This window comes from Cibotium barometz, chromosome 5 (genome assembly GCF_041138505.1).
Source record: "Cibotium barometz isolate CiBa-2024 chromosome 5, ASM4113850v1, whole genome shotgun sequence".
Lineage (NCBI taxonomy): Eukaryota > Viridiplantae > Streptophyta > Polypodiopsida > Cyatheales > Cibotiaceae > Cibotium > Cibotium barometz.
The window spans coordinates 39,269,303-39,413,481 of record NC_141050.1 but is presented as its reverse complement, the minus strand read 5'-3'; the positions used below and the strand labels follow the sequence as shown (position 1 = coordinate 39,413,481).

Sequence of the window (144,179 nt, the reverse complement as noted above, 5' to 3'; positions counted from 1 at the left end):
AATATAATACTGGCATGGTATAGCTCAAAGATGAGAATACAAAGGAATGAGGGTCTATTTATAGGTGAGGGAGGCCTCTAACCAAGTCCAACTGGGTTCTAGAGCTTTCCAGCTTCAGTTTGACTCAATTTGGATAAGATTTGGACCAGTTTGGCTCCCTTTTTGATCTAGTTTGGTCCAAGAGAGAGGAGAGAGAAAAATATCCCATTTTTGGATTAAAAAACTCAAGTAATCATGAAGAAAAAGGTTCCTCCTTGATGTGGCATTTCCTCCTTACTAAGGTGTCAAAATGCATCATTTCTCCTAAATATCTCATTTTTTTACTAATATCTCTTAATTTTTAACTAATTAACCTTGTACTCAATCAACTCTTCATCTTATGTGAGCATTTACTCATTTTTGGATATTTTCTTTTATTCTTTGGATTTATCTCATCCCAATACTTGGATTAATCCTATTGGCCCATAGGAACCTTAACTGGACCAGAATCTAAATTTTTATGAAAATCTAGACCCTCAGGCTAAGCTCTTTATACATATTTTTAATTGATTCCTAATGCACATTAGAGAATTTATTTTGAATTTATATTTCAAGGAATTATATTTTAGACATTAGGAGAATTTTTATATCTAAAAAATATCTCAATATTGAATTATCTCTCTCTAGAATTTTTCTTCTCTCTAGGCAAAACAAGGAAAAACAATATTTTCTTGCATTCAGAAATAGAGAATGATTATAGGAAGGGGATTGAGGTAAAAGCTTATTCATTATTCAGGCTGAGGAATCTTACACTACCAGCTACGTAACAATTCTTCAGTTGCATGTCCCTTGCATTCAAATTTCTAAGGAAAAATATCTACCCCTCTCTTGGCTGAGCACTACTCCTGGATTCCTCTATCTTTACCTCAACTAACTTTTTGGTTTCCTCCTCCCTTCTGAACTTCAACAGTGTTCTTTCCTTCTCGTTTGAACTTTTAATAATGTTCTTTCCTTCTTTCTTCTATGCTTTTTTCCTTCAACAGTATGCTTTGTTGTGTCTCTCTACATTTATCTTTAACTGAGCTCACTTTTTTCATTTCCTCCTTTCTTTTGAAATTCAACAATGTTCTTTCCTTCTCTCTTCTAAACTACTTCAATAATGTTCTTTCCTTCTTTCTTTTGCACTTCAACAATCTTATTTCCTTCTTTCTTCTGTGCTTTAACAATATGCTTTGTTATGTCTAGGTCTAATATCATTGCCTCTGTGAGGAGTCACATTTCCTCTACAGCTTTGCCGGCTCTAATGCACTGCCTGATTCTTGTGCTTTTAGCACTTTCTGGCACCTATGCTACTTGATCTTGATGCATTTGGAACTTTGTGGCTCTGGACTACACCTATGCTTCTTCATCCTGATGCGCTTGGCACTTTATAGCTCTAGACTACACCTATCTTTCTAGCTCTCGACTACACCTATGCTATTTGATCTTGATGCATCTGGTACTTTCTAACTTTGCACTACACCTTGGATCCTTTTTGGTTCTTTAAGACTATTTCCTTTCTGGATTGAATGGCATCTTGACTATTTTCTACCACTTTCCTTGGCAGGGGAGTTTTTTGAGCATTTCGACCTCGCCATGTGCTTTCTGTACCATCTTGGTGCCTTGCTCCCGGACACGTCGCTACTCCTCCAAATTCTAGGGATTTTTCTTTGTCTTTCGTCCATCTCAGTTCTCTAAATTAGCTACTAGGCCTTGCACCTTTGTTACTATTGTGATAACCTAAGGCTCAGATGACTCCAGATATGGCTAAATTTACATGAGGTTGATTTGATGGAGGTTGGTTGGTGGGCCGAAGTGAACCCTTGACTTGTGTTTTCTAGAGTTCCTGTTGATGATGTTGCCACATCAGACACTCTATCTTACAATGACCAATTGCTTTACAGTAATAACCCTAGATAGGTACACTTGCCACATCACCATAACCTCATCCATAAGGACGAGCCTACGATATGTGTGTAGTGACATGGTTGACTGGTGCTATCTATTGGGCTACAACCTAGGTTTGCTCTGCTTGATGCTGCGGACGATGCACTCTACTTGATGGTACGGATGATGCACTTTGCCATTGTACGAATAAGCTCTTCATAACATTAATGGTGGTGGTCTGACATATAGCATAGCAGGGAGTAAGCTTACATTCCTCCTTGGTGTGACCTTGATTTAAACACTTCATGCACTAGACATTCGATCATAGCTAGATCCACTTGCACCCTGAAGCATAGTCCATGATGCCACTAGTCATTCTTCAATCATCGTCTCTAACTTTTGGCTTTTCTTCTTCTGGTACCTATGCTTGGACTTTACATCCGAGTCATCATTTCCACTAGTCATTCTTCAATCATCGTCTCTAACTTTTGGCTTTTCTTCTTCTAGTACCTATGCTTGGACTTTACATCCGAGTCATCATTTGAAGTGGTCCCACTTGCACCCTGTTCTTCAATCATCGTCTCTAACTTTTGGCTTTTCTTCTTTCAGTTCTTGTGCTTGGAATTTACATTGAGTCATCTCCAGAAGTGATCCTCTTGCTCACCCTTTGAGGAATCTACTTTGTGCTTTTCCTTCCCCTTCTTTGAAGTTAAGCTTTCCAATAAACTGTGCTCCCATCTTTGAGTAGCTTCCACCAACCCATCGAATCCTCTCATGGTGGTGAGATCTATAGATAATACAGTCGGCTTTAACTTCTATGGACCTTGGAAAAACTATTCTCTCATAAGCATCTCAATTGATCGATCTGCTAGGTCCACTCGACTCCACAAAGTGCAAAATTTAGCCACGTAATCTTCTACCAGTGAGTTTTTTTGCTCCAGGTAGTGTAGTTTCTCTAGCATCTATAAGGATGTCTTATCCTTCTGGAATATGGTGTAGAAATGCATCATGTAGCTCCTCGTATATTGGAAATGTATTGGTACTATACTGCACATGCTAATTGGTTGCCTCTATCCATCAAAAGTGCCTAATTGGTTACCTTTACCCAACCATCAAAAGTGCCACTGAATGTATTATGCTTTTGAGCAACTATAACTGTAAGCGGCATGCCATTGGTCAACCAAGTGTGTATTCGGTGCTCCTTATTTCTTACCACCATGGAACTTTGGATATTTGAAAGATACCTATTGAGCCATGACGGGCAATGATGGAGGTAATGATTCACCTGCAAGACTAAGTGGGCCAAGAACCACCCCAAGAGCAATTGGAGTTGTAGCCTTCAAATGGCATGTCAAGGATAGATCCACACCTAATCTAGCAAGTAGCAGTCCAAAAACCAACAAGTTCTAGAAGATAGGGTACTAGTGACAGAACTAGGTCGTAATCATCCATCTATCCAACCAAATGCTCACTATCTATATCTTCCACAACCCCAATGTCTTCGGGAATATCCTCCTCTTCAGTGTTCGCCTTCTTTAACAACCTCATATTCCTCATCCGCACACAGGCACATCCTCCCATCAACTATCCAGTGTTGCATGATGTTGATGCTCCTATAGCGAGCATCATAACGTCGATCTTGGTCCATCATAAATAAATGATCCAACAATGGACTAATAAGAGGAGATACAGTCCCATGATAAGGAGGACACATGAGCTTTTCCACATGGTTAGGGGCAAGGAAAATCATCGGTCCTTCCCATTATCTTCAATCGGATCTTCATGTGTGGTTGTTGGCAGTGGTGCCTTATTGAGCTCAAAGTCCCCTCATGGAACGGTTTGATGATGAGCTCATAGATCTCGGTGATGAGGTGGTGAAAGTGAGGGAGAAGCATAAGAACTAGGGGGTTTGATAATCATGGGCTCATAGAGATCTCAGTTGATGATGTGGTGAAGGTGAGGGAGAAGCCCGAGAACTAGGGGGTTTGATAATCGTGAGCTCATAGAGATCTCAGTGAGATGAGGTGGTGAAGGTGAGGGAGAAGCTTGAGAACTAGGGGTGGAATATGCAAATCACCAGTAGCCCCAAGCATGATGATGATTAAGGATTGGCAACACAAGAAGGTTTTGGGTGGGGTGTTGGGTTGGGTTGGGCTGAAAAGGGTGGAGAGCAATGGGATGCTAGGTTGTAAAGGGTGGAGAAATTTAGGGTGTTGAGTTGGAAAGGGTGGAGAAGTTGATGGGGTAGAATTTTGGTTGCCTAGTGTCAGCAACTTTGCTTCCTTCTCCTTTAGATCTTCTTTGTCATCCATATTATTGAGAAGCCGTGGTGCCTTTTAGATCTTCATCCCTCTATTTGAGGAGTCTTCAATATCATCTTCTTCATCCCTCTTGTCACCTATGGAGCCTTATATATCATCTTCTTCATCCCTCTTATCACTTAAGTCTTCAATATCATCTTCTTTATCTCTCCGCATCAAGATGTTAGGAGCTTGATGCGTCTATGAGGAAAATCTTTCAAAGAGAGTAAAGTGATGGCCCCAACACCCAATGCTCCAATAGGCAACACTTTAATGAATCCCAACACTTCAGTGGGTCCCAACAAAGCTACTTTAAGATCAAGGCCTACGAAGAGAACCCCTCCATTTAGGTTGTTCTGAGGTCAAGAAACCTATGCCACGAGCCTCTACAAACATTGTTGGTGTTCAGGCCACATGTGGGTGAGAAAAGCAAGAGCTCCATTGATAGTGGGTGTGTGCAAAGAGAGAAAGGGAGAGTTGGAAGAGAAACTCGATGCTCTCAATAAGAGAAGATTACATGATCAATGTAGATTTAATTAGGTTGATATGTTGAAAGCTCCACCAAGGACATGCATTTTGTAGGTATTTCAACCTTATCTTAAAGAGTCGGAAGAGAAACTCGATGCTCTTAAAGAGAGAAGATTACACGATCAATGTAGATTGAATTAGCTTGATATGTTGAAAGCTACACCAAGTACATGCATTTTTGTAGGCATTTCAACCTTATCTTTTGACTCAATCAAATCAAAGACTAGTCTTCCTAAAGTAAGCTTCTTACAGACTTGCACAAGATAAAATCTAGCCCTAAGAAGTTGTTCACACATAAACACACACTAGTACACTCATAAGGAGTGTTCACAAACTAAGGCTACAAGCTATACTTTGACATTGGAAACCATACAACGGTAAATGGTAGGAGAACACATGTCTCCAACAAAGCCCCTATAAACAGACATTTGAATGCATAGAGACTAATACAATGTTGAATAGATAGATGCATCAAAGATCTAATACCCATAGAATTGATAAAAATCTTGGTTAGAGGATGCTTATTAAATGGTAGGCCAAGAGGTCTTGGTAGCAAGGGTAGCCTAAAAGGCCCAATCCAAGTCAAGCCTCTTGTGATGAGGCCCCCACTTGATCTTCTTCTTCTTCATTATCTTCAACAATTAAAGCTTTGGTCTTTTGCTTCAAAAATCAATTCTCTTCTCTATGATTTTTCTTACCACAGAATCCACATCCATTATTGGTTTTGTTGGTGAAGCCCTTGAAAAAATTATTGGTGTTAGAGTAGCCCTTCTACTTCTACTTTATGAAGTAAGCCCCTCCCTTCATTGAATATTGAACTCCTTTGCTTGATCTTTCTGTCCTCCTCTAAGAGAGAAGCTCTAACATCCACCAATTTTGATGTCGGTAGATTGGTAAGAGTGATAAAGAGTACCATACTCTTTATCTGGAAGACTTTTAAGTAAGACTACAATTGCAATATCTCATCAATGGAAATCTTGATTCCTACCAATTGTGTTAGCATGCTGTTCATTGAATTCAGATGTGAAGGAAGAGAGCCCTCTGGATTCATTTTTAGTTCCAAAAACTTTATCAGCAAGCTCAACTTGGAGCACTTTCCTTGTGCACCAAACACAATTTCAAGATGTACCCAAGCCTCATGTGATGTGTCACACCCATCAATGTGATGGATGTACCACTTAACCCTAAGGCTATGATAGCAAGGGCCTTCTCGTCTTTGACTAGCTAAGTAACTTCTCCTTCCTAAGTTGTTTGCACAGTCCATATCCCTTTTCTGTTTGCACAGTCCATATCCCTTTTGACATAAGGGTGAATTTGATCTTTGTCGGCCATGTGTAGAAGCCTTCTCCTTCAAATTTATCGATTTTTGCTTGAGCAGCCATAATTAGTAATGAGGAATGGTCGTATACTTATCTTGTATGTCAAGAGCAGTGTCTAAATTCTTTACAAAATTTGAGATCAAGTCAATGCACTTTTTTGCTTTGATAGAAAATTTGTAAGAGGTAATCGTGACACATTCAAGTAAGTTACCTTTTATAGCTCAAGCCATGTCATCATGTAAGGAAAAAAAAGTTCCTTTATCTTTCTTGTTATGTTTCTTGATGTGTAGGTGTTACAAGCGGGAGCAGCTAATTGCATGGCGGCCATGTAGATTGGCAGCTCCAGGTGCTGTAAGTGCAGTCCGGGGTGGAACGTGGCATGCTGGGGCCAGCTGTGAAGCAAGTGATCGGAGCTGAGCAAAGAGATGAGAGGTAACAAAAATTGAAGGCGGCTCTTCACAGGCGCACAATACAAGCGTGGCTGGGCAGCCCATCGGTGGCGTGTTGACGAGTTGGCTAAGATGTCGAAGCTAAGACAGGGTTTAATGATGGTGACCACGAACACAGCCAGGGAGAACCTAGGACAATGTGATAGGGACCAGCGTGACACATTCAGACTACTGCAGTTGGAGGTGCCTCCCTTTGTTTCCACCTTTACAATGCTTGACGACAAGCAAGACTGTGATGTTGGAGATGCAGCTGGTAGGTAGCAGGTGCAAGTTCAGAAGGCTACAAGCAGGCGCTGCTAGCACTAGGCTGAACTATTGTGAGGTAGCGTTGAGCGCACGTCCTTGGAGTTGTTTGGCGAGCTCTGATACCATTTTCGTGTTCATGCGTGAGAGAAGCAAGAGCTATGGAGGATGAAAGAGTTCCATAGATAGTGGGTGTGTCTAGAGAGACAAAGAGAGAGTTGGAGAGAGAAACTCAATGCTGTTAGAGAGAGAAGATTGCATGACTCTCTCTTTATCCTCGCCCTTTCTTCTCTTTTTTTTCCTGCTGTTCTGCTCCCCTCTTCGCTTTCACCCCTTGCTTTCTTCTTTTCTTTCCGCTTCAGTCACCCCTCTTTCTTCTTCTCTTTTGCTGCTTCTTTTTTAGGCGTTGTGTGGAAGTTTGCAGGCTAAGCTTCAAGAAAGAATGGAGGACTCGAATGTTGCCGAAGTATGTATCCCTCCTGTAGGGATTCTTTCAGGGGATCCTCATGAGATGCCCCGTCCCCCCCTCGCTGCTTCGATGATTGGCATTCGACTCTCTTCTGATATCATTTGCGCTATTCATGAATCGGTAAGAAGTATTGAACTTTGTGCATTGTTTTGCAAGATTGTCGGGAATATTTCTTCAAGCAGATAGGTGCAAGATGGGATACAAGGTGCTCTTTTATCTTTAGTTGAGATCATGAATGTTTTCCCATTGGGGAAAGGCCGTTTCCGAGTGTAGTTTAAATCTCCATCTGAAGCCAACGAGGTCTTAGCACAGAGCCCTGTGGACCTAGGTTTAGGCATTGGTTTTTTTGCAAGATGGACACAAGGTATGGATCTTTCAGGGTTGGATGGAGGTTTAACAGTTACAGCGAGATTTCCAGCTCTCTTACCAGAATTTGTGCCTCACCTGAGAGAGATTGGTAAATGTATTGGGTATGTGGTCAGTGACGCTTTGATTCCGGATGGAGAGGACCGCACGCCTTGCCTAAAGATGGTTCTTCCTCCATCATTGGCCAAAGACCCTCCTCGGTTTATTTCCCTTCCTACGATTCATGGGGGAGAAATTCTTCAGAGAGTCTTTTTCATTGGTCTTCCAAGCCATTGCTTCATTTGTGGGAGAAAATGTCATTTTGCTGCCGAATGTACTAGACGGAGGGTTCTCCCTCAACAGCGTCAAGAAGTAGCAATTACGGAACAAAAACAGACTGAAGTGGCTGAGGGACAACCGGATGTGGTTTTGCAAGCAGAGGATGTTTCAATCGGGAGAAAGGAAAGCATAGATCACAAGCCGAGAGAGCTGGGAGGAGAGCAACTAAAAAGAAGAGGAGGAAATTTGCTCGCATCTCAGAGGGCTTGCGAGTGCAGATGGTCTACAGGCGCAGGATTCCTCCACTTGTGGAGGCTTCTACTTCAACTCACCTGCTTCCTCGTGCTACTCCAGAGCCAACACCACAACAAGCTTCTAGTAGCTCTTTGGGGAAAGAGAACTCTACTTATGAGTCTCTCTTTCCTACACTTGCTGAATCTTGTAAAAATCCACCTTTAAAGGAGCCTAGAAGATCTGCTAGGCATAAAGGTAAAGTTTGATATTTTTGTAAATAACCTCTTAAGAGCTTCAAGCCCGGGGTTATGTGTGTTTTGTTAGCCCTTCGATGTAACACTTTGAGTTTTCTTACCTTGAGGTATCCTTGAGGTGTTCTTTTAGCCCTTAAATGTAAAGCAATGATGTATCTTACCTTGAGGTCTATGCCCTTGAGGTGTTTCTTTAATAGAAAATGATCTTCTTTTGTGGAAAAAAAAATGAAGATTGCATGACTCAATTAGCTTGATTTGTTAAAAGCTCCATGCCTTTTTATAGACATTCCAAGCTTATCTTTTGACTCAATCAAATCACCGATTAGTCTTCCTCCTAAGGAAGCTTCCTACACACTTGCACAAGATAGAATCTAGCCTAATAAGTCTTAGAAAGCTTCCTACACACTTGCACAAGATAAAATCTAGCCTAATAAGTTGTTCACATATAAGCACGCACTAGTACACTCATAAGGAGTGTTCACACACTAAGGCTACAAGCTACCATTTGATGTTGGAACCCGTACAATGATAAATGGTAGGAGAACACATGTTGTCTCAAACAAAACACACCATCACAAACATCAAATCTAAGATGGAATAGAGACCTAAAGCCATGCCTTCGATGCCACCCCTAATGTTTAATCAAGACTGAAGAGTAGTGGCTTCCACCTTGATTCATGTCATGACACCACCTTCAATGAGTCACAAGAGTTTGTGGATATATCCCCTTCACTCAAAGAAGAGCCACCCACGATGCCAAAACCCTAAGATAATTGTGCCCACACTCTCTTAGCATCATCAAGCAATCTCAAGGCTCAAGGGATCACCACAGTCCCATCACCAACTGGAACTAGAAGGACAACGCTCAATCAAGCACGCCAGCAAAGTCAGTGCAACAAGTGGCAACCGAAAAGCTTTCATCATAGATGGCCAAACGGTTTTTCTCGTTCACTCAATGAGCTCACAAGGTAAGCCAAAGGCCATGTACCCCATTTGTACATGTGTAACATAGCACCCATATTGAGTGTACACACTAGCAATCATGAAAAAAACTTAAATTTAAAATCCAATAAACAAAAAAAAAACATAAACATCCATACATGCACACACACACACAAAACATAAACACCTACACGTGCACACTCTCTAAACATACACACCAACACGTGCACACACAAAACACAAACGCCCGCATGTGCATACACACAAAACTCAAACATTGGCACCACATGCACACTCTCTAAATATACATACCCATACATGCACACCCCTCTCTATCCATGCAGACATACCCACACATGCACACCCTCTCTTTTTACCTTTTTATTTTATTTAAAAAAACCTTCCTAATCAACTTTTTCTTTTTATTTAAACTTTTAAAAAAACCCTAATCTACTATTAAAAAACTCTCTAATCTACTCTTTAAAAAACCCCTAATCTACTTTGCCTTTTTATTTAATTTTTTTATAAGAAAAGCCCCCACCCCCTATTTTCTTTTTCCCAAAAATATAACAATAAAATTGATATAAATTGAAAAAAGAATTCCAAATTTCGTCTTTTGCTGTGCGGCCTAAACACGCATGCGTGGCCTACAAGGGCCCCGACCAAAGGGTGCCCAGGCCCAAGCCCACGCCAGGGTGGCACGCGGTGCATGTAGCTATGGCACATCTCAACAGGCACAATCCGACGACAGGCAGGCGACCCTCTATGCGAGCAACGGTGGTGGTGCTTCCCAGCCAGCAAGTAAAGAGCACGAGAGAAGAAGGACAACAACAAGCAGGAAAAGGCTCTCGGGAGGCATTTCCCCGGAGGAAGATGGGGAACCAGCGCTAGGTACCTGGCGACCCATCTTCCCATGGGAAAGGATGGCCGTCATGGGCCCCGGGAGAAGAGGGCAGCAGGCTCTATGGAAAAGCATTGGAGGTAGCACGTGCAGAAATCGAGGAGCATTCTGCAAAATAGTGCCTCCTGAATGTATGGCCTAGATGTCGCGGACCCGACACATCGATTGAGTAAGAAAATTAATAATTTCACGTTGACATACTAAAATGAATATTCAACGTTGGCAAAACCCCGAGCACAATAATATAGTGCACTTAAGACCGTACCACTACGAGACAACAACGAGAAAACAACCACAAGAAGCAACGCCCGCTTCAACCCTCTTTCCAACAAACAAGTTTGTGAGGTAAAATTCTCAACCCTCCTTTTACTGCTTTTTTTGGCTACCCACTCAATGGGTAGAGCAACTCCCCACCAGGGCCTAAATTTGACGGCTGTTTTTCCTGTCAAGGGCCATTTTGCCTGTCAAAAAAGGTAGTTGAAAAAAATTCCTGTCAAACGACAAGCCCGAGAAAAAAATTTGCCTGTCACCTCGACAAGCTATTCCAAATACTGCCAGCAGTCAATTGAAATTTGACATGCTTAGTAATTATTACTAAATTTCCAATGGCCATGTGTGGGCACTGAGAATGATGCATTTATGGCAATTAAGTTTGGTTGTTCCAGCAAGTACTGCTGCATGTGAGCGCGGATTTTTTCGCCAAAATTTCATCAAAAGTACCTCAAGATCTGGCTTACAACTAGACACTTTGGATGCTTTGATGTTTCTATCTATTGATGTACGTGGGAGTTCTTTGATTGACTGGGATGATGTGTTTGATATTTGGGGTAAAGCAAAAAAGAGGAGAGCTATGCCATTAGAGCGATTTTTGGATTGCACAACTTTGATGATTGTTCAAATTTTCAGTCTTTTGTCCGAGGTTTATTGTGATCTAGTGGTTTTTTCTTTGATATCTTTTGATGATTAGGGATTTTGCACTAGCAAGATATGCATGAATGTGATTTTAAAGAGAGCCGGTCCGTAGGTTATTCTCTATTTTATGTGTCTTCTTTTTATGGTATCTGTGTTGATATAAATTTACCTGTCATTTGACAATAACTTTTTTGTTGAAACCTGTCAAGCGAAAGGTGGGAAAAAAAATTGCCTGTCATAAAAAATTTCATAGGCACCCGTCAAATTTAGGCCCTGCTCCCCACTCCCATTGAGTGGGTAAGGGCAAGTTCACAGCTAAGTATCACTTGGATACTCCAAACGCATACCCTAAAAAGTCCAGATGCTTCTATCCGTAAAGTCCATAAACCCACACACACCACAGACCATACGCATAACCATAGGTTTGAATCTACCCAAACCACATAATTTTTGAGCACGCATAGTACACCAAGATCATGCTCATATCACTAACGACCTACACCAATCTTTTCCCAACACAGAGCATTTCCATCTTTCTTCTAATGTAGCCCTCCTCGTATTCATTGAGTCTTGTTTTTGCTACATCCAGCCCTCTTCCCCGCATTGAAGGGTGTGGTTAAATAATTAACGAAAGGTTATACACTGTGACATCAATTTGCTATATAGCATGGTTAGTAAGTAAACATTTGAAGGAAATAGCATGTGGATTTAGATCATCATGATCGTAATGAAAAACACATAAAAAATATGTGTGTTAACTCAAATGTGAGCCTCATAAGAACATACAAAACATGTGTTAAGTCAAGACAAAAGTCGGCAAGTCTTTGCATGCCTCCTCTAGCAAACCATTCTCCTAAGGTTTCTTGTATTGGTGGCCTTTCCATTGGTTCCAAGAGAGCCTAGAGTGTTTAAAATTTCATAGTATAGTCTTCTACGCAAAGACACTTTTGTTGCAATAGATTACGTAGCTTATACAGTAGCTAAAACGATGTTTTAGCGTGTAAAACTTTATAGCATAGTCTTCTATAAATAGACACTTTTATTGCAGTAGATTACACAAGTTATTCACTAGCTAAGATGATGTTATATCCATATGAAACATGAGCAAGAAAGCCTCTTTGAGGTGACCATATATGAGGAAATTATTATAATCATATTGTGACAGCCATTCAATGGCCTTTTTGCCTAAGGTTCCATAGAAAGCTGATTTTTTCCATTGTTTAGAACTAGGGGCCTCATTCCTACCATACATTTTCAAACTGTGTCACACATTAGGTGAAATATGGACTCTCATTTTTGCCCCTTCAGGATTTTCACACCTCCTCTCTCTAGAGAAATGGGCTCATAGTGAAATTTTTACAAATCAACTCAAAAGTGAGCAGAGTTTGGACATTTGGAATCTACTCTTTGAGACCTTTTCAATGATATATAGCATGATAAATATTCATAATTGCTTATCATGCTATATATCATTAGAAAGATCCCGAAGAGTAGATTCCAAATGTCGTTATATGCCACATCATCACCAATACCAATTTGGAAACTTCTTGAATATTCAAAATTGCTTATCATGCTATATATCATTGGAAAGGTCTCGAAGAGTAGATTCCAAATGTCCAAACTCCACTCATTTTTTAGTTGATTTGTAAAAATTTCACCATGAGCCCATTTCTCTAGAGAGAGGAGGTGTGGAAATCCTTAAGAGGCAAAAATGAGAGTCTATATTTTGCCTAATGTTGTGTGTGTCTTGGATCTTCCCATGGAAGTTGGGGTTTTTTATGTTAAGGTTCTACTATTACACTCTGTTGTGTGGCGGAGGACGTAGCAGATGATTGGGAGGGTTAGAGGATATGGTGGAGCCAATTGTTGATGGTTAAGGTAGTCATACAACCTCAATTGCTTATCCCTTCATGACATGATTATTGTCATGTTTCCCTGCTAGTCTCATTGCTCGTCTGTACCAAAATTTTAAGTGCTAGATGGTTGTACCATTGATGTCATCTTGCCTCTACTAAGATTCTACCATATACTAGCTATTTTTTGTTTGCTATTAATTATAACCCCTTTCATCTCTAGAAAGTTTGGAGGTTATTAAGTTCTTCTTTGGCTTTTGGGCATTATACCTAGGCATTCCACTGAACAAGTATAGAAAGACTATAAAGTTATCAAAGTATATGCTATATGGTATATAAACGATAAAAAAACCACATTACATGATTGTGCTCTTATAAGCTCTTCTGAAAAGGCTAGGAGGATTGCCAAATGTGTTGCTACCTTGATAACACAGTCCTCATATGAACATAATGCCTATAATTATGTAAGCATAATTATAGTAGAGAAATTGAAGACTACTTAAAGGTAGATTTTATATAATTGTACATTAATAACTGCACAACAATCTTCAAGATAAGATTATATTAGTTATCAATCCTCACAACTGCAAAATAGGATTTTTGAATAACGGAGAAGAAACAACTAAGAAACATCTTCCAATATAGGGTTGGTATCTTATGTGGCCCAACTATTACAAGATTATGCCAACTACAATGAGGCCACCTTATAATAATGTCTATTTAGTCACAATATTGGAAAAAAATTATCACCGTAATACAAGATAATGGTAACATTAGTAAAAAGTTAGATTAAGCATTATCTAAATCCGAATTAGTGTTTGTCTAGCTACCAACACTCATCACTCACTACATCTAAAAAGTTAGACTAAGCGTTATCTAAAGCCAAATTAGTGTCTGTCTAGCTACCAACACTCGTCACTCACTACATCTTTGACCATCCACACCTCTCTGAAATTGGCAACATCTTCATCGCTTGAACTTTGGTGATGTAAGGGTGCGGTGAACCATTAAGAAATGGGATATATTATCCACTTCACAAGTTAGCATGGTTTCACCCGCCCGACCTGCCATAAGGCATTTTTCCATCTTACCCAAATGATGTTGGAAGCCTATGTTTTACAAGACAATGCATGCATTTAATACTAAATAAGGAAGTCACAAACTTCATGTGTATACTTAGTGAAGGCTAGAACTAGTGGCCTAGGGACTATTTTTAAGTAATGGTTAGCCAAGTGTGCACACTATCCCATTCAATGACACTGTCTTCATGTGGTTCTTTGCTTGCTTTCATGCTATTCTTACCTTTCCATTGACTTACTGTCACTATCACATATTCCGAACTATGACTATCATTCTTCAAAACCACACTATGGTGAGACATGGTTGGTCTCTTTCTGCGCACACTTTTTGTCTCACAAAAAACTATTTTGCATTTTTGGGGTGTTTAGATCGGCCTCCGCCCATGGTGGAATGAGTAAGGTCAACCAACCTCCTACCTAATGAGTTTTCCCCTCTCTTGTCAAGAAATCGATTCCATATAGCCTCTAGGTCTAGACCTATTCAAAATGCTTACCAGCAAGGTAAGCATTATAGTTTTCACTTTGTAATACTGCCATGGACGTGTCTTCATTTATTGCCTCAAAAAGAGTAATTTGATTTTTGTATCCCGCTCTAGCTCTTATACTTACCAACAAGGTAAGCATTATAGTTTGCATGAAGAAGTCGACATATTCGTAAAGCATACTTATTTTGAGCCCCAAAGACTATCCCATGAAATATATTTAAGTACACCAAGAGGAAGCGTGGGCTCACTCTTATGTGGGGCAAATTGGACCCAACATTGTGTATTGAGTATTTATTTGTTCTATTATTCTCAATATTTTATTTATTGCAATCACGATGATGGGTTCATGTCAACCTCCCCTCACAAACAAATCCTCTAGTTCCATGCTCATGGTGGGGCCTATTTTAGCCCATAGAGTGCCTTCTAAAATACTGCTATGGGGACAAGTCTGCACCTATTACCTCAAAAAGAGTAATTTGATTTTTGTATCCCACTCCAACTCTCATGCTTGAATGCTTTGTTTCTACAAGAAAAATGGACAATCCTTATCTTGCTTCAAGAACCAAGCACCCTAATGAGATGCGCACACACCATATGCAAGCCATGTCTCCAAGGGGGGGATTTTTTTGGCGAGCTATTTCTAGCGAGCATTTTTTTCAAATCAGGCAAGCGGATTCCAAAAGGATTCCCTCCCTCCAACTCTCTCTCTCTCTCTCTCTCTCTCTCTCTCTCTCTCTCTCTCTCTCTCTCTCTCTCTCTCTCTCACACACACACTTTCTCAATTGCCTCCTACCACAAAGGTAACACAAAATAAGATATTGCACAATCAAACCCCTTATAAATAAGGTTGCTTCCAATGAGGTTACAAAAGTCCCAAATACTATAGGACATGAAATGAGAAAATTTGGCATGTGAAATTACATGCATTCAATGGTCTAAATTAGGGTAGGTTCCTATACGACACAGCTTTGTGGAGCTCCAAGTCTAAAAAGATAGGTTGGTGGATGAACATATTCTCGTTTTAGCTCAAGCCAAGAACACGCAAATATATGAAATACAAGTGCTTGCATGCAAGATAAGGCGGCTTCTTAGATTCTCTATTTGTAAAATCTGGACACGTACAACACGGTTTGTCTTTCATATGCACATCGTATTTTTTAAGGTGTGCATCATCCCCATGCGATTCAATCTTGGAAACTTCATGCTTGTGCTCCAGCCTCTGCATTTCTTCTACCATCCTTGCTTTCATTTTCAAAGCGGCCTTTTTTTTTACCACTTTCTGCGATATCGGTGTGTGGTACTTAACTCTTTTGTCATTTTGCATACCTAAGCCACCTGTTTCTGTGCCCATAGTGGGCCCATATGGTAGTTCTTTATTACTTCATGTTATAAAAGACCTTGTAGCGCCCCACCACGAGTAGGAGGGGTGGACATGACACCTTCTACATTCTTTCTCTCCACCTAGTATCCACCTTTCCATAATGTATACACCTCCTCTTCTGTGAGGTTAGTTCCCACAGCAACAACTGAGACCATATCTGGGGTAGAGAATTGGACTTTGGGTCTATGTTGACATCCACAATATAGCAATGAAGCACGTGATCTGGGAAAACCAGATCCACTATATTTGATGAGACCATTAGGGTGCTTGTTTGCGATACCCTTCAAATGATGGTGCAAGCACACCCTTTGCATATCTGGCTATGTGTTGCCCACACCTCTTACCACCACAAGGACTTCTACTACATGTGACCTTACTGCCAATGCATGTGTTATGGCTCACCCTAACCCCCCTTAAAACACATACAACAAAAGATTACCTGGTGAACCGCAACTGTCGTTGAGGATCTTTCCAATGGCCGAGCTCGTAACCCTTGAGGTCTCCAAGCTCTAGAACTCCTTGAGAAGCAATTCCACCACACCTCTTGGGAGCGTTATCACACTGTCGTGTTGCACTACGTATACTCGTCCCTCCTCTCACCTCACATCACTCATACATACTCACTAGCATGCATTAGAGAGAGAGAGAGCTTAGCAAGAGGATTAGTAAGAGCAAGACTCTATTGCACAATGGGAGAGTATCCTTGTATTATGAGAGATATTCACTTATACATAAGTGTTCACACTCACTTAAACTTTGGCCAACCGGGCACTTTAGGCTCATAAGAGGCCTAATGCTATTACAATGACTACTCTCATAATATATCCATGAAGTACATCACTTCAGACTTCATTCTAACTTGGTACCACATGCTCTTGAAGCAGGAATTGCCTTAAGTATTACATCAGACCATTACGGGCACCCGTCCAAGTTGTAGCTTTGGACACCATTGCTTCATATCTTGAATGTATGACCTTTTGGTGTGTCTACCTTGACTCCTTGATGTAAGATAATGGCGGTATCTCTTGTTAGCCCTAGGAATGGGTTAATAGCATGTCCTTTGAATCGATCACGTTGCTTCATTCACCTTGCGCTCAATCACACTAAACTTTATAGCTTACATTGTTCTTTGAGGAGTAGTGGTTATATCTTACTCCTTAAAATCGATCTTTCGTAGCCTCTTCGGGTTTCGTACATGCACATTATACTCCCAACGATACATTGCCTTATCATCAATATCAATGACCACAGTGCCGGTCTCTTGTAGCATGTACTTTCTTTGTCACATCAACAGTCAGGGGGGTAGGCTCCTCATATATGTGTGTTCCTTCAGTTGCTTAATTGATTGTTCGGACCACTTGGGATGGACTTGTAGACATCTATTCCATTAGTTTCTCCAAGCTTGGTCCTCTCCCTAAGTGCTTGCCTTGAGAGTAAGAGATAACCTTGGTGCTTTACAAAATTGCATATGCCATATCTGTAGTGCATACATCATAAAGAGAAATTTTGCATCTATATCCTTCCCTTGCAAGCCAACTCCCATGCTTGCTCTCTACTAGGTTTGTCCTTGGGGTATTTGGACCATCATTACTTCTCTCTATTGTTATCATGACACTACCCCAGTGTGTTATGCACACTTCCATGACATTGCCTTGACAACAAGAGACAACCTTAGTGCTTTACAAAATTGCATTTGCCATATTTGTAGTGCATGCATCATAAAAAGAAATCTTGCATCTATATCCTTTCCTTACAAGCCAACTCCCATGCTTGCTCTCTGGTAGGTTTGTCCTTTGGGTATTTGGACCATCATTACTTCTCTCTAATGTTTTCATGACACTAACCCAATGTGTTATGCACACCTTCCACCAGCTCAACCAAGAGTCCATTGCTAAAACATTCCTATCCCCATGACATTATCATTGTGCCACCATTGACGTATTAATCAACCCTCTACTAATGCAACTTCACTAGTAGGAGCCATGCACCACTTCTTGCATGTCGCTTTGTGCTCACCTTAAGATGTGGCACACACATACTTTGTTGTGTGGGCAACTATGCTCTTCTCCCAAAATTAAATAGGAAAGACCTCTCCCTATCTGTTCAGGGTATTATTTTCGCCACCATTGAATATATGCCGAACTGCATTCCAGTTAGCCAGTGCCTCGTCTAACATGAAACCAAAGAAATCTACCCTTTCACAACCATGTTCCCATCACCTCATTGATGCACTCCCAAAAGAAACATTGGGTCTCCATATCCTACTCTTTCATTTCACATGTAACTGTTAGGAAGATCTTGCATGTTGCGTGAAAACTCAAGTCACTTATGATGTAACACATCCGAAAGCCTTTAACCACCTTTATTATGGCATTTGTAATATGCTACCTTGGGTCGTACACATGACAAGCCATGGTCACCAAATATGATGTTCATCGGGTGTGGTTAAATTGTATCCATGCATGTCTAAGGTCCCCAGAGAAGCTGGTCCATCGCATTTGATTCCTGAAATCCAATCCAAGAAAAGGTCCAATGGTGGACATCTTAAAAATAAAGCACTCTCAACTATAGACCCTTGTCCTAGAAACTTGCTTCCATGGAAAAATTCATAAGTCCACTCTCAGTTCAGATTTAATAGTGCATCCAACCCAAAGCTCTCCTTAGAAGGCATGTATCAAATTACAGTTACTGACCTCTGGAACCTAATTATAAAATTGTTTAGATTTTTATCTATATATTTAAAACTCATTTACAAAAACATAACTATCCAACCAAATTAATTTACCAGATGTCTTCCACCAATGGTCCCATCCCCTCTGCATTGTTGATGAACTCTTGTTCCCATATGAAATGTGAGGAACCACCTTCTTGCCCCCTTCTTGCACTAGTGTTGCCATCGTGATTTCTTTTGCCATACACATTTGTACCTTTATTGCCTTGGCGTTACAATCTACTCCTAACACCATACTAGACACCATTTGCTTTGTCCTATCAGTTAGTCCCTTAGATGTGCCTACCCGTACATTATGTTTATGGATACCGATGTGTATCATTAATCGGCTCATCGTCTCATTGGATGGCATCACATAATAGATGTAGCAACTGCATGAAGCGATGCACATTGCCAACATTGAGCAATAATGGAAAAGAAGCTTTCCAAATGTAGTGTTGCACTCCTCTCCTTAGCATGCTCCCACTAAAATGCGATGTGTTTGAGACCCTATGGTTCTTTAGTCATGGAAAAAGGCCATTCGCACACTTAAAACTACCTAGGCAATGGCTTCTCTTACACACTCTAGGGAAGGTAACATTGGAGGTTTGTGGCTTTAATCACTCTAGTAGGGATCATACTTATGCTCCATAGAGTCCATTCCTCCACATGATCTCATGGTTGGTGGGAACTCAGATTCAATATCACAACTAAATTGCCTAGGAATCTCCAGGACCATGATAACCTCTTTGACATTTAACAAAAACTTTGTTAATGTGTTTCCCTTCTTCATGCTCCAAAGGTATTCCAAGATGCTCTTACCCTCTCCTCTTACAACTATGGATGAGGCTGATGCGCCAATTTTATTGTTATCTTACACTGGGCTACATAAATCTATCACGTTTGACTGAGTTGGGAAGTTCCTCTTGGCGGGCTAGCAAAGATGGCTATTGTCGTTGTTGCAGATACATTGGAACAATAAAATAAGCAAAAACGTTTATATACAATATCCATACCTTGTACGACAACGAATCACAAAATGCCACGTGGTGGAAGATACCGTTGATGAACGATCCAGTGAGAACGGGCCACGTGTCACTAGCCGTTGTTGGAGAACGAATGGAACTGTGCCATGTGTCCAATGGTCCGTCAGGTATATATAGAGATGTGGGACCACATTATCCATTTTCGACTTCCATAGACCTCCGTCCTTGCATGCGACTGACATTCCCAAGGGTTGTTTCCATGTGCCTTCAGGTGATCCAGTGCATTCTTCTTGCTTCTGACGGCACGAAGGGATCAATAACAGCGTGCGGTTTTGTCCGTATCGCGCCATTGCGGTCAACAAGGCAGGGGTGAGTCGACAATGTTGTGTGGGCCCTTCCTTGAGTTTGTATAGAAATTACAATACTATCTGATTTTGTATGTGGCCACCGTCTTCGATCTGTGCTTTTAACCTTCTATAACGGCACGGCTGTATCCAAAGCACAAACCATTTTGCGCCCTTTTGCGCCATTGTTGTTCGGACATCCTTGTATGGGTGACACATCCGGTTCTTGAAGCAGTTTTTGGACCTTTCTTAAAAACCATCACTGACACTTCGGAATGGCTATGGAGAGTATTGTTGTTTGTTGCATTCACTCATATTTGTCACTATTTCACAATAGCTAGGGAGGGTACTCTTGTTAGCCGGTATTATTTGTTAGCGGTCCATACGGCGCGAAGTTATCAAAAGCATCAATTTGTTTTGCCTCCTATCATGCCGTTGGACAACAGTGTAGGGTTGAGATAACATTTCATAGCCATTCCTAAGGGTGAATTATAGTTTCTGATAGAGGTTTGCATAGTGATGTCATTCATCTTTCTTAATGGAGTAGAGAGCTTAACAAAAAGTTTACTTTTTCCTTCTTGATAATGTCTATTTCTAAAGATTACTTTGGAAGATTCCTCCCTCCAGCTTTTGAGGTGTGCAGGTGTAAGAACCTTCCCTTATAATCTTATAATTATTCCCCTACTCTCTCTAAAATAAAAGAAAGATCCTATTTTACCCTCTTTTGGCCTGGAGAGAGAAAATGTCTAGAGGGAGGTAATTCAAAATTGAGATATTTTTGGATTAAAAAATCCTCCTATTGTCTAAAATGGTTTCCCCTAAAACAAAAATTCAAAAAAACCTTTCCAATGTGCAATTGGAATTAATTGAAAATAGATATAAAGGACCTTAGCCTAAGGGTCCAGATTTTCAAAAAATTTTGGATTATGGTCCAATGAAGATTCCTATGGGCTAATTGGATCAATCCAAGTGTAGGGAGGAGACAAATTGAAGAATAAAAGAAAAACCCCCAAAAAAATGAGTAAAATGCTCACATAAGATGAAGAGTGGACTAAGGACCAAAGAAAATAATTAAAAAAATTAAATTTTGACACCTCAGTGTGGGGATCCCTCTCATGAAGTAGGCACCTTTTTCTCATCATTACCCCCAATTTTCAATCAATAAAATGAGATATTTTCATCTCTCCTCTCTCCTATATCAAAACTAGATCCAAAAAGTAAGCTGAACTGACCCAAAAATGATCAAAAATTGACCAAACTGATCTGAAAAATTCTAGAATCAGTTTGCTTGGTTAGAGGCTCACTTTTTCCTATAAATAGAAGCCTCCCCCTTTGTAAAAGCTTAATGGTGTTTATGCACTATTACTCTATTCCTGTCTTGAGCCATCTACATTGAATTTTTTAATCAATTGTTTTTTGCCTAATCCTCTCCAAAGTGAATTGGTGGCCACTCTTGCTTCAAACAAGAGTAGAACCCTCAATCCCTCAAGCCAAAGAAGAGCTTACAAGCTCTATGTAAGCTAATTTTCTTACTTTGTTTTACAAATGTTAATGAAAAATCTATGCTTTTCTTTATTTTTATGAATTGGAGATGATTGAAGTAAATTCAAATGCTATGCCTTTGATGAAAAGGCCACCCCCTTCTCTTCTTTACAATCCAGTCTTTCTTAATCCTAGAAAGATTAACTAAGTGATTAATTAAACTCTTCTTAATGTTTACTCTCTTGAATTTAGAAAATTGTGTAGATTAGAGTTCTATAAATCTAATTTGGGTTAATTTAAGTTAAATAAAGAATGATAAAAATGAGAAATGGTCAGCCATACAAAAAGGAGGTTATGGCAAAATTTTCTAAAATTTTATGAAAAAAAAAGTTTGTTTTTATATTATTCCAAAAGAGTAATTCCCACCATTTTTGCATCTAAAAGAAATATTCTAATTACTCCATGTACATATTCACCTATGAATATGCATGGATATCACTGATATATTTATTATTACAATTGATTTCTATGCATAGAAAGATGCATAAAGGATTTTTTTATTACAAAAGTGTTATTCTTATTCAAATTGATTTCTATGCATAGACTGCATAATGGAAATTTTTTTATTATAAAAGTGTTATTCTCATTAAATTTGATTTTTATGCATAGAAAGATGCATAAAGGATTTTTTTTATTACAAAAGTGTTATTCTTATTCAAATTGATTTCTATGCATAGAAAGATGCATAATGAAAATTTTTTATTATAAAAGTGTTATTCTCATTAAATTTTATTTTTATGCATAGAAAGATGCATAAGGGATTTTTTTATTACAAAAGTGTTATTCTTATTAAAATTGATTTCTATGCATAGAAAGATGCATAATGGAAATTTTTTTATTATAAAAGTGTTATTCTCATTAAATTTAATTTTTATGCATAGAAAGATGCATAAAGGAATTTTTTTATTACAAAAGTGTTATTCTTATTCAAATTGATTTCTATGCATAGAAAGATGCATAATGGAAATTTTTTTATTATAAAAGTGTTATTCTCATTAAATTTGATTTTTATGCATAGAAAGATGCATAAAGGAATTTTTTTATTACAAAAGTGTTATTCTTATTAAAATTGATTTCTATGCATAGAAAGATACATAATTAAAATTTTTATATTATAAAAGTGTTATTCTCATTAAATTTGATTTTTATGCATAAAAAGATGCATAAAGAAATTTTTTTTATTACAAAAGTGTTATTCTTATTAAAATTGATTTCTATGCATAGAAAGATGCATAATGGAAATTTTTATTATTATAAAAGTGTTATTCTCATTAAATTTGATTTTTATGCATAGAAAGATGCATAAAGGAATTTTTTTAATTACAAAAGTGTTATTCTTATTAAATTTGATTTTTATGCATAGAAAGATGTATAAAGAAAAATTTTTTATTATAAAAGTTTTTTATTATTATAAAAATTAATTTTTATGCATAAATAGATGCATAAAGAAATTCTTTTTATTTTAAAAGTGTTATTCCTTTTAAATTTGATTATATGCATAAATAGATGCATAAAAGGATTTTTATTTTATATAAAAGTGTTATTCCCATTGAAGTTGATTTTTATGCAAAAATAGATGCATAAAGAATTTTTATATCAAAATTAGAATTCTCCTAAATTCTATGTTTAAATTCTATGAGTATTTGATAAATCAAGAAATTAAATACTCTAAGAGGGAAAATTCTATCGTTTTATATTCACACGGATTATAAAAAGAAAATTTAAAAAATCTATTGAGATCGAAATATTAAGATAAATTATTAATTTATTCCTCATTGAAACTCGTAACTAATTTAAAAATCAGTTAAGTGAATATTCAAAGAAAGAAATTCAGTAAAATAGTAATTGAATTATCAAACCTTTTCGAGAAAGATAGTTCAAGAAAAATCTTATCCGACTCGAACCTTGAATCAGACTATGACCAAGACCAAACTCTTTCGTTAGTTTCGAGGAAAGAAGGTGTGACCAGTTTAGAAAAATACACTCAAAACTAAAACTAAGTTTGAGACCCTTCAAATTGATCTGTGGATCAAGGTTTTAGAATTCGAGGAATTCTGGTATGAAATTCAAAATTTAGAAGTTTTGGGGATACTGATTCAAGAAATAGTCCTTGTATTTCAAAAGAAAATCAAACGAAAAACTTGCTTAGAAACCCTATTTTCTTAAAGGACTGCCTTACGCCAGAATGGAGGTATGAGATGTGATGTGATGAGATGTGATGAGATGTGATGTATATCAGATAGATGTGAATGAATCGATGAGATGTAATGTGATGTGAAACGGGATGTGAATGAATGGATGAGATGTGATGTCATGTGAATCGGGATGTAAATGAATGATATGGAATGTGGATGTGGAGGTGTATGTGATGAAAATGGATGAGAATGTGTATGTGAAGAATGGATGTAAATGTGTATGTAAAGAATGGATGTGGATGTGTATGTGAATGTGTATGTGAAGAATGGATGTGGATATGTATGTGAAAGAATGGATGTGGATGTATGTGGAAGAATGGATGTGCATGTGTATGTGAAAGAATGGATGTGGATGTGTATGTGAAAGAACGTGATGTGATGTAAAGAGATGTGATGTGACATGAATATATGTGGATGTGAAGTGATAGATATGAATGTATAGATAGATGTGGATAGTCGTACATATGAACGATTGGATGGATGTGGATGAATGAGATGAGATGTGTATGAATGAGATATGATGTGGATAGATGTGATGTGATGTTATGTGGATAGAATGTATGTGAGGGGATGGTGATGTAAATGAATGAGATGTGATGTCATGTGAATCAGGATGTGAATGAATGAGATGTGATGTGATGTGAATCGGGATGAGAATGAATAAGATGTGATGTGAAATGGATGTGATGTAAATTGGGATAGATGTGAATGGATGATATGTGATGTGAATGAATGTGATGTGATGTGATGTGATGTGAAACGAGATAGATGTGAATGAATGAGATGTGATGTGAATGAATGTGATGTGATGCGATGTGGATATGGGTAGATGCGAGTGGATGAGATCTAATGAGGATAAATGAGAAAAGATGTGATGAGATGTGGATGAGAAAAGATGTGATGAGATGTGATGAGGTGTGGATATGGGTAGATGCGAGTGGATAAGATCTGATGGATAAATGAGAAAAGATGTGATGAGATGAAAATGATGTGATTGGATGAGAATGGGAATACATATGAAATGGATATGGATTAAATAATGTGGATTGATGTGAAACAATGTGGAAAGACGAGAGTTCGTTATAGAAATTGTATATGGCCTATTTTTAAATGACTGTTTGATGTCAAGAATGCTGGGGAAGCATTTTGACCATCTTGTGAATGAGGTCATGTGGAGACCTAACTGATAAAGTTGCAACAGTTGACGGAGAGTCAATGGAGGATGTCTTGCATAGCAAGGTCGGCTGAGGTCTTAACCAGCCTTGGTTCGATTTAAATGGTGAGCTTCCGGTAGAGTCGATAAGGGACCAAGGAAGCGGCCTATGAGTGAAGCGCTAGAGGTGACCTACGTGACCTACGAAGGATCCTAGAGGGTACTGACCATAGGGTGCTCGGGACGCCGAAGATATTCACACATGCGTCGGGGAAGATATTGGAACAAGAAGTAAGAGTTGTTTTCTGAATTCGGGCATGGATCTGGTTGATTGACCTTGCTGGTCCTCAATGGACGAGTCCATGGCTCTTTTATATGGATCTGTTGGTTGATCTTGCTGATCTTCAACGGAGATTCCATTTTGATTTTTATAAGTGAATATATTGCCGGGTATTATGAGTCCAGTAGTAATCCAGGTAATGCAATGCACTACGAATCACTGGAATCTATTCTAGACTTTGATAAAGCAATTTCAAAGTTCAGTTAGTTAAGACTCTTGACTACGTTAGAGTAAAATTATCGGAGGAATCGCCCGTGCTTTCTGGGCGAGGGAAGTTTTTTCGAGTTCGTCAGTTTTGGACGAACCGAGGGATTAAGTCTCTTGTGTCTGGATATACGTGGGTGAGGCCCCGAGTGAGGGACCCTACCACGTACAAGAAGTGCTACTGCTGCTAGCACCCCAGAATTCGTTGTGCTGAGGAGACATGCATCTTTCAGCTAGTATCAGAGCGAATTGGCTAAAGTGGATCAACCGAGAAGCCAAAAATGTCAAAAATTTATGAAGTAACAGTAAAAAATTAGAAATGTGTGATGAAATTATACAAATTGATATTCAGACTGAAATTCATAAATTAGTAATTGGGTCTTCAGATGGAAGTACCACAATTGCATGGTTTCCCTGACTTGCTTGAGGCCTAGACATGATGGTATTTACCTTATAATTCCAAGGACCATGACTACCCGTATATACCGAGGATATAACTGTAGCTCTTTACTGGCAATATATACGAGTAAATCTGACCTTGAAATTATAAGCAAAAAATGCTATCCAGATGATGAATTCGAATGTGGTTGATATGATTTTAAAACTCTCGTTGAGAACTGATGAATTGATTTGGATTCTGATTGAAAAATGATGATTCCTGAATTTATGTTGAAAAGCGATAAGCTGAGCAAAACCACAATGAGGATGAATGGAACGAGTCCTTGTGATGATTCCTGAATTTTGGTTGAAAAGCAATAAGCTCAGCAAAACCACAATGAGGATGAATGGAACGAGTCCCTGTGATGATGTTCGTAAACTGGAATGACGATAATGACTTCAGCAAATCACTATGAGATTAGTGGATTGTGCTGTGATTGCTACTGTTAACACTTGACCCAGTGGATCAAGTTAAGGGATGACAAATTAAAAATCTGTATAATTGAAATTCCCATGGAGGATTGTTCAGATGGAAATTTTGGTCTAATGGATCATTATTGTGTTACAGATATGAATGATATGATCTGAATGAATTGTTATCTGAATGAGTTCTGTATGAGGGATCTTTATCCCAGGATTCTATTGGGTTGAACAAACTATAAGGAACCCCAGAATCAGTTGGATCTTAAGGAAAAGAGTTGTTCTCTAGTTTGCGAGATGAGGTCATCTCGCGTTTTTTAAGTCAGGTAGGATGTAAGATTCCTCCCTCCAGCTTTTGAGGTGTACAAGTGTAAGAACCTTTCCTTCTGATCTTATAATTATTCCCCTCTCTGAAATAAAAGAAAGATGAGTTCTGTATAAGGGATCTTTATCCCAGGATTTCTATTGGGTTGACCAAACTATAAGGAACCCCAGAATCAGTTGGATCTTAAGGAAAAGAGTTGTCCTCTAGTTTGCGAGATGAGGACATCTCGCGTTTTTTAAGTCAGGTAGGATGTAAGATTCCTCCCTCCAGCTTTTGAGGTGTACAAGTGTAAGAACCCTTCCTTCTGATCTTATAATTATTCCCCTCTATGAAATAAAAGAAAGATCCTCTTTTAGCCTAGAGAGAGAAAATGTCTAGAGGGAGGTAATTCAAAATTGAGATGTTTTTTGATATAAAAATCCTCCTAGTGTCTTAAATGTCCTGAAACAAAAATTCAAAAAGAACTTTCCAACGTGCAATTGGAATTAATTGAAAATAGGTATAAAGGACCTTAGCGCCTAAGGGTGGTCTAGATTTCAAAAAAAAAATTAGATTATGGTCCAGTTAAGGTTCCTATGGGCCAATTGGATCAATCCAAGTGTAGGGAGGAGATAAATTGAAGAATAAAAGAAAAACCCCCCAAAAATGAGTAAATGCTCACATAAGATAAAAAGTGGACTAAGGACCAAATAAAACAATTAAAAAAACTGAATTTTGACACCTCAATAGTGTGGGGATCCCCCCTCATGAAGTAGGCACCTTTTTCTCATCATTACTCCCAATTTTTAATCAATAAAATAAGATATTTTTATCTCTCCTCTCTCCTATTTCAAAACTAGATCCAAAAAGTAAGCTGAACTGACCCAAAAATGGTCAAAAATTGACCAAACTGATCCGAAAAATTCTAGAATCAGTTTGCTTGGTTAGAGGCTCACTTTTTCCTATAAATAGAAGCCTCCCCCTTTGTAAAAGCTTAATGGTGTTTATGCACTATTACTCTACTCCTGTCCTGAGCCATCTACATTGAATTTTTTAATAATTCAATTGTTTTTGGCCTAATCCTCTCCAAAGTGTATTGGTGAAGCTAATTTTCTTACTTTGTTTATAAATTTTAATGAAAAATCTATGGTTTTCTTGATTTTTATGAATTGTAGATGATTGAATTAAATTCAAATGCTATGCCTTTGATGAAAAGGCCACCCCCTTCTCTTCTTTACATTCTAATCTTTCTTAATCCTAAAAAGATTAACTAAGTGATTAGTTAAACTCTTCTTATTGTTTACTCTCTTGACTTTAGAAAATTGTGTAGATTAGAGTTCTATAAATCTAATTTGGGTTAAATTAAGTTAAATAAAGAATGATAAAAATGAGAAATGGTCAGCCATACAAAGGAGGTTATGGTAAAAATTTTTAAAATTTTGTGGAAAAGAAAGTTTGTTTTTATGTTATTCCAAAAGAGTAATTCCCACCATTTTTGCATCTAAAAGAAATATTCTAATTACTCCATGTACATATTCACCTATGAATATGCATGGATATCACTGATATTAATTATTACAATTTATTTCTATGCATAGAAAGATACATAAAGGAATTCTTTTATTACAAAAGTATTATTCTTATTAAAATTGATTTCTATGCATAGAAAGATGCATAATGGAATTTTTATTATTATAAAGTGTTATTCTTATTAAATTTGATTTTTATGCATAGAAAGATACATAAAGGAATTTTTTTTATTACAAAAGTGTTTTCTTACTAAAATTGATTTCTATGCATAGAAAGATGCATAATGGAAATTTTTTTTTATAAAAGTGTTATTCTCATTAAATTTGATTTTTATGCATAGAAAGATGCATATAGGAATTTTTTTTTTACAAAAGTGTTATTCTTACTAAAATTGATTTCTATGCATAGAAAGATGCATAATGGAAATTTTTTATTATAAAAGTGTTATTCTCATTAAATTTGATTTTTATGCATCGAAAGATGCATAAAGGAATTTTTTTTATTACAAAAGTGTTATTCTTATTAAAATTGATTTCTATGCATAGAAAGATGCATAATGGAAATTTTTTTAATTATAAAAGTGTTATTCCCATTAAATTTGATTTTTATGCATAGAAAGATGCATAAAGGAATTTTTTTAATGACAAAAGTGTAATTCTTATTAAAATTGATTTCTATGCATAAAAAGATGCATAATGAAAAAAAATATAAAAGTGTTGTTCTCATTAAATTTGATTTTTATGCATAGAAAGATGCATAAGAAAATTTTTTTTATTATAAAAGTGTTATTCTTATAAAAATTGATTTTTATGCATAAATAGATGCATAAAGAAATTCTTTTTATTTTAAAAGTGTTATTCTTATTAAATTTGATTATATGCATAAATGCATAAAAGAATTTTTATTTTATATAAAACTGTTATTCCCATTGAAGTTGATTTTTATGCATAAATAGATGCATAAAGAATTTTTATATCAAAATTAGAATTCTCTAAAATTCTATGTTTAATTTCTATGAGTATTTGATAAATCAATAATTAAATACTCTAAGAGAGAAAATTCTATCGTTTTATATTCACACGGATTGTAAAAAGAAAATTTAAGAAATCTATCGAGATCCAAATATTTCGATAAATGATTAATTTATTCCTCACTGAAACTCGTAATTAATTTAGAAATCAGTTAAGTGAATATTCAAAGAAAGAAATTCAATAAAATAGTAATTGAATTATCAAACCTTTTCGAGAAAGATAGTTCAAGAAAAATCTTATCCGACTTGAACCTTGAATCAGACTATGACCAAGACCAAACTCTTTTGTTAGTTTCGAGGAAAGAAGGTGAGACCAGTTTAGAAAAATACACTCAAAACTCTACCAAATCTAAAACTAAGTTTGAGACCCTTCAAATTGATCTGTGGATCAAGGTTTTAGAATTCGAGGAATTCTGGTATGAAATTCAGAATTTCGATCAAGAAGTTTTGGGGATACTGATTCAAGAAATACTCCTTGTATTTCAAAAGAAAATCAAACGAAAAACTTGCTTAGAAACTCTGTTTTCTTAAAGGACTACCTTACGCCAGAATGGAGGTATGAGATGTGATGTGAATCAGATAGATGTGAATGAATGGATGAAATGTGATGTGATGTGAAACAGGATGTGAATGAATGGATGAGATGTGATGTCATGTGAATCGGGATGTAAGTGAATGATATGGGATGTGGATGTGGAGGTGTATGTGATGAAAATGGATGAGAATGTGTATGTGAAGAATGGATGTGAATGTATGGATGTGGATGTGTATGTGAAGAATGGATGTGAATGTGTATGTGAAGAATGGATGTGGATATGTATGTGAAAGAATGGATGTGGATGTATGTGGAAGAATGGATGTGCATGTGTATGTGAAAGATGGATGTGGATGTGTATGTGAAAGAATGTGATGTGATGTAAAGAGATGTGATGTGACATGAATATATGTGGATGTGAAGTGATAGATATGAATGTATGGATAGATGTGGATAGTCGTACATGTGAACGATTGGATGGATGTGGATGAATGAGATGAGATGTGTATGAATGAGATATGATGTGAATAGATGTGATGTGATGTTATGTGGATAGAATGTATGTGAGGGGATGGTGATGTAAATGAATGAGATGTGATGTCATGTGAATCAGGATGTGAATGAATGAGATGTGAATCGGGATGGGAATAAATAAGATGTGATGTGAAATGGATGTGATGTAAATTGGGATAGATGTGAATGGATGATATGTGATGTGAATGAATGTGATGTGATGTGATGTGAAACGGGATAGATGTGAATGAATGTGATGTGATGAGATGTGGATATGGGTAGATGCGAGTGGATAAGATCTAATGAGGATAAATGAGAAAAGATATGATGAGATGTGGATATGGGTAGATGAGAGTGGATGAAATCTGATGAGGATAAATGAGAAAAGATGTGATGAGATGAAAATGATGTGATTGGATGAGAATGGGAATACATATGAAATGGATATGGATTAAATAATGTGGATTGATGTGAAACAATGTGGAAAGACGAGAGTTCATTATTGAAATTGTATTTATGACCTATTTTAAATGACTACTTTATGTCAAGAATGCTGGGAAAGCATTTTGACCGTCTTGTGAATGAGGTCGTGTGGAGACCTAACTGATAAAGTTGCAACAGCTGACGGAGAGTCAATGGAGGATGTCTCGCATAGCAAGGTCGGCTGAGGTCTTGACCAGCCTCGGTTCGATTTAAATAGTGAGCTTCTGGTACGGTGAATAAGAGACCAAGGAAGCGGCCTATGAGTGAAACGCTAGGTGACCTACGAAGGATCCTAGAGGGTGCTGACCATAGGGTACTCGGGACGCCGAAGATACCCACACGTGCATCGGGGAAGATATTGAAACAAGGAGTAAGAGTTGTTTTCTGAATTCGGGCATGGATCTGGTTGATTGACCTTGGTGGTCCTCAATGGACGAGTCCATGGCTCTTTTATATGGATCTGTTGGTTGATCTTGCTGATCTTCAACGGAGATTCCATTTTGATTTTTATAAGTGAATATATTGCCGGGTACTATGAGTCCAGTAGTAATCCAGGTAATGCAATGCACTACGAATCACTGGAATCTATTCTAGACTTTGATGAAGCAATTTCAAAGTTCAGTTAGTTAAGGCTCTTGATTACGTTAGAGTAAAATTGTCGGAGGAATCGCCCGTGCTTTTCTGGGCGAGGGAAGTTTTTCCGAGTTCGTCGGTTTTGGACGAACCGAGGGATTAAGTCTCTTGTATCCGGATATACGTGGGTGAGGCCCCGAGTGAGGGACCCTGCTAGTGCCACGTGCAAGAAGTGCTACTTCTGCTGCTCTAGCACCCCAGAATTCGTTGCACTGAGGGGTCATGGATCTTTCAGCTACTGGTATCAAAGCGAATTGGCTAAAGTGGATCAACCGAGAAGCCAAAAATGTCAAAAATTTATGAAGTAACAGTAAAAAGTTAGAAATGTGTGATGAAATTATACAAATTGATATTCATACTGAAATTCATAAATTAGTAATTGGGTCTTCAGATGGAAGTACCACAATTACATGGTTTTCTTAACTTGCTTGAGGCCTAGACATGATGGTATTTACCTTATAATTCCAAGGACCGTGACTACCCGTATATATCGAGGGTATAATTGCAGCTCTTTACTGGCAATATATACGAGTAAATCTAAGACCTTGAAATTATAAGCAAAAAATGCTATCTAGATGATGAATTCGAATGTGGTTGATATGATTTTAAAACTCTCATTTTGAGAACTAATGAATTGATTTGGATTCTGATTGAAAAATGATGATTCCTGAATTCTGGTTGAAAAGCGATAAGCTGAGCAAAACCACAATGAGGATGAATGGAATGAGTCCCTGTGATGATGTTCGTAATCTCGAATGACGATAATGACTTCAGCAAATCACTATGAGATTAGTGGATTGTGCTGACAGATTGCTACTGTTAACACTTGACCCAGTGGATCAAGTGAAGGGATGACAAATTAAAAATCTGTACAATTGAAATTTCCATGGAGGATTGTTCAGATGGAAATGGATCATTATTGTGTTAAAGATATGAATGATATGATCTGAATGAATTGTTATCTGAATGAGTTCTGTATAAGGGATCTTTATCTCAGGATTCTATTGGGTTGACCAAACTATAAGGAACCCCAGAATCAATTGGATCTTAAGGGAAAGAGTTGTCCTCTAGTTTGCGAGATGAGGACATCTCGCGTTTTTTAAGTCATGTAGGATGTAAGATTCCTCCCTCCAGCTTTTGAGGTGTACAGGTGTAAGAACCTTCCCTTCTTATCTTATAATTATTCCCCTCTCTGAAATAAAAGAAAGATATTGTTTTACCCTGTTTTAGCCTGGAGAGAGAAAATGTCTAGAGGGAGGTAATTCAAAATTGAGATATTTTTTGATATAAAAATCCTCCTAGTGTCTAAAACGGTTTCTCCTAAAACAAAAATTCAAAAAGAACTTTCCAATGTGCAATTGGAATTAATTGAAAATAGATATAAAGGACCTTAGCGCCTAAGGGTGGTCCAGATTTTCAAAAAAATTTGGATTATGGTCCAGTTAAGGTTCCTATGGGCCAATTGGATCAATCCAAGTGTAGGGAGGAGATAAATTGAAGAATAAAAGAAAAACCCCCCAAAAATAAGTAAATGCTCACATAAGATAAAGAGTGGACTAAGGACCAAATAAAACAATTTAAAAAACTGAATTTTGAGACCTCAGTAGTGTGGGGATCCCCCCTCATGAAGTAGGCACCTTTTTCTCATCATTACCTCCAATTTTTAATCAATAAAATAAGATATTTTTATCTGACCTCTCCTATTTCAAAACTAGATCCAAAAAGTAAGCTGAACTGACCCAAAAATGGTCAAAAATTGACCAAACTAATCTGGAATATTCTAGAATCAGTTTGCTTGGTTAGAGGCTCACGTTCTCCTATAAATAGAAGCCTCCCCCTTTGTAAAAGCTTAATGGTTTTTATGCACTATTACTCTACTCCTGTCCTGAGCCATCTACATTGAATTTTTAATAATTCAATTGTTTTTGGCCTAATCCTCTCCAAAGTGAATTGGTGGCCACTTTTGCTTCAAACAAAAGTAGAACCCTCAATCCCTCAAGCCAAAGGAGAGCTTACAAGCTCCATGTAAGCTGATTTTCTTACTTTGTTTACAAATTTTAATGAAAAATCTATGGTTTTCTTGATTTTTATGAATTGCAGATGATTGAATTAAATTCAAATGCTATGACTTTGATGAAAAGGCCACCCCCTTCTCTTCTTTACATTCCAACCTTTCTTAATCCTAAAAAGATTAACTAAGTGATTAGTTAAACTCTTCTTATTGTACTCTTCTTATTGTTTACTCTCTTGAATTTAGAAAATTGTGTATATTAGAGTTCTATACATCTAATTTGGGTTAATTTAAGTTAAATAAAGAATGATAAAAATGAGAAATGGTCAGCCATACAAAGGAGGTTATGGCAAAAAATTTTAAAATTTTGTGGAAAAGAAAGTTTGTTTTTATGTTATTCCAAAAGAGTAATTCCCACCATTTTTGCATCTAAAAGAAATATTCTAATTACTCCATGTACATATTCACCTATGAATATGCATGGAAAACACTGATATTAATTATTACAATTGATTTCTATGCACAGAAAGATACATAAAGGAATTCTTTTATTACAAAAGTGTTATTCTTATTAAAATTGATTTCTATGCATAGAAAGATGCATAATGGAATTTTTATTATTATAAAGTGTTATTCTCATTAAATTTTATTTTTATGCATTGAAAGATGCATAAAGGAATTTTTTTATTACAAAATTGTTATTCTTACTAAAATTGATTTCTATAAATAGAAAGATACATAATGGATTTTTTTTTTATAAAAGTGTTATTCTCATTAAATTTGATTTTTATGCATAGAAAGATGCATAAAGGAATTTTTCTTATTACAAAAGTGTTATTCTTACTAAAATTGATTTCTATGCATAGAAAGATGCATAATGGAAAAATTTTTTATTATAAAAGTGTTATTCTCATTAAATTTTAATTTTATGCACAGAAAGATGCATAAAGGAATTTTTTATTACAAAAGTGTTATTCTTATTAAAATTGATTTCTATGCATAGAAAGATGCATAATGGAAATTTTTTATTATAAAATTATTATTCTCATTAAATTTGATTTTTATGCATAGAAAGATGCATAAAGGAATTTTTTTATTACAAAAGTGTTATTCTTATTAAAATTGATTTCTATGCATAAAAAGATGCATAATGAAAAATATATATAAAAGTGTTATTCTCATTAAATTTGATTTTTATGCATAAAAAGATGCATAAAGGAATTTTTTTATTATAAAAGCGTTATTCTTATAAAAATTGATTTTTATGCATAAATAGATGCAAAAAATAATAATTTTTATTTTAAAAGTGTTATTCCTATTAAATTTGATTCTATGCATAAAAGGATTTTTATTTTATATAAAAGTGTTATTTTCATTGAAGTTGATTTTTATGCATAAATAGATGCATAAAGTATTTTTATATCAAAATTAGAATTCTCTAAAATTCTATGTTTAAATTCTATGAGTATTTGATAAATCAATAATTAAATACTCTGTGATGTAAATTAGGATAGATGTGAATGGATGATATGTGATGTGAATGAATGTGATGTGATGTGATGTGAAACGGGATAGATGTGAATGAATGAGATGTGGTGTGAATGAATGTGATGTGATGAGATGTGGATCCAATGGGTAGATGCGAGTGGATGAGATGATCTGATGAGGATAAATGAGAAAAGATGTGATGAGATGAAAATGATGTGATTGGATGAGAATGGGAATACATATGAAATGGATATGGATTAAATAATGTGGATTGATGTGGAATAATGTGAAAAGATGAGAGTTTGTTATAGAAACTGTATTTATGACCTGTTTTTAAATTACTGTTTTATGTCAAGAATGCTGGGGAAGCATTTTGACCGTCTTGTGAATGAGGTCGAGACCAAAATAATAAAGTTGCAACAGCTGATGGAGAGTCAATGGAGGATGTTTCGCGTAGCAAGGTCGGCCGAGGTCTTGACCAGCCTCGGTTTGATTTAAATGGTGAGCTTCTCGTACGGTGGATGAGGGACCAAGGAGGCGGCCTATGAGTGAAGCGCTAGGTAACCTGGCGAAGGATCCTAGAGGGTGCTGACCATACGGTGCTCGAGCTCTAGGCCGTCGAAGATACCCACACGTGCGTCAGGGAAGATATTGGAACAAGGAGTAAGAGTTGTTTTCTGAATTCGGACATGGATCTGGTTGATTGACCTTGCTAGTCCTCAATGGACGAGTCCATGGCTCTTTTATATGGATCTGTTGGTTGATCTTGTTGATCTTCAACGAAGATTCAATTTTGATTTTTATAAGTGAATATATTACTGGGTACTATGAGCTCGGAACTATCGAAAAGGTCGTTCTGGTTGCCAATGATGCCATAGGTACACCGATGAAGGCAAAATTAGAAATTAGGATTTAACCGGATATTTTGGAGGATTATAATCAGTAATACTATAGTTTCATTAAAAGATTATTTTAAAGACAGTTGAATCTGTGAAAAAGGCAATTTCATATTATTGGGTGTGTAAGTGGTGTGACTAGTTTCAAGTTTGCATGAATATCTGGCTAGGGAGACTGGAAACTCTTTTCCCTATACCCGGGACAAAACCTAACCAAATTCTTAAATGGATCCCATCACTACAGTGGTTGGGCGGTTTGCTAACCCACAGGACTAGATGGGGTTAGGCTGGACTGATGGATCCCTAAAAAGAGACTAAATTCTGTTCTAGTACAATAGATGAAGTAAATCTCGGATAAAAATTGTTCTATGGAAAAGAATCAACAGTTGTGCCTCAATGAGGAAAAAAGCATTGGTCTTTATGATCCAAGTGCAAATCTTTTCCTTGATCTGACTATGGGACTTATGGGTTCGGTCAGATCAGTTCAGTTAGTTAAGGCTCTTGACTACGTTAGAGTAAAATTATCAGAGGAATCACCCATGCTTTTCGGGCAAGGGAAGTTTTTTCGAGTTCGGTTTTGGACGAACCAAGGAATTAAGTCTCTTGTTCAGATATACGTGGGTGAGGCCCCGAGTGAGGGACCCTGTGCCCCGTGCAAGAAGTGCTACTTCCGCTACTAGCACCCGAGAATTTGTTGCGCTGAGGGGACAGGATCTTTCAACTTTATTCAAATGCTTTGTTATTGTACTGGTTTGTTTCATTCACTTATATGTGTCACCATTTTATAATAGCCACAGAGAGAGTACTTTTGTGTGCCTTTTTGAAACCACTGGCCATGTACACTTTCTTTATTTCTTCTTGTTTGATGGTCTTCCATTAATCTTGAAAATATTTTGACTATTATTATAGGGTTTCTCAAATATTTCTCAGTGTGCAATCTATGGTGAGGGGACAAAGAAAACTACAAGAAAAGTATATACTGAAGATCTAAAGATAACACAGGTTGCTTCTCACCCATTCCTAAGAAGAAAAGAAAGTCAAGATTTTTTATATATGAAGAGATGTTTTTTAGAGATCAGGAAGGCCCAAACTGACACTCATCATCTTATCATCCCAAGAGCTGCCTTCATCCATGTAGTAAAGCAAATATGTAACAGGATTGGCGTCTTGATACCCCATACAAAAAGTGGCAAGCTTCTACATTGTAGTGCTTGCAAGAAGCATCTGAAGACTTTCTTATAGATTTCATGAATGATGCCTATATTGCTGCTCCACATGCACATAGGGTCACTTTAATGAACAAGGATTTCTCAGTGAGAGCAGGCTTAGGTATAGATTTGATAAAGTTCTCAAGCCACTTCCCACCACAGATACTAGGGCCTTTGATATCCTTACAATTCCTCCCAAGAGGTCGTGCAAAGCTGAAGGGGCCTACTATTGAAGATGTTACACATGAGTATGAAACAAGAAAAGCACATGACCAAAGAGAGATGCTTCTCGGGATGGAGTATGAATTTTATAAAGAGGAAGTTAAGAGACTTGGTGGTATGAATTATGATAGAACGGGCAAGGTATATAGTCAAATGATTATAAATGTCTCCTCCAACCCTGAGATTGAAGATTACTTGAGCATTTCCCCTGAGGACAAAGTGATGTTAGAGAAGACAGATATTAAAATATCTGACTCTGTAATATTCTGTTGCATGAGGTAAGCATCATTCTTTAGCCACAATTTTGTCTTTTTCTGTCCTTTTTTCATACTTAATACTGTCTTTTATTACAGGGCATACATTTCTACAATGCCCACAGAGATTTCAAACAGCATATTTGTGGATGATCCTCTAATATCAAGTGATATCTTTTCAAAGACATGATCAAATATTGAAGTTTTTTTTAGTGCATATGACAACCTGAGAAACTATTATATATTCATCCCATATAATGAAAGGTAGTATTTTTATTAGTTTTAAGGTGGTGTTTTTTAATAGTTTTAAATTCATAACTCATACAGTGAGTAGATATTTTCTTACTATTGTTTTATTTGCAGTCACCATTGGAGTCTTATACTCATTCATGTGTTTGATAGAGAGGTTACTTTCATGAACTCCTTAGTTGGTATCCATGGTCAATGCAAAATGTAAGTATCTCTTTTCATCAACTACCATATTATCTCTTTTCATCAACTATCACAATTTTGTTACAAACATTGCACCTATTTGATATGCTCTTTACAAAATTGTATTAGCATATCTGGAGAAGAATTATGAAGATCTTGCTAATCCAGAGAAGCCATTCAAGTATCTTCAGCAAGAGGTATTGAGAATTTAGTTTGGTTGTTTCTTTGTTTGAAGATGGATTTCTTCTAATTACACTATTATTTCAAGTTCCAATTCAGCCTGATGTTACTAGTTGTGGATGGAGGGTGATTGCAAATGCCTTCAGGACAATAGATTTTAAGTTATTAAAACAACAAGTCAATGTAAGAAAACTAGAGAATCCTTTTCATTACTCTTAATGTATTTGTACATTATTTGTCTTAGAACTCCACTTTTTTTGGCAGTGCAATAAATACCTTGAATCTTATATTTGGTGGATAAGAGAGATGTATTGAGATAATGTTGGAAAAAGCAATTACACCTGTAGATCCCGACTCCCCTCCTCCAGGAGATCAAGCTTAGAGAAAAGGGAAGGAGAAGAAGCTGAAAAGACATAAAGGCAAAGGCAAGGGTTTGCCAGTGCATTCTCCTTTAAAATTTGAGAAGATGCAAAAAGCCTCAAAGGAAACCATTGCAAAGAAGTCCTCTACAAAGAAGACATCTCAACCAAAGAGGACCTCACAAAATAAATCTCATGCAAAGAAGTCCTCTCCTCAAAAGCCCCTCAACTTCAGTGCTGTTCCTACTCAAGGACAAGAGGAAGCAAAGTCTGGGAGTAAAAAAAAAACCAAGTGAAGCCCAAGAGCAAGCAAAGTCTGAGAGCCCAAATAAGCAAAGTGAAGATCAAGAGCAAGCAAAGTCTGGGAGCCCAAATAAGCAAAGTGAAGATCAAGAGCAAACAAAGTCTGGGAGCCCGAATAAACAAAGAGAAGATTAAGAGCATTAGAATATTTTATAACTTCACACATACACAGTGACATTTTGTAACTCGCAAAAACAAGATGTATTTGTACCATTTATTGTATATAAATCACAATTTGTTTATAAAAGATGTAGTTATCTACTAAATGTTTGTTCACAAACGACAATGGTCAAGAAAAATGTCAATTGTCTATTTATTCATGGTTCAAAAATTACAATAGTTGGAGGTAAACAACTCATACAATATATAGAGTATTCAGCTCTTCTTCCAATTGTAGTACCATTGACCTTGAATTTATAACTAGGGGTGGTGTTGTCAAGAAACTCCAAGGTTTCCCTGACGTCTTTTAACGTCGACTGAGAGGTAATATTAACCTCCTTTCTTTCAGCATGTGGAATAACCTGCAACTCAAACCTAAATGACTTGCAATCTATATCAAAATCCTAAGGTTCCCAAATACCCAACTTAAGTTTGTATCTCCTATAATCATAACCAATAGTAAGAGATTGTCGAGAGATATTGTAAGACAAAGCAAAGGGTTGAAGGCATGGATTGCATACCTTATGTAGTCACCCTTATGGTCATACGCTCTAGATTTCCAAAACAGTCCTATAATGTTGTCCAAATAATCTGCTGGGAAGTTTCTACTTAGCCATGATGCCTTTGTCCTCTGTAACTCTACGTCTTTGAAGCAAGCTACAAAGACATGTAGAGACACGAACCATGATAACCATATCCTCCTCGAGATCCTTCTCCCGGAGTCCAAGACCTTTTGAATATCCTGGGATATTTTGTGTTTGAAGCTATGCACCGTCGCTTTATCTGGAATGTCCCAATTAAGAGAAGAAAGACTTGGCACTGCTAAATCCTCAATTTTTCCATACACACCTGTTTTTGGGGGAACAACGTACTGTGCGTAGTATACAAAAAGATTACCCTTATTAAAAAAAAGCCGCATTCTAGTCACCATACATGAGCTTTGCAAATTCTTTGTGAATGGCTTGTGAATGGCTTGGAAAGTACCACTGAAGCTCTCTATAAGCTCCCACTCAAAACTTTTTGAGGGAAAGATATCTAAAGAAAACAGAAGTTAAAACTTGTATTAAAAGAAAAAATATATTTGCAAAATTGAACTACAACTTACAATGTGCTTGCATAGGAATATGTTGAGTTGGAGGTACGTATATATCTTTTGCCATGTAAATATGTTGGACCTGAGCAAACCAACAATGTGTCCCTTCCAATGGTATTTTGTATCCTCTCTTTTTCATTTTTTTCACCTTCTAAGATCCATTGCATGAGGGCAACATAGTAACCCAATCATTCACAGTGAAACTCTTGGGTTCCCAAGCTCCATCATCCCTTTTGTTGTGTACGACACAAGAGTTTATTGAACGAGAAGGACGTCTTCTGGAATCCATATAGAATAGAAGCAAGAGAATGAAACAATGGAACTCAATGAGGTCGAAAAAGAGATGAGAGAGAGCTAGAAGATGCAATGAAGCTCAATGAGGTCGAAAAAGAGATGAAAGAGAGCTAGAAAATGAGAGCTTCTAGACGTTGAGAAGAAGAATGAAAATGGTATGGGCACCAAAAGGAATATTGAAGGTAGTTTGTCCAAACTTTAAAAATTTTGGCATTAACTACATGCTATATTTTTTCAAATCTTTTGACAGATTTTGTCAGTATAACGGATCCTAAGGACCACCACAATTGGTCTGAATATATTCTTGTGCACGTGGCACACTCTCTTTGGTTCTTTTCTTGTTCACGAGATTAGTAAAGGGATCTTTTTAGGCATTTTGGCCCTAATGCAAGATGTTTCTGGAAACTCTTTGGCTCTACAACCAGACGCAACACATCCCGGTCGTCTCGGCAGGCTCCGCAAGGCTACGAAAGGGTACGACATAAATTGGGCCACCCTCTGCTTTGCCAAGCTGCAAAAAGAAGCCACTGCCTCCAAAGAAGAGCAACACACACACACCAAGATGGGCCAACTGCTCACCATGCTATTCTCATTCAACGACACAGGCCAGTGTTGAACCCGCCACCAAATGCCAAATTTCGGTGCCTGCCCTCGCCTTTGGAAGTGCAAAACACTCCAGAAGCCCAGCCGGAGGTCCCACCTGCACCACTCCCCATCGAGGTGGTCAGTTCGGAGCACATAGCTTGCCTCAACACCAAGGTGGGGTGCACCCGATCGTCAACCCTGACGTTCCAATTTAAACGCAAGCTAGTGCTGGCCTCTCAGCTCGCTAAAGAAAAGAAGCAACATGTTTTGCTAGAGCTTCCCTCTACCAAACCGGCCGAGAGACTCCCATCAGCCCCAATCGCCCCGGCCCAGTCCGCAGTGGTCTCCAGCTCTGTAGAGCAGGACCCTCCATACACAGCCACCCATCAATGTCCCCATGGGCCAGATAGTGCGCCGCGTACCTGGCGCAGTGTTTCCAAGCTAAAAATCTGTTCAATACCCGCCAAGCTGAGGCCTAGGTGCTCCGCTTGCAAAACACCATCTACCAACTCCAGCAGGAGAAAACGCCCTCATAGCTACTAGCAAGGTTTTTTTGCTCTTGGTAGCATAGTTTCTCTAGCACCTATAAGGATGTCTTATCCTTTTGGAATCCAGTGTGAAAATACATCACGTAGGTCCTCATTTATTGGAAATGCATTGGGGCCATACTACACATGCTAATTGGTTGCCTCTACCCATCAAAAGCGCCACTAAATGTATTATGCTTCTAAGCAGCTATAATTGTAAGCGTGGCATGCTATTAGCCAACCAAGTATTCTCAAAATTTTCCTCGTGTGTATCTGGATCCTCGTCCTTCTCACCATGGAAATTTGGATATTTGAGAGATACCTATTAAGCCACGACAGGTAATGATGGAGGTAATAATGCACTTGTAAGACTGAGTGGGCCGCCAAGAACTTCCCCAAGAGCAACTGGAGTCAGAGCCTTGGGATGATGACATGCCAAGGATAGATCCACACCTAATCTGACAAGTAGAAGTCTAAAAAATCAACAGGTTTTGGGATAGGTACTAATGAGGCAATTGGGTTGTAATCATCTGTGCCAAGCTATCTGAACAAATTCTCGATGTGACTCTATCTTCCACAACCCCAACATCTTCAGGCTAATCCTCCTCTTCAATGTTCATCTTCTTCAACAGCCTCATATTCCTCATTTGTAGTAGGTGCATCCTCCCATATACTTTCTAGTGTTGCACGGTGTCGATGCTCCTAGTGAGTGCATCATAACGTCGGTCTTTGTCCATCATAAACAAATGATCCAGCAACGGTCTAATAAGAGTCATTGCCATGTTCTACTTCAAGGAGAAGAAAGTTTTACACATGTTAAGAGACCTAATATGGGATTGATCATGGTGTTGTGCAACATCGATTAAGCATAAACTATGGTGGGTTTAACCACACCAAGAAAGCCATTGAGAGAGAGAGAGAGAGAGAGAGAGAGAGAGAGAGTAGCACACTCAACACAAGTTCTATTGCATATATTTTCAACCATACAAGGAAGGGCTTCTAATATAGATAGCCTCAAGCCTAGATATCCACATGTGTCCACCTATATGGCACTCTTATCCATCTACATATACTCAAGATAATATCTAGCACCTCTAGGGTGTATTCACACACTCAAGCCCAAGATTCTCTCTCACACATTTTACATTTGCACACTTCAACACCCCTCCTCAATGTAAACTTGGGTGTGTATACAATCTCTCCGACCAAATTAACATTCAACTCTCACCCCTGCCAATTTTGCATTTGCCAATCTTAACACTCCCCCTCAATGCAAATTTGGAGTGTGCAACAAGTGTGTATGTGTACTGAGTCCATTTGAGCGTAAGCTCGGGCAGAGCCACCCTCATTTTTTGACACGCGTGTCCAGGATAACGAACCAAACCCACATGCACACCTCATTTTGTGCACACAAACGCATCACTCCAACAATCCATTTTGAGATCTATGATCTCAAGTAGGGTACCCATGTGACAAGCCACCTTCTTGCACATATGGGTGAAATTTTACAAAGCATTTTGGTTGAAGCCAAGAAGTGGACCCGCATAGCTGTGGTAGGGTTTCTTGATTAAGGCTGCACTTTCGAGGAATTTTCTCCTTCCCATGATGATTTTCCCAAAATCAAGGTAGCCACCCAAACATTTCATGATTCCCATGTGCATGTGTCGTATTTTGCATACTGCATTTACTGCTCTTTTCTCCTCCATGTTTACACCCCTTTGCTTTTCATCATGCATTCTCTCTTTATTTGATGTCACCCATCAGAGTGTTGTGCATGTGTCTTCATCTAGTTGCATTGTATAGATGGGGATTGTTACCACCATGCGCTGGTCCGCTATGTGTGCCTTTGTTTCCTCCAAACCGGTTGGTTGCTTCCCTTTATCATTTCTTTCCTTGTAGGGTCTGAGACTAAATCTGTTATTTACAGGCTTGGGTAGTGTTTCACCACTTAGTGTTTGCAGCCTGAATGTGTCTGAGCATAATTGTTTTGCTATCTGATAGGGGCCCGTCGAGTGTATTTTAAGCTTACCCAGGTGTGGTCCGAGCTTTGAATTGAATAGCAGTACCTTGTCATCCTCCTGAAAGATCTTGTGCTTGTTGTTCTTATCCACCCATTTCTTTCTTTTCTGAGTGATGTTTGCCACCCATGCACTATGTAGCTTGCTTTCTTCCAACTGCATACGGTGTTGCATCCGCTAGTTGACTGATTCCTTTGGGCTGAGCCTTTTGGTCAGGGCTATTCTGAGGTTTGAGACAACATACTCCATTGGAACTACTACGTCTAGGCCATAGACCAAAGAGAATGGGGTGAACCCAATGCTTACCTTATATGCTGTGTGGAACGCCCACAGTGCAAAGTGAAGCTTTTCATCCGATTCTTTTCTATTTTAATTTACTGTCTTTAGGAGGATCCGCTTAAGCACCTGATTTGTAGATTCTCCTTGGCCATTTGCCTTTGCGGATAATAAACAATTGATTTTTTTTGCAGCATCATGTGCCATTGGGTCAGTTTCTGAATCACTTCATTGATGATGTGTCCTTGATCACTTACCAGCTCCATTGGACATTTAAATCTTGTCATGATGTTCTCGTACAAGAATTCAGCTGCTGCTATACAGCAGAATTGTCCTTGAGGGCCTTTTCCTCCACCCATTTAGTGAAGTAGTTGCCACGAGGATGTATTTGTTACCAATCCTCCTTGGCTAGAGGTTTGAATGGTCCTACAAAATCCATTCCCCACTTCTGAAAGGGTTCAAGCGGTAGGACTGTCTGATGAGGCATTCGATCAGTAGTAGTAGCTGATCGATTTTCGATTCGCTTACACACATCACATCGCCTACCATGATCCCATGCATCTTTAAATACTGAGGGCCACCATAAGCCTTCTTGCAAGACTCTTCTACCCCTTTTTTCTCCAGAGTAGTGCCCATCTGACACTCCTTGATGTGCTTTTGCCAGCATGGTTTTTTGTTCATGATTTGGCACACATCTCCAGACAACTTGGTCAATGCCTATTTTGTACAAAGTTCATGCAATCTCAAGGTAATACCTGCTTTTTGGAGAGCCAGTTTCTTCCGTTAATCATGTCAGCGGGCGGGTAATGTCCCTCCTGTGATGAACTGCAGCATGTCAAAGTACCAATTTATTTGCATGGGTACATACTGAACAGCAAACAAGTGTACATCTGGAAACAGATCAGCCACCCATGTAGGCTACTCTCCCATATCTATTATGCAGAGGAAGTATGCTACTACATTTCGATTGCTGAGAGTGTGCACGATTGTAAACTGAAATTCTTGCAATAGAAGCATCCATCTTGCCAACTTCTTGGTCAGATCTAGCTTATTCACTAGATAAAGTAGGGCTTGATTATCTACATGAAAGACAATACCAGCAGGTAATGATGAAATTTATTAACTGATTAAATCAACCCCAGGGCTTCCCTTTCAGTGGTACTAAAGGTTGTTCAACTACCTACTTTGCTTAGATATTGAGCCACATGCCCTTGTCCCAGAGAGAGGCTACCCTTCACCCCACCTATAGCACAGAGGATATCTAATCAATCTCTCTAGTGGGCATAGTTAGTGCAAAATGATTGCTTAAGTGAGCTGTACAAATATTATATTATCAAAGAATAAAGTGGTGTGGTTCTTGTATTGTGAGGTTTTGGCTCTCCCATAGGGTTGGAGGGGATGGCCACCACCATCGATGCATCCAAAGGCGAGGGGAGTATCATGAATCAGGTGTACTTCAAGATTAGTGTTGTGGTTAAAGCTACGTTCTAGTATTTTTAGTGTAGATTAAAGCTCAACTACTTGGTGGACAAGGAAAGAGGGTTGGAAATAATGTCAACGACCATACATTCAATGGCAGACACTCTACATTCATTAGCCATGATATAATTCACACCACCTCTTGAAATACCAAAACAAATGGCTATAACATTCTGACACCTTCACTTGGGTGGTTAAGCACATGTCAAATTATGACATATTCCTAAAAAGACAAGACATGGATTGCAAATGGAAATTCACGCCCTGCTACCTCATCTAACATGGTGTCTATGTATGGTTAAGGAATGGATCTTTGATGGTTTGAGGACATTGAGTTTTCTATTGCCCATATATACTCTCTAACTTCTTATCGTTCTAAACTCTTGGTGGCAAAAAGAAGATATTTTTGACTAACCCGACTTTCAGTAGATTATGTCTCTCCTCTTTCTTTATTTGAATTCGTCACGTATCTTTACATTCTTATTGGCCTTGCATCTAGTTTCAAGGGAATTCTATGTTTGCACACTTTAAAATTCACTCCCCTCAATTCGATGTGCTCCAGCCAAAAAATATCTTTGTATTCTATTAACTTCATCTCTTCCTCATAATCGAAGGCAAATTTTTGTTCATCATCTAATTATCCAAGGTTTCTGTTCTATGCTTGATGTTGAGAACTCATAAGTTTCGCACGCTTCTACGTCCAAGGGCTTCCTTCTTGCTTATTCTTTCCGTGCCTCTTTCCCTTTCCTTCAACTCCCAAAAATACTTTAGGTAAAGCCTTCTTTGCTTATCTTGTTTCTTGATATATGTTGTTATTACAACTACGTAAATTTCTACAATTGGGATGATATCAATTCCCATCAATTTGTCTTCTTCCTCTAAGGTCATTGTTTTTGCATATGTTATTGTAGGGACTAACATCCCTTTTTATGCTCTGGAATCTTGTTGATATCATGACCGATTGTCCATTGCTACTCAAGGTCAACTTATCCCTATCACAATGATGCTAAACTTGCCCCATTCTCAACCATAGCCTTCTTACTAACATCAAATACCAAGTAGCAAATGCTTTCTATGATGATTACAATCATACCTAACGAGTGTACTATTCTCTCATTGGACTTTTCTTTTTTGCAAAAGAATACTCAATTACAATTGTCGCCACATTAGATTCTTACCTAGTACCTCCTTTTTGCAGAGGCAAGGGCTCTACCGATCCATGCATATTAATGCCTATCACAATCTTTCCGTCAAACCTCCTCCTAAAAGAACTTGACACTTACCTAGCACCTCCTTTTTGCAATCTATCGATCCATGCATATTAATGCCTGGCACAATCTTTCCGTCAACCTCCTACTAAAAGAACTTGACACTGTGAGCCTTTGCTACATTAAATAAGAAAAAAGGATTGACTTCACTTGCTTGTTTGTAGAGGTTTGGGGCATTTTTCGTTTCTTTTTCCCCCCTTTTTTTTGGGGGGCGGGGGGGATGGGGGGGATGGGACGTTCTTCCTGCACATGCATGCGTGTGTGTGTGTGTGTGTCAGAGAGAGAGAGAGAGAGAGAGGGATTCTGATCTAATTATTAGTTCCTTTTTTGGCTATTTAATGCAAGTTGTTCTCTAAGGGGGAAAAAAAATCCCTATGCAAAGGCAGGCCAAATATAGGAGAGGCATCATATAGCACACCAATAAAAGTTACTTAGACTGGAAACATTGAACTCAATTTACTCCTTATGTATAACATAAGTGAAAAGCTGATTTTATAGTCTCAAAAACAAAATACTTTCTACATACTTGGCTTTATTCCTGTTATTTTCAAGTCCCTAAGGGAATACTTGTGTGTACCAAGTATCTTAAAACTATTTTCATAAACTTTACGACTTAATTTTTTTTGCCAGCAATGAGCTGATTTGAATGGAAGGCATCAATCATTATTTGACCATGCATTTAACCAGAAGAAATAAATTTAAGGACCGCAAGAGCACTCATATCACAACAATTTTCCTTGGAATGTACCGTAACTGGTCCACTATAACCTTGTTTTTGGCCACTAAGGTGCGAGCCGACTTGACCAGTTCTTCTTTGACCATAAATAGGACGGCTGCAGCAAAAACACTCTGCAAGATTTTTGTGCCCATGCCCTTATAAAAGCCACCTATGCCTTCGAATCGAATTATTTTCAGTATAGCATCTAAGGTACCTGGCCCAGATTAAGAACTCATTAGCATTTATGCATTTGGTACAAAGTAATGAAAGCCTCTCTCTCTCTCTCTCTCTCTCTCTCTCTCTCTCTCTCTCTCTCTCTCTCTCTCGGGATTGTTCCTACGACGTTAAAAGAGCTTCTTCTTCTTCTTCTCTCAGAGGGAGATATCAGACTGTCCACAAAGAGCCCCCAACTCCGAGGACCTTCCCAGACAAATAGGCAGCACAAGGCATAGCGCCTACAACACGAGAGAATCAAGGGATACAAGAATGATCGGTATATTTGACATGCATGAGGTAGACTAGTGAGGAGGAAAAAGAGGCAAGAGAGCAATGGCCAAACATTGTACCTTTTTGATCTCATATGCCATTTTGACCATCTCTCTCTCTCTCTCCCTCTCTCTCTCTCTCTCTCTCTCTCTATACAGGATCATCTGCATATCCCACTCTACACAGGATATCTGCTGATTACATGTACATATACTAGTGTTTATTTTTTCTTTCAGTTTTCCATTGTGTATCACCTTTGGTCTCATAGACCATTTGTGTCTTTCTTACACGTTAATATCACTGTCTCTCCCCAATCACCCGAAAACTTGTTGCCAATTGCAGCAAGTTCCATCTCGGCTACCACGGATTGTTCCAAATTCAAAGGGTTACATAATATTACTTTCGCTCTCCAGAAACGGTTTTTTCGCATTGTCTCAAATCATTGCCTTTTGGGGTCAGTGCTGTCTAGGACTATACCTGACGGAGCTGCACCAACATAGAGACTACCTACATAGGGAGGTCCAGACCCAGACCACAGACACTCACAGATATTCATCACTAACGTCTTTTCAACCAGTCCCAGATGGAGACCCGACGACGATCACAAGGGTCACTGGAGTCAGATGACCTCACCAGACTGACCAGGCAGCACATGATGGCAGCAGAGTAGAGATACTTCAAACACAACATCTCCCAGGGGTTGCAACTTGCATTGTAGAGAGGAGTGCCAAACAACCAGAGATGTACTAGAGTGAGACGACCCTCCCCAGATCTGAGAGATCCTTCAAAGACACGGAGTGCACGGTGGAAGTAGAGAGGTCACAGCTGCTGAGGAGACACATTGATCCCTATAAGAAGGCAGTCCGCATAGAGGAATGGGCACATCTGTTCTTCTTAATGGCTATATACTGGCACATCTGCATTAAAAAACATCCGTGAGAAATTCTGCAATACGTCTAGAGCAACAACATGCTTGTCTGCCCAATAACCTCTATACAAGTAGCCAGATGGGGGGCATGTACCAGAGATGCTGAGTCCTCCCTTCCCCTTTAGCTGGGCAGTTTTTCTCACACGATGCATTGTAATTTGTTACATTGGCATTCCTGAATGTTCAGTTTGTTTTTTTCAGCTAGACTGTTTTATCTCTTTTCCATGATACAGTTAATTCATGGATGTAAGGTAACACTTAAGACCCTTTGGTCTTTTGTAGTCACAGATGCTCTCTTCCAGACCATTACTTACAATCAGCATGTATACTAGAGACCATCTCCCTCAGCTAGCACTAGTCTTCTAGGCAGCTGTATCATGAGAGGGAGGGAGCAGGAGCAGGAGCAGGAGAGACAAGCCAGACTGCCCTCCATCTCGTGGAGAAGATGGCCATCACCGTTACCAAAGCAGGTATGGTCCTTAGAGGTACTTAAATGGTTTCATGCACATGGATTGCAGATGGCTGGTCGGTTTGCTTATGAGCAGGTTGGCTGGTCCCTTTTCATACCCGACTTGGAATATATGCTTTATGTGCTTGTTTATATGCTTTTTATGCTGCCGACTGGTCCATAAGGCAGCCGACTGGATCTAGAGGGAGCAAAGTGGCTAAAGGCTATGCAATGCAATGGTAATCAATGCTTGGCAATGATTTATATGCTTATGCAAAGGTTATAATGCTAAGGAAAGGTTACATGCACATGATGCTATGCAAAATGCATACCATTACCTGATGCAAACCCTAAGGCTTCTAGGCTGACTTCTACATGCATGAATGAATCTCTTTAAGTGGGTTAAGGGACTAGACTCACTAAATAACTAGACTGACCCGATATGGCTGAGGAAAGACCTACGTAGCTCGCGCCTAACATGTCCCGGACTGTCATGTGCACAGTGTGTATCTACCGTGTGCTACACACACACAAGACTAGCTTCGAGGTTGGGAAAGCTTGGAGCTAGGCAGGCCGATTGGCGAGCTGAGTTAGGGATAGACTAACGGGCGGGCACCCAAGTATGGACGGGCGGGCGCCCAAGTGTGGACGCCCAATGACTCGCCAAGAGCCTATAAAAGGGTGGCCAAGGTTAGTCATTAGTCATACAGAGTCTCGCGTGATTTGTGAGAGCTCTATGGTTTGGAGCCTGGATCTAGTGCAGACGTGCACCTGCTTCATGCAGCCGAGGCCGGCAGCAGTCTCGAGGCCCGCGAGGGTAGCTTCGTGGCGGTATGGGACGTCACGAGGTAGAGATTGGTCTGTACGTCCATCTAGTTAGCTCAACTCGTGGCTCGGTGGGGACAACCAAGTCTGTGGGCTTGCCCATGGTTGTCATGGTTAGGAGGTGAGTCAGGCCTGCACCCCCTTCTTGTTTGTTTGGTTTGTTTGCAAGTTTCGATCTACGAGGAGATCCTATGGGGATTTGACAGTGGTATCAGGGCGTGTCTCGTGGACGAGCAAGTCGGCAGGTAGAGAAGATGAGGTCGAAGAAAGGTATGTGTTCAAGAAGCTTGCTGTTTTGTTTATGCATACTGCTGTTTTTTCAGATTGGTATGTTGTTTTTTTTTTTCATCAAAGGAACCTGAGATGATGGGGATTGTGATCTAGAAAGGGTTGTTTTGCTTAGCAAGAAGAAGGGCTGTGTTTGTGCACCTGTTTAAACAGTTTGAAGAGAGAGAAACAAGAAAAAGCAATCGACTATTTTTGTGTGTGTGTGTGAGAGAGAGAGAGAGAGAGAGAGGGTCGCCCGCTGTGTTGTGAAGCGCTTGTATGCGCAGCCAGGGCGGGTACTCTTCTACAGTCGCTTGCAAGCTGTTACGCTTGATCTGGCGCACGTGTACAGGCGATGGTGCGCGGGCTGGCATAGTCGTACCTATGAGGTGCAGTCGGCCAAGTATACGCACGGGTACACATAGGCACACAATCGTGTGCAAGACAAGTGCACAGGCGGCAACGCCAGCCAGGCGGACGCAAGCGCACTCGGGCAGTCGACATGTTCTTTTTGTGCGCAGACACGCTGAAGGTAGCACACATGGGATACGCAGGCAGGCAAGCAGCGTTCCACGTAGGTGTACAGTACAACCGGGCTCGTACACGTGAGCAGACTCACAGTCCGACGGGTGGCAAGAAGGAGGCAATGGATCGTGAACATTTGGAAAAATTTGTGGTGGTGTTCCTGAATGATATTTTGATATATAGTCGTACTCTTGAGGATCATGTTAGACACCTCACGATTGTCTTATCTATTTTAAGAGAGAATCGACTATATGCTAAGTTAAGTAAATGTGAGTTTTTTATGACAGACATCATTTACTTGGAACACAAGATCACTAGAGATGAATTGAGCATTGACTATGACCGAGTTCAGATTCAGCTCACACTACCAATGATCGACTTGTTGAAAGGTCATGGATGTAAGTCAAATCAGCCTATCACTTGGAATAACAATTTAGATATGGCCTTCAGACTTTTGAAAGATAAGGTCAAGGAAGCACCTATCTTAGCATTACCCGATCCTAGTCGGCCTTATGTTCTTGAAGCTGATGCCAGTCACTATGCCATCGGGACTGCTCTATTTCAAGATGGTAGACCTGTTGCTTTTGAAAGTAAAAAGCTAGACGACACTCAATCTCGTAGACCAACCCTTGAGAAGGAGCTTTATGCTGTGATTTAAGCTCTCAAGGTTTGGAGACATTATTTATATGACTCCAAGTTTGTGGTATTGTCTGATCATCAGCCAATCAAGTATGTGTATGATGCGGATGATTTGAGAGGAAGGAAAGCTCGTTGGACTGAGGTAATGCAAGATTTTGATTTTGAGATTCGTTATCGAAAAGGGTCCATGAATAGTGTTGCAGATACGCTTAGTCGAATTAGAGAGGTGAATACTTTGTCATTCACCGAGATTTCTACTGACTTATTTCAGTCATTCAGAGGGCTTTGCAGGACTGATAGTTATTTTGGTCCATTTTGGCAGAAGATCCAAGACGGGAGCTCATTGATTGACCAAGACTTGATGACTGAAAAGCCTACCATTCAGGCTGCAGGAGGCCAGTGGATGATTCGGAATGGTTTACTATTCCGTAATGACAAAATTTGTGTACCACAGATCCCGAACATTAGATCCAAGATTCTTAAGGAGTGTCACAACGCCCCTTCTGCTAGACACCCTGGGATACACAGGACATTATCGTTAGTGAAACACACTTTTTATAGGCCAAAGATGAAAGGATATGTAGAAGATTATGTTCTCAAGTGTCAAGTTTGTCAAGCAAATAAAGCTGAACGCTTTAGACAGGCTAGGTTGTTGCATCCTTTGCAAAGCCCAGGTAATAAATAGGAAAGTATTTCCATGGATTTTATTACCGGATTGCCAAGAACACATCAAGGCCACGATTCTATTTGGGTTGTGGTAGATCGCTTGACATAATGGCTAGATTTTTACTGACCCGGAAGACTATTACAGCTACGCAATTAGCAAGGCAATTTATAGAGCAATTGTTTAGACTGTACAGGTTACCGCAGGACATAGTCAGTGATAGGGACTCTAAGTTTACAAGTGATTTTTGGAAACTTGTTTTTGAGAAGTTGAAAACAACTTTGAATTTGAGTTCCTCAGATCATCCTCAATCTGATGGCCAGACTGAAAGAGTGAATCAGATTTTGGATGATATGCTTCGAGGGTTCATGGGAGGATTATCTTCCTATGTTAGAATTTGCATATAACAATACTAAGCATTCGAGTACAAGTTTTAGTCCTTTCATGCTTATGTATGGTTTTCAACCTAGATCACCTATTACAGTGGGATTCTCAGAACTTCTACATGATACAGCACGTAATTTTTTGCAAGATATACAAGAAATGTTACAAGTTGCGAAGGAATCTATTAGAAGTGCTCAAGACCGAGACAGATTTTATTCAAATAGACATCGTTCACCCAGAGAGTTCTCTGAAGGAACGATGGTGTATTTGCGAGTTCCGAAAGATTCCAAGACTTTACGGACAGGCCGATCTCCGAAATTATCCCCTAGATACTGTGGACCATTTCGTATTACACGACGGTTTGGTTCAATTGCATATGAACTGGATTTGCCTTCTCATGTGAAAGTTCATCATGTATTTCATGTCAGTAGACTTAAGGAAGTACTGGATGGAACAGACCAATTAGTTACTCCTCAAGAAATCATAGATGTCAAGGACATGACATTTATTCCACACCAACCTGAAAAGATTCTTGGATTTCATGAAAGAAGATTGCGTAATATACTTATCACGGAATACAAGATCAAGTGGAAGGATCGTGTTGAGGAGGACGCTACATGGGAGACATTGACTACTCTTCAGAGAGATTAGCCTGGCTTTTTAGTGAGCTCAGAAGTGAGCTCTTAGAGGAAGGGGAGTATGTCATGTACACAGTGTGTATCTACCGTGTACTACACCTAACTTCGAGGTTGGGGAAGCTTGGAGCTAGGCAGGCTGATTGGCGAGCTGAGTTAGGGATAGACTAACGGGCAGGCACCCAAGTATGGACGGACGGGCGCCCAAGTGTGGACGCCCGATGACCGGCCAAGAGCCTATAAGAAGGTGGCCAAGGTTAGTAGTCATTAGTCATACAGAGTCTCGCGTGATTTGTGAGAGCTCTATGGTCTAGAGCCTAGATCTAGTGCAGACGTGCACCTGCTTCATGCAACCGAGGCCGGCAGCAGTCTCGAGACCCGCAAGGATAGCTTCGTGGCGGTATGGGACGTCACAAGGTAGAGATTGGTCGGTACGTCCATCTAGTTAGCTCAGCTCGTGGCTCAGAGGGGACAGCCAAGTCTGTGGGCTTGCCCACGGCTGTCATGGTTGGGAGGTGAGTCAGGCCTACACCCCCTTCTTGTTTGTTTGGTTTGTTTGCAGGTTTCGAGTCTCGTACCAGGAGCGTTCTACGAGGAGATCCTATGGGGATTTGACAGGCTGGGGCTTACAATGGGGCCATGGCATGCGACAAAATCATATCCTACAAGGGGTTCCTACTTATGTATAAGATGCACTGATGATGAGCCAGCTTGTCACCACGCACTACAGTGCACAATGCATGTGATAAATATGCTCCCCATGCTGCACGCAAGTCATCCTTCCGCCTAGCACAGGCAAGACACACACAAACTTGGTATGCCAAGGTCACACTGGTTTTAGGCACATGGGTTTTCCGTACCTCCTTTATACTACAGCCTTGATGCTCCTCTCCTACAGCTCACCCACTAGGACATTAATCACCTCATCCATACAAATCTATATAGACTAGAGACACACATCACATGGGTAGCACCACAACAGCTTGGCACTAAGATGCAATTCTATCATGACAACTGCCTACAATTCAGGCTAGGTGATTTCATTTGGGAGCCCCATTACATGCTCAAGCACATGTCACATGCCATATTAGAATTTTGTCTCACCAACTCATGGTGGAGACAAGGAGAGTAGCATATATCCCCAAAAAGGATAGGAGAGGATAAGATCTGCTTGCTATGCACAGTGGAGGTCGGCCCGAGGCGACCATCACTCAATTCTTCCGACCATAAGAGGACGCCACAACAGCCATGCATGACATAGCCACAACCTCATCGAGCCACACATTCTCAAGTGCCCGACATCCCGCTAGACCCTACTCTGGTGTGACTCTAGATCGGGCCACAAGCCCGATGTCATACTCCCTGGCCCTCGCCAGCAACACAGACATCAGCCCCACCTTGAGGAGATCTTGAAGTGGCACAGAGCCACCATCTTGTCGGAATGGGCAACAAAAATGAGACAAACTACTGTGAGAAAGAAACACAAAACTGTACGAGAGAGAGAAGATGTATAAACTCTACTATATACAAAGGATCCAGTACAACAATGGTGTGGGGGGCAAGGGTGGTATATATACCTTGGGCTGCTAGTTGGCCACAGCAAAACAAGCCGACAGTAGCACAACATCTCCACAACTAGAAAATACCAATCGGCCAGCACCTGGACCAAAGTCGGCCAGTGAACAATAGTCAGCCAGTGAACACATCAGGTTGGCCAGCACAGAACAATCCCCCGAACCAAAAAAAAAACAGGGAAAAATATGGACAATGAGAAAAAATGGAGAAAGCTCCTAACTAGGAGGGCACACCCACAACAGAGGCCCTCACTCCCTACTGAGTAATATGGTAGGGACAGGAGATGACTGCTAACACCCCCTCCCAGCTCCTGGATGTGGAACCAATCCCAGTGAGCTGGAGTGCTGACGGAGCATCTGCTGAGGTAGAGGCTTCGTGAAGAGGTCACCGCATTGTTCTCCGTCGAGCAAAAGATAAGCAAGATGTCACCAACCAAAATCTTCACACAAACAAAGTGATATTGTATCTCTATGTGCTTGGTCCGGGCATGGAAGACCGGGTTCCTTCAAACCCAATCTCACCAAGTAACCTCCACAACCACACCACCTAACATAAAGAACCCGGGAGGAATGCTTCCCCCCTCTATAGTCTACCATCACGAATAATCTCCAACATGCCCTCACTGTGAATTGGGAGAGTGGATTTGTCACCAATAAAGATGTGACATGTCTGCCGTTGAAGATCCTATAATGACTCTCCGGAAGGAGTCATGTGACATGTAAGAGGTCTTCGACCGTAGTAATCACAACCTTAGTCTAACTAAACTGCACTTAATGATGTTTAAGAGATAGACAAATATGTGTCAATGCAATGCAGCTATATTAGATGATGAATGCGGGTACAATGAGATCCAAATGGATCTATGCTGCTGAATATGCTGATATGCTGAAAATACTATTGTCCCACTATCTTTCCCTTGTCTCCTGGGAAGGAAACGCTGAAGGGATGCTTTGGAACAGATGCGATGTTGATCTGATGATGAATCGCAGATGCTCTCCTATTACCTGGGAAGGAAACGCTGAAGAGATCCAGATGATCTATGCTGAAATGATGCGTTGCTTTATATATGAAGCTCTACTACAGGTCGGCCAGTATACAGCAGTCGGCTGCCTATATATTTCTTCCACGACTCATAAATGCTATTGCTGTCGGCTACTGTAAATAACCTGTCGGCTGGTCATAACAGGCCCTGACCTGAAGTAATAAATGCCCTAAATGCTCTTAATGACTCATGTGCTGATGTTGGTGAGAAAACACCCCCATATGATGCTCATACTGATATATGCCTGGATGAATATCCTAATTTAATGCCTGATGATGCCATGCCACTTGTACACCTGATGGGTGTGCACGTGACATTCCCCTCTGCTAAATTGTTGCTGGGTGATATACTTGGCAACCTTTCGACTCCTCTGGGGATCCTTCTCCTCCGAACCACTGCCCCTTCTGTCTTCTGCTGCCGGGACGGAGGTTGTCTGCAGGAGTGAAATCCTTTGAGCCAAGTCTCTATGTACTGCGGGAACTGAATGGCAAATGCTGCTAAACTGCTTGGAAATACCTGAGTCGCCCCTGACCTGCCTGTGGAAACCTTTCACCTACCATCTCCGTCGTTCCTGAAGCTCTGAACCTCCAGAGGCGATGTTGGAGCAAACTTCCGTCTTCTGTGGAAGAGAAATCCCCTGCTGCTGCCAGTTGAAGCCCAAAACTTATGTCCTCCTTTGATGATGGATGTCATTCTTTCCCATAGAGTTCATGGGCAACATGTATGCCTTGCAGATGCAAGACTAACTGCTAAGATGACTGCTAAGATGACTACTATGCTGTGCAAGAATGCAAATGGATGGGTTACTAATGCATACCTAAGGGAAAATCCCTAAGGGTGGCCTGCAAGATTTTGAGAACTGGGTTTAACTGTGCAGAAGCGATTAACATGATGTCTGACTGTATGACTGATGGAATGAACATGATCTAAGGCTGGTTACCCTGTAACGCTCTGATACCAATGTGACATGTAAGAGGTCTTCGACCGTAGTAATCATAACCTTAGTCTAACTAAACTGCACTTAATGATGTTTAAGAGATAGACAAATATGTGTCAATGCAATGCAGCTATATTAGATGATGAATGCGGGTACAATGAGATCCAAATGGATCTATGCTGCTGAATATGCTGATATGCTGAAAATACTATTGTCCCACTATCTTTCCCTTGTCTCCTGGGAAGGAAACGCTGAAGGGATGCTTTGGAACAGATGCGATGCTGATCTGATGATGAAACGCAGATGCTCTCCTGTTACCTGGGAAGGAAACGCTGAAGAGATCCAGATGATCTATGCTGAAATGATGCGTTGCTTTATATATGAAGCTCTACTACAGGTCGGCCAGTATACAGCAGTCGGCTGCCTATATATTTCTTCCACGACTCATAAATGCTATTGCTGTCGGCTACTGTAAATAACCTGTCGGCTGGTCATAATAGGCCCTGACCTGAAGTAATAAATGCCCTAAATGCTCTTAATGACTCATGTGCTGATGTTGGTGAGAAAACACCCCCATATGATGCTCATACTGATATATGCCTGGATGAATATCCTAATTTAATGCCTGTACACCTGATGGGTGTGCACGTGACGAGTCATGTGCCTGGAAGCACCACTGTCAAGAATCCACTCCCGAGTATCCCTAGCGGTGAGACCAACTCCCTTCCTACTCGAAGAAGATGAAGCTACGGTGTCCATAATACCCCAAGTGCACAAAAGCTCGAGTCTTTGCAGCTGCAGCTGAGGAATCGGCACCTTTCTCGGTACTTTGCTAAGGACACTTCCTCCAATAGTGACCCTTCTGGCCACAATGGTTACAGGTCCGCTCGGCCTTCAAAACATCACGCTCTAAGTCGGGCTTCTTACAAAGGATCCGGTACAACAATGGTGTGGGGAGCAAGGGTGGTATATATACCACCCTGGGCTACTGGTCGGCCACAGAAAAACAGGCCGACAGCAGCACAACATCTTCACGACTAGAAAATACCAGTCCGCCAACATAAAACCAATCGGCCCGCACCTGGATCAAAGTTGGCTAGTGGACTAGTCAAGTCGACCAGCACAGAACAGTCCCCCACGACCAAAAAAAAACAAAGAAAAATATAGACAATGAGGAAAAATGGAGAAAGCTCCTAACTGGGTGGGCATGCCCACAACAGAGGCCCTCACTCCCTACTGAGTAATATGGTAAAGACAAGAGATGACTGCTAACACATCCCATGCCCAAGGGACCTCCACGGCCTTCTACAAGCTAGCCCCATACGTGATATCCTTGATGGCCCCCTCCTACCACCGGGGGGTTAGCTCCATAGGCCCTATGATGATAATGATCCCATTTTGTATCATATGGCTCGGATTTGACATTCCGAGCTCATAGCTCTAGTTTTTGTTTTCTTTTGTACCATGATGAGATTACATGGACACTATTGTATCACTTTTGGTCTCATAGACCCATTGGGTCTTTTGAAGGCGTTTAATATAACTTTCTTTTCTTTCTCCTGTTCTCTGCCCCCATTTCTTGTACATTAGCCTAACCCAATAGTGGTGTCAGAGCCCATGGTTTATCTTGCCTTGTTTGAGCCGCGTAAATTTTCCGTACATTAAAAGCAAACTTTTAATACATGTAAATATGGATGAGTGGTATGATAAACCACACTCCTCCTAGGGCGATTTAACCTAATACTGTGTCGACGGAGTTCTCTTGTTTATTTTATTTTGTTTAAGGTTAATGCTCTTAATTTGTTCCAAGTCCTTGTTTACTCTAATTCAATTTTCCGCATTGGTTTACGGTTCGGAGACTTAGTAAGTAGAAATAAAGCCGAAATGCTTGACTCATGTCAACAAGTGAAATTAATACCTGAACCGAGCCGAAAAAAAGCTGGAGCGTGGGGACTTGGAGCGTTCACACATGGGCTAGGACGCTAGCCAAAAGAGGTCTAGATTAGCTAAGAGCTTATAATTAATAGCCTGGGGCTAAAAGCTTATAAATAAAGCAAAAAAGCTAATAAATAAAGTAAGCTAGATAATCCTTCGGTGTGGTTTGTGGAGATCTTACATTGGTATCAGAGCCAATATTTGACACGGAGAGAACCCATGGATGAGAGGGATTGATGGGTTGACGCATGGGGAGTGCACAAGATAGTGCTATTGCCAATCACTTTTGGCAAAAAAACCATGAAAACCCCAAGAAAGCAACATGCTTGGATTGCTATTTAAAGTTAATGTGAGCAGCTAAGATTGTATATACCTTATTGTTAACTCTAGAAAGTGTTTGACATGTTGAACTATTTTTGAGTAATCATGCCCTAAGCTTCTGTCTTTTCCTACTATCTACCAGAGATTAGCTGCTAGAATGAGCATGCACATGACAAGTTACTATACCTGCACATTTATGCAAGTTTGGGAAATTTTGTAATGTCAACAAAAATTGCTGCATTCAATGTTAGGCACGGTGAGCCATGGGAAAGATAGAGAGAGAAGAGAGAGAGACCAACTCTCTAAGTAAGAGACTATTTGCGTGATTCAGTGATCAGGACTTGACTGATTGATCTTACACCAAGTAAATACCTTCTTGTAGGTTTACAACCTTACCTTTTGACCCAAACAAATCACAAAGCAATTAACACTGCTCTATACATCATCAACCGTTCCCCTAGAAAGGCGGTCGATGGGAAGACTCTAGAGGAGGCATATTCTCCGACAAAGCCATGAGTTTCTCATTTCCATGTTTTTGGATGTGATGCTCATGTTCATCAGCTCGATCTCATCGCAAGAAGTTTGACCCCAAATCCACCAAAATGATCTTCGTCAACTACAGCGAACACTCCAAAGCCTTCCAGCTTCGGGATCCCAACAAGGAGAAAGTTATATTATCTCGAGACGTGCGCTTTGATGAAACCCCAGAGACTTTCGGATCCCCGGAATCACCAGCAATTTCATCAACTCCTTCCTTGGTTCCACCCTCACCATCGATTCTTACCTCTCCTCCGCCTCCACCGAGTACCTCTCCCCCTCCACGGTGGCTTCACTCTACATTGCAGGATTCTCAAGACCCTTCTCCGACCATTTATCAGTCTGGGATTGCTCCTTCCAGATTGAGGAGATCTTCTAGCTTACAACCCCAGCGTGTTGGCATGCTTACAGTTAATTTTGCATTGATGACTTCCTTGATGCATCATGCGGAGTCTTCTACACCAAAGGAGGCCTTACAAATCCCTAAGTGGTGGCTTGTGATGGAGGCAGAAATGGATGCCATTAGCAAAAATCACACATGGGAATTTGTTCCCCGCCCTTCTCATAGGAAGGTTATCGACGTCAAATGGACTTACAAAGCGAAGTTTCTTGCTGATGGTTCACTCGACAAATATAAAGCCCACTTGGTGGCTAGGGGCTATACCCAGAAGGGAAGCGAGGACTTCTTGAAACTTTTGCTCCAACCGCAAGGTATACCACTATTCGCATTGTTCTTGCCGTTGCTGATCACTTCTCTTGGCCCATCTTTCAGATGGATGTCAAGTCCGCCTTTCTCAATGAGGACCTTCAGGAGGAAATATATGAGAAAAACCCCCTGGCCTCATCCGCGATGGTTTCGAGGACCATGTTTATCTTCTACGGAAAGCTCTTTATGGCCTTAAACAGGCTCCTAAGGCGTGGTACCAAAAGATTGATACTTTCTTTCTCTCTCATTCCTTTGACAAAACTCCTACCAACAGTAACCTTTACGCTTTGATAGAGGAGGATCACATTGTGATTATCATTTTGTATGTCGATGATCTTATTCTCACTAGATCCGCACCGCTATGATTATGGATCTTCTAAGTCATACTTTTGAGATGACCAATCTTGGTCTACTTCACTACTTTCTTGGCATGGAAGTCTGGCAGTGCCCAAAGGGGATATTTCTCTCTCAACAAAAGTACGCTTCTCAAATTTTAGAGAGGTTTGGTATGAAGGACTATCACTCATTATCTTGCCCTATGGATCCAAATCAAAAGTTGAGTAAAAACAATGACTCTCCACCCTATCATGATCCTACTCAATAGGAGAGCTTGTCGGCTCGTTTATTCATCTCACCATTACTAGGCCTAATCTTGCTTACAGCGTTAGTGTCCTAAGTGAGTTTCTTTCAGCACCACATACTTCTCATCGACAGGCTCTTGTTCGTGCTCTCAAATATATGCAAGACACCTTGACATAGGGATTTCATATGGCTCTAGTCTCAATCAAGTTGGATATTCAAATTCTTACTGAGCAGGTGATCCAAATACTCAGAGGTCTACTATGGACTATTGTTACTTACTTGGTTCTGAACTTATTTCTTGGCAAATGAAGAAGCAGCCTACACTTGCCGGTTCTTCAACAGAAGCGGAGTATCGTACTTACTTTGAAATAGTCAAAGAGCTTATGCGGCTTCATCAGTTTCTTGATCATCTTCGTGTCCCTCCTCTATTGCCTACAGTTGTCTACTCTGACAATCAGAATGCCAAGGCTCTTGCTCGAAACCTAGTCTTCCATTGTTGTTCATTATCATATGGTTCGTGACTAGTTGGCGCTCGGTACCTTAACAATGAAGTATTGTCCTACTAGGGACAATGTGGTGGACATCTTCACCAAGGTGCTTTCCAAGATGCTTTCCAAGATCACCTACTTTCACACGCCAATATCGGTCCTCTTCAGTGGGGCTCAACACGAGGTGTTAGAAGAGTCATCTCCACATTCTAGACCTCTCCAGAACCATATTCACCTTTACTGGACATCTACATTTTTTTTGGATATTTTTGGCATTCTTCTAGGTATTTATATATTTTTTCCCAAGTCGGCCTACTTTCAGCTAGCCGACTAGGTCCAATAGGTACTATATGAGTGAGGGCCATGCCCTCAATTATAACATCTCATTTTCCGCGTTCTCTGGGATCTTGGCTACACCTACGGTGTGCCTCGTGCTGCCTACTCCAGCTTTGTTACCACCTTTTGGTGAATATCATTTCCTTCAGTTCTTGTGCATCCTATATTAGTGAGCTTCAGTTTTCTTTCACTGTTTGGCACTTTGTCACTCTTACATCCCAGTTGTCCTCAACTGCAGTATACAAGTGTTCCAAACATATCCATCCATATGTTCCAAGTACATCCATATGTTCCAAGTATTAGCCCTGTCTGGTGAGCTTGTGCATATGGTCTTTCCCCCTAGGTTGTATGAAACATTTCCGGTTTGAAAACGGTAAACCCCAAGAAACGGGAGGAAACGGCAAACTCAACTTCAAGGAAATGTCGGGGCTAGGCTAACACTAAAGTAGATTGAGGCAAAACATGAGAGGTTTTCATTAATCAATCATTGATTATAATACAAAACAGTTACATGGTATATACGACCAACGGTGGGACTTGAACTCGGGTGGATCATGGCCTTTATAAGGGCCCTTGCACTAGCCAATCTGCCCCACTTGTGGGTGGCAGAAAGGTAGTGCGAGGGTCCTCTTTTATTACACACACACACACATGATGGGGGAGAGAGGTATTAATGTCGGTAGAATGCAACACAAGGGCATATACAACCAACGGTGGGACTTGAACTCGGGTGGATCATGGCCTTTATAAGGGCCCTTGCACTAGCCAATCTGCCCCACTTGTGGGTGGTAGATTGGCCTTTATAAGGGCCCTTAAACTAGCCAATCTGTCCCACTTCTGGGTGGCAGAAAGGTAGTGCGAGGGTCCTCTTTTATTACACACACACACACACACACACACACACACACTATGGGAGAGAGAGGTGTTAATGTCAGTAGAATGCAACACGAGGGCATATACGACCAACGGTGGGACTTGAACTCGGGTGGATCATGGCCTTTATAAGGGCCCTTGCACTAGCCATTCTGCCCCACTTGTGGGTGGCAGAAAGGTGGTGCGAGGGCCCTCTTTTATTACACGCACACACACTATGGGAGAGAGAGAGGTATTAAGCATGTCATCCGCCGCACCATCCTCGCCAAAATCCCCCTTCTGTCCAATGCAATCCGAGAGTTGTGCCTTGTACTTTGCCTTCTCTTGTCACGTGCACACCTAGTTGGTGTGCAGGTGACATGGCATTCTAGGCATTCATAAACAGTTAGCAGAGCATTCTTGGCATTAACTAAAAGCATTCAAGCATTATCCAAGCATTTACAGCAATATCCAAGCATAGATCATGGGCATAATCATTCTAAGCACCAGGCATCCCAGTCCACGAGCCCTTTGGTGGCTTAGGTGTCTAGTCGGCCAAGCCAAGGCTAGCAACCGACCATGCCCTTCAGCCGACTCAGCATCTACATCAGTTGTGGGCATATTAGCAGCAACCGACACCATCTACATCAGCCAACCAGCAGCATAAATCAGTATATAAAGAAGCGCATCATTCATGCTAGAGATATCTCGGGATCTCCAATCCTCTGTGTTTCCAGCCTATGGAGGAAGGAGAATCATCAAAAGAAGGCACCTAGATGAAACTTGCGCAATAAGCCAAGAAAAGCATAAAGTTGATATTTTTGGGCCAAAACTTGGAGTACAAGCCAAGGAAAGCATAAAGTGGATATTTTGGGTTGGTTCAGCCACTTCTAGCCGAAAAGGGGAAAAGCACTTCGAAAATAGAGCTAGTCGACTCTACTAAAGTAGGTTTGGCTGTTTTATTATCATGTGCATCCCCCTTGGAGTTTTTCTTTCTTCTCTCTGCTGGCCAACTTGCTCCAGAGATGCTACAGGGCTAGTCGACTTCCTCCATAGATGCTGACAGGGCTGGCCGACCACAGATTCTCTCTCTTCTCTTTTGCGCTGGCCGTGCAGCATACAGTTCTATCTTCCCTCTTGCGCAGGCCGTACAGAGGCTGTAGAGCACCTCCTCTTCTCTCTACGCTGACTGTACGGATGGTACATCAGTCGTACAGTGGTGTTGCAAGCATGCAAAAGGCGGTATAGGTTTCCACTACAAAGGGCTATTTTTGGCTGTTTTTATGGACTGCTTTCAGGGCTGATTTGAGGCCCAGTTTTGGGGTTGATTTGGCACGGAGTTTGGTGCAGCTTTTAGCTCCGTACCAGCTGATTTATGGATGGTTTATGAGCTGAATTCATGGGACAGTTTTGAAAAGCTTCTGGAGATGTTTGTATATTGGCTATAGACTGAGATCCGGGCAAGACATGTGCTAATGCTTTATGGAAAATCCAGTGTTGTTTGCACCCGCACCTTGGTATCTTGTAAAAGCCTCTGTGTGATTAAAGAAGTTCCTACAGGGGCTGGTGATTCCGGCTCAGTGCGGTGTTATTGTATTATTTATGGTCTTCCGTTGTGCTATCATGCTCTCTGTTTGGTATTTGAAGTGTTGGTCATTGTATTGTTTCAAGTCCCCGCCCCTACTTGTGACACTTTATATGCTAATCCTTCGTTACACATATCCGGGTTTACATCATAAGAAAACCCTGTTTGATGACACAAAAAGTCACCAAATCTCTATTCTGCAATCCGTTCCAAATATCGTTTAAAATCCTCATCAGTAGCATAAAGATGTTTTCCATATGATAGCCCATAAAAACTGGATGGCTCAGCCAATGAGGTGATAGCTCAAGTGGTGAAAGTGTTTGCCTAGGACCAAGAGGTCTTGGGTTCAAAACCCCCTTGGTGCTTCCTCGGTGGAATCACCTACGGGCGGATAAATAACCGCCTATGGGCAAGCGCCTATGGGTGGTGAAAAATTGGTAACTACGGGAGGATCTTGGACCAAAGGCCAGTTGAAAAAAAAAAAGCTGGATGGCTCATGGGTCTCCGAGAGAATCAATCCACTATCTTGTTGCCTTTAACTTTCATAGGCCATAGTATGTGTCACCATTTGGCCACCCAAATGGTTCACTCTTGCTTTCACACTATGTACATATTGGATTGGTGTCCATGGTTTATGGAATATGCCTATGCAGGTGATTGACACGTGTCATGCTGTATAGTTGGATATGATATTCCGCTGGGACTTGATGTTATCATGCCCGGAATATCTGGAGGACTTGGCTTTCCGCTGGGACTTGTGCCTTTGTGTACATGCCCGGAAACGCCTGGAGGACTTGGCTTTCCGCTGGGACTTGTGCCTTTGTTTACATGCCCGGAAACGCCTGGAGGATTGGCTTTCCACTGGGTCTAGTATCGCATATACTTGCCTGGAAACGCCTGGTCTTATATGGTTTCATGAACGGAAATTGCTCATGCCAATGCTGCATTGCATAGCATCTTTATGTGCTTGCTTGCAATTGAAATTGCGTGCTGTTTTCATGCTTGCTTGACCAATGTGTAGTTCCGGGTAAGGGAACGCCCGCCCGTGAACCGTGCGTGTGAAACTGTCTGCTGACATGGTTGTGTGGCATGTGCCAATATTTATAAGTGAGTGCGTTCCCATTTCATTAAAGTTTGGGCGCCCAAAAGTCACTTATAAATTATGACCTCTTCCAAGTTCACACTCACTGAAGTCCCGAGGCGGACAAGACTCAATGTCCAGGACCTGATCCTCCCCTTTTACTCATAAATGGGCATCTCCCCATGTCCCTTCACCTGATTGGACCCCAATTCACTTACTTATTAAGAGAAATTCGTGTTTTCTCTTCATGAGGATTTTTGGAGGCTGAAAACTCTGTTTTTCCACCATTTCTCTCCATTTCCAAGCTCTCCATAGCCATACCCAACTTGCTAGGGTGTTTTCCAAGCTTCCAAGAGTGTTTTCAAGTGCTAATCACTCTCCTACTCACTCTCAATGACTGAAATTCAGCAAAACAGCTCTCATTTTTGCTGTAATTTCTGGTCTTTTTGCTGAAAACCCTAATTTCAGCCTTCCTTTCTCAAGTTGAACCATAGGGGAAGCTTTCCCAAGGTTCCCTTCATCCTCTTGAAGACTTTTGTCGCGAAGGATTGCGGCAAACACTTCTAAAGCTTCCAATGCGAAGGCTTCCGCTTGCAACAACTTCTATGAAGACTGGTAAGGTAATTGGACAATGTATTGTCATTACTTACTCAATAGAAGGGCAGGACTCCTTGTTTAGCCGCCCTGTGTAGTATTTCTCTTGTCCTATGTGCTCTTGATGATGTTGCTACCTTGCTTGGTAGAACATAGAGCCAATGGTAGAGAATATGGGCACTGAAGTCGGGCCGGGCATCAAGGCAGCTCCTTGGTGATCTACATCGACATACCATTGTTTTCTAAATGCTGAATTTCATATGCATTGGCATGGAGGATTTGGCAATGGATGCCCGTGAAACTATGTATTGAATTTCTCCAATAGTAATACAATTTACTCAAGGGAGGGGTCGGCCGTTCCGGCTCATTGTGTGCCTCTTGTCAATTCAGCAATTTACTTCTTGTATTTGAGCAAGTGTCCTTCAAATCTTAGTGTATTTAAGTGTATTGATTAGCATTGTGTTCAACCAAGTTACATTGGTATCAGAGCATACGGTTAGAGACGATCACCGTGAACACTAGCTATCTCTACACTTAGAACATTATGGACAGCCATACAATGAATGTTGGAGATGGTAATACAAGTGGCAGGGACAATGAAATGCATGCCTCCAATGCTTTACAGGATGAGCAAACTCATGTGGTGCACAATAGGGAACATGAATATGTGGGACAGCCGTCTCGTGGTGGCAAAGAGAAGATGCAAGAAGAAGAGTCCATAGTCTTGAGAGCTGAACTTACTCGTATGCAGGCTCTTCTCCATGCACAACAAGAAGAATTGAATCTCTATCGCCGCGAGGATCCATTGGTACATGATCGTTTGAAGGCCAAGAAAGCTGAATCTTATATGGATCATGCAATGGCAATGATTGCTCAAGAGTTGCACATGCAACTGAGGGATGCAGCACGTGCATACTTGGCTCGTACCAAGGATGCCTATGCAGAAAAGGCAACCATCCCACATGTCTTGGAATCCCCACAAGTGCCCGAACAAGAAGTTATGTCTAAGAGGATGAATCTCCATGCTATGGGAGAGGAACAATCAGTGACTTCACGCCATGCAGGAATATCTCATGTAGCCCGTGAAGGATACAATGTTTATGGCAGTGGTCAAAATGTATGTCAAATGCCATTGCCGGCTGAAAATGTACATGCACAACACATGCAACATGGGCTGCAATTTTCTGTTGGTGCAGGTATTCCGCGTATCTCTCATGCCACTCATGCCTTCGAGTGTGCTCGTGAGGGAGAAGCTATGGCTGAAAATGTACCAATGCATGTTGAGGGGCCAGCCATGCCTCATGCTTACAAGGCACATGTATCTATGCCTTATGCATCACCTTTTGGTCCAAAAATGATGCCAATTACAGGGACTGTCCCAATGGACAAACATGGGGGAAAACATGTTGAGATGCACACACATGCATCAAAGTCTCGTGACTTCAAAGCCGGAGACAAATCTGTGAAGTTTGACACATATCATGGAGAATATGATGCATCAAAGGCACTTGCTTTTATTGCCCAGTTTGATATTGCTTTCAGTGATGAGGATTTCACTCAGAAATCCATGATCCAGCATGTAAGCATGTTCATGAAAGGCACTGCTGCCCATTGGTGGCTCACGGAGAAGCTCTCACCGAATCCTGTTAGATCATGGAAAGAGTTCAAGGAGAGGTTCTATGCTCAATTCTTGCCTCCCAATGCATTGAATGAGATAACAATGAAGTGGGATTGGGTAAAGCAAAATGAGGGGAAATCGGTAAATGCATATGTACAGAAGTTTTGGAAAGTGCTCTTGGAGGTGTCTCCATTTATGCATGTCACCGAGGCGGAAAGGAAGAGAAGGTTTCAATCGGGATTGCAACCCGTGTACAAAGCGGGATTACAAATGTATCCTGGTCATACCTTACACCAATTAATCGCAGCCGCCACCGCCACCGAGCAATTGGAACTCAAATTGAGTCGATCCAATAAGGCTAAACCCTCATTTCAAGGCAAAGAGAGGGCTGTCCAAAACCTGCAAAATGATGGACAGCCACCTAAAAGGGACCAAAACCAAGCCAAATCAGGTCCAAAAGCTGAAAATCAGTTTGCTAACAAGTGCCCTTATAAGCCGGCAAACTTTGGTCTTAATGCTGAGAAGAAGGAGCAATATATGCGTGAAGGCAAATGCTTTACTTGTGGCAGCACTGAGCACATGGCAAGAGCATGCCCAAATAAGAAGAACAAAGCTGAAAATGCTAATGTACCGAAGCCTAATGTGCATATGGTTCCGGATGTGCAGGGCAACACTTCACATGATAGCAAAGATAGGGTTGTATGTAAAGCTTGGGGACAGCTCAAAGATCAGCCCGCTTTGTTCATGTTTGATGATTGTGCATCGGAGAATTTCATATCCACTCAGATGGCAGCTGCTTTGGGTATTGAAGTGGAGGACATGGGTCCTCAAATTGAAGCAGGGGCTGCCTTTGTTGGTAGAGAAGTGCAGGTCATGCCTATTTTTGGCAAGTTGCGCATACACATTCAAGGCTATGTGGATCATGAGGATTTTCTTGTGGCGCCTTTGAATGGCTGTGATGTATTGCTTGGAAAGCCTTGGCATACACGTATTGATCCGTGCAAGGCTTACAAGACTAACAGAATCACCTTCATGCATAAAGGCCGAGAACATATAATTGATGCTGGTGAAGAGGGTGATACCATTCCCCTTGTATCTCATGTACAAATTAAGAAAGTAATGAAAAAGAGTGTTTTTGCGTACTTGATTTTTGTACGAGATCCTATTGAGAAAACTAATGTACATGTAAACACTCTTTGTAATGATAGGCTGAAATTTTTGCAAGAGCACAATGATTGTTTTGCTGATGAGTTACCAAATGAGTTACCACCTGTACGACCGGAAGATCATCGCATTGATCTTGTGCCGGGTAGCTCACCACCTAATAGGCCAGCCTATCGTGTAAGTGCATCCCAAAAAGAGGAGATCATGAAGCAAGTAAATGAGCTTCTTGAGAAGGGTTTGGTTCAGCCAAGCTCTTCCCCATATTGTTCACCCGTCCTCTTGGTTCAAAAGAAGGATGGATCCTTTCGTATGTGTGTGGATTATAGAGCTTTGAATAAGCTTACCATCAAGAATCGGTTTCCGATTCCACGCATAGACAACATCCTTGACAAGTTGGATGGATCGGCATGCTTTAGCCGAATTGATCTCAAGAGTGGATATCATCAAGTGCGTGTAGTGCCTCAGGATGTACACAAAACTGCTTTCAGGACAGCATTTGGGCTTTATGAGTATCTTGTTATGCCTTTTGGTCTTACAAATGCCCCGGCTACATTCAATAGAATGATGGATCGCATATTCCATGGGTACAGGAAATTTACAGGTGTCTTCTTTGATGACATCCTAGTCTTCTCAAAGACCAAAGAAGAGCATAAAGCTCATTTGGCTATTGTTTTTGAAGAGCTCCATAAGCATAAACTCTTCATAAATGCAAAGAAGAGTGAGTTCTTCTTGTCACAGATACATTATCTTGGGCATATTGTGTCCAAAGATGGAGTGCGGATGGATCCTGCAAAGATTGATGCAATTCGGAATTGGCCCGAATTGAGTTCAGTGCATGAGATCCGCAGTTTTCTTGGATTATGCTCTTACTACCGCAAGTTCATTCGGCACTTTGCATGGATTGCTTCTCCTTTGCATGATTTGACAAAGAAGAAGGCCGTGTTCAAATGGACTAATGTAGAGAGAGATGCATTCCTCAAATTGAAAGATGCAACTACTCATGGTCCAGTGTTGATTGTTCCGGATTTGCAAAAGCCTTTTTGTGTGGAATGTGATGCATCTGGAAATTGCATAGGGGCTGTCCTTAATCAAGAGGGACATGCCGTGGCTTATGAGAGTCGTAGATTGCATGATGCAGAGCTATCTCTTGGCATTTATGAGAAAGAGCTCTTGGCTGTAATTCATGCACTTACTATATGGAAACATTACCTTCTTGGGGCTGATTTCACTGTGAAGACAGATCACCAGAGTTTGAGATATTTTCTTACTCAAACTAAATTGTCAGAGAAGCATATGAGGATGGCCAATTTCCTCTCTATGTTTCATTTTCAGATCTTGCACATCCCGGGAAAGAAGAATGTAGTGGCCGATGCATTGTCACGAAAGCCGTATGTAGCAGCTATCTCGGTTGCCTCTCATGGGGACTTGTCTACCATGCGTGATTTGTATCATACGGATGCTGATTTTGCCACTATTTGGGCTGATTTGATGGCTGGTCATGCACATGCCTCATATGTGATCAAAGAGGGTTATCTCATGAAAGATAATTGCCTATGTGTGGTGTCTGACATGAGGCAAAAGGTTTTGGATGAGTGCCATGCTCCTCCATATGCTGGTCATAGAGGCATAATGCCTACTACGCACATGATTGAGCGGTATTTCTTTTGGCCAGGTATGCGGAAGGACATAGAGGCACATGTACGTGCATGTATCACCTGTCAAAAGGTCAAATTTGATAGACAAAAGGCACCAGGTTTGCTTCAGCCATTGCCTATTCCCACGCAGCCATGGGAAAGTATTACAATGGATTTCATTATGGACTTGCCACGTACCCAACAGGGTAATGATGCAATTTGGACAATTGTGGACAGGTTTAGCAAGCAAGCTCATTTCTTGCCGGTCAAAAAGACCATCAAAGCTGAGCATATGGTTAAAATATATCTTGCACAAGTGTTCAAACATCATGGAACGCCGAAGTCCATTGTGGGGGATAGAGATCCCAGGACTACAAGTCTCTTTTGGCGGGCCTTATTTGATAATATGGGTACCAAATTGGACTTCTCATCAGCTTATCACCCTCAAACGGATGGGCAAAGTGAGGCTGCAAATTCAGCCGTGTTGGATCTCTTGAAATGTTATGTGGCGGATCAGAAGTCTTCTTGGGAGAAGTACTTACCGCTTGTGGAATTTGCATACAACAACACGGTGCATGCATCTACGGGAAAGGCCCCGTTTGAGATTGTTTATGGTAAGGTGGTTTTGCCACCCATCCTTCACACAAAGGATGAGATATTTGCAGCTGATGAGTATGTAAGAGACTTGGATTATGCTTTTGCTCAGGTGCGGACAGCCATTGCAAGGTCACTAGACAAGCATAAAAAGGCTGCCGACAAGCATAGAAGGCAATTGGATGTTAAAGAGAATGATTGGGTATTGCTGAAATTTGAGAAAGCAAGACTTGCAAAGAGGCCTGGCAAAGAGGGTGCATATCCTAAGCTTGCAACCAGGTACTATGGACCTTTTCGAGTGATCGAGAAGATCAATGAAGTGGCTTTCAGATTGGCATTACCTAGTCATTGGCACATACACAATGCTTTTCATGTGAGTCTCCTTCGCAAGTATGTAGGGCCGGAGCCCAGTGAAATGGTCATTGAGGATCCACCAGAAGTGGATGAGCTTGAGGAGATCTTGCAGCCAGAGCAGATTGTGTATCACAAGGAACGCAAGCTTGCTGCAGGCAAAGTTGTGAGGCGTTACCTTGTGAAGTTTAAGAACTATCTTCCCATTGATGCTAAATGGGTAGATGAAGAGTTCTTCAAAGATTGCCCGCATGTGCTTCAGACATATTTGGATGCATTTCAGTTGCGGACAACTGTTTAGAAGCGGGGGGGAATGTCACCATTTGGCCACCCAAATGGTTCACTCTTGCTTTCACACTATGTACATATTGGATTGGTGTCCATGGTTTATGGAATATGCCTATGCAGGTGATTGACACGTGTCATGCTGTATAGTTGGATATGATATTCCGCTGGGACTTGATGTTATCATGCCCGGAATATCTGGAGGACTTGGCTTTCCGCTGGGACTTGTGCCTTTGTGTACATGCCCGGAAACGCCTGGAGGACTTGGCTTTCCGCTGGGACTTGTGCCTTTGTGTACATGCCCGGAAACGCCTGGAGGATTGCCTTTCCACTGGGTCTGGTATCGCATATACTTGCCTGGAAACGCCTAGTCTTATATGGTTTCATGAACGGAAATTGCTCATGCCAATGCTGCATTGCATAGCATCTTTATGTGCTTGCTTGCAATTGAAATTGCGTGCTGTTTTCATGCTTGCTTGACCAATGTGTAGTTCCGGGTAAGGGGACGCCCGCCCGTGAACCGTGCGTGTGAAACTGTCTGCTGACATGGTTGTGTGGCATGTGAACAGGTGGTAAGTATTACCCAATCTAGACTCAAATAGCCCTTAGGACTTGGCCAATATTTATAAGTGAGTGCGTTCCCATTTCATTAAAGTTTGGGCGCCCAAAAGTCACTTATAAATTATGACCTCTTTCAAGTTCACACTCACTGAAGTCCCGAGGCGGACAAGACTCAATGTCCAGGACCTGATCCTCCCCTTTTACTCATAAATGGGCATCTCCCCATGTCCCTTCACCTGATTGGACCCCAATTCACTTACTTATTAAGAGAAATTCGTGTTTTCTCTTCATGAGGATTTTTGGAGGCTGAAAACTCTGTTTTTCCACCATTTCTCTCCATTTCCAAGCTCTCCATAGCCATACCCAACTTGCTAGGGTGTTTTCCAAGCTTCCAAGAGTGTTTCCAAGTGCTAATCACTCTCCTACTCACTCTCAATGACTGAAATTCAGCAAAACAGCTCTCATTTTTGCTGTAATTTCTCATCTTTTTGCTGAAAACCCTAATTGCAGCCTTCCTTTCTCAAGTTGAACCATAGGGGAAGCTTTCCCAAGGTTCCCTTCATCCTCTTGAAGACTTTTGTCGCGAAGGATTGCGGCAAATCGAAGATATCAACACTTCTAAAGCTTCCAACGCGAAGGCTTCCGCTTGCAACAACTTCTATGAAGACTGGTAAGGTAATTGGACAATGTATTGTCATTACTTACTCAGTAGAAGGGCAGGACTCCTTGTTTAGCCGCCCTATGTAGTATTTCTCTTGTCCTATGTGCTCTTGAAGATGTTGCTACCTTGCTTGGTAGAACATAGAGCCAACGGTAGAGAATATGGGCACTGAAGTCGGGCCAGGCATCAAGGCAGCTCCTTGGTGATCTACATCGACATACCATTGTTTTCTAAATGCTGAATTTCATATGCATTGGCATGGAGGATTTGGCAATGGATGCCCGTGAAACTATGTATTGAATTTCTCCAATAGTAATACAATTTACTCAAGGGAGGGGTCGGCCGTTCCGGCTCATTGTGTGCCTCTTGTCAATTCAGCAATTTACTTCTTGTATTTGAGCAAGTGTCCTTCAAATCTTAGTGTATTTAAGTGTATTGATTAGCATTGTGTTCAACCAAGTTACAGTATGGCCCTCATGATTCAAGACTGCTTCAAGGCAATCTCCTGAAGTATCATGTTCAACGACAAGAGGTTTTGATGATAAAACTAGAATAATCAACATTAGGCCTTTGCTAGCATAAAAGCTCAATGCTTCAAAGTATTCCTTTTTAGCTTTTGTCCACAAAGATTTCCCACAACTTTGTTTTTCAAAACTTACAATGGATAAGCATTCACTGCCAACCTCTTGACAATCTTCGGCATGATGTCAATCGGATGATTTTCTGGTCTCTTTGGCTTCTTGCTCTGGCAGGTTTGAAAGCACTTCCATTCTTTGGCATATTCCTCGAGCTGCTTGAGGGGCAATCTTCTTCGAAAGAGTAGAGGTTTGTCCTTACTCATATCCTTCTTTTCTCGAGACTCGGCTCTTGATGGGGATCGGTCTTTAAACTTCTTCTTTTCAAGTGGATCTCAATTGTCATTCTTTGTGTTGCCCTCCATCCAAGGCATGTACAAGACCTCGACTTGCAAAGCTTTGTCTTGGGCTTCCTCCAAAGTTTTCAGACTAACCATATACAGTGCTTGCATAAGCTTTGGTTGTAGTCCATTCACAAACTTTCGCATTTCCATTAGCGGTGGAGTAGGAGTATATAAAGTAAACTTCAAAGAAACTACTGAAAAGTTGTTAAGGTAAGATGCCACATTCTCACTAACTTTCTGCTTTACCTCATACCACTCTTTCTGCACATCTGCTTCAAAGTTTGCGGGGTAGTCTTGAAGTCTGTCTATGTCTTTGGCTCAGTCCCTTCTTGTACCACTTTTAGCCACCAATTCAAGGCGGCATCTTTCAAGTGCATGCGAACCATACAAAGCTTTGACTTTTCGGAGAAGTCCTCTCCTCAAAAAGCGGGATCGAATTGCTTAACAAAAGATAACGTTTGTAAACCGGCCTCAGTCTTCAAATGAAACCCAAGGGCGGTGCAAAAACAAACTTGCACATAAAACACTTAAAGACCATCGAGGACCTAGAAAAGAAAAACAAACAGGGGGAGCTAGAGTGCTCCTACAAACAGTACACGAACACCAATTGGCCCCAAAACGCAGTGGCATCCCTTGCGGTATTTCTTTAATTGATTATAAGAGCTTTGATTACAATAAGGCTAGAAACTCAACCGTCACAGTAGAACTCCTGAAGCATGCAAAGACCTTGCATCATGGCTTCTTGTCCACTCAGCATCCACAAATAAGTCCATCTATCGTTCACATCAAAAGACTCCCACACATTGAGTTCTGCATATACAGAAGCTTTCTCCCATGGTCAGGGCTGCCACAACTATCCATAGCCTCTCACCCTATGAACAACATCACACCCTGACACATCCAGTGCTCTTCCATCACAGCAAAGACTCCAAACTGCTTCCCAAAAGAGAACTCGCATCACAGCATACCATACAGTCGACACACTTGTACCAACCCTCTCTACCTTCCAAGGGTACTATCCATCCCAGTCATGGATTCCCGAGCCCCTGTCCAATCAACAGCAAGACTATACCAAACATGTGTCCTTTCCTGTTCCCACTACCTGCATGCGACCTATCTCCTGAAGAAACCAAAAACACGTTTCCTCAAGAAACCATGGACTTGTTTCCACCTGAAACCAAAAACCTGTATCCCATAAAATATAGGCATGTTTCCATGAGAAACCCAACATCCAAACACGGTGCCAAAACCAGGGCTGTTTGCCACAGTAAAACCCTGTGCTTTTTCCATGCCAAAACCAGGGCTGTTTACCACAGTAAAACCCACAGAGACAACATCCAAACACGGTGCCAAAACCAGGGCTGTTTACCACAGTAAAACCTTGTGCTTTTTCCATACCAAAGAGAGAGAGAAAGGAGCCTCTCGGCTGTCAGGTCGCCCATGACGTGACGTATGTGTGCGAATGTCCAGAGCAGAAAATCTCCAAGTTCTTCCATTTCCACGTGCCAGAGAGAGAGAGATGCCTCAGCCCTGCACCAACAGACACACACACACACACACACTCTCTAAAAACAGCCCCTAAAATCCATTCTCCACGCTGCCAATCCCCTCCTCTCACGAAGGGCTTCTCTGTATCCTCCAGGCTGCACCTGCCCGGCCAGCCCTCTCTACAGACCTGCCTGCTGCTGTCCAGCTAGACCCAGCACTCCCTCCTCAGCCCTCTGTTTTCTGCAGCCAGCCGCCTGCCTTCCCAAGAGAAAAGCTCCTGTGCACTGTAGCTGCAGCCAGCTCTAGTACAAGAGAGAGAGAGAGTCCACATGCTGTTCAGCCCTGTGCGCCTGCAGTCCAGCCTGTCCAGCAGTTGATTGCAAAGAGAGAGAGAGAGCCCGCGTGCTGCAGCCTGACTGCTGCAGTCCAGCACACGTGCCTGCCTTCCCTGCGTGGGGGAGAGAGAGAGAGCAGTCCCACCTTGCGCTTGCAGCCCCCTGTCGCCAAAAAGCACACACGCCTCAAGCTGCAGCTTGACTCCCTCCAAAAGAAGAATAGGCCCCAATAATAGCATAAGGGCCCCGATTATCCCCTAAGAGGGGGTTCTTTTATTTTTAAAGGCTTTTAAACCTTTGTCCCCTCCAAACCCCTTTGTCCCCATGGGTTATGAGAAAGGACTTTATTCACTTGGCCCCAAAATGGTGATATTCATACTGTCCACCATGTCCCCGTGCACACCTACATACTGTCACAGGGTCGTGTGACAAAGTTTTTTGTGTCCCCCACTTTCCATAGAAAGCATCAAACTTGACACTCTTTTCTCCTGGCTTGAAGTCCATCTTGCCGGTTCATGTAGGCTCCTTTGTCTTCTTTTCCCTTACATGTCCTGAAGAAGCCGCATCTAAAAGAGCATGCCTAGGAGTAGCTTCCCTGTCTCCTCCATGAGAAATAGACTAGTAGCTCTAGATCCTTCTGCAGTGGTGACTCCTTTGGCACGAAGATAAGCTTTAGCAACTTCAACTCCTTCGGCTTCGGTGGCTCGATCCTTGATGAAATCTTCAAAAAGCCCTTCTTTGGTCATGTTCCTTCTTGGCTCTCCAAGCAAGGAATTCTTCGTCTCTAAGAAGTCATCTGAACTACTGAAAATCATGGTACTCTTCTGATGACATGGCCGCGGTCTCATGAGTAATGGATCGACGGCCTTGGTTCCCATCCTGAAGTCCTAGATTGGCCTCATAGATGTTCCCTTCATTAGGCCCTTGGTTTCCCTCTACTCTTGACATGGTTCTGTTACCCCAAGGAAGATTCCTCGAGGGATCATTGTATTATTCATGGTCTTATAGGCCCCTCGGGTCTTTGGTAGATGTTAATTGATCTTTCTCTCTCTTTCCCCCATTAGATCTGTTGAAGACATTAATATTGCATTTTTTCATTCTCTCTCAACAAAGGATCATTTTCGATCTCATAACAATCCATGAGCGTGGATCCCTCTCATGTCCATCACCAAATGAGGTCTTGAGACAGCTCTCCAACCTTCATGCGCTAGCATATCATGCCTTCATTGGCCATATAAATGTCTTCTCAGCATACCTCGTGGTTTTTCATTTTTAAAATGCTTTGTTGAGGTTACTCTTCTTACATGCCATCCACAAGCATAAAGACAAACATTTGCAGCAGCATAATGGTTTAAGGAAACCATTGTAAGTGCTCCTTGTGTCCACGAGTGTACTAAGTTTGAGCAATAAAGCTAGGCATGGCTACCGTTTCTCTCTTTTTTTAATCCTGAACTTGCCTAGTAACCTCAACAAAGCATTTTGAAAATGAAAAACCATGCCATCCACAAGCATAAAGACAAACGTTTGCAGCAGCACAAAGGTCTAAGGAAACCATTGAAGTGCTCCTTGTGTCCATGAGTGTACTAAGTTCGAGCAATAAAGCTAGGCATGGCTACAGTTTCTCTCTTTTTTTTTCCCCTGAACTTGCCTTAGGCCCAAGATCTTCCCGTAATTACCATTTTTCACCACCCGTAGGCGCTTTTTTATCCACATGTAGGCAATGCCACCGAGGAAGCACTATGTGGGGTTTTGAACCCATGACCTCCTCGTGCTAGTGAAACACCTCTACCGCTTGAGCTATCACCTCATTGGCGGCAGCAGTTTCATTTTCATAGAATTAGAGATGGATATGAACATATATTTAGAATCAAGAAAAATAACAGGGTAATACCAGAATATTGATGTGCTTTATCTCCCCCAATTTCTTGCTTTGCTTGCAACCGTGACTGCCAGTAAACAGAACCCAAGGGCTGATATTGTAAAAGAAACATAGAATCTAATGTTGTACATAATTACATTGTAAAATTTGGAGGAAAGTCAAAAAATAAAAAATAAAAAAGAGGTAAAGTATATGAGACCTATATGCAGTAAAATGGGAAAAGAAGCTAATGACTGTTGGCAAGAAAAAACAAAAGCACACAGTGTGCATGCACTTGTGACCATTGTGTGCACGGAGCATCAGTGTGGGTGTGCACATGTGGGTTTGTATAAGCATGTGTGTGTGTGCATGGGCATGGGCATGGTGTGCTGACCTTTTTTTTTGGAAGGGGGGGGGGGGGGGGTGGTTTTGTGTCAACACACAACCAATCTATTGAAGAATGGGTTACCGAACCCCTGAACATATGTCATAGTGTGTGTGGATTCAAAACTTTGCTTATGCATCAGTTCCTTGTGTTAAGTTGGTAGCATCCCGGTAATGCCTATGCAAATATAACCAATCCAGTCTCTCACCTTCACTACTAGCAAAGGATATGTTGCAACAGTTGCTCCAAGCTTTGCAATCGCTCCTAACAAGAACACCTAAGTTCACAAATTTCCACAAGAAAGCTTTAAACAGATTTCACAATATAGCACTACACATTTCCATTTTAATGACCAAATTAGAATCAATCTATAAATCACAAGTAAACCACATTGAGCAAAAAAGAGTAGCATCAAGGTTAAATAAATAAAAAGTAATGCTGGGCAGCCCTCGCTCCATGCAAGAGAAGCGATGCAGTTTTCTTCACAATTGGAGCTCTTGTCCAGCAGCAAGGAGAGGTCAATGCTAATGTAAAAAATAAAAAGTAAAAGCCAATGAGGTGATAGTTCAAGTGGTGAAGGTGTTTGCCTAGGACCAAGAGGTCCTCGGGTCCAAAACCCCCCTTGGTGCTTCCTCGGCGTCATAGCCTACGAGCGGATAATTAAGCGCCTACGGGCGGTGAAAAATTGGTAATTAGCGGGAGGATCATGGGCCTAAGGCCAGTCGGGGGGGGGAAAAAAAAGTAATAGCGGATAGCTCTCCATCCAAAGGCAAGTTGAAGCTCAGGCAACCCGTTTTTCTTCACAAGGTCCCTTCTTGTCCAGCAGCAATGGCAAGCCCCAAGTGCCACACCTGGGCAAGAAATACGCACCTGGGCGCATGTGTGTACACGCGTACAATACCTCCCCTCTATGGATCCAAACTTTCAAAACTCATTCGAAACCCCTCCAGTTCACACCCGACGGCCTTGCTTGTGCCACGTGATGCCGTGGACATACTACACCAGGCCCTAGGCACCTTGTCATTCCATACATCCATACTTATCGTACCTACAAGTGCTTTCTTCCATGCTGCACTTGATGACTCGGCTATTGTTTGCTGCTGTTGATTTCACCTATGTACCGGTAGTTTGTCATGATGTCAATCTGATGATCTTCCAATCTCTCTAGTCTCTTACTTTGGCTTGTCGGGACAATTTACAGCCCAATGTCCCTTCTTTCCCTTACCTGTTCAGAAGAAGTGGCATCTGAGATAGCATACCTATGAGTAGCCTCCTTGTCTCCTCCACGAGAAATAGACAAGTCGCTCTAGATCCTTCTCAGATAAGCTTTAGCAGCTACAACTCCCTTAGCTTTGGGACTTCTTCGTCTCTAAGAAATCGCCTAAACTACTGAAAGTCATGATACTCTTCTGATGACCCTCGTTCCTATCCTGAAGTCCTGGATCGGCTTCTTAGTTATTTTCTTCATGAGGCCCTTGGTCTCCCTCTGCTCTCTACATGGCTCTTATCACCCCAAGAAAGTTTCTTCAAGAGAAATCCTGCTCTGATACCACTGTAAGCCTAGTGGAACGTGCAGTGACAAACTCAACCATGTGTCCAAGAGATAAAGATATAGAGAGAGAGGGGAGAGAGAAGGGAATAGAGATCTTGCACAATACACCACATTGAGCGGGGAACAGGCTCCAACCCCTTTCAGGAATTTATTCAAGAACAATCCACGGGCATGCTAGTAAGGATTAATACAATCAATGAATACAAAACAAACAGATATGTCAATGTAGGATATTCAAGTCGATGTCGATGTCGAGACACGAGATCTCTGATGCTGAGCACACCACGAGGATGACCCACAAGTATCTCTCACTGGGCTAGTACCAAATCTAATATCCAAATCCAAATTCAATGGATCCAAGTCCAAGTCCAAGTTCAGATCCAAGTCCAAGTCCAATGAATCCAAATCCAAGTCCAAGTCCAAGTCCAAGTCCAAGTTCAGATCCAAGTCCAAGTCCAAGTCCAGATCCAAATCCAATTCCAAGTCCAAGTTATATGTCTAAGTTCCATGTTCAAGTTTCATGTTTCATACCCAAACTTCATGCCTAAGCTATATATTCAAGTTCTATGTGTAAGTTCCATCCTTCATGCCCCAGTTCCATGTTCATGTCCAAGCTCCATGTCTAAGCTTCATGTCTACGTTCCATGCCCAAGTGGCTCCTTTGATGCAGCTTTGTCCAAAAACAATTTGGCCGATGTAGCTACAAGCGGGAAAAAACTCGGCTGCTGCCGTTGGCGTGGGAGCTGGTGGTGGCTGAGGCGTACGCACTGCTCATATTGGTGTCAAGCTGGGAGAGGGGGTGCTGATAAGCGGCGAAACCCAACAAACAAGGCCGCGATAGCAATAGGGGCAGAGCTAGCTCTGGGCGGCGGCGGAATCAGATGGCAACAGCGGCGACGAAGGGGGCGGCGGTCCGGGCGACCATCGGCTTTGAGCAGCGACGGCCGCCGGGATTGGGCAGCAATTAACTTTGAGCAACGGAGCTCGGCAAAATTGGGCGGAGGCGGCTCTGGGGTGAAGCAAGGTGGCACAGAGAGGTGGAGAGGAAGATAATGATAATGGCAACGAAACTCCTCGTTCTCCACAAGGAAAAATCCTCCAAGATGGCTCTCCCGCAAGTGATGATGTAGAGAGGAGGAGAAGATGATAACAAGGTTCTTGCTCTCCCCAAGGTGGTTCTCACGAGTTCTTCTCTCTCTCTCCAAGAGAGTACAAGCTTCTTATATACTTAATAGGGGTGCCTGCTTTTGCCAAGCTTTGCTTTTGTTATCGTCTTGCTTTTGGTTTTTATTAAATATTATTAATAATAGCCAAAGTTCTTGATTTGTGCTTTTACAACTTCAGGGCCTTGCTTTTTGGCCCTAGAGCTACTTTTTGAAAAAGCGGCCTTTAGCTTTTTGGTCTAGTTCAATCTCCTCTTTCCAATGGTGCCTTCAGCTTTTGGTCAACATAGTTTGACTTTTTTGCTTTTCTTTCTTTTTTACCAAGACTAGTGCTTTTTCCAATGCAAACTTTAGAAACCCTATTCCCATGTGTCCATCAACTTGTCCATGTGTCTGGGCATGAGTTCTATCATGTGAAAACAGCTAGGAGGACCAAATAGTTACAAAGACACTGTTGCAGATCTATTCACAAAGGCTTTGCCTAGAGAGAAGTTTGAAGCTTTCCGAAAAGCTTTAGGCTTTCTCTCATATAGAGAGCGATCTGCTACCTTGTCCAGGTTCACACTCACACTACAGGGGGGATTTGAAGGCAAATGCACACTTATGGTAGTGCTACGTGTGAGCTTATGTACAGGGTCTCATAGGGCATTTTGGCACACTACAGGGGGGATTTGAAGGCAAATGCACACTTATGGTAGTGCTACGTGTGAGCTTATGTACAGGGTCTCATAGGGCATTTTAACCTTCCATAGACGTTAATAGAACTCTCTCTCTCTCTCTCTCTCTCTCTCTCTCACACACACACACACACACGCATATTAAAGAGCTTTGAACTACTAACCTCTAAAGCAGTAACATTTGTGAAACCTTTCTGATTTGAAGCTCGCTTTGTCCGCAACTGTTTAAGCATGCCTTCGTATAGCATGAATTGTATTGAAGGGTTACTCACCTAATACCAAGTCAAGATATATACACATTACATCTCATCCTACCAATGAAGCTTTCAATGTATTTGTAATCTGACTCGGCTGCAAAGAACAATACGACAAGAGGGAGCATTTCACCATAATCAAGGTTGGCAGGACACCCTTCCAGAAACCCCTCAGTCCTGCCTCATTATAGAGATCTTGAATCTGCAGCCACCAAAAAATTTAGCCACCTCCAGACACCAACCTCAAGGGGAGAAAACATCCAAAAGAAAGAAGGGGAAAGCAGTTAGGGTTTTGAGAAGTGGGAAGGCTAAAAGAGAAGAAAGGAAAAAAGAAGATCAAAAAGACAAGGAGCCGTTGACAGCTTAGGTGTGCACAAATCCCACGCTCTAGGGTCAAGATTAATCCAAATTAAAGAATAATTATTTTCAATGCTCAAATAAACACGAAAACCGGGTTATTACCTATAAATCTTTTTATTGATATTATAAAAATCAACTCTCTTATTGATGGTTTAAGAGAAAAGAATAACTGCATTAATCATGCAGAGAAACAATAGGACTCAGCCCCAGAAGAACCTAAGGTATATAGATAGAGAAAAAAAAATTTTGCATTCGGAAAGGAACAAAAAAATAACAAGCAAAACGCATGTGTTCCCCCTGACAGGCCCATCCTTGGCGTTATATGCCTGGACCACAGAACTGTGCCTTAGGCTTGGAATATTGCATGCAAGACAATCTGGAGATCATTTAAAGCATCGTGGCCCTTGCCATCCGGCCATCGGCGTAGTGATGCCCACAGGAAGAAGAAAGCGCACTCTCTGCTTCCATCCCCAAAGAGAGGAAAACATGTTTACAACATCCATGTACACTTACATAACACTTCAGCAAACAAACTTCTGTGCAGCTATAGAATAGTCACCTACAGCGGTAATTGTTCCATAAGGACGAGTAGTAGAGAGTGTCTTTGAGGAGGAAACTTGTGAAGAACTCGCCACTTGGATTTTCACCGAACCCTTCTTTACATCTTTGGAGTTCACTGCATTCTTCTGTGCTTGTGAATGAGTCTGAAACGAGAATATGTTAAAAGACATAAATTTACGCCCAAACTAGCATGCTTCTTAAGTTAATCAAGTCATTTGTATTCTTGGGAGAATGTTTAAAAATAAGTTTATGCGCATATATCATCCCAGCATACCTGCATACGCGTCACCACCACCCAGATGGGATTCGTAAGCAAAACATTTAAACACCTGCATGTTAACATTCATATTATGTGACGAAGATATAAATTACAGCTCAAGCTACACCTATCTTTTTTTTCATTGTGGGTTATAAATGTGTGTGTGTGTTCTTTGTCTCACCCCTCAGAATGTGAACCGCCTCATTTATGAGCCACGACCTCTTCCACCTACACACATATACCCCAAAGCTTGCATCCCCGAAGATGCAAAGTTACCGGGACTTCTTTCTACCGAATGCGGAGGATAGTTTTGTTCAGAGACACAGACACTTACATAGACATATGTCTCATGCCATGTGAATTGCAATTAGGCAGATTCAAGTCTCATCCCACTGTCCCAGGGTGGAGACAGAGGGCAAGTCAGGGAGGACAGGTAGCATTGCAATTTGGAGGTAGATGGAGGAGCATCACATCTGCAGGTGCCTGTCGTAAAATGAGACTTGAAGGGATTTCACTAACTTTTTTGGGAGGGCTTTAGCCCACATAATCAACTTAGAGAGAGTAGAGCTCATACCCAAAGTACCTCACAACCCCCTTCTTGGAGGCTCAAGAGACGCTCCCTCATATCCTGTTCCCTAGGAGGACCAAATAACACACACAGGACGCACCAGCAGCAGCACATCCCCAGGGGGGTCAATAGATCAACTACAATGCACCCAGCACCCCCATACCTTAGGCTCAGGCGAACATCCTTGCGACAGCTCCAAATCCTTCGGAGGCTCATGGATGCTGCACCCCGCTACTTTCGAGTGACATCAACCCCAATTGGATACCCCAAATGTCGGGTGATGGTCCCACATGACACAATCTCCCCCTGCCAACCAAGATCATAGATACCCCTCTCTGTGCACGAAATGAGGGCTGATTTGTGCGCATTAATATACAAACCCGAAGATGTAGCAAACAAAGACCAAGCATCCATCGCCTTATGCAGGTTATGCTCATCCCAAATGCAAGAGCATAGTTAACATTGGATGTGTAGCAAGAGCAAACAACAGAGGGCTCAATGGACATCCTTGTCTAACTGATCAGGTGAGAGCTATCGGATTCGTGGCCCCGCCATTGATCATAACTCGGGATTGAGACCCAAGACCAATCGTGAAAATCAATCTGGATATGCATGGACCAAAGCCCATAACGCTCGTCAGCTCTACAAGGAAGGACCAACTCTCTCTCTCTCTCTCTCTCTCTCTCTCTCTCTCTCTCGGGTTCGTTGTTCGCTAGTTTGTTGTTCGCAGGCTGGTTCGCTAGTTCGTTGTTCGGGCTGCTTGCTTCTCGCCCACCCTCCTCCCACCCCCCTCGCCCTCGCCCTCGCCCACCCTTCTCGCCCTTCCCTCCCCTTCGCCTACCCTCCTCGTGTTGGCATTATCATCTCCAGATTGAGCATATATGTGCATATTTCATGCTGTATCTAGCCAGATTTATGAGGCCATGCATTCATCTTATTTTAGATATTTTTCTACTATTTTTGTCTATTTTTTAGATATTATTTTAGTATTTTTGCATAATCGGCCAACCCACTGTTTTTATACTGGCCGACCAGCTCTTGTCCAACATATAAATAGGTGGCTTGGGTTAGCATCATTAGCTAATAGGATATTTTTATCTCTCCTCTCTCCTGGATCAAACCAAATCAAAAAGGGAGCCAAACTGGTCCAAATCTTGTCCAAATTCAGCCAAACTGAAGCTGAAAAATTCTAGAACTTAGTTGGACTCAATTAGTGGCCTCCCTCACCTATAAATAGACCCTCATTCTTTTGTATTCTCATCTGTGAACTAAACTATGCTGATATTACTCTAAGTTAAGCTTATTTTCTATTATCCTCTAAAAATCCTCTACAAATTGAAGAGATTGGAGCTTCTCTCTCTCTCTTCATTATTCAGCCATTGAAGTTGGTTGTATGCACCTACAGGCAGCCCTCGTGCTCTACTTCAGCAGATAACAAGTTTTCTACTTCAGTTCTTTTGCACATGTGTTTCTTTGCAAGATCTATTTGCTGTTTTTTTATTTACAGCCATTCTTCCATGGTATCTCAGCCCAGTGTTGCAAAGGGACCTGCGTTTTCTACATCTACTGCTGTAGGCAAAGATCCACCGCATCTACATCTAAAGAGGAGCTGCCTTTTCTGCTGTGGACCTGCATTTTCCATTGAGGAGCTACGTTTTCAGCCTGAGATCTGCGTTTTCAGATCTCAGCCCCGTATTTCGGTGCTACAACAGGGTTTTAACCCAAGGGAGTCATTTCTTACGTCTTCTTTTGGTTTCCCACCCTCCCATCCCTTCTTCTCCTTTCTTTTCTCTTGGTTGCACTCAGTTTTAGAGGAGTTTGCTGATTTTCTGATCAGCTTTGTTGAAGAGGAGGATTTTGCTGCGTTATCAGAGATATGGCTTCTGGTCATAGTCATTCTTCTCACTCGGGGATTCTCTTTTCTTCTCCCCGCTCCCAAGCCCCAAATTCACAAGCGGCTTCTTCCCAGCTTCCTGTTTCTCTACCTTATTCCCAGATTCCTGCTTCTTTTCCTTCCTTATTCCCCACCACCACCACTTCTCTTGTTTCTCCCCTCCCACAAATCCTCATCCCAACCCCTTCCCACGTGCCATCCAATTCACCCCTCAAGTGAGTGATTCCATGAAGCTAACTGCTACCAACTACCATACTTCGTCGTTTTATACGCAATTGCTTCTTGAAGAAGCAGGTGTGTGGCCCTCTGTCACCACTCCTCACTTGGTGGATCCCGCGTTTCGTGGAGTTCTGGATGCACAGGCCCGTCTCATCATCATCCATTGTATGACACCATCTATCCAGGCACAATTCATATCTTCCCAAAGTGATGCCAGTCAGATGTGGAATGAGATTCAGAGGAGGTTCGGGAGAGTATCTTCCGTGAAGATTGCTAAGTTGGAGGCGGATCTTGAGAAGATTACCATCAGTGACTCAGATAATACCATTGATAAGATTGGGGAATTCACAAGGATCAAGAGGCAGCTTGAGGAGTATGGGAGCTCGATCAACAACCCAATCCATAAATTGCTTGGTAAGCTACCATCATCCTTTGACTCTTTCAAAGATCACATCTACTTCCGTGAGCCTCTATCCTCTTTTGAGGAAGTTGTGACTTACTTACATGACAAATGTTTATTGAGAGGCAAAGGGAAGACAGATTCTGCCTTCGTTGCCCAAAGTAAGGGCAAGTCCAAAGGAGGCAAAGGAGGCGGTAACAACAAAAGCGAGTAGGGCAAAAGGAAGGATTCTAAGGAATCCAAAGGTTCCAAAGAGGAGGAGTGTGCCTATTGTGGCAGGCCTAGCCATATGGAGGCTCGGTGTTTTGCAAAGCGTAATGATTCCAAAGCCGCCAAAGCCAAGTACAAAGCCAAGGACACCTCCAAAGATGCTGACAAAGATTCCAAGGACAAAGGCAAGGACAAGGTCCTAGAGGAGGACAATGCCAAAGTGGCATACATGGTAGTTACAAATTCTCTCGTTTCTTCACAGGATTCCTTCCTTGTGGTCACAGAGATTACTTTTGATGCAGAGGTGAGTGCCACACATGAAGAAATTGAGTGGATTGGTGATAGCGGCGCTTCAGCACATATGACCAAACATTCCCACATTATGGAGGATTACAAGCCACTTTCTTGGAGATGACTCCTCCTTACATGTCCATGGAGTTGGTAACATTTCTTTTGGTTCCTCTGCTACTTTACATGATGTTTTACATGTGCCATGTATTTCAAAGAATTTGTTTTCAGTGAACATGGCTGCTCGGAAGGGACTTGGCATTTATTTCGATGATGAGGTTATTGAGGTGATTGATCGGAGGACTCTTACGGTTGTGGCTAATGGTGTTCATGATGAAGGCCTCTACAAGATCACCAACTTCTCTTCTCAGACTTTTTCCTCGGAATCTCATCTTCATCAGCTTTTCTCTCCCTCCCATGCCTTAGTTTCTATTGCAGATACTTCTTTGTGGCATTCACGTTTTGGTCATGTGCCTATTGCCGCTCTGCAAAAGCTTCATTCCAAGCAACTTGTTAGTGGACTTCCAGAGTTGAGAGCTCTCCCACACATTTGTTCCTCTTGCATGATGGGGAAACATCACACGGAGTCCTTTCCAGAAGAGGCTACACAACTCGGAGACTTGAGTTGATCCATGCAGACTTGGCTGGCCCTATGGAGGTTGAGTCCCTTGGCGGGGCCCGTTATTATATGCTCTTGGTGGATGACTTCACACGGAAGGTATGGGTGTGTTTCTTGGCACACAAATCTAATGCATTTGCCAATTTCAGGTCCTGGCTTCCAATGGTTGAGAACCAATCTCAAAGCAAAGTTTCATTCTTACGAACTGACAATGGTGGTGAGTTTGTACCTTTTGATGAGTTTCCTACTTCTAAAGGCATCACGACTGTTCCTTATACTCCTCAGCAAAATGTAGTGGAGCGGAAGAACCGAACAGTGAAGGAGATGGCTCGATCCCTCTTGCATCATGCGAGTCTTCCTCCCTCTTTCTGGGGTGAAGCTGTGGCTACCTCAGTTTATCTCATCAATCGCTCTCTCACAAAGGCGGTCGATGGGAAGACACCAAAGGAGGTGTTTTCTGGACATAAGCCCTCCGTCTCACACTTACGAGTTTTCGGTTGTGTTGCGTTTGTACATGTGCCAGGTCAAAAGAGGACTACACTTTCCCCGAAGTTGAAGAGGATGATCTTTACGGGATATAGTTCGAAGTCGAAAGGATACCGGTTTTGGGATCCTGCGTTGGAGGACGTCATCATATCTCGTGATGCTCGCTTTGATGAGACCCTCTTTGGATTTGATTCCTCTTCACCCATGCAGTTTTCTGAGGATATTGATCCATTTCCGCCCGATATCGGTGAATTTTCTTTGCTCCCATCAGGCACTTCATCACCTCCCTGTGCCTCCGGTGACTTCGGCAGCGATTCAGCCCGCTGTTGCTACTGTTTCAGCCCCTGTTTCTGCTGTTTCCAGCCCCATACAGAGTGCTGGACCGTCTTCCGGAACTTCTCAAACAGTCCAGACAGCCTCTACAACATCTCCCACACGCTCCGACGTCCCTTCTTCATCCCCGGCTGCCCCGGGTGCGTCCATTACAGCTGCGGATACTTCCTCTTCCACATTTGTGAGGAGGGCTGGTCCACCCCGTTGGGTCCAGCAATTACTTCGAGATTCAGGCCTTTCTGAGAGTCAGTTGCGTGACCAGGTCTCTACTTCTTCATCCAGTCTGAGGAGATCTTCTCGGGTTCCCACTCCCACGTGAATTATGCTCTTATGAGTACTTTGCAGATGATTGATGAGCCCGAATCTCCAGAGGAGGCCCTTGCCCAACCACAGTGGCGACAAGCTATGGAAGCCAAGACGTCCTCTATTAAGAGGAAATACATGGGATTTAGTACCATGGCCTTTACATCGACGAGTCATCGGTGTCAAATGGATCTTCAAAGTCAAGTTTCATGCAGATGGTACTTTGGATAAGTACAAGGCCCGTCTTGTTGCTCATGGATATGCTCAAAAGGCCGGCGAGGACTTTGATGAGACATTTGCTCCTACAGCCAGGTTTACTTCCATTCGTATTGTTTTGGCTCTGGCTGCTCATTTCAAATGGCTTGTATTCCAGATGGATGTTAAATCTGATTTTCTGAACGGTGACTTAGAGGAGGAAGTTTATGTGGAGCAACCTCCTGGTTTTGTGATTCAAGGACATGAGGACCATGTTTACTTGTTGAAGAAGGCTCTTTATGGTCTCAAACAAGCACCTCGTGCTTGGTATCAAAAGATTGATGCTTTCTTGTTATCTCTTGGTTTTGAGAGGTCATATGCAGATCCAAACCTCTATGTGCTTCTTTCTAATGGGGATATATGCATCATTGTGCTTTTTTTTTTTTTCCCGAGAAAAGATCCTTTCATTAGTTATATAAAAACGCCCGAAGGGCTACAAAAGATCTCTCCTGCTCCTAAGAGAGAGAGAGCAGCGAATACATCATGGCAGCCCGGGAGACTCTCCCTAGGTGCTGCAAAATACAAGCATCAGTACAAATAACTGAGCGGCTAAATCATACAATAGGGGAGGGGAAGAGCCAAACAGGTGGCCTGTAGTGCCAACGGGGGGACCCCGTGTGTAAGGTGTAGAAACGGCCACAGCACCAAGTGGTGTGAAAGGCCTGGCGCCGTAAGATCGCCTCATCCGAGTCTCCCCGGATGCGGTCGTACTGTCCTCGCAGGGTGTGGATCAACTCCTGTCAAATCCCCCGTACAGTCTCTGCCGGTGGCTCCAATCTCCCCTCAAAGGCCACAAAGCACCGGGCCCTCCAGGTGAACCAGATGGTGAGGCTGCTGAGGAGCTCCCATCGTAAATCCCTCTCCTGTGTCCAGCTGGCGGACGAGAAATCCGGTGCCGAAACCAGGCGAGGCTGGCCCCTAATAAATCTGATGGCCTGACTGCCCTGCTCCATCTCATAGCCCATAGCAGGCCCTGACAAAGTCGACCAAGCAACGGCACCCCACGTAAACATACCCTCTGGAGAGAGGGGGGCCAGAATACGCAGCATCCGCAGCCAAATCTGCTGTGCCTGAGGGCAGTCCCAAAGGCAGTGTCTCTGTGTCTCCATAGGGTGGCCGCATCGGACGCAGGCCGCCGGAAGACCGCTGTAAACAAGCCAAGTGCCAACTGCTGAGCCCCTGTGGGCGACCAGCCACTGAAAAGCCGAGATCCTGCGGGCCTGCCGACTAGCCCAGAGCCGAGCCCAGAAATCCTCCAGGAACTCCTATGAGAGTCCCTGTAGTCGCCAATGCCCCGCTGCCGCTGGAGAAACCGTTCTCCTCGCCGTCAAAATATGCCGCCCCAACCGAACAGTATACTGGAAAAAGGTGATCTCTGTGGCCTCAAGGGAGACATAAGGATCATGCCACTCGTACTCCCCGGGGTCCCACTGTAGCCGGGCCAAGGGGCGCGCTGCATATGCCCATATGCGCCAATCCGGGAGCACATCAGCAGGGTCGGGGTCAATATGCCACTTCCGAGAAGCGGCGGCCACTACCCGAATCCTCTGAAAGGTGCACTCTGCAACCAAAGGCGACTCCACCTCCACTCTCTGGAGTCTGCCCTCATCCTGAATCTCATAGTAGAGGCATCTGCCATGCTCAGTGCTAGCTCTGACAGCAATCAGGATCTCCAACTGTGTAAAGGCTCCCATCCACCGTGGGGCCACTGGCTCGAGAGGCGTGAACCACTCCTCTGTGAGTGCCTCCTGTATATCATCTCTCATAATCAACCCTCCTCTGAAGTGACTCAACCTCTCCACCTGGATCTCCTCTGGTAGACTGCAGAAAGCCTGCCAGTCTCCAAAACTACGAGCTGGGCCTGCCGCTAAAGGTCCCCAGGCTAGACGAGGCCGAGAACCCAGCATATGACCCTGCTCCGTGCGAACCGCTGGGCTCCAGATGAGCGGCTGTCTGGCCCGCTCCTCAACACAAGAAGGCGGCCGCTGAGAGCGCCCCGGTCTCAGCAGCTCCCAAGCTCTCAGGATACTCAAAGCAAATCTGTCCTCCCATCCTCTACTGAGGCCTGTCCTCCTCATCTCTATGAAGATCCATCGAATCTCTGGTGCCCAAGTACCCCCTGCTGGGGGCGCCCGAGCCTGCAGTCGCTGCAAGAGGAGCTCTTTCCAGGGCTCAGTGCCTGGAAGCAACCCCCGAACAATAAGCTTCCCCAGTAAGGCTCTACTCTGATCGACTGGATCTATAATGCCCAAACCGCCCTGAGCCAGCGGAAGTGTAATAACTGCCCATGCAACCTTTGCCCGAGCTGGCTGACCGTCCCTCCCGGACCACAGAAAGTTCCTGATCAGCCTCTGTACCTGGCTGATGCAAGAGCTCGAGAAAATCCAGCAAGACGTAATGTACCACATGGTCGCTAATAGCACCTGATTTGCCACCACCACCCTCCCAGCCAAGGATAGTCGAGCTGTACTCCAATACAATAGCTTCTTCCGAATGCTCAGAAGAAGCGGGGCAATCTGCTGCTCAGGTGACAAATCTAGGCCAATCTGGCATCCCAAATATCGCACTGCTGTGCCTGGAGGAATCCATCTAAAACCGGGGTCCGGGCTCCATGCCGGAGTGGGAGCACTACTGATCCAAAAGGCCACTGTCTTGCGCCAATTGATCAGTGCTCCCGAAGCTGCACTAAAAACCTGGAGCGACTGCTCAGCCCGAATAAGATTGGCCTCATGGCCATGCAAAAATAAGCCCGTGTCGTCTGCAAACTCAGCATCAAGCAGGTCCTCCCCCCGGACTGGGAGCTGCAGTCCTCTCAAACCTACCTCTTCTGCCGTCAAATACATACTCATAGCCTCCGCAAAGAAGAGAAAAAGGAAAGGGGCGAGAGGACACCCCTGACGGACTGATCTGGTCAGCTCAAAACTCGGCCCCCGTCCTCCTGCAATCAGCACCTGGCTGCGAGCTGTGGAATACAGAGCTGCCACCCCTCTGATCCATCCTGGCTCAAAGCCCAGGCGAAGCATAGTGCCCTCTAAGAAACCCCAATCAACTCTATCGTATGCCTTCTCAAAATCAAGAAGCATCACGACCAAGTCCTCGCCAAGAAATCTAGCTCGGGCAGTCGCCTCCCAGAAAGTAAAGATGTTGTCAAGGACACTGCGCTCCTTGACAAATCCTGTCTGAGTAGCATGAATCAACTCCCCCAGGAAGGGCTGGATCCTCAAACTCAAGGCCTTTGCTAAGACCTGTCCTCCCCTGGGCAACTATGTCGCGGCAGGACCCTCAAGGCCTCGGCAAGCTCAATCTCTGACAGAGGCGCACCTAGAACTGTACGCATATGGTCTGTGACTCTCCTCTGCACATGGGCCCACACAGTGTGTCTGCAAACATCTCGATCCTCAGTGGCTGGCTCCGCTGAAAGCAGGTCACTATAAAATGCAGTAGCAATGGCTCTGATCTCCCCGAGCTCAGTAGCTACCGATCCATCCGGTCTACCAAGCTGGCGGACTCCTGCTCGCGCATGACGGGGTCCAGTGATCTCAAAAAACTCTCCAGTCACTCTATCACCAAGCTGCGTCCACTGAGAGGCCTGACGACGATAGTAAAACTCATGTCTCTGCTCCTCTACCTCTCTAACCTCCTGGCGTGCCTGGCTCAGCTGGGACGCCACCCACTCACATGCAGGCTGCTGCTCCTGAAGGCGCTGTAGCGAAGCAAGGCTGCGTCTCAGCCGTTGCTCCCGCTCGCGAATCTCTCCCAGGCGTGTCAAAGCTGCAGCGTGTAGAAAAGAGCTAAGATCAATGAGTCCCTGGGCACACTGGCCCGCTGCATCCTGGTCAGAGCACTGCCTATCATGCCGGATCCTCTCAATGTCCTCAGCGAGACTGGGATCTGTAAGTACCCTCTCTGGGATCCTCAACTGCAAGCTGGGCTCCCGTGTCCCCTCCTCCAATGTCAATATAACTGGCGCATGATCTAAAAATGAGGTGCCAGCGAGAATGCCGACGGAGCCCCCTCGCTCCCCTAACCAGTCGCCCACATAAAAGCGATCAATCCGTGATAGATTAGTCCCTCCCTGCCGTCGATCCGACCGAGAGAAACTAAGACTGTCCTGAGACCGGGAAAAAGCCCCATGCTGCCATGCATCAGCGATCCTCAGTGACATGCAAAACCGGTCCCAAGCTGCAAGCTCCGTGCCGTGCACTGTAACATGACTGCCTCCCACCCTATCTGCCGAGTCCTCAAGCATGTTGAAGTCTCCCCCAACACACCAATGTGCGGCCTCTGGCAATGCATCTGTAACCTGAGTCCAGAACTCTGCTCTGGCACTAGCATGATTAGGCGCATAGATGTTGAGCACACCCAATAGCTCATCATGCATCCTCAGAATGACATACTGTGCTCTACCAGGCACAATGATCCCTCGATCCACAATGGCCTGCCGCCATACATCTGCAATAACCAATGCATCATTGTGCTTTATGTTAATGACCTCATTCTTGCAGGCTCACAGATTGAGTTGGTCGCTCAGGTTCAGTCTCAACTTTCCCTCACGTTTGAGATGACGGACCTTGGCTTACTTCATTATTTTCTTGGTCTGGAGGTTTGGCAGAGAAATCATTGCATCTTCATTTCCCAGGAGAAGTATGTGAAGAAGTTGCTTGCAACTTATGGTTTGATAGATTACTCTCCTCTCTCTTGTCCTATGGATCCCAATGCCAAATTGTCTAAGGAGGATGATACACCTTTGGTGGATTCCACAGAGTACCGACATTTAGTTGGCTCCTTACTTTATCTTGTCAGCACCCGACCAGATCTCTCTTATGCTATGAGCGTACTCAGCCAGTTCTCTTCAGCAGCTCAGAGATCCCATTGGCAGGCAGCTTTGAGAGTGCTTCGGTATCTTCGTGGCACATCAGATTATGGCATCACTTATTCTGGTGGTTCTTCTTTGGTGGGCTTTACGGATGCTGATTGGGCTAGTTGCATTGATACTCGGAGATCTACTACAGGATATTGTTTCATGCTTGGTACAGGATTGGTCTCTTGGAAATCTCAGAAGCAGAGGACTGTTGCTACTTCTTCTACCAAGGCTGAGTACAAATCCTATCTTCTCTCCGCAGCCGAGGCATTATGGATACATCAAATTTTGGAGCATTTATGTTCTGCGGATGATTCCCCTGTTGTCATCTTCTCGGATTCTCAGAGTGCCATTGCTTTAGCTCAGAATCCTGTGATACATGGCCGCTCCAAACACATTGAGGTTCACTATCATTTTGTTCGGGATTGGATTGAGCTTGGTCTTCTTCGACTTGAGTTGTTCCACTCAAGGACAATCTTGCTGACCTCTTCACCAAACCGCTCCCTCGAGCTTCTTTGGAGGTCTTTCTTCAGCGTGCTAGAGTTGGTCCTCCCATCTGGCGCTGAAGAGGAGGTGTTGGCATTATCATCTCCAGATTGGGCATATATGTGCATATTTCATGCTGTATCTGGCCAGATTTATGAGGCCATGCATTCATCTTATTTTAGATATTTTTCTGCTATTTTTGTCTATTTTTTAGACATTATTTTAGTATTTTTTGCATGCCCACTGTTTTTATACTGGCCGACCAGCTCTTGTCCAACCTATAAATAGGTGGCTTGGGTTAGCATCATTAGCACTTCATTATTCAGCCATTGCTTTTGGTTGTGTGCACCTACGGGCAGCCCTCGTGCTCTACTTCAGCACATAACAAGTTTTCTACTTCAGTTCTTTTGCACATGTGTTTCTTTGCAAGATCTATTTGCTGTTTTTTTTATTTACAGCCATTCTTTCACCTCGCACTCCCCTCTCGCCCAGCCCCTCCCTCGCCGTTGCCTACTCTCCGCCCCTCCCCTCCCCACCCCCCCCCTCTCGCCCTTGCACCTAGTCGCCAGCCCTCTCTCCTCTCTCACACAAGCACTCCTGCCTCGCCTGCTATGCCCAGCCCACCGTGCCATCTCTCTCTCTCTCTCTCTCTCTCTCTCTCTCTCTCTCTCGCGCGGAGGAGCAGCCAATGCTGATGAAGTAACAACGTGGACGAAAAGGAGATTGCCGCCGATGCTACATTTCATACACCGGTAAAGTCCCCTTCTGTTAAGAAGTTTTATGTGAGAAAAGGTAGGGAATGGACGCTCTCCCTGGGGTCAAAGCGACTGGGGAAGGCATCCAAGAGAATCGATGAAGCAATGTATGATGAGCTACACAGATTGGTCAGGATAGAGATATGCCTCCCGCGTGAGGAAGTTAAGCAAGAAATGCAGCAAGAAACACATACCTGTTTGGCTGAAACGTATGTAGACATGTATGCAAAGATGAAGGTTTTCAAGATGGACAAGAGGATAAAGGCTTTATTCAATAAACATGGGCAAGTTGGAATCAAGATGCGTCAACAAATGGTATTTCTTTTCATTGTGTTCAAAATTTAATTTTTAATGTTTTTTTGTATTGTAACTCTTTTAGAAGTTTTATTTTTGTAATCTCATAGCTTAGTATATAAGTCCACAAATTATAATGACGTAAATTTGTAGACAAACTCAAGGTGTATAGAAGAATATTACAATTTTGTGTATAAATGCTTCTAGGCTCTACTTAACGGTTTATGGAAAGTCCAAAATTTTTTGGGGGATGCATAGTGAAGACCTACCATTATGTGTAGTTTCAAGCGGGAAGACCAAGCTTCATTTTGGTCTTCCAAAAAAATACCAAGGACAAGCCCAAGTACGAGCGGAACTGCAGGTTGTACAAACTTTCATGCAAGCTGAAGTCAGAAAAGAATTGCAAGAGGAGATGCATGCAATGATTGCAGAGAAAGACAGTATGATCTTGGAATTAAGGGCAGAGCTAAATGCATGCAAGGAAAAGTTAGACCATCAAAATGAGGGACAAAACATGGCTGCAGCACCTCAAATGCAAGAGGAAATAAAAGAACTAAAAATACAAGTGGAGAAAGAGATAAAAACCTTCGCCGAGGTTGCACAGCGCACCAAGGCGGAGGGAAGAAAATGCTAAGTGGATTGATGTGGTAAAAAAAGCACAAGGGAATGCCTGACAATAAAGTGAAGGTGATGAATGCAACCCTCGAAGAAGAGGCTAAACGGCGAGCCAGAGCCCTACATGTACAGGTTACAGGGTGGGGGGAGAAAGGTACTCCTCAAGAAGATGCTAAGACACTGAGTACAAAGATAGGAGCCACAGAGATTCCTATAGCAGAGGCCTGGAGGGTGGGAAAGGATGCCACGAGAGCACGAGCATTGATATTGAAATTTGCAGGTATGGATAAGAAGAAGGCCTTTCTCGCTAAGAGGGCCGCGCTTAAGGGAGAAAATTTATCTAGATGAGGATCTTACGCCGGCCCAGGTAGCACACCAGAAGGAAAACATGCCTTGAGTGTTCGAAGCACGTAAGGAAGGGAAGTGGGCTGTATATAGAGATGGGCAAGTATTCATCCGGGAGCGCCGGTCATCCTAACGGGGCACGGCCTATGGGACATTGAAGTTATCAGTGTGGAACTACAATGGAGCCCTACAGGTAGATGCAGGGTACTTCGAGGACACTTTCAAAGGCCGGGATATTGCCATGTATATAGAGACACACCAATGTGCAGGGAGCAAATTACCAGAGGTTCCTGGGTATGGTATAGATGGGAATCAGTATGTCGACCCCAACCACGCATAGCAAGGGGGGACTAGAGGAAATGGGGGGGGTAGCAGTACTGTTAAGGGAGGACTTACGGAAGGCAATACATGTGATGCATAGATGTTCAGACGCACGCTACATGTGGATCAAAGTGAGCACAAAATAGACCTCGGGACATTTACATTGCAGTATGCTACTTCCCACCAGCACATTCCAGATACGCTACGCTAGGAGAATCACCATATATGCCGCTGTACGAGGACATCATGAGATTTGCGAGCTTGGGAGATGTACTACTAACGGGGGACTTTAATGTACGTACAAGCCGAGAACAATCAGCTCTCTATGCTACGGATGAGCCCATGTACCACGAGCTAACAGCGGATGAGATAGGGATGCAGAGATCTACCTAGGACACAGGAGAGGTGACAGAATATGGGAGACACTTCCTAGCTTTGGGGAGTGCACATGGGCTAGTTATCTATAATGGCCTATCCCGTTGGCCAGGTTCAGATGCTCTCACATGCTGGAACAACAAGGGAGGAGCTAGTAAAGTGGATTACCTGATGGGCTCACCTACCTTGGATCTCTCCATTTCGGGCAAACCCATTGGGATGGCAACAGACCATGCATATTTGACACTTTCTGTGACTTGTGGATATGTTAGAGAGGCACACCACCCTCTAGTCATACCAGATACCCAAGATATCACTTTACTCGGGCGACCTCTAGGGTATATGGCAGTGCAATATATGATGGTCTGTTCGCTCTTGACCCGAGCAGTCCACTTTATGAGCTTACGAAAGAGTTGGCAGATGTATTACATGGTTCAACCGCATATGCCCGTGTACCCCCCCTTGTTCTACCCCTCCTCGCCACACGGCCCCACAGAATGGTTGGTATGATGATGAATGTCGCGAGACTCCTGACCGCTTGCACTGGGAGATCACCCTTGGCATCCACACACATAGGCAGGTAGAACGCTCTTCAAACACCTTGTGCGGAAGAAGAAGCGGGATTACCTAGCCAAGCTTGAGATGGAGATATACCAACTATTTTTGGGGCAGGACAGCAAGAGGGCATGGAAGATGTTCCATGAGCGACAGCCACCCACACCTATCATAGCACCTGAGGCATGGCATGAATATGCAAGAACTTTATATGAAGTACCGCTACTCACCCGGATCATAGTACTTTTATCACCATTCGGATGGTTTTGGATGCTATTGACAAACTACGTAATGGAAGAGCCCAAGACCAGGATGGTCTGGTGGCAGAACATTTTTCACATGCCAGAGATGTATTGGCACCACTGCTAGTACACATGTTTAACAAGGCCATTTGCCAGACAGTTGGTCGACACATACTATTGTTACCTCTATTTAAGAGTGGTGACCCCATGTTACCAGGGAACTACAGGACCATCATGATTGGTGTCATAACCCTGTGAAAATGGAACAGCACAAGTGTGGGCATGGTGGTTGCTGAGCAAAAATATTAAATGATTCACATTTGGGGTGCCCGGACAAAGAGAATGATGTGTGGACAGAACATTAATGAATTTTAATGTTTAATTCATGGGTGGCCCCTAGGCCTAAGTGGCCCCTAGGGAACTTTAATAAATATTAAAGTTGGGGCCCTAGGATAATTTTGGAGAGAGGCCACTCCACTTTTGGAGTTACACGCCTCTCTCATCTCTCTCTCTCTCTTGCTTTTGGGTATTCGTGCAAGCTGCAAGCGTGGAGAAGGAGAAGAGAAGCTGGTCGACTGGTTTTTGCTGTGAAGAGTGCAGGCTGTACTGAATACAGGCCGTACAGACCACATGGCTGCAGGCTGTACAGTCAGGCGGCTGGGTTACTGGTTCAGGCGGCGTTCGCAGGTACAGTCAGCAGGCTGAAAACAGTACAAACCGTACTGTACGGACAGAGCAGGTGGCTGCAGTTCCATATAGCCAGTACAGGTGGCGTTTACTGTACGACAGCTGGTACAGTCTGTTGGTCAAAGGAAACCCAAGCTGCTACTTTACCTGGGAAAAGATCCCTCTTCCAACAAGTGGAGGCTTCACAACAACATGAGAAGAGAGATGGTGCTACAGGTGTCAAGCATACCAACACAATGTTGGATGCTATTGGAGAGAAAGAAGTACAAACTCAAACTCGACCAGGTTGGACAGGTACAGGCAGAAACAATATTGTTCAGTCTTGAACTTTATCAGGCATTGAATCTCCATCTGCAGGCAGAGCTTTTCTCAGAGCTCAGTTGGTGCATCAGTCAAGTGGTTGCAGGGAGGCAAGTACAGACTGGTACGATTGGCCTCACGAGTGTACAATCACGTGCTGATTTGGTAAGCTCTGAACTCGTCCATCTATCTTTCTTTCCATTGGCTTATGTCTGCTGCAAAGTTGTGCTATCTGGCCCCTTGTGAGAGGAGGGGTATGGCACATTGAAAGGGTGGAAACAGAGATTGGACAGTGGATGTATGTTTGTGCTGAGTTGTGGAACCATGTACTTGGGATATGCCAGATGTGTGCTCAAGGCTACCCTGCTGAATGGTCTTGGCTGATCAGAGGGAAACACAGAGTGTTGCTTTTGTGGGACACACATCTGTGTGTGAATTCTCTGTGCTACGAGGTCTTGTGGGCTGCCAGATTGGACATACAGGTGTATTCTCCTGGCTGGTTTTGTTGTACTCAGCTTTACATCATTTTGAATTTGAATAAAGAAATACCGAAAGGGGCACCAAGCTTTGGGGCCAACAGGTGTCGGTTTCATTTCAGATTTGGGGCACTCTAGCTCCAATTAAATTTGTTTTTATATTTGGACTACAAGTGGAAGGGTGACTGCTAGTCTACCGCACTTTGGTTTCTACCAGAGGTCGGTTTCAAGGTTCCGTTGCCGGGACCCATCATCAACTTTCTTAATGGGGTGAGCTCGTGGTTGACTCGAGGAAAGTCATCGCTAAAAAATTCAGCAACATGTCTGATACAGAAGACGAATATTTTTATAATGAAGAGGAAGAGCAAGAGACCTCTCCTGAAAGAAATGAATCTGAGGATATTCTTGCAGGAGAACAGGTTGCAGATGATGAGCAATATGAGGATGTAACACAGCCAGAAGATATGCCTAGTAAAGAGGAAGATGATGCTCAGTTTAAAAATCGTTTGGCTGGTGTTATGGATGTGTTTATGCAGCTCACACAAAGTGAGAAGTTTGCCGAATTTATGAGATCCCGTACAGAGCCTGAAAAGAAGAAGAAGAAGGTGCGAAGAACATATTTTGGATGTAAAACTTAAAGGGGAATCTGTTCCTATTGTATCAGCTTCGGCAATTTCATCAGTAATGAAAAAGCATCTTTCCGCGTACTTGATTTATGTAAAGGATGCAAAAGATGATGCTTAAGTCTTGTGTAAAGGGAATTCTTTCAGGATGTGTCGTGAGTGTGGTTGACCTAACAAATCCCATATCTCAAGAGTCATGAGATTGTGTTCTCGTGTTGGATAAAGCCGTGCTTGAGCTGTGGTGATTTTATTTGAAATTTTCAATCCAACTGGAATCCTAGGGATCCTTTCAGTAAGATATGTTGGAAGTTCCAGCTCCTCCAAGGTCTCTTCCTCCTGTAATAGCAATTGTACATTGCCTGCAAGAGTGTTCAAGGTGACTGTTTGCATGGATTCATCTATTGAATACAACGAGTCACGTATCCAAGTTCCACCAAGGATGACATCATACTCAAGGGAATCTAGGGTCATATGGAATGTAAATTCCACATCACCACCGATTGTTTGAGTAGCATAGCTAAAACATGCGGTCCCCTCCACTACAGGGAAAGGCAGACCCTTTCACCGGCCGGGCTGTTGTGGCGCTGGCGTGGCCTGGCTGGCCGACCGTCGCGCTGGCTCTACTTTGTCTATGTTAGATAAGGACAGGACTGATTTCTTATGTGAGTTCCAAGATTGTTTTTCCGAGTCTTTGCCAGGGGAACTTCCTCCGGAGAGGCTCGAAGATCATGCCATTGATCTAATTCCTGGTATTACTCCACCAAATAGACCGCCGTACCGTGTTAGTGCAGCCCAACAAGAAGAAATTATGAGTCAGGTACAGGAGCTTTTGAATAAAGGGTTGATACAGCCTAGCTCATCACCCTTTTGCTCACCTGTACTCTTAGTGCAAAAGAAGGATGGTTCTTGGCGCATGTGTGTTGATTACAGGACGCTGAACAAGAATACCATCAAGAATCGATTCCCCATTCCGAGGATCGATGACATTTTGGACCGCTTACAGGGCTCCACAGTCTTTAGTCATATTGACTTGAAAAGCGGGTATCATCAGATACGTATTAGACCCAAGGATGTGCATAAGACAGCATTTCGAACCACGTTTGGGTTGTATGAGGTTTTGGTTATACCCTTTGGTTTGACAAATACACCTGCCACATTTAACAGAATGATGGACAGGATTTTCAGGCCTCATAGAGCGTTTGTGGGCACATTCTTTGATGATATGATTGTACATTCACAAACTGAGGAAGAGCATAGAAGGCATTTGGCCATTGTGTTTGCAGAACTCAGGAACCATAGGCTGGTTATTAATGGCAAGAAGAGTGAGTTTTTCTTGCAAGAGATACACTTCTTGGGGCATATTGTGTCTAAGCATGGAGTCCGTATGGATCCAGCGAAGGTGGAAGCAATTCTTAATTGGCCAGATTTGAGAACCGTGCATGATGTACGCAGCTTTCTAGGATTGTGTTCCTATTGCAGGCTGTACATACGGTATTTTGCTGAAATTGCTTCGCCCCTTCATGCCTTAACAAAGAAGGCAACTCCGTTTCGATGGGCTGATCGGGGAATTACAGCCTTCAAAAAGCTTAAAGAAAAGCTTACTTCGGATCCAATATTGGTGTTACCGGACCTCCGAAAGGCTTTTGTTGTCCGGTGTGATGCATGTGGAAACAGCATTGGGGCAGTTCTCATGCAGGAAGGACATGTGATAGCCTATGAGAGTCGAATATTGCAAGATGCCGAGAAGCATTTACAGGTTTATGAGAAAGAGATGTTGGCTGTAATTCATGCTCTTTCTACATGGAAACATTATTTGCTTGGGGCTGATTTCACTGTACAGACAGATCATCAGACCTTGCGTTATTTCCTCACGCAAACTAAGCTTTCAGAGAAGCATATGCAATGGGCAAACTTTTTGTCTATGTTTCACTTCCAGATTGTACATGTGGAAGGCAAAAAGAATGTTGTGGCAGATGCTTTGTCACGCAAGCCACAGGCCTCAGCAGTTTCACTTGCTTATCATTATGAGCTTGATGAAATGAAAGAGCAGTATGCCCAGGATGAGGACTTTGACAGGTTGTATGATCAGATATCTGAGGATCAGCGGCATGAGCACTATACTCTCAAAGATGGGTTTTAATTGATGCATGGCAGACTGTGTGTTACCAGGCCATTGTGACTCAAGGTTATGATTGAAAGTCATGCTCCACCGTATGCAAGTCATAGAGGTATTGACGCCACGGTAAAAGCAGTGGAGACTTTCTTTTATTGGCCAACCTTGAGAAGAGATGTTGATGCCTTTGTTAGGCAATGCATCGTATGTCAAAAGGTAAAGTTTGACCGTCAAAAGACACCAGGGTTACTACAGCCTTTACCTATTCCAGATAGACCTTGGGAGCGCATTGCCATGAATTTTATATTTGATCTGCCACGGACACAAACGGGCTATGATGGCATTTGGACTATCATATGCAGGTTCAGTAAGCAGGCTCATTTCATTCCCGTGCGTAAGACGATCAAAGTGGTGTTAGAAGTCATCTCCTGTCTAGATTTATACACCAGGGCCTTTGTTGTGGGTGTGCCCGCCCTTATCAGGTGTTTTATCATTTTTCCTCACTCCCCGTATTTTTTCCCATTTTTCTGAGGCTTGGGACGGCTGCCAGATGATGCCAGGAGCACTCCAGTGCTGGCCGACTGGATGTTCATCAGTCATGGGCTACAGGGCTGCTGGCCGACTGGTTTTCATCAATCGTGGGCATCTGTACGCTGGCCGACTGCCCTCTATGGGATGTATATATAGGACCCCAGTCCCCATACCTTATTTGTATCATTTCTCGGGATCTTCTTGTGTATATAGAGCAGAGTTACACTCCTACATCTCTCTCTCTCTTGTGCTGTTTTTCTGCCTACGTTTTTGCTCGTGTTCCCAGATTTGGTCATCATCTCCGCTGCATATTCTGACATGGTATCAGAGCCTTAGGCTCTAGATAGTTCTTGGGATTTGTGTGAGCAAGAGGGGGACTGTTTTGTGGCTGATTGGTGGACTGTTTTGGACTGTTCGGGAAGAGGAGAAGCAAGAGGAAGGCGGGCTGATTTGCTGGACAGCCACTTGCAGGTTTTAGTTCTTCTTTGTTCCCACCCACCCACCCTTTTCAGAGTACATCCCCGCTATGGCAGATCTGTTTGAGATGGCCGAGAGACATGTGAAGATCCCGACACTCCCCACGTTCCCGGTGGACCGTCAGTTGGACGGGAGCAACTACGGCATATGGAAGGTGATGATGGAATCCGTTCTGGAGTCTTACGACCTCGTCGATTTCGTCGTTGTTGGTGTTCCACGGCCGGAAGTAGAGGAAGGGGAGTTACCGTCAATCCGAAAGGACCGGGAGGCCCAGACACAGATGTGGGATCGTGTCAACGCCAGGGTCCGTTCGTTTATCTTTCTCAACTGCACACCACAGGTAATCAATCATGTAAAGCACATGACGCTGGCCAGAGGTATATGGCAGCATTTGGCCTCACTTTACAACAGGGTATCGCCCATGAAGAGGATTTCCTTGGAAGTACAGATGCGGGTTATGAACCCTGCAAAGACGTCGACGATGCGGGAGCATATTAACAAGCTCAGGCTCTTCAGCAGGAAGTTCTTCAGGCTGGGAAGGAGATATCGTCAGAGGACATGGCCATCACGTTGCTGTCACATTTGCCCTCTTCGTACTCAGCATTTTACTCGTCTTTGATTACCAGTGGTAGGCTCAGCACCATCACGTGGGAGGAGCTTGTGCCCATGGTCCTGGACCAGGAGAAACGATTCACGAACCCTCCTCAGGGTGGAGGTTCGGAGGCCTTTACTGGCCAACGGTCGAAAGGCCGAAACTCAGGCAAAGGGAAGGCTTCATCGGAGAAGTCTTCTGAGAAAAAGTCCGACGCTGACTGCGAGAAGCTGAAGGCAGAGAGGACCTGTAATGATTGTGGCGAGAAAGGCCACTACTGGAGGCAGTGTCCCAAGCGGAAGACCGAGAAGGGTGAAGATTCCTCAGCAGCAATCATGAAGACTCCGGCTTTTGTGCACCTGGAGGTGATGGACACCGACGCTTCATTTTCTTCAGGCAGGGAGGAGATTGGAGGACTCTCCGCAACGGATACTCGGGAGTGAATTCTCGATAGTGGTGCTTCCAGGCACATGACTCCTTCCCGTTCCGGTTTACAGGATCTCTGCACGCTTTCTGGTCATATTCTTACTGGGGATACGTCCACTATCCAAGTTCACAGTGAGGGCAGGATGGAGATAGTTCCCGATGGCAAAGCATTCCTCCCAGGTGTTGTATGTTCCGGCACTTGGTTTTCATCTGTTGTCAGTGCATCAGGTTTGCAAGACTGGCGTACGGGTGGAGTTTGATGAGCATTTTGTTGCTCTCCGAGACAAAGCAACAGGCCAGGTGGTTTGGGAAGGTGGAGTGGAGAATGGAGTTTACAGGCTTTCAGCACTCTCTCTCCCAGGTCCTCAGGTTTGTGATGAGTGGCAGTCTGGTAATGGCCACTTAAGTGTGGATACGCTGCAGGTGCAGGCTTTCCGGGACCAGGTGGTGGATAGCTTGCCAGTAGATGACAGCAGTTGGCAGGAACTTTCCAGTACTGATGTTGGTAGTTCTTGTGTTCGTGAGTCAGAGGAAGCTGAACGGGTCACTTATGCTCTGATGTCTCGTCGTGTTCGGGACATAGAACCTCCAGTAGATGAGGATGTTCTTTCCACAGGGACCTTTCGGAAAGCCAGGCAGGTGACAGGTGCTTACTTGCAGGTGGAGGTGGTTTCTCCAGGCTTTGTGGTTCCAGATTCAGAGAGGGTGGGTGACAGGTTTCATCAGGTTTCCAGGACTTGTTTGTGCACCGTAACAGGTGTTGATCCTTGTGAGCAATGTGATGTCTCTGTGACTCAGAAGCTGTATGGTTCATTGATCTGGTTGATGGACACCAGTTTGGACGGGAGCTTCCTGATGAGGCGGTTGAGCTCATGGTTGCAGATGTCTCTTTGGGAGGCAGGATTGCGTTTCCTGTGGTTTATGCGGCATGCGAAGGATCATGGACTCTTGTACACAAGAGGGGGATTGTTGGATGGAGTCTGACTCTACGGTTGGAGTGACTCGGTTTGGGGAGGAGATTCGGACACGAGGGGATCTACTTATGGCCCAGGAGCAGTTTTACGGAGCAGCAGGAGGTTACATTGCAGGTTTGGGCTTCCACTTGAGGAACCCATGGTCATCCAGAGGCACTTTGTTCGTGAACAGATCGTTGCTAATGACATCTTGCTGGAGTTCTGTTCGACAGAGGACAGTACGGTGGACCTCTTCACGAAGTCGCTCTCTCAGGATTTGCTCAGGCGGCACCCCAGCTCCCAGTGGTTGGTTACACAGCCAGGAGCTGAGAGGGGGTGTTAGAAGTCATCTCCTGTCTAGATTTATACACCAGGGCCTTTGTTGTGGGTGTGCCCGCCCTTATCAGGTGTTTTATCATTTTTCCTCACTCCCCGTATTTTTCCCCTATTTTTTTCCATTTTTCTGAGGCTTGGGAGGGCTGCTAGATGATGCCAGGAGCACTCCAGTGCTGGCCGACTGGATGTTCATCAGTCGTGGGCTACAGGGCTGCTGGCCGACTGGTTTTCATCAGTCGTGGGCATCTGTATGCTGGCCGACTGCATTTATGCATTCGTGGGACTTTTACTTCAGTCGTGGGCACTCTTTCTGCTGGCCGACTGCCCTCTATGGGATGTATATATAGGACCTCAGCCCCCATACCTTATTTGTATCATTTCTCGGGATCTTCTTGTGTATATAGAGCAGAGTTACACGCCTACATCTCTCTCTCTCTTGTGCTGTTTTTCTGCCTACGTTTTTGCTCGTGTTCCCAGATTTGGTCATCATCTCCACGGCATATTCTGACAAGTGGATCATATGGTGAAGTTGTTCATGGCGAACATCTTCAAGTATCATGGCTTGCCTACGTCTATCATTAGTGATCGTGATCCACAGATGACGAGTTTGTTCTGGAGAGGGTTGTTTAACAACATGGGTGCAACTCTCAAGTTTTCATCTTCATTTCATCCACAAACAGATGGTCAATCGGAAGAGGCTAACTCTACAGTGTTAGATCTTCTTAAGTGTTATGTGCCAGAGCACAAGCAACAATGGGAAAAGGATCTTCCTTTGGTGGAGTTTGCATATAACAACACTGTCCATTCCTTGACGGGCAAGGCGCCTTTTGAGATTATGGAAGGAGGGAAGAAGGTACCACCCATTTTACACACAGAGGATAAGATCTTTGAGGCTGATCAGTATGTGGAAAACATGGATGAAGCTTATCGGAGAGTTAAGTTGGCACTCCAGAAAACTCAGCAGAAGCAAAAGAAAGCGGCAGACAGTAACAAACCTGCATTAGAGTTTGCATTGGGTGATTGGGTTCTTTTGCGATTTGAAAAGGCTAGACTCAAGAAGATGAAGGGTAAAGAGCGCTTATTCCCTAAGTTGAGCATGTGTTATTATGGACCTTTTCAGGTATTGGAAAAGATCGGTGAGGTGACCCATCGCTTGAAGCTACCAGATCACTTGAGGATTCACAATGCATTTCATGTGAGTCTCCTTAGACCTTTCCATGGGGATGTGCCTGAGGATGCATCAGATGAGGCTCAGCCGGAAGTTGAGGAACTTGATGAGGTTCTTATTCCAGAGCAGATACTGGCACATAAGGAAAGAAAGGTATGAGGAAAAGTTTCCCGTCGCTATCTTGTGAAGATCAAGAACTATTCACCGATGGATGCGAAGAGGATGGAGGAAGGTGACTTAACAGATTCACCTCAGGTTTTGCGGCTTTATCTCGATGCCTTTGAGTTGGAGCCGACTCTTGTTATGGCTCATTCAGGTTCAGCAGAGCATGGGTCTGGAGCATTGCTTGATGCTCAAGAGGGGGGTAGCACCTCCACTCCCTTGATACAGACAGGCTCAGATGGCATCTAGAGGTCGCTTGGTGCAATTTTTGTCTCACCCGAAGGTACTGATGGCTGACAGTACATCTGTTTATGGGACTTCTATGATATATGTGTACTAGTCACATTGGATATTGTGGTTTGTATGGTTCACAGTGGTATACAACTTGGACTACTACTATGCCATTGGTTTGCAATGAATGATGTTACATGTGCATGGCTTAGAGAGATTGGGACGCTGATCTTGCCATATTGTATATTTCACTTTGGATATTTTGCTGTATCACCAGAATGCAATCGAGGACGCTTGCCATTTTTCAAGATATGTCATGACCCTGTGAAAATGGAACAGCACAAGTGTGGGCATGGTGGTTGCTAAGCAAAAATATTAAATGATTCACATTTGGGGTGCCCGGACAAAGAGAATGTAATATGCGGAAGCTTCGGAGAAGGAATCGGTACTTCAAAACTCAGAAAACAGCAGTCTTTTCGCGACGCACAAACTGAAAGACGATGTGCAGAAAATAGAGAGAGAAGGGGGAGATGGAGAAGGACACAGTATTGGGTCCCAATTACCCTCTGTAGGGCCCTCACCACGGATGGTGTATTTGCTTTATTAGAATGATGTGAATCTGAAACAAATACAAGAGTACTTGACCTTTTCTTGGCTGGAAAACCTGCCCTTGACCTTCAGTCCTTCACCCGTTAGCTTTAGCACTGTTCTTGGCTGTCCTGGCCCTTGGTTGCTTGGAGCTCTTGGTGAATTATGAGATGCTATGAATGAAATATGACTTGGGCTTTTATACCCCTCCTAACATGCAGTCGGCTGGCTTTATGAAGTCCCACGACTGAATTCCAAGCAATAAAATGCTTTCACACTCTATTAAAGTGTTTTCACACTGGTTTGGAGCCTGTCCAGCCTGCGCATGACCCCTGGACAGCCTCCTGGCTGCTGGGCATTCAACGCAGAGGTGTGGGACTGCCCCCCACACCTGGCCGCCTTCTGTCCAGGGCTTATACCCTCTGTCGGCTGCCTGTCCAGAGGGTCTGGAGCTGGCCGACTGCCCCTCCAGCCCTTGCCTTGGCTGGTGGGCATAGTCTTGGGCCCTCCTGGCCCCTTGGGGGTGGTTCTATGCCTCCCCCATGCCCATACTAATTATGCCAATGCAAACACCTACACTGGGGTAGCCCTATGGGCTGGCCCCATCTCTACATGCAACCTACATGCCTACAGAGGCCTGGCATCCAGTTGCAAACCAGATACTCAGCACATCTGACATCATTCCAGAGGGAGACTCACAGCGCGGACTGGCACTGCTTCATGTGCAGGACAATGCACACCTGACCTTGGACTCATGTGCAGGACAATGCACACCTGACCTCGGACGACTGAGATGGATCCCTGGTTGACTCGTCCCGGACTGGGCTCACATGGGACCAGTTCACCATCCCAGGTCCTGCACCTTCTGTACAGAATGTCCACGTGGCATCCAAGTGCGGGATGCACGTGACATCCCCTTCTGCTTAACTTGACGGAAGCTGCATAGCCTCCAAATAATCCGTCAATAAAGCCGGATAGTCCTCGAAGAATTCTTTGTCGAGCCATACCGCTTCATGAGTTCCTCGATCCTGAAACTTCGTGAGGAACTGTCGTAGTCTTCGGCCTGAGCCATGCTTGAAACGGTGCAGAAGGATCTGTTCTGGAACCATTACTTCGGCTTCATCGATGATGTCTGGTTCCGCTTCGTCTTTGACCTCTGAAGGGGGTGGACCTGCATATGGCTTTAACCAACTGACATGAAATACATCGTGCATAGTCCAACTCTTGCTTCATAATCCGAAGATATACCCAATCTCCTTCCGAAAACTTCATGTCCCTTCGGTCTTTATTGGCCTGTCGAGTGTAGGCCTCTTGCGCTTTAGCCAATCTGTCTTTAACGGACTCTAGGATCTCCTGGTAAGACTCCGTCACTCTGTTCGCCTCCGGTACTGAAGACGACGTCCTGGTTAACAACGACTGGAAAGGTCTTCCAAACGCTGCCTCATATGGAGTCCTGCCAATAGCTGAAGAAAAAGAGTCATTCAAAACAGCTTGAACTAAAGGCAGAAACGATTCCCACTTACCTTGCTGATCGTGGACATAACACTTCAGCACATCAAAGGCCAACTGGTTGTATATCTCTGTCTGGCCATCTGTCTGTGGGTGGAATGCACTGGAAAAATTCAACTTAGTACCAAAATTATCAAACAATGCCCTCCAAAAATGACTGGTAAACTTGGCATCTCGGTCTGACACTATGGTCCTAGGAATCCCACCAATCGGGTACCAATGCCGAATGAATAGCTGGGCAACATCCTCGGCGGTCACATTGGCCCTGCAAGGAATAAGCATCACAAATTTGCTGAACCTGTCAACAATAGTCAAACACTGTGTATTACGCTTACTCGGACTGGGAGGCAGATTTGTGACAAAGTCCATCGAGATGTCTTGGAAAGGACCCTCAGGAATTGGCAAAGGCTGTAACAACCCTATCTTCTTTCCACGAGGAGCTTTCACCTTTTGACAAATGTCACAGCGTTGTACATATGTAAACACATCACGCCTCATCTTTGGCCAATAGTATTGCCGTTCTAACTTCTCCAGAGTCGAATTCATGCCCCTATGACCACCTGTAATGGCGTCATGGGCATCATGGAGAAGAGCTGCCCGGAATGATTTCATGACACACAGTCGGCCTTTGTAGTAAAGCCAACCATCGCGTATCAGAAAATGGCATGGTCCTGTGGCATCCAATGCCTGTTCCCACTGAGTACCGAATTCCTCGGAATCCGCGTACGTGTGCTTCATGTCTTCTAGTCCTGTACCAACAAGGTCCAGTCTAGTGGTCTGAATCGCAGATACTTGTCCCTTCCTGCTCAAAGCATCGGCCACTGGATTGGCCTTTCCTGGAAGGTACTCAATCATGCCACCAAACTGCTGGAATATCTGACTCCAGCGGTGCTGTCGATCACTCCACTGTGCACTGGGCATTGTCTGAATCCAGCGCAATGCCTGATGGTCAGTGCGAACCTCGAAGTCACGGCCATACAAGAAATGTTTCCAATGTTTCAAGGCCTGAATGACTGCTAGGAGTTCACGATCGTAGACTGAGTAATTCTTTTCGGCGGGCAGTAACTTACGAGACATGTAAGCTACTGGATGACCATTCTGTTGCAATACACCTCCAATTGCGATGTTACTCGCATCGGTGATCACCTGAAATGGTTCGTCCCACGAGGCAAGGGCTAGACAAGGCGCTTCAGACAAAGCCACCTTGAGGTTCTGGAATGCCTCCAACGCTCGTGGAGTCATTCGAATCTTTTGCCTCCTTGTTTTCACTCCCTTTAGCAGATCGGTGAGGTCTGCCGAGAGATCAGAAAACTTGTCTATGTGGGTGGAATATGCCTGGCATATACCCACAAATGATCTAATGTCATAAGCAGTCTGAGGTACTTCCCAGTTAACAATCTCGGCTACTTTAGCCGGATCAAGTCGAATGCCTTCGGCACTGATTATATATCCCAAGTAATGTACCTGGAACAGATAAAATTCTGACTTCTTTTCATTGATATAGAGCTCGTTGCTTTCCAGCAACTTAAGGACTTTCTCCACATCAATGTCATGCTGCTCAACTGTAGCTGAAAATATGAGTATGTCGTCCAAAAATATGAACACACACACTCCAATCAACTCCCGGAAAATACGCATCATCATGCGGTTAAATGTAGCTGGGGCGTTCGTCAAACCAAATGGCATGACCACAAATTCATAGTGGGCCCGTTCTGTACGGAAAGCTGTCTTGGGGATGTCCCCCTCAACAATCCGAACCTGGTGGTACCCACTCTTTAAATCCAATTTAGAGAACACCTTAGCTCCATTCAGCCTCTCCAGAATATAGTCAATTCGAGGCATCGGGAATCTGCTCTTGATAGTCAGCTTGTTGAGTGCACGATAATCGACACACAACCGAGAAGACCCATCTTTCTTCTTGACAAATAAGATCGGTGCTGCAAACGGCGACACGCTGGGGCGGATGAAGCCAGCTTGCAACAATTCTTGGAGTTGGCGGTCCAACTCCGATTCCATTGCCTTAGAAAGGCGATACGGAAACTTGCTCGGGGGTTCCGAGCCTGGGAGGAGGTCAATCTTGTGATCCTCCGGTCTGGACGGGGGAAGCTGGGGAGGGAGACTGTCCCGAAGAAAAATCTTCTGGAACTTTTCATGGAGAACCGAGTACTTCTCGGAAGCACTGGCCACCGTCTGGGCTGTCTGGATGTAAATCATCGCACACTGTGCGCCTTTCCTGACTGCTCGCTTAGCCTGCAAGTGGCTTATGAGCGGAAAGTTTGGAATACCTGGCTCACACTTAATGGTCACAGGGGTGTTTGACACATTCCGATCAATCTGGAACGTGTGCTTGTCCCACTTGACATCAGGAAGGAACTTGTGAAACCACTGGATACCCAAAATTATGTCTGCTCCTACAAGAGGGGCAACCATAAAATCACGCACAAACTCTATGCCCTGAATGACTAATTTAGCACCTAGAGCTTCATACTTGACGCTCGTAGTCATACCTGTGCTAAATCCCTCAACTTGTTTGTCCACCGGAGTGAGCTCGAAGCGGGCACGCCTAGCGGCCTCTTCCGTGATCACATCCTCCGTGCTGCCGCTGTCAAACAAGACAACGACTCTCTGGCCACCTATGTAGCCAAAGGACTTGAGCAATTCGTTGCGCTCATACTCCTGGTCATGGGCGCCCTTCTGCTTATCTTCGAGCTCCCGGCTAATAATTGCTCCAACTGAAGCACCGGGGTTTGAAGAACTAGGGGTCGCCGCTGGGGTCTGTGTGGGAGCTGTGCTCACCACGGAAGCTGTGGAGGCGGCGGCGGGCTTTGGAGGCTTCTTCGGACAATCCCGAGAAGTATGTCCTTTTGTGTGACAAAAGTAACATCTACCCTCCTTCCTGTACTGAGCAAGCTCCTCAGCACTCAACTTGCCACCTGTCTTGCCTGCCTCCGCTTTCTGGTCGGGAGTAAGCTTAGACGCATTGTTCGAGTTCTTGGAGCCAGAGGCTCCCGGGCTCTGTCCTGGGGAAGACCCCGTCTGGTTCTGGCTTTTGCCCCCCGAAGCGTTAGCCTTGGGAGAAGCCGGCTGGGAAGTCTTGGGCTTGCCACCAGTGTGTTTCATTTCTGCACTCTGCGCAAGCGAGAGTGCGTCCTCAAAGGTGGCTGGTCTAAACATACGCACCTCCCATTGGATGTGCGTGTCCAGGCCATACAAAAACTGCCCTTTCTTGTCCGCATCAGATAAGCCTAATTGTAGACACAAGGTCGAAATTCTATTGGCAAACTGAAGGACTGGTTGCGCGTTCTGACGCGCTCCCCTGAACTCGTCTTCGAGTCGCTCAAGGTAGTGGGGCGGTAAAAACCGCTGCTTAAGGTCACGGACGAACTCGTCCCACCCATAAGCTGCCATACCTGATCTGGTGTGGGCATGAGCCCACTGAGTCCACCAAGGAATGGCCTCACCTTCCAAATACCAACTGGCTAAGATCACTTTGTCAATATCTGATTTCCTAACTGCGGCAAAGTAAGCTTCAAATTGATGTAACCATGAATACAGAGTAGTGGGATCGAGTTTACCATTATACTTACTGAAGTTCATTTTCTCAGGAAAATGATTCGAGGGCGCCGCCGGTGTCAATCTGGCGTCCAAAGCTTGGAGGTAACGCTCGTGTTCCACTCGTCGCATGGCTTCGTCTTCTCGTTGTCGAATCTCCAATGCCCGTATCTGCATCTCAAGCAAAGAGCTTGACTGCGGCTGTGACCCCTCGAGAGGGTCCCTGTGACGAGGATCTGGTATCTGGGGTACGGAAGGAGAGGGAGGAGGAGATGGAAAACGCGACGCTGGAGAGCGAGAACGCTCCTCCAGAGCCAAAATCCGCGCCTTCTGCTCGTCCAACTTGGTTGTCTGGTCTGCGATTGCTCGCATCATCTGCTGGAACATGTCTTGTACACTCAAGCCGGGTGCCCTAGCTGGGCTGCCTGGTGCACTCTGGTCCCATGGTTCTGGTTCTCTCTCGTCGCCAAAGCTCGCCATAGCGGGAATCTGCAATTCCTTTCCGGAACGCAATCTGACCATCCACTGTCTGTGTGGGAGACTTCCGGAGGCTTCCGGAGGCTAAAACCAACCGTCCTTCGAGGGACAGGAGTCACTCCGAAAGGGGTAGTCCACCGGCGTCTAAAAACCAACCACACGAGCGAAAAATTTTCTGGTTTTCTTTGCTGAATCTTCGTCCTTGAAGTAGGCTCTGATACCACTGTAATATGCGGAAGCTTCGGAGAAGGAATCGGTACTTCAAAACTCAGAAAACAGCAGTCTTTTCGCGACGCACAAACTGAAAGACGATGTGCAGAAAATAGAGAGAGAAGGGGGAGATGGAGAAGGACACAGTATTGGGTCCCAATTACCCTCTGTAGGGCCCCCACCACGGATGGTGTATTTGCTTTATTAGAATGATGTGAATCTGAAACAAATACAAGAGTACTTGACCTTTTCTTGGCTGGAAAACCTGCCCTTGACCTTCAGTCCTTCACCCCTTAGCTTTAGCACTGTTCTTGGCTGTCCTGGCCCTTGGTTGCTTGGAGCTCTTGGTGAATTATGAGATGCTATGAATGAAATATGACTTGGGCTTTTATACCCCTCCTAACATGCAGTCGGCTGGCTTTATGAAGTCCCACGACTGAATTCCAAGCAATAAAATGCTTTCACACTCTATTAAAGTGTTTTCACACTGGTTTGGAGCCTGTCCAGCCTGCGCATGACCCCTGGACAGCCTCCTGGCTGCTGGGCATTCAACGCAGAGGTGTGGGACTGCCCCCCACACCTGGCCGCCTTCTGTCCAGGGCTTATACCCTCTGTCGGCTGCCTGTCCAGAGGGTCTGGAGCTGGCCGACTGCCCCTCCAGCCCTTGCCTTGGCTGGTGGGCATAGTCTTGGGCCCTCCTGGCCCCTTGGGGGTGGTTCTATGCCTCCCCCATGCCCATACTAATTATGCCAATGCAAACACCTACACTGGGGTAGCCCTATGGGCTGGCCCCATCTCTACATGCAACCTACATGCCTACAGAGGCCTGGCATCCAGTTGCAAACCAGATACTCAGCACATCTGACATCATTCCAGAGGGAGACTCACAGCGCGGACTGGCACTGCTTCATGTGCAGGACAATGCACACCTGACCTTGGACTCATGTGCAGGACAATGCACACCTGACCTCGGACGACTGAGATGGATCCCTGGTTGACTCGTCCCGGACTGGGCTCACATGGGACCAGTTCACCATCCCAGGTCCTGCACCTTCTGTACAGAATGTCCACGTGGCATCCAAGTGCGGGATGCACGTGACAGAGAATGATGTGTGGACATCTTCGGGTGTGAAGGGGGACCAGAACATTAATGAATTTTAATGTTTTATTCATGGGTGGCCCCTAGGCCTAAGTGGCCCCTAGGGAACTTTAATAAATATTAAAGTTGGGGCCCTAGGATAATTTTGCCACTCCACTTTTGGAGTTACACGCCTCTCTCATCTCTCTCTTGCTTTTGGGTATTCGTGCAAGCTGCAAGCGTGGAGAAGGAGAAGAGAAGCTGGTCGACTGGTTTTTGCTGTGAAGAGTGCAGGCTGTACGGAATACAGGCCGTACAGACCACGTGGCTGCAGGCTGTGCAGTCAGGCGGCTGCAATGCTATTGGTTACTGGTTCAGGCGGCGTTCGCAGGTACCAAGGTAGGTCCATACGTACGGTACGTACGGTACGATACGAGTACGGTACGCAATACAGTACGGTCTTCGAGCAAAAGTACGTAAAGTGCGTCAATATAATATATATATAAATTAGATCCACTAGTACATATCATTGAATGTCATTCATGAAACATAAACTTTGAATGGTTTAAACTTTAAACATTGAACATTGAAAGAGTAGAGATTCAAGAAGGAAACAAATGAACATAAGGTAAAATCATGATTACAGAAACTCTGAGCATGCGCAAAGCGCTACAAGTAAAGAAACCGATACAAAGGACACGGGGGAAAAAACCTCTCCTAAAGAGAGTAAAAAGTGCCCCGGTCAACCTAGGTCCTGCAAAGGCTACTCATCATCATCAACACCTGATGATGAAGCTGAATCAGATGGGACGTCTCCATCGGTAAGGACATTCCCATCAGAATCATACTCAGGCTCTACATAGGGTACTCCCTCATGATCATCTAGCATCTCCTCTGTAGCTACTGTCGATGTCTCCGCATGTGATGTGGTAGATGTGCGTCGTCCTCGTCCTCGACGAGTCCCGCGCCTAGCGCCTCATCTACCTCGCCCGCTCGACTGCACAACATGCGCATCACCACTGGGCTCAATGTCATACGCCCTGGAAGAAGCCCGAGTCACCCTGCGGTCTATACTCTCCAGCTCTCTGTGCAACATGCGAATTATCTCCTCCTGCTCGTTTCTCAATGCGGTCTGCGCCTCTTCTGCGGTAGCAACGTGCTCCAGAGATAGAGGATCAACCTGTCAACAACAATAAACATGTTCAATGCGAATTGTCTGTGACCATGGCATGCCAAAAATGCTGGCAGCTCTGAGCTGCATGCATCATAATATCGTTACTTGTATATACTAATGTCTAGACTCTATGACACAATCAGTCACCTGCATAGGATGCTCAAGTTTCTTAAGATTTTGAACCAATCGAAGATTGGCTCGGCAATAAACCAAGCGTTCCAACTGGCTGGTCTTCAGTTTATTGCGGATCTTTGTATGAATAAGAGAGTAGGCACTCCAATTACGCTCACACGCACCAGCTGAACAATCCTACAAGTAATAAAAGTCTTAAAGTAATCAAAACCTATTTATTATCACACATCGTTTTCCAAATTCCATTTAGGGAGTTATTGTCACTCACTTGAGAGAGGACGCGCAATGCCACTTGTTGGAGTTGGAATGATTGATAACCATAAATCAACCACCAGTTAATCGGGGCCTTTGCCTCGTCTTCCTTGTTGCATGAGGTTCTGCTAAAAGCGGCACCCAAGCTATGCATGTAGGATACCATGGAGTTGTTTACCTCTGACTGCTGCTCCTGAGGATAGGTTGCCTCCAAGTACATGTCGCGCATGGTAAGAAGCTCTGGATTGCTTATGGTCTCATCCTTTCGATAAAGAGGATGAAGGAGTGCAGCCATGCCATGAATTGGGCGAGACATGTACTCCCAACGCGTCTCTATAATCTGATTCAGTTCTCTAATTCTAGAGAGGAAAAAAGAGTCAAGACCAAAGTTATAATAAGAGCAATTTAAAATGATTGGTGCGATAAACATGTGACGTGCACTTGACAATGGCTTACCTGTCTTGAGACACCACTGTGGACCGACTAATCTCTAGCCGCATCCTCCTAAACATGTGGTAGAGGAGACCCATGGTAGATCCCTCCATGTCTGTCATGCGCAAGAGAAAGAAGAGCGGCTTCAGCAACTTGACAATCTTTGCTGTCTCCTCCCAAAAATTCTCGTCCAAGATCTTACGTTGGACATACTTTGTAGGCTCTGAATTGCAATGTCGTGGATCTTTCCACGTTGGATCAACCACAGTGGCTTGTAGAGGATCATGGAGCCTCTGCAAACGCTCCAAGACCATGTATGCATAAGCGAATCGAGTCTTGGAAGGCCGTACCATATCAAGCCCGGGGCTCTTGCTGCGAAAGAGCGCCAATGCTTTGTGTTTTTTTCTGAAAAAGGTGGTGATGCGATTGGCATCCGCCAACACTGGCTCCACCCAAGTAAGCTTCCCCACATCCTCCATTAATAAATCCAAGCAATGTGCAGCACATGGAGTCCACACAATGCTTGGGAACTCACCTTCTACCAACTCTCCCATCCTCCTACAGTTGGAGGCATTGTCAGTGACCACCTGTACAACATTTTCTGGACCCACCTCTATGATGGCTTGCCTAATGTGCTGATATATAAATTCAGCTGTAACACTCTCACCTGCCTTACCAGCATCCACCGCACGCAAGAAATAGGTGCCAAAACATGATGATACAAGAATGTTTATCATGTGGCGCCTTCGGATGTCGGCCCATCCATCAGACAAGATGGTGCATCCAAACTTTCTCCAGCTGTCCCATATTGGTTGCAGCGCCACATCTATCCTGGCTTTCTCCTCATCTAGCATGCATGTCCTCATTTGTTTGTATTCGACCCCGTGCCAATCCTCGCACGAACCCACAGCGGCTATTGCTTGAACCATCTTCTTCCATTGGTCCGTGCGAAGCACATTGAAGGAGATATTGCATTGTATAAGTGTGCGTGCAATCTCTATCTCGGCAACCCTTTGCCGCTCCTTTACCCATGCGGTGCTAAAGATGCGAGATGGGAGAGTGGTCTGCTGTTTAGAAGAACTATCACAATGCATGTCGGAACCTGCACCTTCCTCCATAATGCTCTCCTCTACTCTTGCCCTCTTTCTACTAGGCTGCCCCATTGCACTAGAGGATCCTGTAGCAGCCGTTGGATTAACAAATGCAGCTCGAGGAGGAAGAGGATCCAACAAATCCTCGTCTTCAGCTGCCATGGCTGCACCCTGTGAAGCCTTCAAATTTTGCTCGGCTATCACCTTATTTGCTATGTCGCGTGGCACAGATTTGCAAGCTGAAATGCCATTGCCACCGAGACCCGATACATGAGAGATGAGGCGAGTAACTGAACTTTTGAAGTCACCTCCACAATACCGGCATCTCCATTGGTTGCTCTTCTCATCATCTTGGAGTGTGTGAAGCTTCCAATAGGCATGTCGTTTCTTGCCCATGGCACAGAGAGAGAGAGAGAGAGAGAGAGAGAGAGAGAGAGAGATGTGTGTGTGTTATTTTGGAATTTGGATGTGTGTGTGTACAGTGTACACGCTTGTCACTATGTGTGTGTGTGTGACATGTTTGTGTGTGTGTGTGTGTGTGTGTGTGAGAGAGAGAGAGAGAGAGAGAGAGAGATTATTCAACCTTCAGTCGTGTGTGTGTGTGTGTGACATGTTTGTGTGTGTGTGCACTGTGTGTGTGTGTGTGTGTGTGTGTGTGTGAGAGAGAGAGAGAGAGAGAGAGAGAGAGAGAGATTGCTTGCAGCCTTGCTGAGTGTGTGTGTGCGCGCCAGTAGTCTGCGCGCTGCTGGCTGCATGTGCGCGTTGTTTTTTTTTTTCATTTTTCTTCCCGTTTTTTTTTTCTCTCTCCCGTTTGTTTTTCCGTTTTTTAATTGGGCCCGTTTTCTGCAGCCCGCCGAACCCGTTTTTTTTTGTTTTTTTCTACTTTAAGTTTGGCCCTTTATTTGGGCCATGCCTTATAAATAATAAAGGCTAATGAGCCCCGCCCAGCCCCGCCCCAAAAAAATGACCACCGACGCTCAGCATTAAAGAGACGACGCCGACCTGCAACACGTGGAAAAAAAAAATAGCACACGCCCTTAACGTTCCGTACGTACAAAAACGTACGTACGTCTAGAACGCCTCACATCCAAGTGTACACGTACCTGACCCAACCCTGGCAGGTACAGTCAGCAGGCTGAAAACAGTACAGACCGTACTGTACGGACAGAGCAGGTGGCTGCAGTTCCGTACAGCCAGTACAGGTGGCATTTGGTACAGTCTGTTGGTCATCTTCTGAATCAGGCGGCGCAGGCAACCAGAGACCAGTCAGCAGGCGGGCAGATTCTGGTGACTGTTGGTACAGTCCTGTACGGACAGGTACAGTCAAGTACTGCTGGCCTGTACGGACAGGTACAGGCAGAAACAGTACTGTTCAATCTTGAACTTTATCAGGCATTGAATCTCCATCTGCAGGCAGAGCTTTTCTCAGAGCTCGGTTGGTGCATCAGTCAAGTGGTTGCAGGGAGGCAAGTACAGACTGGTACGATTGGCCTCACGAGTGTACAATCACGTGCTGATTTGGTAAGCTCTGAACTCGTCCATCTATCTTTCTTTCCATTGGCTTATGTCTGCTGCAGAGTTGTGCTATCTGGCCCCTTGTGAGAGGAGGGGTATGGCACATTGAAAGGGTGGAAATAGAGATTGGACAGTGGATGTATGTTTGTGGTGAGTTGTGGAACCATGTACTTGGGATATGCCAGATGTGTGCTCAAGGCTGCCCTGCTGAATGGTCTTGGCTAATCAGAGGGAAACACAGAGTGTTGCTTTTGTGGGACACAGATCTGTGTGTGAATCCTCTGTGCTACGAGGTCTTGTGGGCTGCCATACAGGTGTATTCTCCTAGCTGGTTTTGTTGTACTCAGCTTTACATCATTTTGAATTTGAATAAAGAAATACCGAAAGGGGCGCCAAGCTTTGGGGCCAACAGGTGTCGGTTTCATTTCAGAATTGGGGCACCTCTAGCTCCAATTAAATTTGTTTTTATATTTGGACTACAAGTGGAAGGGTGACTGCTAGTCTACCGCACTTTGGTTTCTACCAAAGGCCGGTTTCAATTGGCCATTGCTTGGCCAAGATATTCGGATCTATTTTGGATCGAGAGCTGAGTAGATGGGCTAAGACACATGGACTCAAGGCACCTGGGTAGGCAGGTTTCAGACGAGGTTTCACGACTTTGGATCACATATTTACCCTCAAGGCTCTCATTGAGGAGGGACGAGCACGGGGGAAGAGGATATATTGCTCCTTTGTGGACTTCTGCAAAGCCTTTGACACGATGCCACGTGCCAGACTCATGAGGAGATTGCATGACATTGGTGTTCCCGAGGAGATGCAGTGGAGCATTTATGCATTATATGAGGCGGTGATAGGTAGAGTACGGACTCCCGAAGGCATGTCGGATATAGTGACTAGCACCATTGGGGTGACGCAAGGATGCCCACTGTCACCCACCCTTTTTGGACTTTACATTGATGAGATATCCGACTACATTGACAGGATGGGGGGGTAGGGGGCCAGTCTGACAAGGGTTTGGATACCCATACTGCTATATGTCGATAACATTGTACTTATTGCAGACTCCCCTGAGGGTTTGCAACAGCATTTGGATGCTTTGCAGTCGTTTATAGGGACCTCACAATGAACCTTGGGAAGACTAAGATTATGGTCTTCAATACCGCACAAGCCTGGGTGACTAGATCTGACCATCAGTTCACTTCTAGAGATGAATCAGTGGAGTACACCATATCATGTGTACCTGGGAGTCACATTCAGCGGACCACAGTTCTCTATGTGGCAGGCAGCAGAGGCTAGATTGGCACGTGGATATGCAACCCTAGGGGCACTAGAAAGACACATTCAGTTTCAGGAGCCGCACACCAAACTCTGGTTGTTTGACACATTGGTCACACCTACATTCTTATATGGCTCACCCATATGGGGACCCAGCTTCTACCACACGAGGAGGGAGCCGCTTGTCGACCAGGTCGGACCAGAGAGATTTCTATGATGGATGGCAAGCACTAGAGAAACCAATGGTGACTATGATCGCACGCATGATTCGGAGCAAACCATCAATACCTCATGAGATTGTCAGAGCAGAGACAGGAGCTGCACCAGTGGTTACCGAGGCCCTATTCCAGTCAGTGACATTTTTGCAGAGTATATGGGAGCTCCCCAGACAGAGATACCCACACCTAGCACTTATCTCTTACTGGCAGTTAGCCGCAAACGGCGATACACGATGTTGGTACACCCAAATGTGTACCTAGCTGAGATTACATGGCATGACGATTGATGCACTCCCTCCATTTGATTAGAGCCTGGACTGCCCCTTCTTGGACCTTAGTCGCTCTGGGCAGAATAGGGTGATCTGGATGGACATCGTGAGGCTAGATGCAGAAAGGACATGGTCCAACCCCCCCTACCACTAGGCACGAAGATGGCCCACTATATCGGGACCATTTTCTACATCTCTCCCCAAATGGCTTTGTGACACGGTCTACATACATGGACACCCATCTCTCAAATGGCATTCGCAGTGCCATTGGACAGATCCGCACTTCATCACATCAACTGAGGGTAGAGACTAGCAGATACGAGGGGATGAAGCCAGAAGCATAGTCACATGGGACGCGAAATGGGGACGGGGAACGGGGACGGAAAAGATTGAGAATGGCCATTCCCTATGACTATAGAGTGACATGGGACGGGAATGGGAACAGGAAGATGCTGCCATCCCCAACATTCCTAAGTCTAAAAATGCCCATTCCCTGTGACTATGGCCGGAAGATCGCATTTCTCAGCTGTCACCAGGAAGTGGAGTCAAAGGAGCACTACATATGCTGATGTACTGTGTACTATGAGATACGAGGGAGATACTGGTGTCTCTTCCGAGAGGGTTTTGGCCCATTACGACATGTGATGGAGTTTGAGGATCAAAGGTCATAGACCCTTCCTTGGGGTCTTTCATAGACATTAATCTCTCTCTCTCTCTCTCTCTCTCTCTCTCTCTCTCTCTCTCTTAGCTATGTTTATGTTTTGTTTCTATTTTATTTTCCATTCCATGATGAGATATGCCTTGGACATTATTGTATCACTTTGGTCTCATAGGCCCATTGCATCTTTAGTAGACGCTTAATCTCTCTCTCTCTCTCTCTCTCTCTCTCCATACATACCTACATGTATATGTACGTATGTATGCATGCATGCATCCATGCATGTAGGTACGTAGGCATGTACGTGTATGTACGTATTACATAGGTGTCCAGGTTCAAATTGGTGCAATAGCCACTATCACAAGAGCCCACCTTCAAGCCACAGTTATCTTAACAGTAATCCTACAGAAAATCCAACTAAGAGATTAAGTCAGCCACGAGATCAAGTCTTAAAACATACCCCGCAAGTGCTGCAACAATCAATGAGGAAAACATCCCAGTTGTCCCATCACCAGCACCTCTCTTTTTTCTTCTTAAGGCAAAAGCTTCAGCTTCATCCTTGAAGAGTTGATAAAAGTAATAATACACCCCCTATAATTTTATATAGGAGTGTTAGATTCAATGATGTGCGTCAAAAGAAAAATAATTTTATGAAAATGCAAAAAGAAGTGTATAGCGATAACAAAGTCACGAAACACAGAACAGAGCACACCTGGGAGGCCGCTGTTCCTACTAACGATGGCGTTAACCCTCTAAAAAGACCTCCCCAGCCCTCTTCTTCAAGAACCTGCAATCACAGACCAAGCATGAGCTTTATATTTTGGCACCCTTAATCATCTAATATGGCCAGAGCGTTGTGTTTGTGAGTGCTTGCCTTACACAGCTCTTTGTAAGTACCACGTGATTTCTTACGTTGCAAATCCTCCGGTAAGCTCCTCTCAATCTGGGAGGCTTGTACAATTGAGCTTTTGGCCTTTCTTTCAGTTTGCTGTCTAGTGTTAACCTGTCACAGCAAGCATAAATCCAAAGCTTTAGAACTAATCAGTCACTTGATAGTGGGCCCTAGTGCATTTCCTGTGTAGGCCAGATGGAAAACTCTGCAGTGTGTGAGATGGCCCGAGCGAGGGAAGGGCGAGTGATGCAGTATCACATCCATATGGCAGCTAAATAAGATGAGGGAACCTACACCCACTGGATGCCTATAACTACACACATAATTTATCTCCAGAAAAACAAAAGGAGTGATCCTCCTGAAAGAATTGATCAATTCAGGAATGTAAGAGAGAGTAAAATTAACAGAGCCAAAAAATTATATATTTTCTAGAATAAAATATCTCCACAGACCAAATTTTCTCGACTGACACATTCTCTCAATTTTTTTATTTTTTATAAGAAAATTAACAACAAACAGAGGAAAATTTGTTCATTCTTGTCATAAAAGGTTAAGCCGAATACTTTTTTAAAATTTGGAAATCCAAATTAAGTTAGGGGGAAAAAAGATCCCACGGTAAATCAGACAAACAATCTAAATTTTGGAAATCCAAAGTAAATAGGGGGGAAAAAGATCCCACGGTAAATCAGGCAAAAAATAAAAGGAAGAAAAAAAAATCTTGCAAGATTAGCACTTACTGCTTGCAAGGGGTAGGTCAGAATCTGGGCGATGATGCCACCGCCAGCTCCAGCCAGCCCATTAACCAAAGCATCCGACATATTGCTGTCGTTTTTCTTCCCCCTGCAATCTGTCACTTGACCGTATTCAAGTCAGGATTCAAATCCGCAACAAGAAACCCTTCTTTTTGCAGAAAATAATGACAAGGGTCTGGCCGCATTAGCACAACGATTGCGAGGAAAAATCTGTGATTAAGGGCCGTAAAGGGTGGTTTCGGAAAAGGCGACTGCTTTGGGAAGCTCGGCAGAGGAGACCCCAGAACTGAAATACGGGCTTTTGCGTTTTCTCCTATAGTCGGGAATGGGTGTCGTTGTTGCGAGCCGCGAGGCACAGAGAACGACTGCGAGAAAAAAGCAAGAAGGTAGGTGGAAATAAAAGCCCACTTCAATTTATACTCTTTTAAGTGGAATATTCCCCTGCTATTCTTAATAAGGCTTTTTTTTCCAATCGTCGTCTCCGTCTAATTTTGTATTTGTGCTCCTAAATCTTTGTTGTGTGAGGGCTATTAATTAATCAATGTCCACTTTTATAGGAATTTCATAATTTAATAATGCAAGGTCCATTAAAAAAAGCATCTCTTCCTCTACACCTCCGGCTGGCCGCCGCCAACGTGTCCGGCCTCCGCCCAGCTCCGCCTCCCTCCTCCCAGCTCCTGTTGCCCTCCTTCGCCCATCTCAATGACCTCTTCCTGCCTCAAGCTGCTCACCATCGCAGACTCCCCCACCTCTTCCTCGACTCCCTCTCGTCATCTACAAGAACAAGGACATGGAGAGAGAATCGCCTGCTACAGACCGAGAGAGAGAGAGAGAGAGAGAGAGAATAGCATATCCCCTCCGTCCGTTCGTCTCTAGAATCAGAGAGACAACAAGCTAGTTGTAAGGATGATTAAGCAGGAGCAATCATGCAACGCAAAGAGACAACAACGAGATCCATGGCGCAGAGAGAGAGAGAGGACGTTTCGTCCGACACCAGCGAGCTCCATAGCAGAGGGGAGAAGAGGCTTCACGGCGGGGGGGCGGGGTGACGGAGATACCCAAGAGAGAGACGGAGCGCATTAGAAGATTTTGAAATATTTGTTCCTATATTATTGTTGTCTTATAAAGTAACAAGATTCGTGGCCGATTGGCTCCTTTTTCTAGCAAAAAGCATAGCTCCTTTGAATGCAATAAAACAACTTGCAATAGTCATCAAAAATTTGTAGAAAAGTTGAAGTTTTTGCCCTTCCATTATGCCATACATCTCATAATGGTCTCTTATGATGTGCAGCTACCCTCTGTCTAGGGTAGAGGAGCCATGAGGCGGTGGTGAAGCTGGCAGCCCAGGCGTTGACGGGGTTGGCCGTCTCTGCCTCACCCGCAGCAAAGAAGGCGAGGAGGCGTGAAGGTGAAGTTGTAGCGACTGCAGCAGTGAAGGGTGTGGGCGGCTGGCTGTAGCAAGGAGGCGAAGAAGAAGGCGAGAGACGGGTGATTTTGCAGCTTAGGCGGCGGCAAGGAGGAAGCGAGAGAGGTGGCTGCGTGGAGGCGACCGGCAACTGGTTGTAGCAAGAGGGAAGCGAACGCAGCAGGCGAAGGTTGGGAAGGCAAGCCGAAGGCGGCTGCAGCAGCAGAGGCGAGAAGGGCGGTTGTGAGCTTGCCGTAGGAGGCCGTGTGGCTGGCGTGGAGACGACTGGCCAACGTAGAAGAAGAAGGCGGCTGCTGCTGCAGGGAGGCGGCGTGGAAAGAGAGCGAAGGATAAGCTGGTTGCGAAGGCGGCATGAGATGGTGTGGAAGGTGGCTGTAGCAGACGAAAGCGTTGAAGGCAAGGAGAAGAAGGAGCTGGCGAAAGAAGCATTGAAGGCGGTAGGTGAGCACGTGAAGGCGACCGCAGCAGAGGAATCCGGAGCCGGCGAGGAATCCAGACGTGATAAGGAAGAAAAAAAAAAGGTTAGTATTTTTTCTTTTTTTTAATTTGTTATTTGTTATTTTTTATTTTTTTTGTTAATTTTCATGTTGTTTGCATTTTTAAAAAAATAAAATAATAAAAATAAAAAGAAAGTAAAAACCAAAAAAAACAATTAAAAAAAGAAGAAAAAATAATAAAAATTTTTGTAAATTATGTGTTTTTTTAAAGGAGTCCATATTCTTTGCATATTCTATATTTTTTTATTTTTTTAAATTTTTGTAATATTTTGCATAATTAGTGTAACTTGCATTTTTTTTAAATTTTTGTAATTTTGTGCATAATTAGTATTTTTTAGCATAATTCATATTTTTGTGTAATTAGAAAAAAAAATTAAAAAATTAAAAAAATAGGATAGGTATTTACACACATATTCAGGGGGATTTTCCTCTAGAGGAGGCAGAGCAGTTTCAGAGTACGTTTCCTTGTGCTCAATATTTCATTTGTACGAGTTATGAAGCCTATTTTTAGGGAGTTTACAGTTCTAATGTTGGTTGAATGCAGTGGCCCCAGAAAGGGCAAGACACCTGCCACCGAGCAAGAATTGACCCCTGTGAAGAAAAAGGGTAAGAAATCCACACCTCCATCGTCCCAAAAAAGGTCACAGCCAGCAAACTGGGAAGGGGATGACTCAGATGAGGAATTTGAGAACAACCATTCCAAGGATGAGTGATGAGCATGAAGATGAGCGGCAGTCCCATGCACAAGGCAAAGAGCAGGTGACCCCTTCGCATGGCGAGACCCAAGAGCAGGATTCAGAGAGTTCAAAAGATGATGAGGCGGACCTCTTGGGATCTAGTAAGTAAACATAACGTGTTAAAGCATTCATTACATCATTTATTCATCAACGCTCATAACATGTATTTGGTGTTGTGTTAACGTAGATTACCGTCCCATCATGGTGAACCCCCTGCACTTAGTTTTGAGCTCGAAAATTTATCACCTCTGTCTTGTACTTATGCAAAAGCGAAAACACAGGTACGATCTCTCAGTAGTGCGAGTGACTCTCTCCATTCATCATCATTATAATGTTTGTACACCCCTTACATGCTTTGTTGTTCCAAGAATCTTGCACTATTGCAAGATTCTTGGAACAAGGATTTAGGCTAAAACAATCATTATAATGTTTGTACACCCCTTACATGCTTTGTTGTTCCAAGAATCTTGCAGTATTGCAAACGAATACCACAAGGATTTAGGCTAAAACAATCCTTTTCCAAATGATTGATTTCCCCACATAATCTACAAGCTTTATCGTTGGCTTATCCTCTTTAGTATGAGCCTTTGGTCTTTATAGCAAAACCTTGTTCTTTGTGATAGCTTTTGTTAACCTTTTGGTTCCTCTTTCTTTCTTCTTCCTATAAAGAACTAATTACGCCCTCCAAATGTTCTTTAAGGTGGTCACCAAGTTGTCATACTCCTCAAGCATGCTTTTGAGAAGCACTATTATGGCATCATCTTCAGTCATATTGGAGACTAAACTGCAGCTAGTTGAGTCATGAGACTCCTCATTTTGCTGACATGTGCAGTAAGAGATTCTCATGTCTTTAGTGGCAACTCAAAGAAGGTGCTTTTCAAAGAAAGCTTTCAGTTTGAGCACTGGCACTAAAGAGAAAATCAAATTTCCAAGCTTCCACTAGTGATTTTAGATTAGAGATGTGATACAAATAATCATCACCTAAACCAAGAGCAATGATGGGATATGCCCTTGATTAGATCATAATGTATTCTAGGATCTTCTTCACTGGTTACATCAGCATTGGAGGAAGAGATTACACTAGAAGGTTGTGTTCTGGGATCTTCTTCACTGGTTGCATCAGCATCAGAGGAAGAGGTTACAATAAAATGTTGCACTAGTAGTGCTCTTCACCAAACCCACAATTTTTCTTTCATCAAATGAAACTTTATATTCATTTGCCAGGTGTGGAAACCTTGGCCATTAAACTTGTCTAAGAACACGTGAGAGTTCATAGTTCCAGAGAATATAAATACTTTTTAGGGTTTTCAATAATTAGGGCTTTTTAAAATTAGGGTTTTCAAACACGGGAGTTTTCAAAAAGGATGTGTATCCCTCAATTTTGAGAAATGATTTGGGATTTAAGATTAATGCTTTAATTAAGTAGTATTTACAGAAATTAAGTAGTATTTGGGATTTAAGATTAATGCTTTAATTAAGTAGTATTTACAAAAATTTTAAAAAGCCCAAAATTTTCTCTAATGAATACCTTCTTTGTTTGGGTTTCTATAAGTTGTTATTTGTTGCTATTGTCTTTGTCAATTTGATGTAGGTAGGAAATGGAGAAAGTCATTTGTTGAAGCTAGTTGCTCTTCTACGAGCTGGCTATTGTTGACACACAAAGTTGATGTGTCTGGTTTGTTGTTCGGTGTAGGCTTAGATGTGTTAAAAGACAACCGATGGGCTATCAATGTAGCATCTATGTGACTTTAGAGTTGTTGCATTAAAGGTACAAGAGTAGTTGTTTGACAAGCAAAAATAGCCATACTAAGCAATGGTAGGAGTGAAATGTGAGCAACTATTTGTAGGAGAGCAAATGGAGCAATGCTACACTGGGTGCCTAGTTGGCAAATGTTGAGGTAGTGTTCTATGTGTACAGTCACAAAAAATTCAAGCACTGATGCTTGAGACAGTATCTACATGAAGCTTTGATACCATTTCTTGAATGTCCTAAGCTATTGAGGTTGAAAGATCTTCATGACATAGGAGTGTGTGTTTAAAAAGATAGAGAGAGAAAAGAGAACAAAGCTCTTAGAGAGAGAGAGAGTGGATTACACAACTCAATGATGTGATAGTTTGCTTGATTTCTTCAATGAAGTACATGCATGTTTATAGGTTACCTTAATGACATCACTGCTTATGTCATGCATCTTTATAGGTTGCCTTAATGACATCACTGCTTATGTCATGCATCTTTATAGGTGCATCTTTATAGGTTACCTCAATGACATCACTACTTATGTCATGCACACATAAATATCCAAATACTATTTGATACCCTCTATGAGGTGGTTTACAAACACGACACTACCACTCTCTAGGAAGTGGTTCACACACACACACACACACACACACACACACATAAGAAATACCCCAACAAAGCTCCACCCTTGCTAAGATGGATGTACGTGTCCTCCCCAATTTTTAGTTCCTACAAGCATATAAAGTCCATGTCATATTTGTTCCACAATCTAATACATTCTCTTTTATTTTCTTGTGAGCAAAGCCCCCCCCCACATTCTCTTTTATTTTCTTGTGAGCAAAGCCCCCCCCACATTCTATGAGAGTATTTTACATGCCTTGTGATGCATATTTTCAATCAGCAAAATTTTTGTAGTAAAGTTCCTCCCCTGTAGAGGGCTCTCCTACTTCAAGGTCTTTAAGAGCCTAGTATGATTAGAGATTTCCATGGTGTGAGCTATGGCTTCCTTTTTAAGGGAGCTCTTACTTGCGTCCCCCAGCCTCTAATCTGGGAGATTTCTTTAGATGGGTAAGGGGTTTTGAGGGTAGAAAACTTACCTTCAAAGAGGGACAAGGAGCCCTCTCGACTTGGCGATCAAACCCTCTTGCGAGACATTTTGGCTTCCATGTCGATGCTAGCTTCCTTGGAGGGGGATTCTTTTGGGGTACCCTTGTTAATTTCTCTGGATGAAGGGGAGCAAGGATCCACATTCAGACCCCTTGAGAGGCACTAGAGGGGAGCTTCTCTCGATCCTATAGGGGTATTTTTTGGTAGTGTCTAGTCTCCTTACACTTGTCGTAGCAGGCATTCACAAAGGTGCCAAACCTGATGAACATAGACTTGGATGCCTTCAAGGGTGACTAGCTCCATATCCTCTGGTGTATCGTTGCACCTATCCCATAGTATGCACATCCTTCTTGCACCTCACCCTTCGTTCGGTGGGAGGAACATAAAGCACCTTGACAAGTACACTGGCGGACTTATCCTCAGAGATAGTAGAGGAGGTTAGAGGAGTGCACCCTAACAGGGCATTAATTTTTCGAGATTTGTTCTAGCTTGAATGAGAGGAACCAAGGCATAACATGAACCAGGCCACTATGGTAGGATAAACATATTTCCACATAGCAAGTCATGCTGTGTGGATGAGGCGAGCAACACTTGATAAAACTCCTTCCCCACAAAGCAAAAATTTTAAAGCAACACCTGCCTTGGAAGGTGGAGGAGAACCACCTTTTAAATTCATCCTCTAAAGAAACACCCTGCCTTGGAAAGTGGAGTAGAACCACCTCTTGAATTCATCCTCTGAAAAATCACCCTAGCTTGGAAGGTGGAGGAGGACCACCTCTTAAATTCATCCTTTGAAGAAGCACCCTAGCACCCTACCTTGGAAGGTGGAGGAGAACCACCTCTTGCACAGATCCAAAGGTCAATCTTGGAGCAGAAGATCTTCTTAGGTGTTGATGAGCTCACATTTGTGAAGGGCTTCCTTTGTAGTTCTCAAGCTTGTTGGCCACCACTTGGTGAAGTTCTTGCATTTTGTGCTCTGAGACGGTACCCATCACCTGGACAAGCTTGTCATCACATAGACAACAGGGGGCAGGCTCCATAGTGCATACTACTAGGGAGGACTGAGCGACCATGCTTTCATCTTATGTGTCTTCCTAGCATGATGGCTTCACTATTAATTCAAGAGGAGTTACCTCTAGTTCGAACACATGTCTATCAGTTGGAACTCGCACTTATGGGGGAGGTGCGATGCAAACTATCTCTTCAACCCTGAATCTTTTGTATACCCCGAAACAACTCAAGTTTTTCCATTCTCTCACTTATGTTTATTTGTTAGAATGAATGTTGCTACTATGTCAGATGACTATCAACATTGAGTGTTTTTTTACTAGCCACTCTACTCTAATATAGAAGGAAGTTGGCCTCCATGTTTTTTACTAGCCACTCTACCCTAATATAGAAGGAAGCTAGTCTCCAAGTTTTTTCACTAGCCACTCTATCCTAATATAGAAGGAAGTGGGTCTCCATGTTAAACATAAAAAAAATTGCATTAATCAATGCTCTCTCTCTCTCTCTCTCTCTCTCTCTCTCTCTCTCTCACACACACACACACACACACACACACACACACACACACACACACACACACAAAATTAGAGTTTACATGTGCAATGGGGGGGAGAAGCAACCTTTGCCAGTAGGTTGCATAGGACTAGAGTTGCAAGCCTTGTAGCCTTGCGAGGTAGAGGTGAGGGCTTAGCACACGAAGAGGGTCCACTTTTGTTGGGTAGTGAGGGGGAGAAGCATAAATGGCAACGATAGATTTAAAGAAAACACCAAGTTTTTTTATAGCTTTGTGATTAAATTAGTGATGCTACAATTAAAACCCTAAGCACTATACTAAAGGGTACTCTATTAACCTTTAGGTTTATAATTAATAAAATTAGCCTTTGAATCAATCGTATGATGGTGCTCTTTCAAACTATACATGATGGTGATATTAATAATAATGAGGGATGCAAGACTCCACACACATGTAGCAAGTGAGAGAATAAGGGTGTGTATGGAGGGCCAAAAGGGAGCCATCATGGAAAGTAAGAGAATAGGGGACTTGGGATCCTTTCCATATATGTATAGGAAGTTTGCATTTCTTAAGGATGGACAAGTGTACAAAAAACCTTAGGTTTTATGCATTTTCAACCTTTAATTTCATGTAGGAAAATAATAATCACTTAGCATAAGAACCCTCACATCAATTTGGCGATTTGAAAAAGCTCTCAGAAGGACAAGTTTGATCGACAAACACCAGCGAGAATATTGCACCCATTGAATGCTCTATGGGAGAACATTACCAAGGGCGGTGGTAACGGCACAGACTGGACTACATTCGGATTCCTTGGAACTATGTGCTGTGATGGTTGCTCGACAGGTTGTGCAGGCATCAGCGCGGGTACTTGAGGTGTGTTTGACCAGGCTAGTGGTGCCTGATTTGCCAACATTCGCTTAAGTACTAGGCAATCTTTAGATTGATGGCCATACTTACCACATGCATTGCAATTCCCATTGAATTTGACTCTGAATGTGGGACATTCACTCGTGCTATGTGGTCCTAAGCACACCGAACACCATTGTTGCTCTCTCCTTGGGTACATATGGCAATTCTGAGGACCTCGATTACCCCTGAAGTATTCTTGGAGAGCCTTAGTAAGGTCGATCACAGACATTTCAGATATCTTGGGTTCCTTGGCAATAGGTTTTACCGTCATTGGCTCGTGCCCAGATACTTGCGAACTAACGGATTTTGTCTTCGAAGACACCTTTTTACCTGCAATCATCAAGTTGTCTTCTAACTGGATTGCATTGGCAGTGACTGCTTCCCACATTGTAAGACCTCTAATGACTAGGCCATTGTATATGTCCTTGTGGCGCAATCCTCGGATGAATCTATCGAGCAGTGGTTATTATTGAAGCGCTCATCGGGAGTGCAGCGAGAATTTAGATGCTTCAATCGACTTATAAAGTCTCTCACTGACTCCCCTTCCTTGCATTCAGCTTTTTGGAGTTGAGATGCTACTCCCCCAAAGCACACCCTCACGTATGTATTCTTTCAAGAACAATCTCTTGAGAGTGGGGTAGTGAGTGCGCTCTTCAACCCTTAAGGTTCGATACCAATCTCCGGCCTTCCCACTCAAGGTTAACCCTAAGGCTTTACACTTATGTAGCTCATTGTGCTCTTCCAAGGAATCACACACATGTTCAAAGACTTCAATGTGCTTCCTAACATCCTCGTTACCACTGAAGTTTTGAGTAACCTTAGCCACTTGTACTGCCTTGCTTCTAGGTTCTCTCTCAGGCATGCCCCGCATGTTTTCCGCAATGGATCGTCCGATCGTCTGAGCAAACGCTGCGAGATCACCTAGGTGAGCAGGCATAGCTGGTGGAGGCACTTCTAGGATAGCCTGGCTGATAGGAGTTGGCGTTGGTCTGAGTATGTTGGCAAATGACATAGGATATGATATGTGGCTAGGCCTAGCTCCTATTGGATAAGGGTGGTGATAAGGCGGTCATGGAGCATACGCCATTGGCATACTAAGAGGCGTAGGAGCTACATGAGCATGAGTAGAGATAGGTACATAGGGTCGATAGGCACTGGCACGCACTGTTGTAGGTACTGTTCCACTAGGTAGCGGCGTCGTACTAACTACAGTGGTAACAGGTGCGCTTTCTGTCATGCTCATCATTGGGGTAGGCATTGTGGATTCCCTAATGGAAAGTTGAGCCAAGGTTGGAAACCTAAAGTGGGCTCAACCTGCATTGAGACTCCAGGCGAAACAACATATGAAGGGTCTATGGGACTCACCGAGGGAGTCTCCAATTGTGATAGGGTTGGTTGTTTGGCCTTGCCCGTATCCAAAAACCTCATAGGGCCAGTGGAAACTAGGTTCACTCCCCTATTTTGCCTCTCAATTAGGTTCACTCCCCTATTTTGCCTCTCAATTTGGATAATTCTATGAATAACCTCACATATCATTTGTTGTTGCTCCTCTAGATTAGTGGCGCTAGATGTAGATCGTAGGACTTCTAACCAACCTACATGGTATGTGTAGCCTGTGTATAGGTCAGTTAGAGTCTCTGTGTGTAGATCATATTCCCAATTTTCATTCAGAAATATCCCATCTAGACTTGGTGTGCCAAACGGTTCTCTTGAAGTGGACGCAATGTCACTTCTTATGGATTGGCTTCTAGGGACCTCTACTTTAGGAAGAGCATCAGAAGTTGGTAGCTCAGTAGGGCCCTCATTAAACGAAGTGGGTAGAATATCCACATGGACACTCTTTGGGAGAGTAGGGTCTACATAAGATGTGAATGGTGAATCTACTACCCCTCCTTCTTCATTTACTTCACTTGTCGCATGCTCAGAGCGTGTAGCTCTACTAAAGGTCTCTATTAGACGACTAAACATGCTAGATCCGGGTTGTGGGGCCCAACCTAGCATGTTTTGGCTTGTCTCCTCAGGGTTCTTGGTAAGGTGCCCTTCCATGGCTTCTGAGTCAGAGGACGAGTCACTATCCACTATTCGTGGATCTTGGGTTGCAGTCCCTTGGGTTCCAGCCGAAGGCCAAGATGCCAACGTGGAGGGATGGTGTGAGCCTGCATAAACTGAAACGCTTTCTAGTGGTTCAGGCTCTAGCACCCGACCAGAACGTAGATGCATGTGACGTGGGTACCCTACGTGCGTTGGTAACTACCCTTAAAGCCCACACAAGTGGTTTCTTGGGTATTTCGCACCCCGTTTTTACTTGTTTTTAGATTGTTTTTAACTCATTTTTGACCCCCTTACTTACGGTCGAACTTGGACTAGGGCGTGTGATAGCTCGAAACGAGCGTATCGTTCAAAGGGTCCTAGTGTGCTTTACAGCACCGTGTTTGCCTATCCGAAGCTCTCATGGTCCTCAAAACAGTCCGTTTCCCTATGGGAGAAGGGGCGAAAGCCTATTTGCTTGTGGAGGAAAGGGTGAGGGCTTTATCCCACATGCTCACTTTACTCCGTGGGGAGTGGGCTACATATAGGGCACAACTTCCCATAAGCTCTCACTTGAAAGAAAGCTATGGAGGCTCACTCTCCTATATATATATATCAAAAGACCGAGACCGAGGCCGGGGTCGTGGGTCAATTGGGGTTTTTTCTTTTCAAAAAATTTTTCTCCAATTAAAAAATCTTTCCTCTCCACACGTTTGGTTTTTTTCTTTAAAAATAAAATTTAATTTTTTATTTTTTATTTTTTATTTTTTGAAATTTTTATTTTTTATTTTTTTGAGAAAAGTTTTCTAGGGTTTCTTTCTAGGTTTCAACCTTGGCCGCGGCGCAGTTCGCACACAACACAGGTCTGGGGATTCAGAAATCCCCCTCGCCCCCCGCAGAAAACCAGATAACAGAACGCACGCCCACACGCGGTGCGGAAAAATAACAGAAATGCAGAAGACAAATTCCAGAAACAGATTGCAAAACACGGAAACACCCCAACAACAAACACACAGTCGCTTTCCAACAGTGTAAATTAAACTTCACGCAGCAGCCCGAGCTGCAAACTGGAGCTTGGTGCAGGGCAACTCCCCGGCAGCGGCGCCAAAAATGTGCGCTTTTGCCACACAGGTCGTAGCTGGGGACTTGCCGAACACTGTATGCGAGCCACGAATGGCTACAAGCATACAACCAGAAAAGTAAGCTCAAACAGAATGCAAGGGTGTGTTACTCACCGCTCTAACCGCTGCTGTGAAGGATTCGCGCGTCGTAGCAGTGAAGGAGGAGCCGCCTCGCCGCTCTACCGCCTCTCTGCCGTCGTGCCGCTACACAGTGCTCGATCGCTCTCTCACTCTCTCTCTCTCTCTCTCACACGCAGGAGAAGGAAACCAAGGAGATAAGGCAAGAGCACTCTTGTATTCACAACACATGAGAATGAGGATTTTAGGGTTACATTTGACTCTTATAGGTGACTTGGCCGTTCACACTTGGGCGCCCATACATGGCCGGCCGACCCTAACCCTTATCCTACTAATATTCAAGGTGCGCCTCTCATCGGCGATCACCCAATCCCTTCATCCTTAACATATGGTGCCGACAAGCCTGGCCCATGACTCAGAATATTTAAATTAATGATGTAAAACATAGTACGTCTCAATGTCCCCGTCATAGGTTAACACAACACAAGTCATAACAATCACGCATGATTAGAGCAATCATTTTCATCCCAATGAACCATCAACACAACTTCCATATCAAGTAATGTACCTTTCCAACCCTATCTACTTACTTTCGAGTTAAATTCTTTCTCTCTTTCCTTTCCACCTTTGAAGGCTCTTCCAAAGACAAGGAGCATTTTATGGAGTCACGTTTCTTATTAAGTGCTTGCGAAAATTGCACCTACTAGCAAATGTTCAAAATTTACTACTTTAAATACATGTATTGACCCAAAAAAAATAAAGCAAAAGCTTCTTCCTAGTGTGCACCACTTACATGATAAACAAGTCTCCCAAGATAGCCTCTTATCAAGGGAAACCATGGCTCGGAACCCTTTGTTGATTTTTTTTAGATTTGCTCTCTCACTTTCACATCTACAAACGCTATCTCCTTTAAGTAATCCACAGAGCTAGAGTTACATATGTGAGTTGTGTTCACAATCTCATCTCGGAAAGTTGGAACAATCGGAGCATGGGTGCTCAAGTTGAAAAATGGTAAACAAGAACATGAGAGTGAAATCTGTTAGCAAAATACCCTACCTCAAAGAATGCTATTCATGTAATCAAAGGTTAACTTACAAGTTCATCCAATGAAGTTGAGATAGAAGCGTAACCTCACTGACTTTTGTAAGATCAATCACGATACAAAGAACATGCACATGTTTATATCTTGTATGTGAGAATTTCTCTTTGATTGCAGCTATCCATGCAATTGTATGGTTTCCCTCCCACACATGCAACTGTATGGTTTCCCTCCCACACATGCAACATATGATTTGCCAAAATTTGTAGCTTTGGTTGTGCACTGATATCATCCTCAAACTCTCTATTGATCTCTACCCAATGTGCATCCCAAACCTTCTTGATGTTCATCAATCCTAATTAAAGTGATTGTGTTATTTGTAGTCCAAGGGGAAACAATAAACACTCCCTTCTCTACCATATATCTCTCATAGCCAAATGCTACCTTCAAGGGAGAGACATCATCACGGAGGTCTCTAACCCTTGCAAAGGGAATCAAATGACACAAAGGTATAGGTGGACACTAAAAGTAGCTAATTATCTTTGTCTTGGATAGAATATCCTCACCCTTTACCATGAAGATGCTGCCCTCATCACTGATGGCATCTTGCTGAAGGGCCTCAGATGGCATTATATAGGGCACAATCTAAAGACTATAGCAACTATAAACTCCCAATATGAACTTCAAAGTTCATATAGAAATGCTACCATACATAATGTTACTTACTCTCCTTCGAGGTAGTCTAGCCACCATGGGCAAGATTCCATGTATCCTTGCCCCATAACTCATCGATCTAATTAGGGTACAACCCTGTCTCCTCTCTCTCAGACTACTCCCATGTGTCTGATGAGTTCTCAGGAATACATACCTGATGATACACATAATTTCTCCACCACCTAATACAAAAACATTTGAATACTCTTTCAATACGATAGACTAACAATAAAATGAGACACACGGTATCGATTATGCTATTACATGCATGTACAATATGTGTCGTGCCGTACACGATAAGTGTGGTCGCTCTGGTTAAGGTTAAAGGTGGCTCACATTTGCCCTTTCCACCTTAGGAATTCCTTTTCAGAGTGTGCCTTCCTAAAAGTTTTTAGGGAATCCACGATACCGACCTCGGAGTCGCGTGTCGCTCTCTCATGCATGCCTGCTATGGCAGGTGAGTTCTCCTTTAACTTCGCATAAAGTTGTAGCATGTCCTCTGTCAATTAGAATCAGTACACATTGGCAATGTATCCATGTGAAGAATGCTCTCTTCGAAGAAGGAATCTAGGCATCTCTCATTGTGGAAACTCGCCACTCGCCAATAAACCCACGAGCCTATATTTCCTACATTGTGAATCCACTTTATGCGTCTTGCTTCATATTAAAATGGTTTAATGCGTTGAGAGAAAATGTGTGATCTTACTTTGCATTTGGAATATGGGTAGAAGCAATCTCTGCTAGATTGGAAGTAGTGAATTAACTTGCCTTTTCACCCCAACGCTAGTAAGAGATCACCTTTTTGAAGATTTCTTTACCGTAGTCGGGGTTGGCTATTTATGCTAGCTCATGTCCTCGCTTTGTAAAGAGCACCTCCGATTTCTTGAGGACATCTTTGTAATTCTTATTGAACATGTTTGCATTCTGATTATACTCTCTACTCCCTCACTCAGGCAAGCCACTGACCTTCTTTTGATATGTGGCATCAAACTCCTACAATACATTTCTATTTTAGAAACAACATTTATGCAAATCAAAATATGACTTTATTGAGGCATGCACATACCTTAAACACTAGTTGAGAGAGGAGTGCCATGAGAAGCTTTAGCCATTTAGATCTGTTTAGCCCCCGATGCATAAGAGCTTTACCTACCCATGCACGATACTTTTTGCTAAACTTCGACAACTACGATTGTGGATCAACTAGCCCCACATGCTACATCATGAATATGTCATGTGCCATTGTGTTTGACACATGAATGTTAATCACTCTAGCAATTTTGCATGCATAATAAATTAAAATTAGTAGAATGACCATATATAAGATGTTTGTTCATTTTAATCACATGAATAATAAGATACAAGTCCACTTATTTGTTTATCATGTGCAGAACCATTAGGAACTCCACCTCCTCCTCCTACATGAATCTAACCACCCTGTTTATCATGTGCAGAACCATTAGGAACTCTACCTCCTCCTCCTACATGAATCTAACTTTGGAATCTTGTCTCTGTTAGCTCGTATGGTTCTCCCATTAATGCCAATCTTTGAGATAATGTTTGCCATCCCAAATAACAAACAACATCTTGGCCATGTGTTGCCATTCTTCCGTATGCTCTAGTACCATATCAAACTCCTCAGACAATGATAGTTCAAGGCCGATTGCACTTCTGCGATCGAATGAAATCGGCTCTTGGCCCGGGAAACTCTTCCAGACAATCCTTTGATGCAATTCTTATTTGTGCAGATTATAGGGTTTGTGAGGAGGTGACATAGAGGCACCCTAGGAAGGTGGCGTTGATCATTGACCAAGTGATCCTCCACCCAATTAGTGGAGATGTGTCAATTAACCACTTCGCTGAAACTCTCCTTCATGGGCTCCTCTTCTTTGAGAATTGTGGCAATGCTGATGACATGATTATTGTTGGGCGTTGTAGGAGTAGGCCTTGTTGGGACTTGTAATCCAGATGTATTCATCATGTCGATTGATGTGGCAACTTGTGACATGCCCATATCTTGAGATAGTGTAATATCGTCTAGATTTTTTGTGAAACCCTTAGTTTGGGGAGGCATATTGCTACTTTGTTGCTGTGCCAAAGAGGTTGTGAGTGAAAGAGAGAGTGTACATGAGAGGGTTTGAGAAGGTGAGATTGAAGAGAGAGAGAGTGGGGAGAGTATGCGCGAGAGGGGAGAAGGGTTTGAGAGGGTGAGATCGCTAGAGGGGAGAGTATGCGCTAAAGGGGAGAAGGGTTTGAGAGGGTGAGATCAAGGAGAGAGAGAGTGGGAAGATTATGGCGATTATGGTGCTAGGGGGGGTAGGCGATTATGGTGAAGGTAGACGCTAGAGGGGGCTAGGCGCTAGAGGGCGGGTGTGGCGATTATGGCAAGGGTAGGCGCTCGAGAGGGGCATAGGCAATTATGAAGGAGAGAGAGGGGGAGAAAGCCATTTAATGGACGCTTGCCACATTGGCGGTGCCACATGTATTACGTGCACTCGGGTAATACATGTGGCATGCCATGTGTATTACATGGCATTACATGTGTAATGACCAGCCGTTGGCATTACGTGTGGCACACGTCAAGTGATACACGTGTAATGATCGTGCTTGAGTATTATACGTGGCATGCCATGTGTGATGCCCGAGCACGAGCATTACATGTAGCATTTGCCATATGTAATGGCCACACTCAGGCATTACATGTGGCACACCATGTGTAATACCTGGGCGGTGCATTGCCACGTGTAATGACCAAGCGTGGGCATTACACATGACAAATGCCATATGTAAAATATATACATACATATATATATATATATATATATATATACATATACATACATACATACATACATACATATATATATACTATTTTATATATGAATTTATATACTATATTATTCATAAATCCTCACAAAGTTTTCAACTTCTTAAATGAAAATAAGGATATTTTTTGGAATATTGATTTATGTTAAGATTTATTTAGAGGGCTATGTCGTGGCTTACCTTGCATTGTTATCCAAAATGACCCTTGTAATCCACTATATAGGCATGCCCAACAAGAATGAGTAATTCCTGTATAAGTAGATGTTATTCACTTCTTGGGTATAATTTTAGCTTGCATTTATTTTTAAGGGCCAAATTTTTACATTTTAGTTAAAAATCCTAGCATATATTGTCAGCTTTTAGCTATTTTGGATTGAAGATCTTCACCATCTTGCTTAAGTAGAAAACAACAAACTTAAACTACATTATGTAAAGCTTACTCATTAGAAAGGTGCACATATTTTGATGAAGAAGATCAATTATATATTGCACTATGTTAAAAACATAGTGTAATATATAATTACACTATGCTGATGAAGAAGATTAATTATATATTACACTATGTTGAAAACATTACATAAATGTAAAGGCATGAGAAACCTCTCTTTCAATACAGGGTGTATGAAACAACTTTTTCCTAAAATAGAACCTTTTTTTTTCTAGCCTTGCACCTCACTCCATTCCACTCTATTTTTCAACCTTAGCACATTAACCCTTTAAATACCTTTGAAGCTTTACAAACTATTCAATTTATCCTGTATGTGTATATGTACTTATACATGTATGTATGTGCATGTATATATATATATGTGTGTGTGTGTGTGTGTGTGAATGTTAATATATATATGTATTTGGACCATGTTTGTGTGTGCATATATATATATATATATATATATATATATATATATATATATATATATATATATATATATTATATGTATTTGGACCATGTTTGTGTGTGCATATATATATATATATATATATACACGTATTTATATATATAGTCCAAATACACATATATATGCACATATGCATGTATGTGTGTGTGTGTGTTTGTATGTGTGTAAATATATATTTGTGTATAATATATGTATTGTATATATATATATATATATACATACAATATATACATACATATATATATATATATGTATTGTATATATATATGTATATATATACAATACATATATGTATTGTATATATATATGTATATATATACATATATACATGTATATATATGTATGTATATATGTATGTATGTATGTATGTATGTATATATATATATATGTGTATATATATATATATATGTATATATATGTATATACGTATATACATATATATATATGTATATACATATGTATGTATGTATGTATGTATATATATATGTATGTATATATATATATGTATATATATGTATATACGTATATACATATATATATATATGTATATATATACATATATACATATGTATATACGTATATACATATATATACATATATATATATATATACACATATATATATATATACATACATACATACATACATACATGTATGCATATATACATGTATATATATGTATATATATACATGTATATATGTATATATATACATGTATATATGTATATATATCATATATCATATGTATATATATGTATATATATACATGTATATATATGTATATATATGCATATATACATGTGTATACACACACACACACACACACACACACACACATGTATGTATATACACATGTATGTATATATATATATATATATATATGTATGTATGTATGTATACACACACACACACACACACACACACACACACACACACACACACACATATATATATATATATGTATATACATATATATATATACATACATACATACATACATACATACATACATATATATATATACATACATACATACATACATACACACACACACACACACATATATACACATATATACATACATACATACACACACACACACATACATACATACATACATACATACATACATACATACATATATATATATATATATATATATATATATATATATATATATATATATATATTTTGAGAAAAAAAATTAATTATATTAAAACGATCAATTAAAAAATACCCACATTATTTAAAGGTGTTAATCACCATTCATTTGGTGTGTACTTTGTACATGTTGTTGTGACATTCTTTGTTTGTTATTGTGTACTTTTTACTCCTCTTTATAATGACCTGCACAATCTCCTTTCCATCTTTGAAGAAGAAGAATCTATGTTTCACTAATGGTCGATTTCTTGTGAGTGCAAAGTTCTTACAATAACAAGTAGCTCCCATGTCATCAAGAAATAGTAAATATTGGGTCCCAAGAGTCGTGTGTCTGACTAGAGCCTACCTCTGGAGGAGTTCTATATACTTGAAGACTCTCCCTCTCGGTTTTTAGCAATTAAACCTCTCCGCTTTCGCATCGTTCTGGAATGGCTTTCCCCATCAACAACTCATGCCTCATCGAGGTCACCATCCCCGATGGGTGGTTCAAAGCCTTCACCAAAAACACCTATTGGTTTGTAGTCTTCAAGGGTATCTCCATTCATATCCAATGTTTCAAAAAAGAGAAGGCTTTCTATATCTCCTATAGCAGTTACAAAGTCATCTAAGAAAGTGAAGAAAACAAGCAAACCCTCTCCAACAAAGCCTACTGGGCCCTCTAGTCTTTCTCTTAGTGCACTAGATACTCAATCAAAGTTAAGTGTATCTGAAGCACGTGGAACGCTTACAAAGTCACCAAAGGTTGGTCCTATAGCATCAAAAAAGTTTAAGTCATCATGCAAGGCTCCTAGTCTTTCTGAGATAGTAGTGGTGTCTCCTACAGAGAGAATGTTGGATTTTCTTATTGCAAGTGGAATTGAGGCCTCTTTCTTCTCAGTTGTTGTTGCTAAGAATATTTTCAATCCAGAAGTTGATGTCTCAATGATTATTAATCATGCCATGCCATTTATCAAGGAGGACTTTGATGAATCTATCTTGATTGATAACATGGAGTATGTCCATGTCCTTGTGTTGGGGACCTCCTCTGTCCAGAGACAAACATTTACAAAGAGGTGTAGTATGTACAACTTCAAAGGTTTTTATTAGAAAATGTAGGATGCTCCTCTCATCCAAAAGGTTGCAGGAGAATGGTCAAAGCTGCTGCCTTTATAGTTTTCTTAATTGTCAAATATCCTCTTAGAGGTGAAGAGGAGGAACTTGAGGAGATTGAAGGCTCTTCAAACTTTTGGTTTCTCAGAGATTTAGAGGCAAATGATATAGAGGAGGAACTTGGACCTGAGGAGGAGGAGAGGCTTGCCAAGGATAATGAAATCACAGAATTAAAGGCACATACAATTGTTCAGTCACCCAAGGAAAGTGGAGATCCATTGCATAAATATATTGTTCGTTCATTGCCAAGTTTCCCTATCAAGGATAAGGAGTATTTACTCCTTTCTGATATTCAAAAGTTATTTAACTTGAGGGAGAACTATTGTCTTGCCATCATTGCAGAGGGTTGTGAAGCTGCTGAAGGGCTCATTGATATTGAGAATGAGCATAATGATGAATTTGCTGCTTTAGATGTGTCTACTTCAGATGACAAGTTCATTGACTCAACTCATGCTTTATCAGTATGTATTAAGAAAGCATAGGAGTCAGAACCATTGATCTCCAAGGATGAATTTAATCAGCTTCATGCTTCACTTGGTATTGCTGATGTTGGAAGGGAACAAAGTGATTATGTCCAACTTAAAGACATCAAAGAAACCTCAATCTCACTTTGGACATCAGATATACTTGAACAAGATGAAAATCAAGAGGTAAGTGAATATAAATTTGAATCCATACATTATATTATTTTAACTTACAATAATTTTACAGTGTTCCTCTTGTTTATAGTTGGAGCTAGCAGATGCAGACAACTTCTTAGGGAGAGGTAAAGGCTCAAGGCAAGCAAGCTCTAGCAAGAAAGATACTGCACTTGGACACTATTTGTCCAGAATGGATGAGAATATTTTCCATGTGTTGCATAGCCAGTTTTCTGAGGATGCAGACTGGCTTATACTTTGTATTAAAGCTCTCTGCAGACTGTATGGCTTCTCAACTATACAAGCCAATGGTAACAAAATCATGTTTCTTAAGAAGACAACCGCTACTAGAATTTTTGGTTATGGCCCCAGGTTTTCCGCCTAGAGCAGGATATTTTTTGACATACTCTGCGTATGCTCTAGCTGCAAATAAAACCAATATATAAACACACTAGGTGGCTACAATAGAAGGAAATTTCTACGCTCCAGGGGAGCACTGACAAAGGATGATGATGTGAAAACTTTGGAATAGATTTTTTGTACATACTCTGGATTACAATAGATAACTTTTTGTACAAAATTATGAATACAACAGTTTTCTTTTTTGACAGTGTTATGTGTCCGAAATGTCATTTTTCTGCATTCTTTGTGGTTGTCTTTGTTGGAATTAGGGTTGCAGGAAAGCACACAAAGCTTGTTGAAGAAGAAGCAAGAATGCACACAACACACAGTGTATTAGATTGTGTGTTGTGTGATTTCTTGCTTCTTCTTCTCCAAGCTCTGTGTGCTTTCCTGCAACCCTAATTCCAACAATTGGTATCAGAGCAGGCATCGGCTCCTAGGGCTACGCCGCTAGCACCCTCCGACTCACATTCTCCGATTGAGGTGAGCTTTCACGAGTGCTTGCAGATCCCTATACTCTGCAGATTGGCCCGTAGGGAGCTGCGTTCTCAGAAATTGCATCTGAGGTCGTTTTGGGCTCCGTTTTTGCATTACAAGTTCTGTACAGGTGTTTTCGTCACTTTGTGCAAAAATTTTGACAGTGCAATTTTCTGTAAAACAGGCATACGTATTCTATTATGGACCGTGCTACATAGCACGAGTTATTTTCTGTTCAGTCTTTGCTTCATTACAGGTAGCTTTTGCATGAGTTTCAGTCAGTGGCCATGGCTGATAACAACAATGATGTATTTCACGTGTTGTTTGCTGATGACAAATTGGATGGAGATAGCAACTACCCACTTTGAACATATATGATACAGCATGTTTTGGTTGCAAAAGGAGTGTGGAACATTGTGCAGGGTATGGATGTACGTCTAGGTTCTATGGATATAGGATCTGTTGAGGATGTTGCAGGTTCTAGCAGCTCTACTGTTGTTGCTTTTTTACCCACTGCTGATCAAGCTCGTTGGGATGGTAAAGATGCGCAGGCTCATGCCTTGATTGCACTTTCTGTCAAACGTAACATCACCCCACATATTCGTTCAGCTAAAACAATAAAACAGGCTTGGGATATTCTAACTGGTTTGTATGCAGGTCGGAACGAGGCAAAAATCTCTTACCTGCGTAAAGAGCTAGAATCAAAGATTATGCAGGAAGATGATGATATGAATGTTTTTCTTGCTGAGATTAAAGATCTCAAGGAACAGTTGATTTCTGTAGGTGAGATTATTCCTGATCATTCTCTTGTGTAGACTGTTTTTGATGCTTTACCTGAGTCATATTAGACTGTTCTTGATGCTTTACCTGAGTCATATTAGACTTTTGCTTCCACATGGAGACTTGTTACTGAGGACAGACCTGATGTTGTCAAGTATGATACTTTAGTCACAACAAGCTCTTGCAAGAAGCGCACTCCAGGCAAAACAGGGCTAGGCAGCGTGCAGTTGATCAAGCATTCGTTGCTGCCCAACAGAGAAGAAGTGGTAAGGCAGTCCCTTCCACTGTTTCTTCTCCTATTAGTAGGTCTGCAACTTCTTCTCCTTCCACAGGTAGCAACAATAGGTCTGAGAAGGCTCTTGATAAAGGCAAGAAAAAGATCAGGTGCAACTATTGTAAGGCAACTGATCATGTCATTAAGAATTGCCCTAAGCTAAAGGCTAAAGAGGCAAAGAAGAAAGAGTCAAATGCCACCACAATAGCGGATGCTTCTACAAATGTAGATTCTGCAAATGTTGTGCAGGATACAGAATGGGCGTTTAGCGTGTATTGCCAGTATGACCCATCTGTACATGATGCATGTTTTGGCAGTTTCTGTTGACTCTAATGTATGGTATATTAACAGTGGTGCTACAAAGCACATTACCTCGCATCGTGATATGTTCACTTGTCTTGAGGCTGTCCCTAATGGGAATACTGTCACATGTGCCAACAATGCTTCTTACCCAGTGAAGGGCGTTGGTAAAATTATGCTTACTGCTGTAAATGGCAGCACTTTCACACTTTCAGATGCTTTGTATGTGCCAGGGATAAAGAAGAATCTATTGTCTATCTCTGCGCTTACTAGACTTGGACTTGTAATCAAATTTGTGGATGACAAATGTACTGTTCATGATTTGACTTTTGGTGATACGATTATTGCATCTGGCACCTTGTTTTGTGGGCTGTATAGGCTCAATTCTTTTGACAAGTGTGGAAGATTCAGCAAATGCAGTTTCTGATGAAAAGGTAGTTTTAGATGCAAAACTATGGCGTGCTCGTTTTGGTCATATGAACTTTGCTAGTTTGCTACGTTTGCAGAAATTTGATATGGTTGCTTCATTAAAACATGTTTGTGAAGGCTGTATTTTGGGCAAAATGTAGTGTTTTGTGTTTCCAAAGGATGGTTCTTGCAGGCCACTTGCAAATTGCAACTTGTACATAGTGATGTATGTGGGCCTATGCAAACTTCGTCATTTGGTAAACACTTGTACTTCATGACTTTCAGTGATGATTACTCAAGGCATGCATGGG

At 42.8% G+C, this 144,179-nt stretch overlaps 3 protein-coding genes across 4 annotated transcripts; 1 reads left to right on the top strand and 2 right to left on the bottom strand.

Moving 5' to 3' along the window:
* Positions 1–46,726: 46,726 nt before the first annotated feature.
* Positions 46,727–122,727, bottom strand: PXN (Mitochondrial substrate carrier family protein). Of its 2 annotated transcripts, XM_086798381.1 has the most exons (12): positions 121,618–122,727; positions 120,863–120,991; positions 120,701–120,775; positions 120,449–120,579; positions 82,075–82,129; positions 81,803–81,943; positions 81,013–81,081; positions 80,790–80,897; positions 77,442–77,510; positions 76,882–76,936; positions 54,387–54,469; positions 47,085–47,222 (listed from the first exon to the last, which is right to left on the bottom strand). In XM_086798381.1, the coding sequence occupies exons 1-11, from the start codon at positions 121,696–121,698 to the stop codon at positions 54,396–54,398; spliced, it is 987 nt and encodes a 328-aa protein (XP_086654507.1). In that variant the 5' UTR covers positions 121,699–122,727; the 3' UTR covers positions 47,085–47,222; positions 54,387–54,395. The 2 variants fall into 2 exon arrangements, with proteins under 2 accessions (XP_086654506.1, XP_086654507.1); XM_086798380.1 differs by lacking the exon at positions 54,387–54,469 and having other exon boundaries at positions 46,727–47,222.
* Positions 113,201–117,750, top strand: LOC147638468 (uncharacterized). The gene is made up of 2 exons (XM_086798382.1): positions 113,201–113,363; positions 117,175–117,750. Exons 1-2 carry the CDS (start codon positions 113,329–113,331, stop codon positions 117,653–117,655), a joined length of 516 nt encoding a protein of 171 aa, XP_086654508.1. The 5' UTR covers positions 113,201–113,328; the 3' UTR covers positions 117,656–117,750.
* On the bottom strand, positions 113,587–116,449 carry LOC147638469 (uncharacterized). Its single transcript, XM_086796623.1, has 4 exons — positions 114,987–116,449; positions 114,547–114,889; positions 114,294–114,455; positions 113,587–114,152 (listed from the first exon to the last, which is right to left on the bottom strand). The coding sequence occupies exons 1-4, from the start codon at positions 116,447–116,449 to the stop codon at positions 113,949–113,951; spliced, it is 2,172 nt and encodes a 723-aa protein (XP_086652749.1). The 3' UTR covers positions 113,587–113,948.
* Positions 122,728–144,179: the final 21,452 nt, after the last annotated feature.

Bases quoted from the DNA above. Each gene is read 5' to 3' on its own strand.
- LOC147638468 (XM_086798382.1), top strand. From the start codon at position 113,329: ATGCTATTGGTTACTGGTTCAGGCGGCGTTCGCAG. The intron at 113,364-117,174 runs GTACCAAGGTAG...CAACCCTGGCAG, and splicing joins GGTTCAGGCGGCGTTCGCAG to GTACAGTCAGCAGGCTGAAA.
- LOC147638469 (XM_086796623.1), bottom strand. From the start codon at position 116,449: ATGGGCAAGAAACGACATGCCTATTGGAAGCTTCACACACTCCAAGAT. The intron at 114,456-114,546 runs GTGAGTGACAAT...TATTACTTGTAG, and splicing joins CATTGCGCGTCCTCTCTCAA to GATTGTTCAGCTGGTGCGTG. The intron at 114,153-114,293 runs GTGACTGATTGT...TGTTGTTGACAG, and splicing joins AACTTGAGCATCCTATGCAG to GTTGATCCTCTATCTCTGGA.
- PXN (XM_086798380.1), bottom strand. From the start codon at position 121,698: ATGTCGGATGCTTTGGTTAATGGGCTGGCTGGAGCTGGCGGTGGCATC. The intron at 76,937-77,441 runs GTGAGAGACTGG...GTTTACTGGCAG, and splicing joins ATCCTTTGCTAGTAGTGAAG to TCACGGTTGCAAGCAAAGCA. The intron at 47,223-76,881 runs GTATTACCCTGT...AATCTGGGCCAG, and splicing joins TAAAGCACATCAATATTCTG to GTACCTTAGATGCTATACTG.